Source organism: Anser brachyrhynchus (assembly GCF_964034855.1).
Source record: "Anser brachyrhynchus genome assembly, chromosome: 1".
Lineage (NCBI taxonomy): Eukaryota > Metazoa > Chordata > Aves > Anseriformes > Anatidae > Anser > Anser brachyrhynchus.
Window position 1 is genome coordinate 81524871 of NC_137694.1, and position 118281 is coordinate 81643151.

Genomic DNA, 118281 nt, shown 5'->3' on the forward strand with positions numbered 1-118281 from the left:
TTTCTTTCTCTTTTTCTTTTTCTTTTTCTTTTCTTTTTTTTCTTTCTTTTTCTTTTTCTTTTTCTTTTTCTTTTTCTTTTTCTTTTTCTTTTTCCTTTTTCTTTTTTTCTTTTTCTTTTTCTTTTTCTTTTTCTTTTTCTTTTTCTTTTTCTTTTTCTTTTTCTTTTTCTTTTTCTTTTTCTTTTTCTTTTTCTTTTTCTTTTTCTTTTTCTTTTTCTTTTTCTTTTTCTTTTTCTTTTCTTTCTCTTTCTTTTCTTTTTCTTTTTCTTTTTCTTTTTCTTTTTCTTTTTCTTTTTCTTTTTCTTTTTCTTTTTCTTTTTCTTTTTCTTTTTCTTTTTCTTTTTCTTTTTCTTTTTCTTTTTCTTTTTCTTTTTCTTTTTCTTTTTCTTTTTCTTTTTCTTTTCTTTCTCTTTCTTTTCTTTTCTTTTTCTTTTTCTTTTTCTTTTTCTTTTTCTTTTTCTTTTCTTTTCTTTTTCTTTTTCTTTTTCTTTTTCTTTTTCTTTTTCTTTTTCTTTTTCTTTTTCTTTTTCTTTTTCTTTTTCTTTTTCTTTTCTTTTTCTTTTTCTTTTTCTTTTTCTTTTTCTTTTTCTTTTTCTTTTTCTTTTTCTTTTTCTTTTTCTTTTTCTTTTTCTTTTTCTTTTTCTTTTTCTTTTTCTTTTTCTTTCATTACAAAACCAGTAAAAAGTCTACTCCCTTCAAATGCTACGTTAAGCGTAAAACTCGGAATTCCCCGCTAGAGGACACTCTCTTCTTTTAAATAACAAACTCAGCTTTCAAATAAGGAATAGGAGACCACATCATTTTGTCCTGCCCATCAGAGTGGTTAGTTTATAAAAATGTGCGAATGAGGTCAATACTGAGGGACTTGTGTGAAGTCCCAAATGTTCAGTCTCTGTCTTAAAATGGAAAAAGATTCTTAAAGCAGCATCCAGTTCAATTCACCAAGCTATGAGATTGAAGCAAAGTGCATGGAAAATCTCAGACACCTGTAATATTTTATACATACTGTTGCACTCAAAAATACCCTCACCTCTTCCTACTTCATTCACACTCAGAAATTTATCAAATGTGATTCTTACCCATGATTAGGACACATTGTTTAATTTTGACCTCACTGAATGTGGGAATGTTTGTGCTTAATGTAAGCTAATAAAACATCAGGGAAATAAAGCGTTGCTTTTTCTTAGGGTCCATTTTCATGTCAAACCTGCCCCAGTTTAATGGGGAAATGCTAATGAAAGAGTTTATGTCCCCCATTAATCTGCTTGTACTTGGCTGTGTGTTCCCTCTGCCTTTTCTCTTGCAGACCTAATGATGGTGCAGCTGCAAGGTGAGCTGGGATAATCAACTGGCTCAACAGAGAAAAAAACACCCAAACAGTCAGACAGGCAAACATAGTCAAAACACTGGGTCCTCTGCAAGGGAGATGGAGATACTACACAGCTGGCATGTGCATGGCTGAGAGAAAAAAGCAGCAGCTTCCTTGCAGCAGCAGTTTACCATTTGCACCAGACTAGGTGCAACATGATACTGCAGATTTTCAGGCCACTAAAAACGTCATGCAAACACCACTTCATTTTTTGTTTGTTTTGTTTTTGAATCTGAAGTTGGGTCACATCCTAGCTTCTGATCTGTAATGTAAGATTCATGTACTTTCCTGGAGTTCACTAGGTTCACAGCTGCTTAGCTTATATGCAGCTACAAAACAGGCGGCCTGAGAGAATTAGACCAAAAAAAAAAAAAACAAGTATATGGAAACTTGGGTTTACCGCTTCCTCCTCTCCGCCACCCCCCCTGCCCTGAACAATATAGTCACATGGGTATTCTCTATAACACTATAAACTGTATTACTCAAGTGATGTAGTCACTGAAAATAATGAAAACAGTATATTGTGAATCCATCAGTTTATAAAAACAGCCTCTATAGTGCCTATTGAATAGACTAGAGACTCGCTTGGACAATGTCTATCACATGCACTGAAGTCATAGCACATTCTTAAATGTATGGTATATGTATGCTAAAAGCCAGATCTTCTCTCAATAAGAATATAAGTTGAAAACATGTTCTTGTGTTGAAAACACATATCCTTGTGTGTGATGATTTCATGTTTTCCCCAGTCTGACAATTTTGTTACCACTCCCTGTTTGGAATGAATGAGACATTATAATTATTAAAACAAAACTAACAACAACAACAACAAAAAAAAGAAGTTTAACTAACGTTCTGTATATATATATATATTTTGTCTTTTAGGTGTTATTTTTTTATATTAGTATACTTTATAGGTATTTATACCTTTGATAACATAATAAAATCTTTAAAATATTTATTGCTAAACATGATTTTCTTGCTTTTTTTTGTACTTGCTTTTGAAACCTACAAATAAAAAGTGAACAGACTTTTGGTAGACAGACCTAAACCCAGAGATAGCAAACTAGTACCTAGATCCTACTATGCTAGTTAAATGTCTTGCCTTTCTTCTTGATGGACTTAGGAACAAAACATCTTCCATTATAAAAAGCTAGACTGTTTACCTCAGTGTTATTTACTCAACACTGGATGACACACACGGTTTAAATATACAACAGCCCACAGCTTAGAAAGGGATGCTGGTATTGATATGAAGTCACAGAATAAGTGTGCATACTTCCATGAAAAAGTACAATCCAATTGCAAGACTCTTTGAGGTTAAAACCTAAGAACTACAGGTAAGAAAACAATTCTGTTATCTACCTCTTTTCATATGAAGAAGTAGTTGTGTTATTTAAATTTAGCATTCTCCATTTAATTTCAAGACAGACATCTCAAGGACTATGATGTGGGCTGTGTTCCCATGCAAGGGAGTGGAAACCATTTTATTTGTACTCAGGATAGCCCTCATGAATTTTGGTCTGAACTGTTTGCCTATTTGTCTGCTGCATGATGCAGTCTGAGAAAGAAAAAAAAGGGAAAATCTGGGCTGTAAGCTTCTACTTGCTGTCAAGCACAGCTAATACAAGGAGAAAAGTCACCATGGTATACTGCTAATACAGGCCCACAGCAGGACTATGTCTGAGTCAGTTCTTCTTGTGTGACTCAAGGCAAAATGTAATTAATATTTCTTTGCTTATCCTTCATTTACTTTTGAAGCCTCATACCTTGCCATGGTAACCATAGTTAATGTCTATTCAATAAGTGCTGAAAAGTTCTGGAAAATAAAAAGGTGGCAATTTTATCTGGACTGCTGGTGGAAATAATCAAAGTTTTGAGTGTTAAATTTAGGCAACAAGATCTAGACTGAATTAATATAAAGCAGACTATCAAGACACAACAAGCCATTCAGTATTGTCAAAATACACTTTAAAACTAGCTAGATAACATACAGTCAGCAATGCAGAGTCTTCTAGGGAGATATCTGCCAGGTGTGGATGATAATTTGTTTTATGGAATAAAAACCAAAATTTCAGTGAGTATAAAGGAATGACTGAAGTCACAGAAGTGAGAAGAACCATCAGTAATTTAACAGGCACCCCAAAAACTATACACAGACACAAACAATGTTAGTGAAACTGAAAAGATGGCAGTATTTTGGAAGAAGGTACATCTTTTCTTAGACAAACTGATAGTGTTGGATAAAATCTGTGTCTCCTTTCCACTTACTTTCTGTGGTGAAGGTACCTTTGTTTCTGCGAGGCATGCTCATAGGTGGCAAATTAAATTATTTCCTGATGATAGTAGTGGAAAGGCCCTGGTTTCTAGCTGTAATTTTGAAATCCTCAGTTTGCTTTGGAAGCAAAGGTCAGTATCTAGCCTCGATTGTCTCAAAGTCCATAAAAGTTAAGACTAAAACAATGGAAAAGCTCAGTTATGTCACCCAGCAGTAATCTACGGATGGTCATGTTGGGGCTGTCCATGCTGCCCTCTGGTAGAATTTTGGTTGTCAAATTCAAAGTGTTGGTCTTTGTCACTGATAGCGATTCCAGGCCTTGGCTCTTGATATGTGCTCCTGCTCATAATCATCCAATATACCAGGAGTGGGGTTGGCAGCTTCAAGGCACAATGGTGATCAGAGCAGAGCTTTCCTGAAAGGCACACCAGCACCATGGAGTGATTCCTGAGAGTCTGTGAACCAGCATACCACTTCATCACCTTCTGCTCTAAGTGCAGTTCTTTGACCTTTTCCCCCTTTGTATAAATTTACAACATGTACACTAATAAATGCTTAAAAAGCAATCCCCTTTCCCTATCTTGTTCTAATAAAAAAATCCCACTACCAAAGGTTTTTCTCTACACAGGCGCCTCTCCCTGGGGGCAGGATGAAAGGAGAAACAAGTGACAGATGTTAGCTGTTTTGGTTAATGCACTATTAGAAAGCACTCAGACACTATGGTAATGAGGGCATTATAGAAGTCCATGTGGAAGAGAACAGAATAGGCACATCGCATGTAACATCAGAGGCACAATTGCATACAGCTTGTTTTCTGCACCTTGCTAAAGAGCCTTGTCTGCTGGCCAAGCCACTCCGCTTGTTCTGTCCTGCTGATGGCGACAATGGGACAGAGAAACACGCAGGGTGAGCGCTCTTTCAGAGAATGGATACTCTCTCTTCAATGTCCTAAAGCACTCAAGGGATTAAACAATAAGAATCACAGCCAGAATTAGTATTTTAATGGGGAACAACGAGTTTGAAAATTCCCATAATTTGGCCTTTGAGCACCACCTAAAAAAACTGCAGGCAAACAGGCACAGAGACGGAGACAGAGAACGTACTCTGGCCAGACTTATGGGAAATTCAGCATGTGTTTTAATGAGGGATGGGTTAAAGTCAGAGCAGGTGGCCTTGCTGGAGACACATTTTCCTCATGCAAAATCCTGACATTTCAAACCTGCTTTCACACATTCCTTGAATAGATGTCATTACTCATTATCACATTTATCATTACAAGTATAAAGCAATGAGGTGTCAACGAGGGGAAGGATTAAAATAGGCTTTACCTGGCAAAGGTTACTCTGTGGCATCTTGTTCTAAGAGAGGAAAAAGAAGCCAAGCTTCTGACACGAAAAAGGATTCCTCGGAGATGTTGTTCTACCAAGACCAACACTTTCCATTATCCATTATTTTCCATTATCCTGCTCCTCTGCAGACCAGCATAAAACATTGACCTGATCTTGGAGAGATAATAGCCTTTTTTTCCCCCCCTTACCGGACATTTTATTCTCTACAGGTAGCATCAAGTGCACAGTTCAGCTCTTTCCTCCCATTTTGGGGGAAAGTCAGTGCAGTTTTCATGTATGGCAATAAAATACTTCACAAAGAACAACTTGACAGACAGTTTCTGAATCTATTTGTGGCAAACTACCACGGGATAGCTAGGGTGAATGGAAAGCAACACAGTTACTGAGGTGTGGAGAAGGGTGAACACTTGGCATGCAAAACTAGAGAGGCTGAAATTATCTCCTTACAGATGTCACTCACTAAGCCTAAAGTGAGAGGGGGTCTGTCTAGGTGGAGGTGATGCTCAGACCAGATCACAGGATTCCTGGCTTGCTCTGCTGTGTTAGAACTGCTCTGTGCTCTCCTTTCCTTTATTTATTTATTTATTTTTAAATATATATGTCATATTATATTATATATAAATATAAATACACATTTTTTTTGAGCCTGATCTCTTTGCCGGGCAGCTTCAAAACACAGCCAGCACACAGGGAAAAGGCAGAACATGGTGGCACAAGGCAAAATGAGCAGGAACCAAGAGACAGTGGTTAAGAAAGGACTGTGAGGTATTGCTGTTCACTGCACTGCTCATGCAGTAAAACTGGCTCCTAAAACTATTCCACAGTCCTAAATTTGATGACATATGCTGTGTGCTGGGAATGGGAATTGTGCACTTAGAACTGCTTTAATATATTTTTTTTTAATAGAAAGAAAACTGGCATTTCACAAATAGTAAACTCCAGTATTTGCAAATGAACTTTAAAAAAAATGCATCAGTTAATAGAAGTCTCTGTCATTTAGCCAAATGCAAACTCAAGTGAATAAGATTGCCAATTATCAGTATAATTTTGAAAGAAAGGTATTCAGAAGTAATTCTATGCTTCACTTGGAGAGCCAGCTTCTATCCCTTTGTTTTTACGGTGCCATCTTCTATCCAAATGACAGAATTATGGCTTTTTTTTTTTTAATGGAATTTTCTCATCTGAAAAAATTAAAGCCGTAGTGAAAAAAAAAAAAAAAGGAAAAAAAAAATCTAGCATCATCAAATTAAACCTGTCAATTACTTTTTGATGCCACTCCATTGTGACCAGCAGAACAGTCGGAATGACTGGAAAACCTGTTGAGAATGGTAGGAATATTGCTGGTTCTGTACACATGCATAGTCCTGGTGTGTAAATCGTTTACTTCAGTGTTGGAAAGAGCCTGATCCTGCTTACATCAAGAGGAGTATTAAAAGTTCTCTAGCTACAGAAAAGCTGCTGCATAACATTGCCTTTACTCATGTACTCCTCCCGTGCAAATCTACAAAGCACTGAAGGATCTATTTTGCTTTCTCAAGAACTTGCATTATGCAAGTGATAAAGTGCTGCATACCATGCTGACAGTGGAAGAATACTTAAAATAGTGTATGCAATACAGCCTGTGATACAAAAAGCTTTCTGTGGGAATGGGTAGTGCCCCCACTCATGCAGAATATCATATTAACCTCTGCAACATAAAATGTCAAATGCACATGCCACTACGTAGACCAAATGAAAAGAGACATTGCTTGATTTTGAAAACAATTTGATTTCCATTTACTGATCACAGATTCATAGATTTAAAAGGCCCGAGGGACCATCAAGATCTTTCTGACCTCCTGTATCACACAGGCCAGGGAACTTCACTTATTAATTTCTGCCCCAAGACCATAACTCCTGCTCGTGTGAACACAATTCTCTTAGAGACAGATTGTTTGAGTGCCCAGTACCACGTCCACGAGTAAACTAGGACTGGGTAATTTTGCGTACTTGCTATAACCATCTAGTGGGGGATGTATTTTTTTCTTGAGCTTTGTTTAAAACTTCTGAACAGTTTTGCTACTGTCTGTGACAAATGAAGTCCTGCACTTAGTCTGTCAGCAGTTAAAAGCACAGCAATACATGTTTCTCCAAGAACCACCTAACCCTTGGCCTCTGCCAATGAAGGTACCAGGTTTGGTGGCAGTTTCTGTAATACGGAGAGTTTTCAGCTCCAAACTGGACAGACAAGTTAATTCCCTTCACACGGACCACTGAACAGCCATCAGGTGATGATAAATTTCAGCAGCTGTTCACCTGCATAGCACTCACTTTTGTAAATGTAAGCCACTGAAATATTGTAATGGTCTACACGGAGTGTTATTACTGATGTCTCCTAACAACTCATTCTCCCCTATTAAATTATCAGGAAAATGTACCATCCTAGATACTAGTTAAAATAGAATGAAAATGTAATTTACCATATGATACAATATACTTATGTTACTTCACAGTACCATCAAGAATTGGTAGCCCCCACCCTCAAAAGTATGCAATAGTATAGATCTCGTGGTATTTTATGCAATATAACTCTTAAGGTAACTCCTGTCACTACACTTTGATACTTTGCATTTCCTGTAAATTAATCTTTAGTTTCCAACTGTTAATCTATGGAACTGCAATGTACAATATAAATGAGCTCTTTTAAAAATAGCACAGTAATTTAATGAATTAAAATGACAGTAAAGAAAAAAAAAAACAAACTCACCATTGTGCCAGAAATCAGTTCAAGATGCTGGCTTAGTCCTTTTTAAATGAAATTGAATTGATGAAGTTAAATGAAGCTCTTGCACAGAAAGATATGTATGATAAATATTTATATGGTCAGCACTTTAGAAGTAATATATATTTGCCATATATACCTATATGATCAAAACGTGGGATATATTTATTGTTTTTAAGCAGGATATAAATAAACATAAGATTGCAGTGAATGAAAAATAGAAGAGTTTTAAAACCATATAAAACCATATTTATTAGAAGGTAACAGGATGTTGTTAGCCCTTTTGCCTGAGAGGTTAGTTAATTTTCAGTGGTGTGGCTTTATTTCCTTAGAACTAGAAATGGTTAGAAGAATAGTTATCTTTGCTGATAATGTTATTTATTTGTGTATTTTAAACGTACAAAAAAAAATAAATCACCATATCCATATACTTGTATGCAGGAGGATTCAAATCGATGATATTTCTTCATGTTTTCAGTCCTCTGCAACTTAGCTCTCAGCCCATAAATCTTGATGAAGGTTTTTATCAAAACCATGTTCCCAATGCTTCTTTAAACTGTATCGTGGTATTTTCTGCTGCTTCTTTTCCAGTTTCTCTTCACCTCTTTCACTAAAAAATTGCTCAGCAAAATCTTCCTGACTATTTCTGCTTTTGTTTTGAGGAGTAATATGCTGTAGCATTTTGCTTAACCATCCCCTTATACATCAGCACTTGGTTTCCATGCTGGAAGACAATGTTTTTTTAAACCACTATAAGCAAACACAGTGCTACCTCCTAACATTTACAGTGAAGCATGGAAGACTCTCTATTAATATTTAACCTTTGTTATCACTTTTACATTGTACTCATGAAAGACAGTAGGGAGAGGAGGAGTAAGATGCAGCTCTAGAAACTGTGACACAGGACAAACACCACACGGAAACTAACACAGCACTTTCTGTATCTTTTAATGGTTTCACTTTATTCACCGCTGTTTCCAATTAATTGTTAGATGAATAATGAGGAAGACAACAACAACAACAACAAAATACTCAGCATCATCTAATACCAAGCACAGATACTAGCACTCACAAGTCCTACTGACTTCTTGCACAATAAAAGGCCACAGAACAGAGCCCTTGGCTACGGGTGCTGTTAATGCACTTAGGTGGGTTTCTTTACTACTAGAATCCTCCAAGGGATTTTGGTTCATTCATGTCAAAGCTGTCCACCACTGATGCAGGTGTTTGTTTGGGCTGTGATGCTGTAATGAGCTCAAGTCTACAGATGTCAGCAGCATCAGAGAACAGTGCCCAGCAAAAAAATGCATGTGGGAGGACCTCATTGCTCCTGTGCACAGGTCCAGGGATCTGCCTGTGGTGGGTAGGGAAAACCCATGTATAGGAAGATGAGGAAAATTACAGTCCAAAGATGGTGTTAATTACCTCAGTCAACTGAAACTAAAAGTCTGTAGTCCTCTGTGCGTACAAAGGGCTCATCCTGGATCAGTGACATAGGAGTAGCTAAATAGCTGCTTCTCCAAAAAGCTAATGCCATCTTTGGGTAGAATTAACGTGAATTCAGCTGTCTAAAAATCAAATGTCTACTCCATACCTAGCCTCAACAGAGAGGAAGGTACCCTCAGCAATGACAGATCTCACTGGACACAACACTTGTCTTAGGAAAGGATGAGCTGCCCTCTGGAACTACCTGTAACACTACCTTATATCTAAAATGATATCTTAGGCTGGATGCTTACATTAAGAAAAAGTGAGGTGTCTCAACATCATTGCACTCACAGAAACAAGCTTGCTTAGGTAGCAGAAGCAGTCTGTCAGCAGCCTACATGTGATGCACATTTCTGATCATCTGAATTTGAAGAGTTAGAGGGGTAAAATTATATTACCTTGGATTAGAGGCTTTGCACAGTAGTATTGTGGCCTTAAGTCACTGCTATTTATTGCAATAGCAGGGAATGATTCTGCATTCTGTATTGTTTTGAAAACACTGTCTTTGATTTTGGTTGCTAGTTGCTCTATCTGAGATAACAATTAGCTTAGGAATAACAGGCAACTATAGGCAAAAGCAAGGAACACTTTACAGTACAGTAAAATATTCTTTACTCTTTTATGAGAATTTTCACAGTATTTCATGTGATTGGTCATAATTTTGCCAATATTTTAGGTGAATCACCTATTAAAATACTTCTACTAGAAGGCTTTTTCTCTGTGTTTTTGTAACATCTCTGAAATTATTTGTTTGTGATCATAAGAACTGGTATAAATAGGAGGGCAGCAGGCATCAGAGCTGATATGTGAAGTGTCAATCAGCTTTTGGATCATCATTCGCTATGACAGCAGTGGGAAGGAAGAAGAATGGTGCTCACAAATTTATTTTAATGTGTCCTGAAACCTTGTGATTGATTAGAGGAAAAACAGATTGTTTCATCCTTTTTCCACAATTGGATTTTCTGGTTAAATCCAGAACTGCCAAAGTGCAATAAAACACTCTCATGAAAGCAGTAATCTCCCTAAATCTTCAAATTCCACCCACCTCCCCCAGCCTCATTTCATGCACAAACATGGAAAAAAAATGATGCATAAAAGCAGCAAAACTGATTACCATCAGCAGAGTTTCCTTTTTAATGTATTAGACCTTTAATCTTTTCTTAAGTGTTGGCCATTAAAATTATTAAACTACTTCCCCTCCTCCTGCCAATGTGTATTTTTGAACGAATCGACTAAGATATTTTAAAAAATATTACTGCATTATTTCCACAGCTCTTCTGGTCTGTTTTTGTAGAGTAAATTTTGCATTGTTTAACGAAGTCATTTCATCACTTTCTGCAAAGCTGGAGGCTGCAGGAACTGTTTCTAAGGGCCCGTGGATTTAGGAAGCTCCTCTGGACAGTGATGGGCAGGCAGAAAGCCTACTCTCTCTGAAGTCACTTGCGGGGAGTAGATACACAGCCTTTCAGAGCCCATGAATTCAGTGAATAGTGGTCTTTAGAATGTCAGCCACCAGGTTAACTACCAATTAAAAAAAATATATATATATAGATATATGACAAATAATAATATAATTATTTACATGTTTCTAAGAGGACTACAGCACTGCAGGGTCTGTAGGGGCAGCAGCAAACAGTGGCAGGTTAGGCAGGTCCTTTCCTTTGTAGGATGACTAAAATGAACAGCAGAGGTGTTGAAAAGTGGTGGGGGATCTAAGGAAACCCTTCTGAGGGGCCTCAGGAAGTCATTGGCTTTTCAGAAAGGCAGAGGACCTGTTTTCTGAACATCAGGCTGCTGGAAGGAATCTCTGTGATGGAGTTACCCCAAAACATTTGTAACATTTGAAAATAATAATTAATAAACTTCATACTGTCAATCCCAAATTAACTGTTACCCTGTATATCAGTGAGGTTGTGGTTCACCAGCTCTAGACTTAAGAACAACTGAGAAGACTTTCTTCAGCTTTTCATAGTATGAATATAGTGCTTATGACTGAAATTGGTAATGCAGTCTCACAAAATGAATCATGGCAAATGAGCAAGATAAATTCTTTTACTAAATGGGCAATAAACTGCAATGACTTCAGTTGTACACTGTCTGCTCTCCGTGGAAAGTGGTGACCAAGAATTAGGTGCTGTGGGAAAAATGTTTGGGTGTAGCAGATGAGTTTCTGGATGTAGAGATCTGATCTTGTGAAAATTTAAGCAAATGACTAACTTCCCACATTTGAATGGTCCCACTGAACAGGAGTCACTTCATCCTTATATGTTTATAAACTCAGGGGCACAGAAGTACTCAGCTTTCTCCACAAAATTTAGTCATTTACTTTTTATTTGTTACAGTCAGCTTATCTTTAATTTCATTTATTTAAACTGTAACTGAGAGTGTGCCACATCAGTACATCGACAATTAGCCAATCCAGCTAACATAGTGTATGAGTTACAGTAAGCATACATGAAAAGCTGTATCGGTCATTTATTTTGAGCAAGTTCGCCAACTTGGCCCATCTTCCCAAACAGTTCACTTGTTTGATACAAGCAATGAAAGTCATTCCACTTATCTTAATTGCTTTACTTGTGTCTTCCACATTCCTGTAATGGTTCTTGATTGTTCAGCATCAGAAAAGAAATGTATTGTCTGCTATTACTTTCACAGTTACCAAATATAAGCAGTTATGTAGTATTACCTTTAGATATATCATAGCCTTTCACTTTTAAAAGTCTGAAATTCATATTTTGCATTAGATCAAAAGTACAAGGGATGTTGGCTGGGTTAGCTTAGCTCCTGGCTGGCTTGTGTAACACAGCAACCAAATCTAAGTGTAATCAGTTATTACTAGGTATATTGATAACTGCAGTCCTTGCGCATAACTTATACGTAGATAACCTTGTATGTGATCAGAGAAAGTTTACTTTCAGTTAAAGCAGTAGCTTTCTTTTCACGTGAACATCTTTGTTCTAGCTATTTCTTAGGTAGGAATAGCCAGTAAAGTTAGGCAAAGACAAAAAAAAGACTGTGTGACTTAGATACAGTTGCAAGAAACCCTCCAGCAGCCCACAAGAAAATAGATAATGTTTGCTCAGGTAAACATGCAAAAGCTAGGAAATGCTAGAATTAATGTTGTCCACATAACCTTACTTTGGCTTTCTGTATATGCATACCTTAATTACATTGGCCTCTGGTACCACAGCAGGGTGTGAATCAGAATTGTGTAAGGCAGGAGAATTTTGGTTTTACAGTCCTCCTCAAATAAAAGGTGGTTAGGACAGTTTTACAGGTTTAAAACAATGCCTTTTCCCCTCCCACTGTTTGGAAACATCTGTGTTATTTTAGATGAATCACTTCAGAACAGGCAAGTGTCCAGCATCTAAAGTACTGTCCTGCTTGGTGGAAGCCCTGTGATGTTGAAAAATAACACAAAATTGGGATTTACAAACGAAAGTGTGTGGCATCCACAGTGACATAATGATCCGGATGAATTTCTGTCAGGAGTTGTGGTAATTTGGGTGGTTCTGTGCTAGACTGCTCCAAGAGTGAGATTTATGGAAGAGTTTTCCAGCTGTTTGCTCTATCCGTTTCCCCTGCACCATGTGTTTTTAAGTGTTCTATTGTGCTCCATGTGTGGCTACTCTTGAAACTGTACCTTTTCTTTCTTTCTTTCTTTCTTTCTTTCTTTCTTTCTTTCTTTCTTTCTTTCTTTCTTTCTTTCTTTCTTTCTTTCTTTCTTTCTTTTAAAAACAAAACAAAGCAAAACAAAAACTGGATGTTTTCACCGACTGGGTTCAGAGAATGCTTTCACAAAGAGTCGCAAGAGCTCAGCTGAGGGGCCAATAAATCGTGGTGGTGGTTGACATGGTGGGTGTGAGCCATAAGGGAGATTGGGAACCTGTTAAACCAGCTTTTCTTCTGGGAAAAAAAAAAAAAAGTGGAACAAACCATTAATTTTTTAATTGTGCTCTCACCTACAATTTTAATTTATAACTCCCAAGACACAGTACTGTGGTGCTACTTGAATAGCAGTCCCTCATCTAGCTCCTGAGCACATTTCACCCAGACCTCACCATATTGGCAGACAATCCAGTATTCCTTACCACCACACCACTCTCTGGCCAGGAAGTGGCTGAGAGTGGTGAAAGCAGAGCTGAAGCCAGTACATTGCTTCCCACTGATCAGATTTCAGTAGGAATTAACAGACCTTAGTAGAATTTCCCCGCAGACCTCAATAGAAATTAAGTACCCCTTCTCCACTGGATTAACCCAAATATTCTGTTTCACTTAGTAATGAATCTTCCATACACAGACCAGGTGCCGCAGCCCTGCCCTCTTGCCCAGCCCTGGGCCCCACTGAGCCAGGCACCACCATGGCCCCATACCAGCTGGGCCCAGCGCCTGCAGCAGGGCCTGGCAATGGCCAGGCTGTGTCTGACCCTAGTCACTGTCCCCATCCCAACTCCACTCACCTTGCTGGGGCTGCAAGATGAGGCTGGTTGGGTAGGGAGGCACTGCTCTGCCCTGGTGGCACCACCCCAGGGTGCGCTGGTGCCACCTCCCAGTCCAGCTGCACAGCCCCAGGGCACAGCTGTCTACAGAGTGAGCCGTCTTTATGTCCGATGTTATTAATAAACTAATCAACTTTGCTGCATGGGCAAACTGAGACTGAAGCTCCAAAAAGCACACATTAGCTTCTTGAATCCCTTTCTGCACAGCTAGTATTCCCTGTGAATAGTGTTTTCCATAAAATGGGTGAAGAGTTAAATGAGTTTGACTTCAGGAACTGTCAAGAATTCTCAGCACTGCTGTAAGCAGTGAGCAGGTGTCTGTTCTGTAGGTGACATTTGCCGGCTCTTGGAAGGCAACAAAAATCAAAGCACTTGGCCTTAGGACTTCCCAGAGTCACAGGAACTTCCTATGAGCTGCCAAGGTACTCTGACACCCCATCCTCATGTCCTTGAGGCCACAGACATCGATCCCCTCCTTGATTCTGAGTGCCACAGCTGCACCTTAATCTCTCCCAGTTCTCCCTCTGGGCAGAAGCCAGCACAGAAAGCAAATGAGAGGAACTGCATTAATTTGCACTCCCTTTTCTTCTGGGTTCCTAGCAGTGAACTGTGCATTGCAAAATGTTTCTTTCTTAAACGTAGCTGACCTTTTCTAGCCAAATCCAGAGCACATGATATCGCTACCAGGAGACTCTCATGGGCAGGTGAGAAGAGGACAGATGGCTTCTCTCTGAGGTTTTACCTTTCCTTTTGGCTCCTATTCATCCTCATCTGTCTTACCGTGCAAGGGAACAGAGATCTCTTAACAGGCTACCTAGAAAATTCAGTGTTGTGCACTACAAACTGGAGAAAAAAAGCTCCTGATTCATCACTGCACTGCTCTCAGGCTAAAGCAATGTAATGCCACTGAAAACAGCTGAGATGAAACAGGAATAGAGCCGCAGTGGATCAACATAGAGAATAAACTGTCACGTTGTTAAAGTTATACTTGCAGCCCTTGCGCATCAAATGTGCTCCTTGCACTGCAAAGCAGCAGCATCATGCTTGTAAGTACAAATAAAACGCACCTCTTTGGATAGCCTGACCTGCTTAGAATAAAAAAAAATGCAGTAATCTAGTTTCCTGTAATCAGGCTGGTTTTTGTTTTTGGAGCCGTGAGCTTGTAATATATTGCTGCTGACTGTCTTTATTCAACAAGAATAATGTCAAATGCTCTTCTGGCAGAAAAAAATGCAGACTTTGACCACACATTAACCCCATTAGTATGGTGTTAACTTTTGACTTTATTTCTGGCACACTGTTAGAGATATTTAAAAGCAGAACAAAATGAAAGGAAATGTTAAACACATTCCTCTTTCTATTGAAAACTGGAATGATAATTTAATGTTAACATCATGAGATAGCTGAAAGGGTTTCATGTCTGTGTCTTGCATAGTATTACTGGAGGTAACCTGGGCAACTTACAAACAGCAGCTGAAAAAAAGAAACATATAGCAGTGTTTTTAAAAGGAATTACCTGTGTACTTTATTCAGTGAAGTAATTTCCAATACATATCTTATAAGGAGCAAGACTGTTACTTCAGTAACACATGCATCTACTAATTGACGAAAATATAATGATGATCAAAATAATATAATGCAAAATATCATTAATTATTAAATTTCTTCTATTGTAATTTATGCCATCACTTTACGTACAAAGAAATCTTACTTATTAAACATTTGTTAGAAGAGTAACCTGCCTAAAGAGGTATAATTTTGCTCTTTGAAAGGCTACATACATTGCCACCACAGGTTTAATATTTGGCATGAAGTAATTTGCAGCTTCAGCTGCAAAATGTGTCTGAGAAAATTAGGGGCCATAAATTACTAATTACATAAAACTTACAATAGCCAAATGATGGGTGCTTCCAACAGTGAGATTGCTATAACAAAAGCCAATACTCTGATTTCCCAAGATTGCAAGATTCTAGATGGATAAACATGAAGCATACAAAGAGAGATGTGCTCAGCACTCTCTTAAGGTAAACCTGCATTTTATTTTTCAATGGTTGCATATATTTACTGAAGGAGAAATGTGGAGTCAGCTGCAATTGCATGGAGAAACTGTTATAACCTATGGGTAGTAAACTTCAAATATGCCCCACGGGACTGATTGGAAGTTACCTACAGGTCTCTCATTATCACAGCACTTTGCGTCTCCGGTGACTTTTGTCATGGTAAGCAGATTGCAGACAAGCGAGTGAAGGATGAAAAAATCAAAGTACATCAGCATATTTTATGAGATACCCACACTTCATCTACTTCAGTGAAGCAAAGGAAAAAACAATCTTAACTCTACTGTATCTCTAAGCTGAAAGCTGTGCAGAGGGCATCTCCATGTTGCAGTCTATTGAGGTACTGATAGCTTGCCTCTTCTGCTGAAGGCAAAGCTCAACTGCCTCTACAGGAAGAGCAAGTGGTCAGCATTCTAAGACTGAAGTTTTTGAGATCAGTAAGCCTTCCTTCTTGTTAAAGGACAAGATCTATTCACCTTTCTTTTTTTTTTTCTTTTTTTTTTTTTCCTGTTTTGCTTGTTTGTTTAAGTTCTGTAAAGAGGGGCATCTGTTTTAGCATTTTGTGTACTAGCATCAGATTATGTTATTCGGATATTAAAATTTATGCAGTTCTTAGCTGTCAGCCAGCATAAAAAGTATGGGCTGGGATTTCTCCAAGGTTTCATATCACATTTGTTGTAAATTATTTAAATTATTTTAAATAAAAGGTATGAGAAACATGGTATAATGCAACACAATAATTTTAGCTAAAAGAAAAAAAAATGTTTCTTTATAGTCATTTTTGTTTGTTTGTTTGTTTACAGTACTAAAATTAGAGTAGTATAATTTATACTTTAGTAAAGGAAACATTAAGCTATATGTAGAATAGCATTGTATTAGACATTGTACAAATATACCATAACAGATTGTGTTTTGGAGAGCTATGATCTAAGAGCCTTAACAGGAAAAAACAGTGGAAAGGATAAAAGAGTGACAAAAATATCTTCCCAAAATGCAGTTCATAATCAAGCATTAAAGGCAACTATTGCACCGTTTGTGATGCTGTCTTCTCCTCATTTGTGCCAGATCAAACAATGTGACGAGTAAGAACTCCCTCTGCTCTCTTTCTGTGTCGAGGGCTGCACCAATCACTATCAGCCTAAGAAAGGCTGTGGCCATCTCACAGTTCAGCTACACACATGAAATATGCCTGGCTGAAGGCTGAGAATGTTTACTGTGTACAAAACAGCAAACTTTTGTTTGTTTCTTTTTAATTATTATTTTTTATTATTTTTTAATGACTTCTGTTGCACTTATTTCCAAAGATCAAACATCAAAATCTATCACTAGGTATCCAAAATTTCTCAAAAGAATTTTAGAAACTAAACCAGTGTTTATAAATTTGTGATTGGTTTAGAAATGCAGGTAGTCTAGCATCTCAGAGGTTCTTTGGAAACCCCTAGACAGCAAATACTGACTACAGAAGAAAGAGTGGGCAAGCAGTTAATCTCTGGACACCTCTCTTAAGGACTAAAGAAAATGGCTGTAATAATTGGATACAGTAAAAACAATACATGTTATAAACTGCAGCTACCTTTCCCAAAACCATGTGTTTCCCATTTCTTTCCCCTAGCTCTCTTTTCTTTTACTTCCTTGCATTTATAGGGAGAACAAGGAAACATTATACATATTCGTATAGTACATAAAAGACATTGTGCTTAAAAACTTCAGATAAATACATGTTCTAGAAATAAGCTTCCACATAAAGCAGACAGTCATACATGTCTTTCATATGATTGTTTAACCCTAATATTTTTTGCCTATAAGATTAATATTTTATTCCATTTTACCCTCCATAAATTCTTAAGAAGCACACCTTAAATAAGTGACTAGAGGTATCCAATATCCTAGTAAGAAGTCAGAGAAGTCATTGCAGATCCATTGAGTTAGCTCCCAAGCACTGATTTTCTAATCATACTTGAAAGCATATCTTCATTCTCTTCATTAGTATGAGTAAGTAGCAATTAATAGGAATATGCAGCCTCAAAGAAGGTGCAGAGGACTAGGCTTTCCAGCCTTTAGCTGTCTGGAGATCTCCTTCAGTGCAAACAAATACTAATAAATACAGTCTCCCTTCTGATTCTCCTCTGCCCTCTTTTCCACAAGCACTTTTCATATGACTGCACTATGAATCCACAGCTTCACCAGGTAGTCACAGCCATGCCTGCTCCATAGCAGAAAGTTACTGGTGTTGAATGCACAACAATCTCCTAGCAGTACATGTGTCACAACCCGCTGCAGGTAGCCTCGTGCCCTCTGACACAGAGCCTTTCCTGGTCACAGGAATTCTCAAGGGTGTGTGCTTTAGGAGCCCCCAGTCTGTGTTATGATACAACACGATGTCTCTTAATGTCCATGCCTTCACAATGGGATGCTGCTTAGTGGGAATGCTGCTGATTCTCCAGCACAACATCCTCTTAATCATATCACATCACATAAGCCCATTTTCCTCCAAAATATGAATGTAAGAACATAAACTAAAAATAAATGAAATTCAGTAATCTGAAAGCAGCATTTATTTTCTCTCATTTTTTCTCCCTCTCTCCCTGGCTCTCTTATTAACTCTCACTAGTTTCTCTCTATTCCATCTCTACTCCCATGCTTTTTCACATCTTTCCTCTATCTTTTATCCCTCACAGAATCCTCATTTCATATGAAATACCACTGTGAAAAATGTTGGCCATAAAAATAATTCAGGGGAGTTTGCTACTAGTCTGTGGATCAGTTTCCAGGGAGTTGTGTTTATATGAAAAAGCTGATCAGGTTTTAATCTACCAATATGAAACAGATACTGGCGGCCATTGAAGAAAGTCCAAAAACCCATGTTAGCAGGCTGAGGAAGAGAAAACAACAAGTTGGTTTTCTGAATAAGAGAAGGTTCCACAGGCTGGAGGAGAGCCACATGCAAGAAGGAACAAGAAAAAGAAAGATCCTGGAAAATTTGAACCTCAGGAAAATGAAGAAATGGAGATGTAAGTATGCACAGAGAACCTGCGTTATTTTATTTTGATTTATTTTTTATTTTTCTTGCTACTAAAAGAAAGATGAATCTGTCTATAATCTCTTTTAAAAGGCCTTTGCATTATGAGCTTTACCTGCTATGTAGGCACAGAGAGGCTAACGCAAAATCTAATTGCTCATGTGGTTGGTGATGTAGGAAAGGGAAGTCCTAGGTTTAACACTACTTTGTGGGACCCCACTCATACAGTTACCTGTACCAAGAGGTGCACATTGGAGAAGATAAGGGCAGTGTGGGCTGGATTTTACCCAAATGAAAGACAATTTTGAAGGGCATTAACATGAAACTGAACCACAAACATCTAGTTACTATTCAAGAGAGGAGTATTTCGCAGACTCTTCTTATTTCTTTCCTACCTTCGATAACCAGCCTTGTCCAATCTGAGGGAGAAATAAGTTATTCATCACTACTCACCTCTCCTTTGGTAGAACTCATATGTTCGGGTTCTCAGGGCTGCACATGGGTGATCCAATCACTAGGCTGCTTTGCCTCATGCCTCCTAATTGGAATCTATAATGAAACTCAGTGGAAGTTGAGTGACTCTGATACATTTAAATCAACTAGTGTTTGAGTGGATTGCTGGCTCTAGTGAAGCCAGAAACAACAAAAACAACAAAAAAATAGGTAAGGACCTTCCAAACACTCAGTAGCTTACAAATGCTACTCAAAGGCTTTTTAGCCTTTAGTGATGTTTTAGCACTTTGAACAAACTTTTAATTAGCAATTGTTTAAATATTTAAGCCTTTGAAGGCATACTGATTTTTTTTATTTTTTTTGCCACACGTTTCTTGACAATTTTCTTGTAGTAGATTACTTTCCAAGTATCTCCAACCAGAAAAATCTGGTTTCCTGCTGATATTATGTAGATGTCCATTTCTGACTTTTTGAATCAAGTTGAAATATTTGCCAACCATTTTTTTTGTCAGAGTGAACCATAAGGTTCATACACACAGCTTTGCAGGGTCAGTGGCTTTGCAGCCATTCCTGAATTAGAGAGTTGTACTGACAACTTTTTGTTCATTACCAATAGGCCAAGTTGATCTAACTAAACAAAATGGCTATTCATTTGCTCGTTATTTTTATGACTATACTTATTTACCACTTACTTTCTCTTCTGCCAGATTTGTCTCCATATGATCACACTTCATGCCAACATGAAATAATTAGTTAGGAATTCGTAAATACTGCAGCCAATATATTCGTAAATCCATCCATCCTACTTTCATAATTCTTGACTAAGTTGTCTACATTTTGTATCTCAATTACTGCACACCATGTCCTTCAGTCTTGACAAATGTGATCTTGCCTCACTGGTTTTCATTCGAGATGCTTCTGTTCATCCTAACCCTACCTCTTTAACCCTGTCATCACTTCTTCCAGTGTTGGCTTCCCTGCCTTGTGTTAAAACAGATATTTGTCCCTGTTCTCAAAATTCTTTCTGTTCTGCCTACTATCTCTTTGTAAAAAGACATATACATGCACCCCACTCTTCCCACCCAAAGCATATTTTCCCTCTTCGGTCAACCATGATGCTTGTCTACTTCACCTTGTTTGATGCAATTTCAGACCTGTATCTTTCTGCTTTTACTACTGCCCCTCATATTTGAGAGGAGTTACTTTTAAACACAACTCTCTGAAGATAACTATTTTATATATCCTGTTTTACTTCATGTCCATATCTAAGCTTGCAGTTACCTTTAATATTACCTTGATGTGCCATGACCATGGCCTAGAATGATTTTCTTGTTCTCTCCTGCCTTTTTTTGGTAGTTTTTGTCAGATACTTGTCATAAGAGTGTAACATTTTGCTGTGGCATATAAACCTAGGAGAATCCTTCTTATTTTATTTTCATAAAAATGGCAAAATCAGTTACAACATTAGCACCAGTTCTGTTCTTTGCTTATAAAGCAGTAGCTGAAACTAATGGATGTGATTAGCTTTACACTATCTTTGTGCCTGTTTGAAACTCAAGTGCAGAGGTTCAAATGTTTAGCAACATTTGATATTAATAATGGAACATTAAGGATTTTCCTATTTGGACTAATGAGCCATATTTTTCTCTACATTATTACATATCATCTTTCATAATGAAGCTATCCTTATCACATTGCATTCAGCCAACAATTTTTGGCCTGATCTTTTTTTATTCATTGGTCATCACTTTATTTTCACCCTGACAATACTTTTTTTTTTTTTTTCATTCCTGGAATGTAGCCATGCTCAAAATTTAACTTTTTTTTTCCTTTTTTTTTTTTTTCCTCAGCTTCAATTCTTAAATACTTCAGTATCTTAGTATACCGGAAGGTACTTAGTAAACTTGATTCTCAATTATGCTAATCTTTTTTTTTTTTTTTTCCAACCACTCTTCTATCTAAAAGGATCTTAAACTTTATGTAAGCAGCCACTTGAGAATAACTCTTGCATGTATAGCCCTGTGAGGATCAGAAGAGCTCTAACTCCCTGGCCCTGCTGTCAGGGGGAAAATAAGAAGACAGGAATTTGTTGTGCTGTACAAGTTCTTTGCTTTTCATGACTGTTAGTAGGTCATGGGAATCAGAGCCCTTGGGTGCCTCAAATTTATGGCACAAGAATATCCAGTTGAATGCAGAAGGTACAAATGTTTTACACTGAGAGACAGTCACATGTTTCTGTCAGGTCCCAAGTTAGCTGCTGCAAACTTTCCTTATTATAATTATTTTTTAAGCTGTCATTTTCGGAATAATTTTCATAAGCATAAAACTGTCAGTACAGAAGTACTAGTTTTTTTGTATTCTGAAAACATGAAGGCCTGCATTAATTTCTCTGATTGGCTTAGTGGGTGTAATGCATCCAACCCATTCAGAATGCATTCAGTACATCATTATTTTCTAATAAGCAATCATAGCCCTTAATGTTTAATGAGGAATGGAAGACTTATGATTTAAGGTAAGCCCAGGTTTGTTTCTATGGCTGTAGCTGATGGGATCTACATTTATTTTCTGTTGATTTCAGACTCTTTGATTTGAAAGTACTTTTGCCAGGCTTTACAATTTGTATTGGCTATCATGCATTTTGCCAGCAGTTCTGGCTTAAGAGACCATCACCCTATCAAAAATCTACAAACATAACAAATTTAAAACATAGACATTTGTCTTGGCTGCTCCATCATATTCCCTTTGGTCCTATTTGGATTCTTTTCTAGCTGAGAATAGTACTGTCATGCATCCAAACACCATGATGATAGGTGCATACAAATTTTTAAATGAAAATAACCAATACATGTAGCCAGTGGTATAAAAATATCAGATAAAGATGATATACTTTGGCCAGTGATCACAGGAATTTTGAATGAAATGTTATGATGTTTCTAAGATCAGTGAAAAACAGGGTTAGGGAGTTAGAGCTTGGGGTTTCTTTTCTTTCTAAATTTTGCCTAAAAGTTGGGTATGCAGCTCTCAAGACAGAGCTTACAGACTGTGGGCAGATGAGTCAGTATGGATGATTGGAACCTGTTGTTCCATAGCACTGACGTGTTACAAAGCAATATTAATCTATCCCTCAGCAGAATACTTAATATATATAGAACAAGCAAACAAACATTCAAAGCATATTTCTCTCAAGGCCCTCTGCCTCCCACCAAGTCCTACAAAACCAGACTTGAAGATTAAGACAGGATAGAATTGCTGTTTCTCAAGCAATTTCTATTTTGATCTGTAAGCTATCCAGTTCAGGGGATTTTGCTGTCAGAGGAAAGATCACCAATTGCAAACATCTTCTTCAAATAGAACCAGAATTATGCGCACTAAAGAGGCAAAGTATGATCGTGCAGACAACATTGATTGAACCATTTGCCAACTTTTGAGTGCTTTATTTTGCACCTTCAGTTTTAATTGTAGTGTAATTATATAATTTGGACGTGATATTTCTTAGGAATATTTTAAGGGTAAAATTAGTTATAATTTGTATATGTGATATACGTACACAAGAAAAGAAAAAGGGTTAACTTCAATAGTTTTTGCTCAACTGTAGAAGAAAAGAGTTTTAAAGAAAACAGACACTACTGAAGTCTGAGGTTGTTTCTTTTGCAGTAGTATATGAAAGTCGTATGGCAAACACTGAAGCAGTGAGAGATTCTGAATGGAAAAATCATACAACTAACACAGAGAGAATTAGCCAGCCTAAATACTAGGGAGGATACCAGTTTCTCTGTGATAGTCCTATGAAAGATATATATATTACTTGAAGAAGGAATAGGAGCTTAGTACATGTATTACATGTATGAAAAATAATACTGGGAGCTTCTTAAAGTCAGAGTGTCAGTTTTGTTGGGAGCTATTGCAGGCAGACCATCTCAGGCCATTGCTGCATGATATATATATTGGATTTTTAACCTGCTGGATCACCAGGCAAGGCAGATTTAAGCCAGTTTAGAAAACGGTGCAAGGCACAGCCAAATTAGCAAAAGCATGCAGTGGTGATTTTCTGCCAGCACGTGTCACTGGTATCCTAGACAGCTCCCTGCTTGTCTGCACTGTGCATACCAGGACACCAGCCCTGCTGCACAGCAGGAATATTTTGGGGCAGTTCTCTTGTCAGGGCCAGCTTTCCATTTCCAAGGTCAACTGTTGACCCAGGAAACAGCTTCATAAAAAGTACCATGCCACTGTCAGGCCAAAATGCCCCAGGAATCTTGGCATTACAAGTACCACGTACTATTTTTGCCCTTCCCTTGAGCTACAGGAATAGCAGCAACAGCATGTATCCATACCTGGCAGGACTGGGCAAACGATGTGGCTGTGTAAAGGCTTGGCGTCAACTTTCTCTTCACCGTGGACCGTAGAGAAGGCAGCAGGCAAGAGGCAGAAAATGGGAAGCATTTTTCTTTTCCCAGAACTGATGTGTATAGGTGTCTGATACGGCTGGGTTTGGCCTAAGGCTTGGTTCTGGATAGACCACAATGACATCTGCTGTAATTGTTGCACATAAACATGATGACCAACATCTGATACCAGTGTCCAAAAAGATAGATGCCACAGGGACACTGAAGGGAAGGAAACAGCTCTGGGTGAAAAATGAGTAAGGATGGAGGGGCAAAAAAAGCTTGTCACCTTGCTGCGGCCATACAGTAATGTCCATGTCTTCTCAGTGCATCAGGGCTGACAGCATGAGTTTATACGAGATAAGTCCTTTCATGATAGTTTTGGTATGGTAGTAGTCATCACAAAACTAAATTTATGGGTTAGGGAAACCATAGCTGTTGTTGAGTTTTCATTGCTTTGTGCTCCTTGCATCCTTTATGTTGGACAGTGAATTGCTACCAATGGAGAACTCACAAATTTTTGCTTTTGTATCTTTTGCAATTAGAGTGAAAAATTTAATCACAAGGCTGGGGGTACAGATGAGCTGCTGTCTCACACCATCAGAGCCAGACCTTGCAGAAATCTCCTGTATGATCTCTGCTCAAGTAATACAATTATTATTATTATATTATATATATAATATTATATTATATATTATTATATTATATGTATATATATATATTATATATATATTATTGTATATTATTATTATATTATATATATATTATAATACACACACACACACACACACACACACACCCGTTCAGGTGGAAACAATTAGAGACCTGCTGCTCCACCTGGACTGTCACAAGTCCTTGGGCCAGATGGGATCCACCCAAGGGTGTTGAGGGAATTGGCGGACGTGATTGCTGGGCTGCTTTCCATCATCTATCAGTGGTCATGGTCATCCGGAGAGGTCCCAGGTGACTGGAGACTTACTAGTGGGACACCCATCTATAAGAAGGGTCATATGGAGGATCCAGGGAACTACAGGCCTGTCAGCCTGACCTCGGTGCCAGGAAAGGTGATGGAAGAGGTCATCTTGATTGCTATCACACAATGTATGCGGGACCACCACGGGATCAGGCCCGGTCATCATGGGTTCATGAAAGTCAAGTCCTGCCTGACCAACCTCATCTCCTTCTATGACCGGGTGACCTGCCTGGTGGATGAGGGAAAGGTTGTTGACGTAGTCTACCTGGACTTCAGCAAAGCCTTTGACATGGTCTCCCACAGTATTCTCCTGGAGAAGCTGGCAGCCCATGGCATGGACAGATATGCTCTTTGCTGGGTTAAAAACTGGCTGGATGGCTGGGCCCAGAGAGTGGTGGTGAATGGAGTGAAATCCAGCTGGCGACTGGTCACCGGTGGTGTTCCCCAGGGGTCGGTGTTGGGGCCTGTCCTCTTTAATATCTTTATTGGTGATTTGGATGAGGGAATCAGATTGTATTTCATATAATATGAAAACCTAGAAAAAAGAGAAATAACAAGATTGTCTATTTGGAGCAGATACTCCAAATCAACTGCTCCCACTGAAGAGTAATCTTACCAATTCTGGAACCATGGAATAAAAGGTATATATGTAGACTTATAATATGGATAGAATATTAACATTGCCAAAAACAGTACAGACTATTTCTTCTGGATTTGCAAAACAGGGCAGTTTAAATCTCAACTTTCTGAAACCTGAATGTCAGGAAATTCCAAAATTAGAGCCATGAAAATTGCATTCAAAAAAATAAAAATAAAAATAAAAATTAGAAGTGGTGTATGAATACCAATGTTTACTCATCCTATTTCTGATCTAAATAATACTTAATGATAAAGCAGGGCAACACCAAGTAGAACTAGAGAGGTCATTCAGGGACCATGACAGATTTTCTCCTTGTAATAATGGCAGTAAGGAGAGAACGCAAAATACTAAACTCTGCTTTACATGTTATGCCTTGTAGAAAGCTTAAGATGTTATAAAAGAATTAGTGACCTGGCAAAGCTTTCAGAAAAGAGTTTTTTTATGTCACATGGACAGAAGGGGAGTTAAAGAAGGGACTTGTTTTTCTAAAGAGTTAAGAAAATCAAAAGAGTTAAGAAAATCCCAGCCAAAGTGGACAGGTGAATTTAGTTTTAGTTGCTCATGCTCAGAGCTGTTTGGGTTACTGAGAGTTTTTGTTTGCTAGATGGTCATTTTTCCTCTTAAGCTTTTGTTTCAGATCTAAAATTATTCATTTCCAGTCAAATAACGTTTTCTTTTTAACTCAAACCAAAATACCATAACTGCATTCTTGATGTTGTTACAAAACAACCTAGCACTGAAAACAAAGCAACAACTCTATTAAAAAAAAAAAAAAAGAGGAAACAGTTATGGTCCACTAGTTATAATAGTTATAATAAGGACATATTTCTAAACATATGTCAATAGTATTCCCTTGACTACAGGTGATGCAGGTTTAAATTCCTTTGCAAGCAGGTACTAGAACTAGGATCTTCTTCTGTGCAGGAACTTCTGACTAGGAGGATGCAGAGTAGATTTCCCTCAGTCTTTGCTATCAAAACACATTGGACACACAAAATGCAAACATTTCATTTTTTTATCAATATTTACTCACTTTTTATCCCGGATTTGGTATTACTCAAGTGGAATCACACACTGAAGTTTTAGCCTGCCATGAATCTCTGCTAGCGCTCATTATCCAGCTCTGGGACCTGACCTAAACAAGCTGAACACCCTTATAGCTTGTGCACCTGCCTAAGTTTCCTTCCCACAGATATCAGGCCATGGGGGCAGAGATGGAAAGCAAACCCTTAATGTTTCCCTTCAATGCTTGAAACATGGCTGTGATAGGTGCCTGGATCTGGGAAATGTTTATAAGTCCAGCCAGGCTTTCTGAGTCCATTCCTGCACCTGATCTCAGTCACAAACATTGTAGACACCAGGAACTGATTGCCCTGTTTGGAGGGCAGACAAGGGGACAGGACTCAGAACACCAGCAGGCAGCGGTGCATAAAGTGGAACAAGGAACATGAGGAAAGTGGGGGAGCAAAGGAGGTCACATCCCCCTTCGCCGTCCTGGTAAATCCACACCTGAGTTTCATTACATTATTGCCATACAGCTGACATCTAATTATGTAAGCTCACAGAAGGCCCAGACTTTTGAACTGAAGAGCAGAGGTCAATTTTTGCTGCTAAATCAAGGTGGCAGAGAAAACATATGTTCCATGGCTGATTCGTCTCTCCACCTCAATTTATTAGAAAAAAAGAATTGCAGTTCTGATACCTAGGAACATCTATCTTTGCATTTATTTTCTATACATTTGGTATGTGGGATCAGTTAGAGCTCTCTAACATACACATGCACACAATAAGCAAGCAAACAGATAAAACGAACAAACAAACAAAACCCTTGCCTTTCTACACAGGTTTTTATTTAGGTAGCTGAAACATTGATTTTTATTTTTATTTTTTACTTTGAACAACATATTAAGCTGTAGTCTCTGACACAGCCTTTTGTTGAACTCTGCCACTGCCCTTCCTTGCAAACCATTTGGGATTTATTAACTTTTAATCTCTATCCATATTCTGTTGTGATTACTTTTAGCTCAGATCCTTCAATAACTTAGTAAAAAAATGCAAACAAACTAGGAGAAAAAAAAAAAAAAGACACACACGAAAAAAGCAGGTGAGCTAAAAGTCTTTTTTCCAGGTAATTTGTATGCTCTTTCCAGCTAGATGTATTAGTATCATGCCTAAGTGATAAGGATACTGCTAAATTTACTTTAATTAATGTCATCTTTCTCAGTCGTAAATCACTGTTAATCTCAGATAAGTTTTTGTAAATGGCCTAGTTTTTTTTTTGTTGTTTGTTTGTTTGTTTGTTTGTTTTTCTTCTCCGTCTTGTGGACTTTTCCTTGGTCTTCTTACTCCTGTTCTCCTGGGCTCCCTGTCAAGTTGAGCTTCCACCTGGCTTGAAGGTACATACAAAGTTACTCTCCTTCCTTTAACAAGGACCTAGCTACACTTCTCTCTGTTCCTGTCTTTTTTTCTTTTTCTTTTTTTTAAATTTCAAAGGTAGATGAGATGTTGGAAGTCATTACAGCACAGCCTTTCAGGAAACAATATCATTTAATGGCTATTGTCTTTCCATGTTAGAGCATTATTGCAATTCAACAATAATACTGATGTCTATGGAGAAAGGCCGAGGGCATCACTAATGCCTCTACATAGCTTAAGCTATGGCTTTTAAATGAAATACAGCCACTGACTTTACCAGGACTTCTTGCTTCCAGAAGTATTAATGAAGGTGCGTAAAATACTCAAATTACTTAACAACTCATATGTTTTACTAGATGTCAACTTTCCCATGACTATTTATCAGTCCTTTCTTTCATTTCATTTGGGAGCTTGGACCAGTTTGTCTTCGCTGCTTATAATTATTGATAAAACTTATTTTTGCTGGGGGAAATTAATTCTTTAAGAACGCTGTGATTCTCCTATGGTTTCAGTTTTGATTTCTATTTATACACTTCCCTTAGTTAACATTATTCCACCACTCTGTTTGCTGTGTCATTTGTATGCAGATGATATTCGGATATCCTCTCAGTCCCTGCAGAGCCTACAAAGAAGTTTGATGTTTTGTGTAATTGCCTCTGTGATATTTAATCATGGGTAGCTTCAAATTTTGTTAAACTTAACACAGACAAAACTGAGTTGCTATTGATTAGCTCACTGACGCAGAGGTCTCAGGTGTCATCTGTGGTAGTTTTCATTTGTGGTAGTACTTTTATCCTTCAGATAATGCTTGTGACCTTGGGGTCATTGTGGATTCAGTGATTTCTTTTGAAGCTCACATCATTCATGTAATTAAAGTGTCTTACTACTGTCTTTGCAATCTGGCTGGGCTGAGACCTATGCTCTTTCTAGCCCACTTGCTAAAACTTTAATCCCTATTTTGTTTGTCTGACTTGACTACTGCAGCTCTTCCTTATGCCTGCCAGTTTGCATTGGGGATACAATCTAGCTATTTAGGAATATGGAGTACAACACTCATGAATTTATGACATTCATTGACTTCCATTCCAGGAAGAGGATTTTTTATTTATTTATTTATTTATTTTTGTGGTTTGATGATGGGTATCACTTAGCTTCTTTTTAGCTGGGAGCTTTTAATAATATTCATTTAGTTTCATTTAATACTCTTTCTATACAAACCTGTAGATTTTTTACATGAATCATCTCAATTTGCTCTGTTATTTTTCTACCTGTTTTTGAGTGTGGGTATTTTTAAAGCATTCGGACTTCAAGATTGCTGTCACTTTATATTATTAAATGTTATGTATTTGGCAAGTTTCAGCAGCATTGGTTATGATTCCATTACAATCCTGTTTTTACTTATTTGTCACTTTGAGGGCTAATGTTTTCCAGAACAGTGTCTACTAAAAGATTACTTGTTTCAGTTTCAGTAGAATTTATTTGAAAGATTCTTTTTCTCAGATAGATGTTTTTGCCAATACAGTGTCATAGGCCACATTCTGCTCTCAGCTATGTCTACAGACTTCAGTGGGATTGCACAGGATTAATGGAAACCTTGACCACAAAAGAGAGCTGTAAGACTTTTAAACAATCCAGATAAAACAATACTGATACGTATGTAAACACTTATTTAAGTTTAAAATTGGTTTAACCTTATTTAATTTAAGCTGATTCCCAGTAGTCTTAAGCCACACTGAAAGAAATTAAAATAACAAGCGATGCAGCCTATTGAGCTGGTATAAAAATCATTCTGTATGCTTGCATTTTTGAAAGTTTAATGTGTAAACATACCAGCAGTCTATTGCCACATACACCTAATTATGGTTCATACCTCTCCTAAAAGGTGAGCACTTGAGATGAAGTATGCTCTGATATAAAATGAGGGCTAAAAAAGGCAATCCACAGAGAAGCAGGACAGCTATTATGTGTATTTTAAGTGATTCACCATAAAATCTTTTGAAAAGAAGAGTGACATAGAATACCAGATGGATTATCAGCCGTGTGCATGCCAGGGGGTCAAAGCAATCCACTAACTGCTTTTTAGCCCACCTATGCTTCTATTGCTTGATGTTTAGAGATACAAAACTGAGAATGGTAAACATTTTTTTTTCCCCTACTTAGATTCCTTAAATAAGCCTGAAACTATTCATTAGTATTGCTCTATGCATGCTCAGTGTTTGTAGGACAGTCAAATGGGTGAATTTTACTGGAGTAAATACAGGAAATATTCATTTACACAGAATTAAGTGGAGTAGTCTACTGTCTGCCTTTGTTATGATGCTTTTTGTCTACATACCCACCTGTAATCCATCTCTATATAGGGTATACTTAGATGTGAAAATCAGATGTATGGGATAAACTTAATGTTTTATTTATAAAAGAACATTAATATACAGCGCACTATGCACAAGGATGGTCTGATGGCATTCTGGAGCAGCTTGTTCCTAGCTGAAATGTGAACTTTCATCTCCGACAAAGAAGTGCTGGAACACTACAGCTTTCTGTGAAGTTGGATACTCTTCCTGAATCATTACAAAATTGTCTGGCAGTCACTGCAAGTGTTAATTGCTGCAATGAGAAGATAACTTAAACTACCTCTCTAATTAGAGAAAGCACACTGGCCCAAGCAAGGCAAATGTCTGAAGCTCTGCCTAGTCCTCTAAAATGGAACCCAGCAGTGAAGAGATTAAATTTTCAGTACCCAAACAGCAGTTCCTGCTTTTCCTGTCCATCTGCAGCCTCTGACTGGAGGCTACTGGACTTGGAGAAAAGGAAAGGTGTCTTCAAACTGTGAGGAATAAAGGAAATCTGAAGCTAAGCAAGAAACTTTTCAGACAAGATCTTTCAAGGGAAATTTATTCCAAAGTCTCTAGAGAAGTGCAATTTTTGTGTCAAAGGTGCAAAGATTCATTTAAAGCTTGTGTAAGCAACCAAACTTTATGAACTCGCCCACGAATGCAGCTAATTGATATTAATCGGTCACCCATTTGCTCCAGGGTATATAACAAAAGAGCAAGAATTGTTCCAAAAGATTATTCTAAAGATATTATTCACTTCAGGAAATGTTGCAAAGTCACTTTCTTCCTCTTTTGCTTGAGCTCAAAAAGTTTGCAGAAGCCATCCAAGCAAAGTTGCAAACTCTTCCCCACACATAAATACAAGGGTCAAACACAAAAATAAAGGGGATGTAACATGAAGAAGGATTTGTTCTGCATTATGATGTGCTGCTTTTTGGCAGCAGTGGAAGTTCAAAGAGAATTACTTTATCTCTAATATGGACATGAGTAATAGATGGCAGAATGTACTGAGACTTATATAGGCAGATTTATGAGGCATGCCAGAAAACAGTGCCCCACTGAGTTTATTTAAAGCCATAGAGTCTGAACAAGTCTGCAGCAAGAACTGCAGAAATCACTGCCCTCCTTGCAATAAAGCTGTCTCAAGCTTGCTAAGGTGAGTGCAGCACCACTGCCCCCTACGCAAAAGAAACTGGATCCATTCGATAGTCTCAAAGGCTGTTGACTTTTGTCTCTAAAGACTTGCTAAAACAGAGCTACATGAAAGTTCGTCATTAGTGAGAAAGAAGACATTGGTTTCGGAAGCAAAAGTCTCTGCTGTAAGCTTGCTTGACTTGGTTGGCAGTACAGTGAAACAGAGATCTATACAACAACAAACTTTATTACAATAGATTTCTAAGATGGCTTGCTCACTTTTATCAAATTTAGATACTTGGTATTTAGTCTGTTGGCATTGTGATGTTTTTATCCTCTAGTTAGTAAGAAAAAAGCCTGTGTGACTCCAGAAAAACATGCCCCAGGAAAGTGTGAGAAGACTTCAGCCTCCCTGAGGAAGAATGTAATGTTCAGCTGCTGTGTAATGACAAGAGGTGGAACTGGTAGTAGAGTTACCACGCAGTTAAATATTCAGAACTCATAATGTTTCATGGGGCCAGTGCCCCTGGGAAGAGAAATAAACACTTTTCTATGGCAGAGCACTAAATATTTATATAACATATTGCCCAAAGACCTCCATCAGAAGAGTGTGGAAGGGAGCTGAGTTTGCAGAAAAGAAAAAAAGTGCACTCTATCTCTTGCATTTACAACCTGAAGATATGGACAGATAGAGGAAGAGTTTGTTTATATCTCATGCAAAGAAATTAGCACATTGGAGAATTTGCAGAGAATTTGGTGACTACAAGCATTACAGGAGTGCTGCTGCTTTTCCCTTTCTTTGTTTTCATGCTGTTTAGGAGAAAATCATATATGATCTTTGAATCAACAGAGCTGACAGATTAGCAAATTTTACTTTTTGATGGAGGGAAAACTGACTGTAATTGTAGTTTCTTCTTGAAGAATGTAGCCTGAGTAACCAATATGGGCAGAAGATAAGGAACCAAATCCCTCCTGAGAACTGAACATTAACCTTTCCAACTTTCACAAATGCTCATTGACACACTCCCTTCTTAGAAGAACATAATCGGTGGAGAAGAAGAGAATCAAAGATTACAGGCAAATCATTCTCACCCACACAGACTGTGTTAAAGGTATTTTGCAGTAGTACAAGCATCATATACTTAAATGTAACACCCACAGCACCTATTCATGACACCACATGAAAGAAATAAGTTTCAACTTGATTTTCTGTGTTGGTGAGTTTACGTTATCTCCTTAAGACATCAAAGCAGCAAAACTACAGTCTTAAGTCAGACAAGTGAGGTTTGAAGATTCACAGGAGCATCACAAACAACCCGTCTCCTATTGCAGGCATGAGACGAGAAGTTCTTTGCACATCTAATGAATCCTAAATGCTCCTCAGATATTAATTAGACTGGGAGGCACAATATTCATCTGAGAAGAAGAGTTATTCACAAGTTACAGAATGGGAAACTGAGGCATTATTACCATGGCCAAAGCTCCAAAAATTGGTCTCTGATTTTGCAGACATACTACTTGTTTTCCATCCTGAACTAGACAAGGTATAAAGATGTCTGAGAATTTCCAAACAAAATTTTTTGGTTTGCTTTTCCATTAGGCATGTCAAATTGTCAATAGCAGAATGTTTTGCAGTAACACATGAATTTAGATGAATCTCTGCTAAAAAACAAACACATCAGGAATTCAATAGAAACTGCTTTGCCCAGATTCCTGGCGTTGTTTCTGGGGCAGTCCATCAGTATGGCCTACCAAAACCTTAGCAGCCCACAAACTTATAAAGTTCCTGTGACATGGTCAGGAGCCCAGAAACCCAAGCTATAGCAGAAGTTTTTCAGTGTCTTAATTATCCAGTTTTCCAGAAGCCTGGAGAGGTCTAGCTAACCTCTAGAAGTATGACAGGTCTCAGCTTAAACTTGAAAGGCTTTTGGTCTTCTAAGAGCAGCTCAGTAAGAAGCAAGAAAAACAACTGTAAGGAAGACTTAAGAGAAGCAACTAAGGGAATTGGGGTTGTTTATTCTGTAGAAGAGGAGGCTGAGGGGATACCTTATGGCTCTCTACAACTACCTGAAAGGAAGTTGCAGCAAGGAGAGAATTGATATTAGAATTGCTTTGCAGAACAGCAATGCTCCATTTCAACCTGCTCTTCGCTGTTCCTGCTCTGCCTTTGTGGTGATCTTGGCTCCCTTGCTTTCCTTTTGCAGGCAAGGACTGAGTTTTTAAAATACCGGACACTGAAAATGATGGACACTGCAAATACCAGGCAAAGTCACTAGGAATACATATTTCACCTCTCAAAGGTGTATATGGCACCAATGTGAAAGACAGAGATGAGGCCAGAGAGGACCCACTGGGAAAACACACACTAAGACTTGGAAAAGAGAAGGTAAAACAAGGAAGCCCTGTTACATTCCCTAGTAGTCATCAGCCTTCCATGTTTCTAGAAGAGAACCTCAAGTTTGAGTTATGTTTAGATTTGGGCAGGCAAAAATGTGCCACACCAAAACCAGGGGCTATTTTGAAAATGACTGAAGTTTACAAATGCCAAAAGAAAGCCAAAGGCACTCCGTTCCCAGGGGTCTACCGCCTGGCAGGACTATTGAAGGAGGGGGTGGCCCTCACCTTGGGTGGCCTAGGTTTGCTTGCAGCACTTCAAAAGACAAGCCATCTCTGGCATTTGAGGCTTTATTACATGTGTGTGAATATTTATCACTCTGAGCAAAATGTTATCCACATTTCTTTCTGGCAAGACGCTATCCCTTTCTGAGGTATAGGAGAGAGGCTTTCAGCTAGGAGGGATTAATGATAAGCAATTCAAAGGAGAATTGTATATTGAAGTCTACTCCAAAACACTTCTTAAATCCCTGAGTCATTAGAGGCTGAATCACATTATTACTGTCAGCAAAATTTCTTCTCTAACATCATCCCCTATTTACTGTACATTACCTCATGGTCCTGGTCAAACTGTACAACTTTTACACAGAGATGAGGAATTTGACTCATCAGGATGAGTTTGACATGATGCAACCTTTATTTCTGATGCTAGTTAGAAAACAACAATCCTGATTCAAGGATTTACTTAGGCTCGCTGTGCACACAGAAGAAGCTTTTCCTAACAAACAGGTCAAATAGTAAGCCTTGTTTTCTGTTTTTCACATTTCACTTATTTGCTGAAGCTCACGGACGTCTGTTACAAGGGCAATTCTAAAAGTCAAAAGGTTACAGAATAAAGCATCACCCTTAAAAATTCATCATTTATCTGTCGAACAGTGACCTCATGGTGACTCTATCTCAGCTGCAAAGCCATTGATTGCATGGCTCTTCATTCTCCCTCTGTAAATCCTATAAAAAATTCTGAAATGTCAGAAGAAAATTTAACATACAACTTTTGTCATATATTAAAATAATATTGCAATATTAGAATATATATTAGAATAATTAACACATTTAGTTCTTTGCAACAGTTCAGTATATAAGATTAGGGGCTAAATTATCAGAAAAAGTAGACTGATTAATTTACAAATGTTTTAAAACTTGTCTATAAAAATGTATACTCTCTAAATGTATATAACTTTAGTCTTACCAATATGACAGGTATTATTTTAAGGAGATAAACTCCTCCAATTCAGATATGTCTATGAATTTTAGTTCCTTTAGGCACAGAGCTGTTGATGTTGGAAAGGCACAGAACTAGAATGTTTAAGCAAGCTGCAAGATAAGGATCAAAATTAAATTGAAAGTTACTTTGGTTCATTTGTTTCAGTGATTAGAGAAACCATATTATTAAAATAGAGATTCAATTGTTTTGTGCTGCTTATGACACAACTGCTCAAAGGGCAGAATTAAGTATGAAAAATTAAGGAGTTAGAGCTTCATTCTTTGCTGAAAGAAAACACTCCAACTTGCAGTCAAACAGCAATATTTACAGTCTGGGGGATGACAAACTTCAAACTTCACTGACGATGCATCTCTTCAGTAATACACCTTAGGGACCTGAAAGTCAATCTGGACTCTTTTCTTCTCAGACATCACCTTCTGCAGCAGAAGTTCTTTAAACACAACACACCTCTACATAACAGAAGTGCAGCCTTACTATTTTTACTGTATCTTCTAATTTCTTTGTACATCCCTGTTACTTCTGGGGATGATGAATAAGAGGAAGAGTTTGGGACTGAATTCCAAATCCCGGTACAAGTTCATAGGGTTATTTGCTAATAGCAACACATAGTTCATAGCATCACTGAGACAAAGCCTATGACCCAAACTAGTTTACAGCCACATTGCAGAGAGACCCTTCCTCTAACCAGCCTCTTAACCAAGAAAGTTATTATTGGAATTGTGCTTTTCCCTGATCACAGCTGAGGTTCTCCTGAGGCACTTGGGAGATAAAACTGCTAAGAGTAGTCTTGCTGATCTAGAGTTTGGAATTACTCTATCAATTCAGACAGCAGATGGCCTCTGGCAATATTTTTTTCCTTCATATTAATTAACATTTCCCCTCAGCCTCCTGGTTACAGGCATGAAGATAAAACCTGTGCATGTTAGCAGAAGTTGCATCAGATACCGTACACCTAGGCAGCTGTGCGGCAGTGGGATTTTCTACCTCTGCACAATCTTTCCTTGTGTTTCTGAGGGGGTGAAAGACTTAAGCACTGAACATGAGAATGGTATGATCTTGAACAACTGAAAATCTGTTCCATCTTTCCATTCACCTACAAATTTACTCTTTCCAAGCTAATTGCCCTTTTATAACAAGGAAAGCTGAATGTCTTTTCATCCTGTACAGAATAAGGTTTTTATTTTCAGAAGTCAGTAATGCCTCCTGTTAACTACACCAGGTCAGGATTTCACAGGTTACTTCATGGAAGTCTTTCCTTCTATTTCTCCATCTCATTGGAGATACACATCTCAGCTTCTGAAAGGAAAAGGGAAAAAGCTTAGGAAAAGCAAAAATTGCTTCAATAGGGCCTTCTTGGGCTATGGTTTCACTATTCCTCAAAATTATTTTTTCTTAATAAAAAATCCTACCCTTGTATTACTGAAGAATGCTCTTCTTTCAACAAGGTATGAGGTCATGATGAAAGTGTATAAGCGATTCCACAATTTTCTGAGTACCCTTTAGCCATCAGCTTGATAATATTAAGTAGTTCAAATAGGAATCCTCATCAGTGACTAGAGTTTGCAAAGAAAAAACTGTAGTGTCTTACAAACGGTTAACTTGTCAAATTTCTACTAAATTGTTCACTTCAACACAACTTTAACCACGCACTAGTTCTCCTTCAATACTAAGTCCTCAAAAAAAAAAAAAAAAAGAGGTCTATCACTATTTGAATTTTAAGCCGTTGTTTAATGAAGCTGACGAAAAACTTGGAGACATAAGCTATTTCTGACAAATGAAGGAACAAATCTTGGATATAATGATTACATACATTGTCTCAGTAGTATGGTGATGTTCAATATGCCCCTAGCATTATACAACTGACAATGCTTTGTTCTTCAGATCAAGGTAATATCCCTGTCTTCCTAATATCATCCTGGGACTTCTGGATGCATTGCTCGGACTGTTGAAGCAAAAAGAGTAACTGAAGTTAGAACAGAAAACTGCATAAGAGGACTTAAGTTGTGAAATATGAGTACATGGATGTTGTAGCTAGCCTACAGAGATATCGACATCAGTTCATAGAAAATCTCTTGGAGATCCTCAGTAAGTAACAACTGGAGGATTTGTTAGAGGAGAATGAGTCATGAGACAAAGCCTGTCAGTTAGTATATTAGTGAAATGTTTGTGTTGTTTGGCTGTGTCTAAAGAACAGAACACTGAGGGCAACACAAACCTTATATTTGTGGATAGGTCAATATCAAAGATCATCTCTAGATCAAAACCTGGAAAATGCAAAATGTTCAGATTAGTATGCAAAATAAAACATCAATGTGGAGAGTGGATTTATATGATTATACTATGAATAATTCATTAGCACAAAAACACAATTAGCTTTTAAAAATGATCTAACTACTATGCTCATGTTTAGCAAATCTAACTTATAGTAACATCAGGAGGTAAAAGTCCATAATGCAAAAGATATTAAAACAAATTCCTTTAGGAGTCCAGCTGCCTTATTACTAAGGGGGAAAAGGGCAGTGGATTAGACGGGCTAGATCATGCCCAGAGAGGTTAACTTGCTTGTAGTCAATACCCTTGCATTTGCAGGTGTGCCCTCAATTGACCTTATTAATATGTGGAACTCTTGCTGGCAACCTTATTTCAAAAACATTAAGCTCTGGTTGTTTGAAGAAGCTCTGACTATGGTGAAGTGTTCCTTATACTTGTATGGGGTTTATTTGGTGGGAGGATGCAGAAAAGCTGAAACATTTTTCATGAGAGGCTTTTCTGAACTTCCAATAGATAGAAATCAGAGGGCTGAATCAGACAGAAGATAATCAATGCTATAGCTGGCATACGAAATCAATACATTACTGGCAACTGCAGCTAGTTTTAGCTGAACCTCTGCTTTCCAGAGCAATCACTCCAAGTCCTGATTTAGTCATTTTCAAGATGCAATTGCATCAAGCTCTTAATCTGTATTGTCCTGGTTTGATGTTAGCCAGCCTGATATAGGTAGTGGTTTCCTAGGAGGCTGACTTTTGTTGACTGATCCTACTCAAGAACTCAAGAGCAAGTGCAAACAAAGAGCTTGCCATAGAGAAGCCTTCTAGTTGGTGCTTTGCTTCTTCCCTGTATCCTCTTTCCGAAGCTGGTTCATGTGAGGGAACACCGACAATGCTCACCCACCCTTTAGTATTTTAAAAGTACTGTGTATTTGTAATAGTTATTCTTTCAAGAACGAAGAGTGCCACCACTAAGTGACATTTTGAACACGAAGCCAAAAGCTGATACAACAATTCAGAAGCATACAAATTAAAGTCGATTGTAAAATGGATTTTCCATTCCATTAAAAATGTCAGGATTGAAAAATTTTGACATATAAAATATCATATTAAATATTCATATTAAATTAAGTGGGAACAAAAGCAAAACAATCCAAATATTGTGCAAAATTAAATTTTGAAAATAATTAGTTTGCCCAACATGTTTAAATCCAAATATTTTGTTTACATTTGGATCCTTCCTTTTATTTTTTATTTCAAATTTAAGAATAGCAATGAGTTTTGAAAAAAAAAAAACAACAAAAAAAACACTTTTCATGCAGAAAATGTCAGAAACGAAGCACTTCTATAGTATGATGTTTCATTTCAACTGCTATTGTTGCTATTGTATTATTATTTATTTAAATAACATAATTTATTTTTTATCATTTATTCAAATAGTTATTAAATAAGTTATTAAATAGTTATTCAATAGTCAAAATGAAATTTGCCAAAGTAAAATAGTTTTAATGAAAACTTTCAACTGACCCTAACATCACTGTAGGTAAACTGTTGTAGTTTTCCTGGCTGGATTAGGAGTAGGTATAACTATCAATAACTACTGTGGTCTTCTCTTTAAAAATATTCTTGCTATCAGGTGAGTGACTAATCCCAGATACACTCTTTTAGCAGAGGTAGCAGAGGTCTTTTCACCGGTAACAGTAGACTTCTGAGTTCAGCCTTCAAATGGTTTGGATAGATGCTCTTACATGCCTAAATAAAGGAGGACCAGGGAAAAATGCCCAGCACAAAATCTTGCATAGCCTCACCTCTAAACCTCTGAGGCCTACTTGCCCACATGAGCAGACTGCCTGTTCCTTTGCTACATGGTGCTTTGTCCTGTCTCCTGCCGTGTGTGGTGCCTCTCCTGCCTATTGCTATCTGGGGATGAGGACACCACTTCAAAGCAATTAAAAGGTGCTGTAGACTACCAAAGTGCTGTCTCTAACTTGGTGCTTGGTGCTTTCTTTGAATGACACACGGTGTAGCACAAGATTGCATGGGAGTGTGTGAAGTTGCCAAGGACTGTGCAGGAAGGAAGAAGTCAAACTCAATGCAGTCTGGTCCTTGTCATCTGCTAGCAGAGAACCCAAACTGTCTTTTGGGTAGAGCGTGTTGGAGAGGTCCCAGAGAAAGCCAGGTGTGGATTAACAGTTAAGCAGTGTCAGCAGTCCAGAGGCTAGTGCTTAGCTTCTCCCTGGCCAGCTTTTACTCAGCAGTATAAATCCTGTAATCTGGGCAAGACGCATATTTTAGGAAGTCTGGCAATTTAATTAGTGGGGAGTAGTGTCTAAATTTCTTCCTTCTCTTTTCTCGTGGAGCTGAACAGCTGTATCACTATATGCACATCGCACTACGCCTTTATTCCCCAAATTTGTTTAATCTGTATTAGAAAGCTCTGTCAACAAAAAGGCAGCCAGCACAGTTTTAGAGGCAATATTTGTTTGGCAGACAATGTTCACTTGCCTATTTGTGTTGATCTTTTTGTTCTCTCTGAGCTGTGGGAAGGCATCTCCATGTTTGCTGCACTTCTGTCCCGTACTGAGGTTTTGTTTTGTACAGTGCCATAAATGGCTCTTTCTGTGCCCTTTTCTTAAAGAATGGTGGCACTTTTAAGCCATACTTGCAATAATGCTGTTTTATTCACCAAGGAGCTACTCCTTTTCATGCTATTTTCAGACTCTGTTGCAACACAGGTGTAGCACTATTCAGCAACTGCTTGCCTATCCGATTTAAAGAATGTTACTCACCAAATGTACCTGATTTAAAAACTAAGCTTAACTGCACTAGCAGAATGCCTTTTCCAATTCTCTACACACTGCAAATGTGTGAACCATAACTGCAGGGTACAGCCGCAATCTTGCCTTCTGCAGGCACATCCTAACAAACCATTTGCAGAACAAGTTGCAGGTCCCTGTGAATTCATCAGAAGTGGGGTTTGTTTTAAAATGAATAAGACATTATTCATAATATTTTTTTTCTAGAAACGCTGTCACAGCAGCTTTGGCAGTGTAGTTGAAGACATAGGAGGTAGTTATCCTTAAGCACTCCATGTAACTTCAAGAGTGGAATAAGGAAGTAAAATGCAATGACCCAGATTTTAAATCTGAAGTACCAAAGACATAAAGATAGCTTGCTAATTTAGATGTAATGAAGAGAAGGAATAGCAAAAGGAATTAAGGTGACTATATCAAAAATCACAATCACCCACATGAGGAAGAGATTTCTGATAGCTGAAGCTCCTTTATCTAGTAGACAAAAATCACCAAGAGATGCAGGTATTAGAAGCTGAAGCTAGGTAAACATGGGTGAGAAGCAGCAGATATTTTATTTATTTTATTTTATTGTAACGTGATTAATCACTAGCAGAGTTTACACAGGGACATTGTGGATTGTTTGGTGAGTCTGTCATGATGGTGACTTACATCATGGTCCCTTCCTCTCGACACAATTTTCAACATCTAGACTTCTGCCTTCAGCGCACTCTGATATGTAAACAATAACTCAACATTTATCCAGTAACTCTACTGTGCATTTATGAATTTTAATCAACCATTGACACACTTACATGAAGTGAAACAAATGAACAAAGTTGACAAATGGGATTTTTGCCTGGAAAGGATTTTAGATTCATATTAATATTCAATTCCTCTCTAGGACTCTTGACATCAACAGTTTCAGCACTTGTATGGCTGTCTTGAGCCTACATGATTATTTTCTATAGCCCAAACAGGGAGCTCATTGTGCTCAGCATATAATAAAAAAGCAACTGCTGTTTCTGAGGGCTCACAATCTAAGGCAGGGAGAACAAATGGCTGGTAGGTGAGAATCAGGTAAGTTTGAACTACGTTCAGTAAGGTAAGAGCACTGTTGATATAGCAGTTGACTAGCTGTTGGAGCCACATAATTGGGGTCTGTGCATGGATTTTTGGATGCAGCAGATAGATTTCTATATCGAACTGAATCCTCACAATTTGGATCACATATTTTTTAAAGCCATGCCTGGTTTGTCAGCTAATGTATTTTTCCCTCTGTCTCCCTGAATCACTCCCTGACCAAGCTCCCCTCAGGTAAAGGGCTTTGTGCCTTTGATTATTTCATGGCATTTGCTGCAGCCCAGATTTCATCAGAGGTCTTTCCCAGCAGACTAACAGCCCCATGAATGAAATCGGCAGGGAGGCTCTTCATTATCACAATTCTGGCAGTGAAGTCTCTGTACTTTTATCACTGTACTGGTATCAATTATTTGGAACCACATTAAATAAATGAAGTCACTAACATGAATATGTCATGCTCAATTCATACAGAGGCTCATGAATTCTCTTTTAAAAAACCCTCCCTTTTATGCCTGCTGCTTCCCTTATGAATTTTTTGTAAGCTCTGACCTTAGACATTTCTCAATCATTGCAAGCATGCTTAGCTCAAGATTGAATACACATCCATTTCATATGGGTTAAGGGGGGGTAAAAATCATGAGAAAAGCAGATGGCATAGGAAGAAATGACTTTTCAAAGAAAGTTCAATGATCTCCATACAGATATGACATGTTAAAGTCACTGACTTCTTTTTAACTCAGCACTTGTGTATATATATTTAGTATTATATAATGTACTTGTAAGGACAAAGCCTCTTCAGTGTTAGAGCTACAATATTTATTGTAGAGTTCTGACTCACCTTTCTTGGGTGTAGCCCAGAGTCACCATCATACCAGAAAAGACAATGAAATGGGACTGAATTGGTCAGTGCCCTTTGGTTGTTTGATGGGTCACAGCAGCATAATGATTGCTGTTTTCTGCAACTTAAAGACAATCTTATTTATTTATTGTTTCTGCTGAATCAGAATTAGGCTTGGCAAAGACTGTTCTCTGAAAAAAATATAATAAATAAGGAAGGAACTGAAGGAACTAAAAACTGTCTGGGATTTGGAGAGTATTTTTCTAAAGCATGATGTCTAACCAAAATGAACATTTTTTTATCTTAAGAAATAAAAACATGTAAACATCTCACTGATGCATAGGCTATTAGCTGCAGAAATCCTAAAGGCAGTTCACTTTAATCATAACTTAACTGACCTGTTTTAGCAGAGAAGGAAATACACAGAACTGCAATGGGAAAGGTACTTCTTTGGATATTGCTTTGCACAGAATAAAAACAAAACAAAACAACAAAACAAACAAAACAAACAGTATAAAATAAAATAAAAAACAGTATTGCTTTGTCAGAATAAAAATCCCTAAAACCTATGAGCTTACTGAGAGTTGAATTATTGATAGACGGAAGTTGTAATGGGTAAATGCTTTGTGGAGTGTTTGCAAACTCTGAAATTCCAATTCAGCCACACTCAAACATGTTTCAGCCACTTTTCCACTAACATTAATCAGAGTAGCTTTTATTTAAAGGAATGTTGGAGAAAGGGTAGTCTAAACTCAAATACTCTTGCAAACACACTTCATTCAAACCTGCCTGAGAAGTGTTTTCTCTGGTTATAATTCATACAGCTGAAAGAATGGTATGTTTCTTAGGTGGCCGACTACACACCCAAAATAAGGAAGAGTAGACAGAGAATATAAGTAAATACAGCTTGTAAATAAGTACAGTCAGAATACCATCTGATGAAATGATTATGCAGCCTTTACCCAAGTTACAACCATTTGCATAGATGTTTAGTTCTTATGCGCTCTACTTCTGAAATGTACCGTTAAAATCCTGCCCTGTTACCAACAGAAACAAAAACATTGACCTCAGAATATTGGAGAGTGAGCATGAATTTAGATCCATGACTTCACTAAGACTATTAGCGGTGTGCAGATCTGAGCAAGTGTTTGCATCTTTACAAAAGTAAAGCATACCTTATAAGAAAAACAAGAAAAAAAGCACCATTTTTTTAAGTGATCAGGAAAAAAAAAAAAAAAAGGTGGGGGGTGAGGGTGGGGATGGATTTCAGATTAGAAATACACAGCCAACGACTAGAAAAAAAAAGGAAAAAAGAAAAAAAAAGCAGTTCTTAAAATGAACTCTTGGGCTTGGGTGCCTTTTATTTTATTTTTAACCGATTTCTTAAATGTAAAGAGAAACTGATTATTCAGGTATCACCTCTGAAAAAAAAAAAAAAAAAAAAAAAAAGCCTTCCATTTCCAGATCATCAACAGGAATATTTTTGTAAGCTTGTTTCACTTGAGAGTTTCTAAACAGACCATACAAGATGTCAATGCTCAAGATGTCAATGCTCTTTGTTCAGGAAGCAGAACTGAAGCACAGAGAGGTTGCTTATCTCAGTCCTATGTCATATGATAACCAACTGGAAGAGTTTAAAATGAGAGGAAACAATTATTTACTCCAGTTTACCATCCTTCTCTCTCTAGATCACACTCTTTTTGTTTTCTGTAATGTAACATAAACATACCATTCACAAGTGATATTTTAAATCGGCATTTTGTGATGAGTTAAGCCATTTTTGATAGCACTCATACTGCAAAGTTGTCCAGCTGCAATAGGGGTGTCAGAGGAAACCTTCTTTGTTGTTGTTTTGTTGACATCTCTTTGCATGTGCTGTCCAGTAAGATATGTGCAGGAGATGTAGCAGTCCTTCATCTAACATGCATTCCAGGCATCACCATGTTATTTCATGAAGACTGTCAGGGTTACACCACAATGACAAGAGAAAATGGTATCTGTTCAGGGGAGAAAGCAAAAGACAGATGAGCCAAGTACGCAGCTCACTCATCAGAAATCGTAGGTGTCAGTTTGGATATATTTCCACGTATTCCTAAACTGTTCATTATCATTTTACTGTATGACTGCCCTGCAAGTGCTTGTCATCACTGCAGGGGCAACCCTGAAATCAACACTTCTGAAATCCATGAATTAAAACAAACAATCAGATCAATGCAATACTATGTATTAAACATAAAATGACACATCTGACTGTCAGTACAGGTGAAAAGGATTTCCAGAAGACCCTAGTGCAATGCAGAACGCCACCTCCATTTGTTTCTGATTGCTATCACGCAGCACAGATGCAATGATTGAGAATGAAACTTGAATTTGGTGCTAGAAGTCCCCTGTAACATCAATCACTTGAAATAAAAATGTCATGCTTATGATTCTTTGGAAAATGCTGCACTTAACTTCAAATTGTTGCTTTTAGAAAAAGCTAATTCAGGGTTGGGTACATTAATATCAATGTCCTATAAAAGTGCCAGCTGAAAAAAATTGTCAGTAAAGATATTTTTTAAGCCTGTGTCAGCACAAAAGGGTGCCTCAGTTGTTTCATCTCACAACAGCTGCATGCTTTCATTGACATTTGTTGCCCTTTCTTTGTGCACTCATCCTAACCTCATAGGTTATTTCCTGGCCTCCCTTCCATGACCTATGACCAATGATGACCTTTAGCTAGAGAATGTGACATTTTGTTCTCCTCTGGCTGACATGTGATGCCCTCATTATTCAAAGGTATGTGAAAATAATGACCTGCACTGACCTCTCAGTTTTCTTTCATTTATTGGTCTACACTAGGTGCTTGTTCAGCAGATTGCTGTGACTAGGTGCTGGGGTGTACAATTTCTTTTGAAGAAGGAAGCTCACAAACTGCACCAATGTTTTAGCATTTTGTGTTTGTTGCTCCAAGTGAGGAGTGGGAGGTGAGGTGGTTGGTGCATTTGTGAGAAGAGGGTTCAGTTTGGTTTGGGCACTGGAGGCATCTTCATAAGACTGGCAAATATGACAGAAGACTTGTGCTCTTCTGGAGCAGCAGTTGAGTCCCAGGCTGGATACCTACCTTAGGGCACCTCAGATACCAGCTGCCAGTGCATGAGCTAATGATTCGACTCCTCAGTTCTCAATCTTCTGAATGAATGGATGACTAAGTAACCTGAGGAATTCAAAATGGGAGTGACCGCAGCTTTCCCACAACCAGGATTTCCAAATTTCCCCCATTGTGACCACAATGGAAACAGTCACAGATTCAAGCATTTCTTGTAGTGTGCTAACAGCGTTTTCTGGAGTAAGTCACTTTGCATTTCAAATTGTGGAAGTTTCAGTGTTCTTCAGACATGCAAGCCTGAACACATTATTATTTTTTTTTTCAAGAAGCAGATATTATCTCCTGTGAGGTGAGACATGCCCTCATTGACTGTAGTAAATATTTCAAATGATGAAAGTCTAAAGGAGAAACAAACCACTTCTGTGTGGGAGATTGTGATAACAATTAAGAATTTATTCAAGACTTAGCCAGCATGAATATTTAAACCTCCTTTCCTTGAAGAAAGGATGGTTACTTCAGGTCGGGGATGAGGGCATGTATGGAGCAGAATAAGGAACAGATGGCTGCTAAAGACAATTTCTGACTATAAATAGTCCCTATCAAGAATATAGAAATAATCAGTTAGGAACTAAGCTCTGCTTCCTGTTGCATGGGAGCAGAGCAGCAGCAGAAAATGTTAACACATGTCAGCATGCGTTTCTGGCTGGGAAAGAGATAGCAGACCCTTTCCCACTGAAAGGTGGGAAGCTGCACTGGGTCTGAAGGTTAAGATGGAAGATTGTCAACAGCTCTTTAGAAAAGGTTTTATATATTTGGTATGCAGGCCAGAAAATGAATGGAAAATGAGGATCAAGACTTTAACCTTTCTCAGCACTCTGTGCAGACAAATGCAGAAACTAGTGGCAAAGTCTTTTTGCCCTTTTGTTAAAGAGAAAGCAGGTATGCTTCGCTACCTGAGTTTGCAAAGAACTTCATGTAGAAATATGTCCACTAAAGGTGTAAAAGGTACCTGATGTCCAGACATAGACTTGCAAACTTGAAGTTTTGACCTGGGTACGGGGGGCTTCAGGCCAGACATTCATCCTGAATTGTAAGCCAACTGAACAGCCCATTGAAAGTTCAGGCTGACAACTACACAATTGCAATGGGGTTTAGATTAGAGATATAAAATACAGCCTGTTTTGGGTAAAAATAGAAGAGTTAGTATTCTGATGAAGGAAAGTCTTTTGTAGAAAGTGCTACCTCTAGATATTTCTGTATAAGTGTCCTAACAATGGATATGACTTACATACCAGTTGTAAGTGTGTGTCTTCATCTAAAGGAAACATAACTGAACATTTCTGAGAACCTGTCTCAAAATGGGTATCTTCTGTCTGCCAATACCATCTTTGTTTTACTTGAACTCAACTATGTTGCACTGATTCCAACAGGAGGTCTGAGCAGAAGGCTGAAACCCAAGAATGGCACATATAAAGGGGCATCTGTGACATATTACATTTGCTTTGCTGGTCATTTCACAAGTGCCTCTGGCATTACACTTTTGAGGACTAGCTACTGATGAAATAATTGAAAGGAAAATAAGAGTTTGTAACTCTTATTAATAAGAGTTTTAACTCTGGGCCCTAGCTGGTGCCAGGCAGTCCTCCTCCTGCCCCAGCCTGACATCAAACCCTGATGCTGAGCAGGGCTGTTACTGAAATCCTGCTATTCCACTTTGGCTGACAGCAAGTTTTGTACAGCTTGCACGTGGAATGCTTTTAAAAGGATTCAGCTAAGGAACAGACCTACTTTTATTTGTGAGCCAAGCCCAGATCAGATGTCAGGTTGTTTATGACCAATCATACAAATGAACTAACCTACCACAGCAACATTACTCTAGAAGGTTTCTTAGAAACCTTATAGAAATATTTTTACCAAGTGCCCAAAAGACTGCAACACATGAAATCATTTTGACTACTGTGATCAAGAAAGCTAACTTGCTTGTTTGGCAAGAGCATGAGTAAAAGGATAGCACAAAGGTAACCTTTAAAACCAAGAGCATGTTTAGACTTCATCGTCTTTTATTTTCCCCCCACAAGCACAGTCTCAGAAATATTCTGTATTTCTTGCCCTCTGCCTCATTTGCTTCTCATTGTTCAGGAGCTCATAGGGTTTCATTCCTCCCAAGATCCATAAATCATATGATTAACTTTCAGTCCAAGACTGTTTTATATGAGCAGAAGAAATCTAATTGGAATACAATCACCCTCCTACTGCTTTTCACAGCTTTCTTTGCATCTCAATGTGATCTGAATTTCAGATATCTCTTTTTGTGAGATATTTATTTTTCCCCATCATGAGTTGGACTGAATTGTGCTGCTATCTTTTTCTGCCCTTCCAAGCTCTGGCTGTAAATTAACCATTATCCGGCTGAAGTAAGTTCCTTTGGAGTTCATAAACAGTATTTCAGCACGATAGCTTCTAGGCTGGTTGTACAGGCACAAACCACTCAATCCCCTGAACATGAGGGGTTAATATCAGGTTCATTTTTCCCCTGTCTCAACTTAGGTGCTTAATGGAGAAGCTCTGCCTTAAGGAGATGGAGCACTGGATGGACCGAAGAAGAAGCAGAACTCCATTTGCAGATGCTGGATGAACTCTGGGTTGGGGAATCTGTGAATTATGCTTATGGGTTTTTAATTTATATTGATGGAGATTTGGTACAATTGAAAAATCCTACTGATCATGGATCCATTCTTGTCCTGCAGTTTACAGGCTTATGTTACTCTTAAAAGAAAGTCAAAAACCTTTTGTTACTACCTTAGTGTTTAGGAAAACTGGCAGCCCAAGAGTCCTGAATACTAAGATGCTTCCTTTAACCATGCAACCCACAAGCAGCACAAACTTTTCTTTAATTTCTCCCCTCTTCCTCTCCAAGACTTTCCACAGACCAAATAAAGCAAGTCTATGGGACATGACTCATGCAATGCTTGCCTCTTTTCTCTGATGCTGTTGGTGAGGGGATTTGTTTGTGTATGTATGTGCTGCAGATACAAACCTATAAAATAGGAAAAAAAAATAGAAAAATAAAAATAGAAAAATAATATATAAATAGAAAAAAAATTGAAATCTAACCACTTTTACATATGCAGGTATAAAACAGAAACAACTTAATTATTACCACATGACTATGAATAGACAGTGAACACAAAAGTCTTGATTCCTGTAGCTCCATGAAAACTGCAAGATGATGCATCCTTCTGTACACATGCCCTGGTCATTTACAACATGGACATGTCAGAAAGCATCATCACAGCTTCTGCCTTCCACTCTTTCATCCAGCAGACAGCAGAGTGCCATTTGGACCGAAGCAGAAAAGCGCACGCTGGATTTCATCCTGATGTGAAGTAGAGACAAGGCAAGATGCCAGCTCTACGTCCCACAGTTTAGACATAGATAATCAATCCATTAAGCAGCTGACTGTCATTAAATAACTACATACCAAGCCCAGTTCTGCTTCTTATATTTTCAGCAGTACCACTTGCCTCAGCAGAGCTACTTGTGCAAGTATCTTGGTGAATCTGGCTTGCCAAGTGTCAGAAGAAACTCTTGCAACCAGTTACTTCTGAGTTTGAAGTAACACGGACGTTGAATTAGATTTCTTATCTAAAGTAAAACTAATTAATAAAATGATTAAGCTATTAAACGCATGCATCTCAATTCACATCTGGCTGTGATTCACTGGCAGGTCAATTAATCAAAAAGAAATAGACTTTCTCTTTTTCTGGACCTTTGCATGCATTGTTTTACAGTGCTGGAATTGCTCTCACTTAGGTTTTTAACAGACTGAGGGGAAGGAGGATCAGACTTAGTGTAACAGATGGAGAAAAGTTATTCCCACTGATATGATGTGACACTTTTTTGTGCCTGCTTTTGTTCAAAACACCTTTTTTGACTCTAAATTTTTTGACAGATATTTTCCAATATAGTGGAGAATGTAGAATGGAGATTAAGATGGTACTTAACTCAATTTATTTTCAGTCTCTCTAATGTAAATGTTTACACCTAAGCCAATAACTGAACACTTCCATTACAGTTTTTTTTTTTTTTTTTTAATGGGAAATTCATCTGACCAAATGAAGACTCAAAGAGTTTTGGAGTCAAAGTTGATTAGCTCAGAGGTAGATATGTAAATTTAACCAAACTAATCCCATCCACATGTCTGCCTTCAAATCTTTCTTCCCTGCTGGCCACAGTACAGTACTATGTGACAATGTCCACACTGGTGCTCCACTAGCTGTACTGGAAGGGACTTTTTGTTCAATATTCTCTTGGTTCTTAGTAATTCATTAAAAGGGGTTGCCATGGGGATATAGTCTCTGGGTGGCCTTGCTTTCTTTCTCTCATCCCCTTATACACAGTGTGCACTGTACAGCATTTTATGCAAATAAGTTCCAAGCAGAGTTGCTTGTCATTAGTGCAGACAACTCTAGAGGCAAAAACAAATAGAATTTGTCGGTGAGAACTCTGTCATTAAGGATTTTTTTTGCACCCCTGCAGTGATTCATAGTGCACTTCACCGTTTTCTGCCTACCTCTTCATATCTTTTTTTGTTCACCCAGTAGAAAAATGTCATATTCACTACCTTTTCTACAATTACAGGTTTTATTGATATCATACAAGAAAGCTAGTTTCAGCACCTGGCAAACTGGCAGCATGAGAGAAGGATTTCCTGGATGTCATCTCTGTTCAAACACTGATAAAGTGCAGCCAAAGCAGGGAAGACAAACAAAAGGATTAAAACTTCGCTGGAGAAGAAAAGAACTAGACAAGAAACCACACTCTGGATGCAGTGAAGAGGTAAAACTGGACAACTATCATCAGTGCAGCTTTTTTTTACAGTGAAAACACGCATATAACCTGATTTTGCTGAGCATGCCCTACTTGAACCTGAGTATATGTCACAGTATGAAGAGATATGTGAGTTAGTGTGTACACCTCATGTATTTTAGCTGAGTGCTACCCCAGAAATAACAGGAGATTCTGCTAATTCACTAATTCACTACTTGGTACTTCTCTGGTATCTGAACTAGCCTGGATACCTCTATACTAAACCACTGCATACCACTACATGCACTTTCAATGTCTCCCAGGTCCCAGTATCTTTGTTGGAATTGAGGTCTGCTTAATAATTCACTGGTTCAAGCACTGACCACCCAGCCAATGTCAATTTAAACAAATTCACCTGTAAAGCTCCCATTAGGCCTAGGCAATGTCACATCTGCTTCCTGAAACAGCCACATTTTTAAGCAGAGAGCAATACAAAATCTTTGGTTTAATTTCAACTACTGAAAGAAAGAAAATATCCTATCATCCATGAAAAATTCAAAGACAGCTTTAAAAACATTAGCCACACAGAAATACTTGTGTTATGTAAAATGTTCCTCATGAAACAGTGGGAGATCTGTCTGAAATTAGCAAGAATTGCAAAACCTCCCACTCTGAAAGTGAAAGGAGAAGCAAGGTTATAATTATATAAATGACTATGGGGGAAACTGTTGCTCTGTATAGAGTGTGGGATCCAGGCAGTGTTGAACTCTACTTGGAGACAGCTTTCCTAAAACCAGTGATTTGTTCTTCGCCCCCCTGCCTCTTGTTTTTTGTCAGTTAAAGATTGTTAAAGACCCAGTCACTCCCACGCAGAGATTTCAACCATGGGGTATGTCCACCTGCACTCTCAGGGCAAGGGATTCACATGCTGTCTAGTCTGAGCCTGCTTCACTCCCTTTCACCCTCTCTTTACACATCACTCTCTTGCACCCTCTCTTCGCTGCTGTGATTCTTGAACCTATAACATTTGCAGATGAACTGGACTATAGGATTTATATATTTTGAGGTTCCACAACTATATTTACCCACGATAAACCAGGATTATAGTTCATTTTTCTGGGACATGTGGCAACAGAAACAAACAGAAATATGACCTTTGAAGGGTTCTAAAATCCAATTGTGTCTTACATCAGTTTACCTTAATTGACTCAAGAAATATACAAACACATAAAAATATGGCACTTGTGCACATTATTGATTAAATTTCCTAACCCATCTGAAGTAATCCCTGAATCTGAATCAACAGCAAGTTAAAGTTGCTTAACTTCCTTACACGTGGCTTCCCCTACAGATCAAATGGTGTCTGGTCCCTTGTTTTTCTTTTCCGCCCTACCCAATTTTACAGTCTGTTTCCATTTTCCCAGCTGTCCCCCAAAAGGGCATCTCTGCTACAAAAGCATTTCCCACTCTTATCTTTGTCTGCCATTTGCACGCATGTCTCTCCCTAATCAGTTTGCAGTCAGACCAGCTGATCAACCTCATTTTGTGGCCAAAGCATTCCTAGGGCCATGTGAACTGCAGGGACATAGGGCAAGGGCTGAGAGAAGGCAAATCTTTCTCTTCCTGCATGGCCGGCTTCAGCCTAAGTTGAACATAAGACACCCTGAGGCTGTAGAAGATTCTGCTTCTCAGTATATGCCTTAACATCCTTGCTGTAGACAGTCCACAGTGGCAATTACAGTTGCTACTGGGAAAAAAAAAATCATGTTTTTTTTTTTTTTCTTTCTGTTTTTCCATCTTTGATTTATACATTTGAAAATTCAACAGTGTGATGCTAGGACAGACCAGAATGGCACAGCTGTTACAGCTGCACATCTAAATGAACAGTTAGGTGCCCATAGTCTTAGACCTTAATAAACATTTCAAAGTATAGAGCAGAAGTCAACATTTGTTAACTATCATCACGTGTAATATATGGTATCCTTACTGTAAGGAAAGAGAAGTACAGATCCCTACTGCTGCTGGGATAACTGTTGACATGTGCTGACATTTAAACAGCAAACAAAACAAGACCTGACCCTGCAGTGTCCCCACAAGTATCATTAGTCACTTACTCAAACCCACTAAAATCAAATGGGATTGCTCTCATGACTACAGATTTTAGGATCAAGCCCTTAGTGGGAAAAGAATCTCTCTTGAAGTAAGATTCTACTCCATTCATGCTAATAGGCATATTCAATTTCCTTCAATTGTAGCATGACAGAGCTTGTAGTATATAAACATGAAGTCTGTAATTTTAAGGCACTAAACTGTTATTAAATCAAATATCTAAGGTATTTTAATTTAAAACTTCAAAGAATACCTAGCTGGGCAATAGGCATTCTTGTCATTAATTAAAATACAGCTGATGAGCAAAGCACAGTCCATGAAACCATACAACTGAAAACCCAGCAACTGTGATCCAGCACTCCAGTACAGTGGAGTTGGAGGAAACCAACAAGGATATAAAGCTGCATCTTTCAATCTGTCATATTCTTAAAGATAAATCTGTGCCACCCCCATCCCACTCCCACCCCCTACCCTCATTCAAAAACTTCTTGAAAGTGCTTATCATCAGAGATGACTTGTCACTGCATTAGTGAATTTTGGTGGCATTAATTTCTTCTGTTTCAAGGAATTTTAAATAATGGAAAAGTCTTTCATAGAAGTACAGAAGACTTCAGGAAGAGGACCACAACAGTTTTAAAGGAGTTATTACGCTTTCTGATGTAAATATACATTACCTGATCCTTTTATTTATAATATGGATTATGTATTTGAATTAAGTGACTTTTAAGAACATTGATTATTGATCTGATAAACTATAATGGCTATCCATCAGTATCTATTGTGTAAATAACCATTTTTAAAAATTTGTGTTGTCATAAAACTTCTTATGAAAAGTACCTAAGGTACTTTGCATGCTGAGTAACCACTTTTCAACATTAAGTACCTTAGCCAAAAATACATTTTTAAATTAAGCAGCTTTTAATTTATATATGATTTAAAAAGAACTCTTTTAAACCACTCAGCATATACTTTTTTGTACTTGTGTAATTTTAAAATGGCCAAGCCAATGCTTTTTAAAATTCCTAAGAATTAAGATAATGGTAAAATAGGAAATCAGGTTGCTATAGCAGGCTCATCAATAATTCTTTGTTACAATACATCTTGCATGACAATACATACCGACAAACATGTGCCTTTGAGCACTTGTTTTTGTTAGTTCATTTCCAGCAAAGAGGGAGATACCACTGTCTACGTCCAAATTTAGAAAGGGTTTGTTGAGCAGGCTCTATACCACGTAGTGATGGAAATAGAGGAGTTCTTTCCTAACACGAGTGAACAACTATGTCTTAGTAAGAGAAAGAAGAAAACAGAGAAGGTGGAGTTGTTGGGGATGAGGCACTGACGCAGAAGTCTGCATGTACTGGAATCATTAAAGGCAAGCTGAATGGGGAGCAAATGAGAGGACATACAGCTGACACTAAAGTAAGCGTCTGCATTCAAGCAAGTAGGTGTGCAATGAGGAAGAACGATGCCCACAGCTGGAATGCCACGGGTCGGGAGTGGAGCCCACAGAGGAGAAAACAGAGGTAAAAGGGCGATGTAGATACCACCCACACAAATTTTTCCTGCTGGTGCATTCACTGGAACAGCAACCCAGTGCAAGTTCCCTGTGGCATATGCACTTTGTTAGCGACTCACCCAAACAGCTATCTGACATGCCAGAAAATATTTACAGAACCAGCAAGGTAAAACGCAACATCAGAGAACATGATAGGGAAATCACTTTAGAAAAACTACCAGCACAAAACAAAACCCAAGCACGTGTAGGAATGGTCACAGGAGATATTTTCTTTATAAGTTTTGGACACTGTTGTTTTAATTGGGGCCACGCAGGCTCCTCCTCATGTGCCTTCCTCAGCATTGCTGCTTGTGAAGGCAAGAGTCCAGCCGGTGACCCAGGGCTACCTCCTGTTGCAGCTGGGACCTCTGTCCTTTGACAGGGGGACGTTCCTACACTTGCATATTTGTGTAATGTACATATACATCCCCACTGTGGCAAGGTGTAAAGGCCTCTTACCATGAGGCTCTGTGCCACTGAGGATCGCTCCAAGACAGAGCTCAAAGGATATGCAAAAGACCCCTGGGAACTGGAGTTTGCCCCATCCCCACCAGCATTCCTCTCTGGTTTACTTAGAACTGACTTGACACACTCAGCTAGCACAAATAAGAACAGCAGGGAGAGGTAATTGCACTGCAAATGCACTGCAAGTCGTGGTAGGGATGAGTTTCATCAGGACAACAAACTATAGTTTGTGGAAAGCTGATTTTTGCAGGGGCCAGCGTGTACAGGATTAGAAGCAAAGTCAATCACAGTTTGCAGTGTCTTAACTGACCGCTTTTATTTCTGTTTTATTATCAGGAATTTAGTGTTGTTTTTCTCTGTGATGCCGTCCATTACCCATGCAAGACATTTTCTACACAAAATCAGAAGACATGTATTTGCCAAAGGAATACAGTTCAGTGTAGCTACATACTACATCGCTCACCACACTTTGTTTTTTAATCTCTGGCATACTGGGAGCATGTGCTGGACAGCATGTGTACCTTTCAGAGATAACCTGGAGTCAAGGTGTCTCACAGAGGCGCCAGCACAAGTAACGTGAACTTCGGCCTCACGCAGCCCGTTCCAATTTGTCCACACTAAGCCCTAATGTTCCCACAGCAGATGCTAGTGCCTTGTATTTGCTGGCTATACAGATACTCCAAGGGAGTACTTAAGTATGCAGCTGCATATATATTTGGTCTTGCTTAGCTGCTGTTTTTTGTTGTTGTTGTTGCTTTGTATTGTTTTTGTTTGTTTGTGAAATAATGGAAATTGCACTAGTAATTTTGTTGGAAAGACACCAAACACCATGCTGTTTCAAACTCTTGGAGGCATAAAATGTTGAGAATGTGACTGAATAAACAAAGGCAAACACATCAAAAATTGTTACAAAGGTATTTGGGAAAAAAGATAAATGTTCCATCTGTCTTGACTACATCTGTACTCTTTTTGTATTTAATTTCCATCAGTCTTCTAGGAGAGAAGTTCCCTAAGAGCTTACCAAAACTCGAAGTCATTATTTTTAATGTTTTTGCAAAAAATTTAGAAAGTATGGAAGAACAATAAAATGAATCTTCTTTTACACAATGAGCTAGATTCAAGAGTTACATATACCCACGCAGGAAGCAAAAAGAGGGGCCTTCTGTCCAACAGGTTTAAATGCCACATACCCATCACAGATGTCCTAAGAACAAGCTAACAACCAACACTTACTTGTAGCAACTGAACACATCATTTCAAGTGAGGAACACAAATATCTAAAAACTTTAAAAAGTGCTTGGATCACAGAAAATAAAGCTCCTGTTTGTCAAATAAATTATTCCCTGTGCACTATTTGGTCATCTGTCATAACAGCATAACATTTTTTTGAGCATTTTAATAACTGGTCAGGAATATTATTCAGTAATGTTTATGAATGTCTGGTGAAAAAAGGAATAAATACAGTAAAAAACATCTTTGATGTCAGCAGGTGTTCATGAGTAACCTAGGGAAAGGTCATCTTCATGTCAAAGGCTGCAAGAAATGTCACATGCTTTCTCTTAATTAATGCAGGCTAGGACAGAATCCTCAAGGAGGACCTGAGATCAGAAGGAGGATACAATCATTGTTGTACCAATTACCAGTGCTTATTTGAGCGTCTCTCTGTTTGCAATTACCCCAATTAAACCAAACATGTAATTTCTAAGCTGCATCAGTTTATCATAAGTGAATCTACTTGGATGAGGGTTCATTCTGTATTTAAATATAGATAGACCCATCCTTGCCAGGTGCTGAGTTTGCTCGACTCCTACTGAAATTAGCAGGGGCTCAGCATTTTGCAAGGATCACTTAGCAGTGCCCAGAATTGGGTTCTTTATGTGTCTTATACATCAAACCCAGATCTGTGCTTCTCTAACGTCCATTTGCAGAGTAATCCATATTTCTTTTAATTCATTTATTAACAAACAGATGTTTAATCCACTTCCACTTGGTATTTCTTCTAAATAAATGTTAGTGGCTGTCACTACTAGATACTTAGGTAAATTGAATGTATTCGTATTCCCTTTTGCACCACAGCAATATTATGCAGCGTACTTTAGCTTTCAGCTTTTCCCTATGTACAGAATATTTATGGTCCATTTTGGAGTTGTCATCCAAGCACTTGGGGTCATTTTCTTATTAAACAGCACAATATTAAAGCAATGGGGTACAGCAAGTGGTGTGTTTCTGGATATTTTGTCATGCCTCAGGCTCAGTTTCCATCTTCCACCCAAAATAACATAACGCTGAATATTCGTACAATAAAAATAATAATTAAAAAAAAACAAAAACACAAATGACAACAAAAAACACAGTAAAATCAGATTATTTAAGAAAGATAATATTTCATTATAAGTTCCAAACTTATATGGGGGCACTTTTCATGTGGGAGCTCTTCAGAGAGATGAAGTGATTGATTTTTATAAGAGTTGGAATGCATGACCAAGGGCAGATGGTGCATAAATTTGAGCCCCAGTCTCACATTCTGCTCTGTGTAGGTGGACTACTCAACTGCTGTGACTGAGAAAAAAGAATACAATTGTGAACAGATAAGACTCTTGGGTACCATGATCAGGCTGTAGGACTAGGGCCCAAACTCGTATTTCAATAACCATTTTAAAGACAGCTTTTGGCAATACGTTCAAGTATATAAGCTAGAATTTTTATCCTGGTATTTATATGCTGATGATTGATAGTGTAAAATTGGTGAGATGTCTCTGCTTAAGATACAGTTTGTGCTGTTATAGACTGTGTGAAAGATGTTTATTTCACACACCATGCTAAATATTAGGTCCTAGCCATCACCACAACTAAGAAAAATACGTGAAATACCCTCCCTAGCTAAACTTACTGCAGGGGTGACTAGAAAGACAACAAAAGAGGAGGAAATAGAGCCCTGGGCACTGCAGCAACACAAAGGACACTGTTCAGATTGCACCAGAAGAGAACCCAGATGTCTTCTCTTTTACCAGATCCTATGCCTTCGATTTTACATTTGCAGCGCTCATCTGACTCTGTCACTGTACCAGTCTAATGCATTGATTCAAAGTATGCTTGTTTTTTGTCAGATGACACTGAGAATAAAGCATGCTCCCAGAATATATGCCACAAAACTAATGGAACACATGAGCCAAATGTACACAATTTCTTTATCCTGCTGTTTATACTGTGTCCTCTATGAGCATCAAGAAAGGATTCAAGGATGAAGAGAGACCACAATGCTGCAAGAGGGGTGGGCACAAACAAAGGACAAATAGTTGGGCAAAGCTCAAAGGAAAATTTCAGGGTCCCTAGACAGAGAAAACCGAAGAATGTCAGGGAATTAATTTAACAATCTTGGGAAATATGGAACAGACAACACATACTAGAGATGGGGACTTCTAGTCTTTCACCAGCTTTTTCCTAATATCTTCAGTAATCAATCAACTATTTCAAAATATAGCATCAAGTAAGTTTTTTTGTTCTGTAATTACCTTGGATTATCAACAGTGCCTCTCTAGCAGAGTATAAACTTTCTGTTTAGGAATGGGAAATAAATAAGCGTACAATGTACATGAAGTACAAGTACACAATGTACACAAGACAGTGATGTACTATGTCCCCTTTTAAAGTGTTATCTATCCATTTTAATTTCTGTGATTTGTTGTCCCATAGGCAGATTTAAAAAGCAGCTTCAACCTTTATTTCAGTTTTATAGGATCCTGCAGCACTTCCAGAACTGCTCAGAACCTGGGCCACATCTGCCAGCTGAGATGGCAGAAGAAGAAATCTCCATCATTTAGTTCATAAATGAATGGGTCTGATTGCTGATCCTAAGCAGCTGGACTAGAAAATCGTAGAGTGAAGGAAACACCTGGTGAAGACTCCACATATTTCTAATTACTTCTTTGTTTTACCTGGCCTATGAAAATTTGCAGGAACAGATTTCGGCTCATACTGGGAGATACCCTCTCATATAAATATCTATGATAACATAGCAACAAGGGATTTTGTGCACAAATCTAGTTTTCTAACTGATGTCTCTTGATTACTAAAATGATCAGCTCTGGTGAAAAAATAAATAAATTAAAGTAGCTATTTCATGTTTGAAACCTAAGCTCATTGTTTCTCAAACATTTTCAACTGTGGTTCTGCACACCAGTTATTATGGCTTTATTCTTTAGTTATAGATGCCTTGACAGTATTTTATATTTGGCTTGATATTGAAACAATATCATTGCTAAGATGATCTTCAGGTGGTCATTCTATGGCATGTTGTTTTCTAAAATTTGTATTTTCAAATTAATCATTAAATCCTTCCATCATATATTAAATAGGGGAGATAAAGTATAAAAACAAGAGTTGTACCTGATACTTGAAAGTTGCTATTCCTGACAGCACTTCATCTTTTTCATACTCATATTGGCTTTTATCCCGGCCCATCTATTCCTTAATGTAAGTGTTATAAATTGCTGTAAAGTGCCATAAAATATAATAAACATGAATCAATATTTCTTGGTTTAAAAACTTAGAAATGCTGATGAAGCTCAAGTTTATTATAGATGTCCTGAACCTACAATGTGCATTTTTTTTTTACCTTCATCATTTTTTCAGGTCTTGAGTTCATGTGTGCTATACATTCACTCTTCACAAATCAAAGAGGCAGTGAAAATTAAAATCACTAATGCAGAACTAATGAAGCATCCAACATTTTAACCAGTTATTTTAGGCAGGATATCCTGTAGATACAGGGTTTGTTTGATATGTGTGACCCAATTCAAGCAAATTCCTTAAGGATCTAGCGAATATTAAGCATGTGCACAGCACAGAAAGTTTGGGGATTATTCAGATACTTGAAGTTAAGCATATGCTTAAATGTTTTGCTGAATCAGGGCTTTAATGAAGAAGCATGGCACAGTAGTGCTATTTGCCATAAAAATTCATCATTGCCATAGAACTCAGCTCATTAAAGAAGATGCCATGATTTGTGCTTAGAATATGAAAGAAATATGATGCCTGCATGGTGCATTAAATACCCAAGCATACACATGCATTTAAATTCTTGCTATCTTTTTAAGGATATTGTTGTGAATTATGTGCTTATATATGCAAGAGCATCCTTCATTGTGAAGTGACAGTTCATTTCCACATCCAGCTGATGCTCTTTACATATTATTAGTATTATTTATTCTCAGTCTGAAGCTAATGATGGATTTCTTTGTCCTCAGTTGGTTTTGTGGTTTCTCCACAGGAACCATCATGCGCAGGGACGCGGCCTTTCAGGAGTGTTTTAAACCTCTCCCCACAGGAGCCCAAACTCGCCCCTTCTCTCCGGCTGTGAGAGGAGGCTGCAGGCAGTGCCCAGCACCAGGGAGACCCCGATCCCTGCTGCCTGGGGCTCGCTGCTGCCAGGCTGGTGATGGGGCTGCTGCCCCAGCCTGCTGCAGGGAGCCTGGTGTGTGCCACATTAGCAAAGCTAATGTGAAACGTCGACCCTGCAAAATCTGTCTGACTTGGCCAGTAAAACAGCCTTCCTGAGGGAATCATCCCCGCTCCATCCTGTCATGCTCTAGGTTATATCACAGCTTTCTTCCTCTGCCAGACACCTTTTCCTCTCCCAGCTGAAAACCTGTGTAGGGTCTCTGGGCCTCACATGGGGATTTAACACTCCTATTAGAGATGGTCTGCAGCACAAAGCATAAAGAAACACTACAACAATGCCAGCTCCTTGACCTTGTGCAGGTTCCACATGCCCACCCAGTTGGACTGCCCCTTGCCCAGGGGAGGCAGACCTGGGGCTGCAGGGCAGGGAGGTGACTAGGGAGAGGTCTCCTCAGGGGCTGCCTCCAGCCCTGGCCTCACCCTCAGGCTGGATCCCTGGCCAGCACAGCCGAGCAAATCCCCAACCCCAACCCCACCCTGTCCCTTCACTAAGGGGCCTGGAGCCTTCAGAAGAGCCTGGGGACAGCCAGGCTGTGTCTGGCCCCAGTCACTGTCCCCAGCCTGGCCCAGCTTGCCTCTCTGGGGCTGTGGGATGGGGCTGGTCTGGGAGGGAGGCACCGCACAGCACCGCCCTGGCGGCCTTACAGCCACCTCCATGGTTGCCCTTTGCCGTTACCGAATACAGAGAAATCCTGACAGAAATCTATTTTAAAAGATCCATGTCCTGGTAAAACAATACCATTACTTTATACAATAGCAATGATTTTGAATGGGTTTTCTGGGAAAGGGAGGTTGGGGCAATGACCTGGGTGCTGACTGAGGCAATGATGGCAGCCTCATGCCATGCAATGGGACAGGCCTATGCCAGTGGCTGTTCAGACCAAGCATCCCTCTCTGGAAATGAGGCCATTAATGTGGAAGAAAGATAACATGTCTCTAAACTACTTGTTGTTGGTGTGGTGTTTTTTCTTTTTTTTTTTTTTAATTCAGCTATTTATAAACATGATAGTCCTCTGTTTCTCCTGCCTCTTTCAGCACCCCAGTGAAGAATGTGTGAAAAGCTCTAATTTCCCTCGAGGAAAAGAGTTGGTGTCTTGTGATTTCAGTGAAAAGCTGTGTTCACACTGTGGTCAATAAATTCCTATAGACAACTTTTCCCCCTTGGAGTTTTCTTATCTTGTTATTTTGCTAGTGCTTGAGAAGAATACCCCAGCTCAGCAAAGAAGTGGTGGAAAGCTGTTCTATTTCTTGCAAGCCTGCTTCAGAATGAGGATGCCAGAGCTTTAACAGACTTTCCTGGCATTGAGTTTCCCTTTTCTTTCATGAAAACTTAAATACTCTTGGTTTCCTTCTGACTTGGAGCAAGATCAAATTTCACAATATCCAAATCCTCCATGAAACAACATTATACCTTTCTCTAGAGCCCCAGTTGTTACTTCTTGCAATGATAAATCCCACCAGTATCATGAAAAGAAATTTTTTGTTAGGAAAAGGTTGAAATGTCTCCCTGGACTAAATTCATACTATTCTCTTTTATAGGCAAAAATAGAATTTGAAATATCCAAGCTGAAAAGTTTCTGCCTTGGCGGTTAAACTACTTCTGCAGTCACACTTGACATCTCTGTGAGTTTCTGTTGAAAGGAGGCTAACTTCAGGGACTGCTGCAAGGAAAGGAGCAATTCCAAATGAAGTGTTTCCTGAACCTATGTGCCAAACTGCTATTTGATAATTCCAAAATAATGGGAAGATCCTGTACCCTCTAAGTCCAGGGCTCACTCTCATTTTAGCTACATCGCTGAACTCCAGTGTAGGTCTGTACGCAGAATTGTAATTACTTTCATTAGATATGCCATCTTTGCATTATTATATTTGAAGAATATATTATTTCTAAGAAGACCAGCAAAGAAAAAGTATGATAATAGTATTCTTTTTCATAATCCTATTTTTATTGATATCTTGGAGATCGTTGTATGTATGTGTTTTTGTTGAATATAAGATTTGTCCTGTTAGTGGAGCAATACCAGTTTACACTATAAGTCTTCTTATTTTCTAATAGTTCATTCTGTTTTCATAAAGTAAACATAATTGTCAGCACTGCATCACAGCACTGCTGAACAGAATACCATAGCAGCACTGCTAATCTTGCTGACAACACATGACAAGATAGAAAGAAAGACAAAAGAAACATGTTTTAGCCTGAAGAGAAGCTGTACTCAGATCTTAGCAAAAAAATTCAAAGCAGGAACTGCAGTCACAGTGATTAACAAGGAGTTTCCAGAAGTTAATATACCGGGCAAAAGGGTTGCTCCTTTGGAGGCTGAGTACTGGAGAGTGGAAGTTAAAATGACTTGTGCACCATTGAGCTGGAACATGCTGCTCCTGGGTCATTGATCTGCTCTGCTCTGGCAGGGCACCACTTTGGTATTGTTAATTTTCAATGACATAAAGACTTGTATTAGTACAGGAAGCAGAATCAAAAGGCCAGAGACTAAAGGGAAGACAAAAGAGAGGCCAGTGGTAAACATAGAGGGTTCCAAAGACTGTGATGCAAAACCAGAAACAAACAGAGCCTCTGAACAATAAGAAACTCATTATGCCATTAATCAAATGGACCAGGCCAGATCCTCAGATGCTATAAATTAGAATTGTTTCTTTCATATCAGGGAAACAAAGCTCACATGAGCTGGAAGAGTAGCTGATCCATAGTTTACATAGGCAATTGGGCTGTGTATAAGAATGATATTTCCCCCTCCCAAAAGGTGAGTGCACACAGAATTGTACAATACATTTTTTATAAATATTTAACATCTAAAGCATGCTGCCACTGCAATAGCTTTTTATGACCCCTACTATAATGATAAGCATGAAAAGGTGCATAAACCTCAAAGAGCTATTCATTCATCAGGAAGAGGGATGCTTATTCTGAAAACTGGGGGTGATAATTTATTGTTTGAATCTTCTGTAATAAACTTGAAATAATGCCCTTAAATTCCAGAATTTCACTGTCAATGAGATAGTCATTAGTTCTTATGACTGAATTGCCATGCTATAACATTCATCAGCATCCCCAAACAGTCCTCCTGTATGTTTTCCCAGGCTTTGTATTGCAGTGGGTATGCTGACCTGGGGCCCTTGTGGCACAAGCACAGTCATGGCTTCCATATCTTTTTAACAATCACAGTTTTAACGCCTACAATATAGTAGACATTCTCCTCATTTCTTTTGACATAAATGAAAGTCCTGTTGTTCTTCCACCCTCAGCTGGCATCCAGCTTGGGAAGACAGCCGTCACTTTGATAATATTACATGTAAGGTCTCTGAGCTGTACATGGAGGAAACAAGTTCTGCTGAAATGCCCATCACATCGTTGCATCTGATAACTTATGCACATAGAGCAATAGACAACTAGGAAAGGCATTAAGCTGGTGGTGTGAGCTTTCATCTACATATTCTCTGCCATGCTGTATTTGCAAAGCAGAGAATTAAGACTGTCTACTTCCTTCAACGTGATGAATGGAGAAAATAAACTGACACATGGTGGTGCGGGGGGTTGTCTCTGGATTTAGTCTGGGCAATGAGTCAGTTAATGGGCTTAATATAAAGTAGTAATTATAGAGAGTCAAAATTTATTTAAAATATCAGTGATCTTCACTTAACCAGGGAGGAAGGAGACAGTTGAATGGAAGCATGAGAACAGGCAGAGTCAGACAAACTGGAAGGAAGCAAGAGTCATTGCCTGAATGAACTTGGTAGATATAGTGGTATGTCTGATTATATCAGTTGCTTAAGACCAGATGCAAAACTGAACAGATAGGAAGTGTCAGAAAGGACATAATACTTAGCATTTAAATGCTAACCTCAGGTTTTATTTCCAAAGAAAATCACTAATTCAAAGTTTTCTGGACTTCACAAAAATGATTATTTTTTTTTTTCTCCCTCATTCAGATTTCAGCAGTACCTAATTCCAAGCTGGATTCAATGCTATGTGTGTATATATATATGCATTATATATATATATATATACATATAAGCATTATATATATATATAAGTATTATATATATAAGCATTAAGACACTGCTCCATTTTTTTAATTTAAATAGTTTAGTAGCTTACGTGATGTCAGGAACAGCATAAATCATTAATATCAGCTGAACAATAACCTAGCAATGCAGAGCATCCCTCATTTCTAATAGATGCAAAGGAAATTTCTGAGTCTTCAGGACCACCTGTAAGATGTTTCAGATCTTGAATACTTTCCCATCCTAAGCTTGAGGGAGATCTTTTACTTCTTCAACAATGAATGAGTGCTTAGTGGTGCATAATGAAAAAATAAAGAGATTTTACATTAAGAAATGACAGCTTTGCTTTGCAGATTTATATGTAAAGCATATGCACTTGCTGAAATACAGCCAGTTTTACTGGTATTCTTTTTTCAACTTTTCATTATTATAGCAAAAAGAAGGCTGGATTTCAGTGCACAAAAATCACAAAACATAACCACCAATTTGATTTCTATTCTATTGAGAAGTTTTTCCAGCACTGTGATGTGGATTAAAAACACTTGATTAAAAAAAAAAAAAAAAAAAAGGAAAAAAAAAAACACACCCCTACATGTGATTTGATTCAATGATTCTCTTGGCTATATCTAGATTAGTAATTTAAGTAGTGCCTGGGCACTGAAACTCAATTGCCTATGATGTTAAATCATTTGAATTTGGCATTGTTTTGTTCTGAGGCAGTTTACACTGTCCCAGACTATTCCCAGGCAGATTCAGGCTGTTAGTGTGTGGTAGTTTGTATTATGGACTGCCATATCTCACTGACCAGTCCAAATGCAGCCATCATGCTTTAAATGCTATGAAAGTGTAGTAACATGGGTACAAGTCACTCAGTGCTAGTTAGTCTCAGTGCCAGAAAATTAGGATACAAGTAATCTTTCTAGCCACAGGACTACTGAATTTGTGAGGCTTCATTGCACAGTTGGATTAGGCTTTGGGATCCACTGACTAGTTGTGACTGGTATTTTATATCTAATCAATTCTCTCCCATTCATTCCTATGTTCCATCGTACCTGAAAAGACGACATTTCAGGTCATCAGCTGGAACAGAGAAAAATCTTTTGGGTACATTCTCCAGAATTAGAAAGGAAATTCCACACTAATTCTCATAATAACACTTGTTTGTTTTTCTAGATACTCCTCTTTGTCACCAGCAACATATTTAAAGTTCTTTGAGACAAAACTTGGCATATCAAATATATATATGTATATATATATATATTCTCAGACTGTGTATTAGGAGAAGAGTCTAGTAGCATCTTTCTGAAAGAACCTGTTGCAATATTTTCTTCTCAGCTAAGAAAGCAAAATCAGACACTTCAAACCCTTTATATTTCCCACATGTGTAGAGCCCAACACATATTTAATAATAAATTGCAACATCAAGAGAAGATTAGAATCCACAGCTCTCTAGTATTTCCCAGGGATTATCCTGGGAAATTATTCCTGGCTTCCAGCTACCACTCCAGAAAGATACAAGTCTCCTGCAGATCCTCTGTCACATCTGCCAGTCCTGTGAGGAAATCTTGGGTATCTTGACTACTCTTTCCTTGCATGTTGCTGTCACCAAAATTAATTTCCTTGAAAACTTGAATAGTCGTAGCCAAATTATATTTTTCAGTGATATTGCAAATACCAATAGCAGTCATTGTAGGGGTGGTGGGGAGTGGGCTCCTAATCTTACATCATTTTCTATGTCTTCAAAGACATTTGAATTATCTGACCATCTGAGTGCAAAATCTTTGGGTTGATGACTATTTTACTGTATCTTTATCAACTGCAGAGAAAAGATCGCCAGTGCTTAAACAACAAGTAATATCCCAAATGCTGCATTGAGAATAAGTATAACTCATCGTAGTTGACATCTCCATAAGGTGCAGCTTTCCACTGCAACAGAGGACTTCAAAAAATAGTCAGTCCCTGGACCTAAAAATAGTCGTTTTATTGGTGAGGCTGGTGCCAGAAAACCATTTCCAGATTAGGTGTGTCCAGCTCTATTTTGAGGACCCTTGGATGGAATAAAAATCTGTGTTTCATGGTAAGACAGTCCTTCTGATTTACACCACATGAGCATTTAGTCAAGTAATATGCTAAGGTTACCTGTGGCAGTTCTAAATATTTAAGTTCAGAAAAACAGCAAGGAATGGAAATTGATCACAGTTCTAGGAAAGAAAGAAAGAAAGAAAGAAAGAAAGAAAGAAAGAAAGAAAGAAAGAAAGAAAGAAAGAAAGAAAGAAAGAAAGAAAAAGAAAGAAAAAGAAAGAAAGAAAGAAAGAAAGAAAGAAAGAAAGAAAGAAAGAAAGAAAGAAAGAAATACAAGGAAATACAAGGAAATACAAGGAAATACAAGGAAATACAAGGAAATACAAGGAAATACAAGAAAAAAATGTTGAATGTTAACAAGATAATCAAATGCTAATATCTACGTAATTTGAAAGTTGTCTGATTACTCAAGGAACTGCCAGCTTGCATCTATTTCTTGTCTTTCTTTTACTGAAAACATTTTTTTTTTCTCCTATGTGCAACTTCAGCTACGAAGGATCCTGGACAAATATTAGTTAGAAATTTAGAACTACTTTTTTTTTTTATTTTTATTGTTTTGCTATCAAGGGTTAAGGTGTACTCAGCCATATTAATTTCTGTTTTAGAATTTTCAAACACGTAAAAGAGTAGGAGATTCTGATAAGGCCCTATTGTAGTTATCATGTGATATAGCTACAGCTAAGGTCATGTCGACCTGCTCTTGTTAGAGTACATCATCTACTTAGGAGAAAAGAAAACAAATTGTGTCACATTTTATTCCATCAACTGTTGTAAATGAAAAGGATATTTTGAGAAAATGAATTAATAATACATTAAAATAACTAAAAAGAGAGGCTGATAATTAAATATGCTCTGTAATTCAATTCCAGCCTGAACAATGAATCTACTCTTTTTGGTTCTTTTTAATTATAGAAGTGACAAGTCTGAATGACTCAAACCTTCTCTGTCATCTTGCACACAGACAAAGCCAATTAAGGTGAGACCAAAGCAAAAATACATTTTATTCATTTTGCACCCAGTTTACCCAATCACTTAACTTCTCTTTGAAGAATACAGGAGGGGAGCGAGACACAGATCTGGTATATGTTTACTGGTTTTGTTCTGTTTGCTTGTTTGTTTTGGGGTGGTTTGTTTGTTTGTTTGTTTTTAAAGGTCTTAACAATTAATTCTGTAGACACAAGAACATGCATTAGGTTGACTTCCTAAATATGGTACAGAACCATCAGTGAACCTTCTCAAATTAAGTATTCCTAGAGTGATATACTGCTCCACACAAGCGAAGCAGGCAAAATAAGGACTAATGATAGTTACAGTTACTTAACAGAAGCAACTAAAACTTTGGCTATCCAGGGTAATTTAATATGGAAGCATTGTAAGACGTGGAAATATTGTATGATAGAGCCAAGTAAGATTTACTAAAATGTTTTTTGTTGCAGGTTTCTAGTAAAGTTCTCTTCAAAGACCAAGACAGTCCATCTCTTTTTCCCTAGAAACCATTGAATTAAAACATAATTCTCATTGATGATGCTATATGAAATTACACTGCCAGTGGGTGTGGCTTGAAGAATATCAAGGAGAGAAAAAACAGAAGCGTATCCTTACTGGTCTTTTGTTGATGTCTACTAATAGCCATTTGCAGCCATTTGCATAACTCCATTTGGATCATTATTCTGCTTTTCAATGCATCCATGTATTAATACTGCTATATTCCAACCAGGATTTGGCAACAAATTCTAAATTCTTAAAATCTTTTCAGAACTGTCCTTCCTGGTAGCTATTCTATTGACTGTCCACAGGGCATTCCTTATCTCTGAGGACTCCACAGTGGGAGGGGGGAACCAAGGTTTACAGCTGGGGAAGGGACAGAAAAGTTGAGAATCTATGGCAAGTCCATGGTGCATCTTTCTCACTTGCATTTGTTTAAGTAGGGGGACTCTGAATAGAGCATTGCTTTAAAATATGTCTGAACTTGACCCTCACCATTAGATTTAAAGATGAAAAAATCTGAAAGTGATGAATAGGATTCATCAAAGTTACAATCTTGGATAATCTGCACCGTTATCATATTGTATGGTTTTATGCTGTAAAGGGTGGAGTATTTCCTGGGCAGGCAGTGGCAACTGCTTCACCTTCAGTGCGTCTTGTACATGATACAGAAGCAGTCTTTACAGAGCTTGGTGAAGGCTGCTTCTTGCATGGTTTGTTGAAATAAACAGCAGGTTGCAGATGAAAGCTTCTTCTTACTCAGGAAAAGTCTCCCTTCTATCTTGTGAATTATGCAATTTTCCTGAATGATATTTTTCAGCATAGTTGTACAGATAATCTTGGATTGATAGATAAAAAGAAAACATACTCTTTCTTTTTTTCTTTCAAAGGGATGAGAAAATGTGGAATATAATATCCCCTTCCATACATTTTCAAAGCCTGATCTTACTGTATTCATCAGTGACAGATCCTGTATTGTCAAGTGAACAGCAATAAGAAATTTCTGGATATTTGCTCTTTGTGATTTTTGTTTGTTTGTTTGCTTGCTTGTTTGTTTTGTTTTTAAACTGAGGACATGATAAAAGATTAAAGAAAAGAAAGGTTGTTCTCAAAAAACTTGAGAAAGATTGTTGTTTCCTCTAGGTAGATTTACTCTAATGACAATCAGAAAAGAAGTATTTAAAACCAAAAAGCTGGGTTGTTTTCCGTTTAGTGAAGGAAAGCATCACTGTCATAAAGAGCTATTTGACATAGGCCAGGTGAAGTGGATATTTTTTTGCTAGGGAGCAGAAGGGTATCCACACCTTAGGAAAGCATACGACGTATTTTACTCAGAAGCTCTGGTGAGCCATATCCTTCCAGAAACTCTTCATGACCTACTAATTGATCCCAAACCACAGTTTTGGAACTAGATTGTAGCAATAACCATTTCTTGCTGTACACACATTCCTGATGATGCTAATATAAAGAAAAATCAATCGAGCTTTTAAGAAAGGTCAGGAATAATCCATTCCAGCTATGGTTTGAGGATACGATACGAGTCCAACAAAGAGGAAAAGCACCTCTCTCTATCAACATCATGGATTTCTGGCTGAAACACTCTGTACTCCCTACAATGCACTTGTCATTAAGAGGACTGATGTTACTGGTATTCTCATTTACTGAGAGGATGTGAAGCCAATTAAGTTACCATCACACTCTGAGGAGAGGCAGGATTCACTGAGGCCCATGGAGCCTCAAGAGCCAGCTGGTAACATCATTTTTGGGAGTAAAGTACTGCCACAATCATGCAATTCTTTGTTTAAGGCTTCCACAGAAATTCAGTCAGAATTTCTACCAAAGTCTATTTCATTAGGGATAGTCCAATATCTGTCAATATCCCCTGGCTGTGCAAGAGAGTCATTGATTTGAAGGAGATCATTAGGACCTGGTTCAACTTCCTTTGTAGGATTTGATGGGTGATGATACAGCTGCCTATAATAATCATCAGTGAATCTAAGCATTTAAATCCACAGTAAATTCAAGGTTTATACATAAAGTTAACACCCTTAACTTCTATTCTATTGACTTTCTGTATGAATATAAACCATATTTTGTGTAGTTGAGAGGCAAGTGGCACAATATTGTGTCTGCAAGTGAAGCTGTACAATATGACCTATATGGTGAGGGATATGTCACATTATCTTGGACATATATTTTTCAGTTCAGAAATACTTCTGGCCAGCTACTGAAACCTAAGGAGATGTGATTCAGATAATGAGATAAACTCTGCTTTTTATCTACTTTTTTATCTACTTTTTATCTAAAAATATAACCCTATATTCAATGCCTTCCTACGGCTGCGAACACGATCAAATACATCAATTATCTTTTTTTTTTTTTTTTTTTTTACTAGGATTTCTTGTCTTACTTAGCTTAAAAACTCTGAAAAATAAAGTGGGAAAGCTGAGAGGGCAAGGTACAGAAAAAATCAAGTTAGCTAGATCCTAATAGGCAAGATAAGTAAATAGGGTTATTTGGTCAACAAAAGGATGACTGATTTAGGGTCAAACTTTGCAATAACAAAAAAAACAGTAAAGGACAGCAGGAATGATACAAGCTTTTCAGTGTTAGATCACACAATGAGACATTAATAATGTGTACAAAGCAGATAAGCACCTGTGCTACCTTTAATCTAATTACTAGAATGCATCATTACATTGAATATTTAGTACAGAATGAATGATAAGCAGGAGAATACTCAATACAATCTACAACAAATATTACACTTGCCCAGTTGATCACTGAAGATGAAAAATCACAAGGAATGATAAAACACTACACTCTGAACTGAAAATTCTAAAATGCTTTATGAAGAAGGTTAAATGGCCAAATACAGCTATTTAGCAAAGCAGTAAAACTGACAGAAGAGTAGACTTAAAACCAGGAGAAAGTGATTCCACAGATGAATCTACAAACAGAACAAGAGGAGAATCTTCTTTGCCTAGAGAAACCCTTCTAATTCTCCACCTAAGCTGAGCTGCTTTAGTAGTTTTTTCACTGAAGGATGATTTCCTGAGGGACAGAAACAAAATATATTACATGAAGCAGAGGAGCTTTAGCCCCTTACTTACAAGATCAACATGTTTAAGGTGGGATATTTAGGGTCTTGACCATTACTTTCCCCATGGTGTTGAGCATTCTCAGCATGAGATTTGTCCTTAGATACTCAGTAAATGCTCAGTTGGTGCTGTCAAAAGGATGCTTTTAAGATTTCAGTGCTACTTCTAAATTGACTGAATTTATGGATTTGACTGTAAGAATGTGCCCCTTTTTCCTTCCCTGACCTGTTACATGTGTCCTATCCTTGGAGTGCACTGGACGTTGTGGATGGAAATTGTAACCAGGGTGGGCTCCCTCCTCCAGAATTAGTGACTGTGCTGTCACCTCATCCTGCTGTGCAGGTGGCTACAAAGAGGAGTGATCCCTTGGGGGGAGCAACATAGCCTGTCCTAAAAACGTGTATGTTTTTAGTGCTGTGGTTAGAGAGAAAGGAGCAGCAGCTACTGGGTGGCAAAGGGCTCCTTTGCTCTGCAGCCTGCAAACTACTCCAGTCAGTGAACCACTCTGTGAGTAGTTCAGCCAAACTGAGCTGGGTGGACATTTTCCAAATGGTTGTGACTTGATTCGCCACTCTTGGAGCTTCTGTAGCTCTTCCTATTTGCAGAGATCAAAAAGCAAAGATGCTTTGATTCTTTGTGCAGTTGAAAATGACCACATGTGGTGTAACAACAGAAAGAAAAAGAAATATGATCAATCACAAGGAGCATTCATAGAGGATGAATCTTCATTGTATTAACAGCATATGAAAACCTTTGGCTAGGATTCCATATTAAATATCTATATTTATTTCCATTTTTTGCTATTCCACATTGTACTTCACATCTTCTACTGCTCATGTTATAGATGAAGTCATATTTTCATACTCAAAGTTTGTAGGTGCTTTTTGCCAGGAGGTATGTAGTAAAAGGAGGTTACAGTACTTGACCCCAGGAGCTTAGAGTTGACACACAAGACAGTCGTAAACTAAAAATCTTCAGAAGCTGTGTCAGAACTGTAGTTGCATATAAAATGCCTTTCTATTCCTGAAAATGTTTGAAATTATGAATATATACAGGTATTTTAAGACATTGTATTCCAATTACATTCCATGGAAAAACGACAGAGGAACACCTGAAAATTGCCAATAGTTTGGAGATCCTCTTCTGAAACACAGGAAACCTTAGAGCTAAATAGTTGGAGTGCTAAGGTAGAATCATAAAATTATTGAATCATTAAGGTTGGAAAAGACCTCCAAGATCACCTAGTCCAACTCTCCCCCCTATCCCTGATGTCACCCAATAAACCATGTCTCTAAGCACCATGTCCAACCTTTCTTTAAACAACGCCAGGGACAATGACTCCACCACCTCCCTGGGCAACCCATTCCAATACCTAACTACTCTTTCTGAGAAGAAATGTCTCCTAATTTCCAACCTGAACCTCCCCTAGTGCAACTTGAGGCTATTCCCTCTAGTCCTATCACTAGTTATCTGCGAGAAGAGGTCGACTCCCAGCTCCCACCACCTTCCTTTCAGGTAGTTGGAGAGAGCAATAAGGTCTCCCCTGAGCCTCCTCTTCTCATGACTAAACAACCCCAGTTCCCTCAGCTGATCCTCACAAGACTTGTGTTCCTGGACATTCACCAGCTTTGTAGCCCTTCTCTGGACATTCTCCAGGGCCTCAATGTCCTTCTTATAGTGAAAGGCTCAAAGCTGAACATGGTACTTGAGGTGAGGCCTCACCAGAGGAGAGTACAGGGAGATGATCACCTCCCTGGTCCTGCTGGCTACACTGTTCCTGATACAAGCCAGGATGCCGCTGGCCTTCTTGGCCACTTGGGCACACTGCTGGCTCATGCTCAGGGGAGTGTCTACCAACACCCCCAGGTCCTTTTCCTCTGCACTGCTTTCCAGCCAATTTCCCTCAAGCTTGTAGTGCTGCATGGGGTTGTGGTGGCCAAAGTGCTGGACCCCTCACTTAGCCATGTTGAACCTCATTCCATTGGTCTCTGCCCATTGACCTAACCTGTCCAGATCCCTCTGCAGGGCCTCCCTACCCTCCAGCAGATTGACACTTCCCCCTAACTTGGTGTCTTTTGCAAACTTACTGAGGGTGTACTCAATTCCCTCATCCAAATCATCAATAAAGTTATTAAAGAGGACAGGCCCCAACACCGACCCCTGGGGAACACCACCAGTAACCAGTCGCCAGCTGGATTTCACTCCATTCACCACCACTCTCTGGGCCCAGCCATCCAGCCAGTTTTTAACCCAGCAAAGAGCATACCTGTCCATGCCATGGGCTGCCAGCTTCTCCAGGAGAATACTGTGGGAGACCATGTCAAAGGCTTTGCTGAAGTCCAGGTAGACTACGTCAACAACCTTTCCCTCATCCACCAGGCAGGTCACCCGGTCATAGAAGGAGATGAGGTTGGTCAGGCAGGACTTGACTTTCATGAACCCATGATGACTGGGCCTGATCCCGTGGTGGTCCCGCATACATTGTGTGATAGCAATCAAGATGACCTCTTCCATCACCTTTCCTGGCACCGAGGTCAGGCTGACAGGCCTGTAGTTCCCTGGATCCTCCATATGACCCTTCTTATAGATGGGTGTCCCACTAGTAAGTCTCCAGTCATCTGGGACCTCTCCGGATGACCATGACCACTGATAGATGATGGAAAGCAGCCCAGTAATCACATCTGCCAATTCCCTCAGCACCCTTGGGTGGATCCCATCTGGCCCAAGGACTTGTGACAGTCCAGGTGGAGCAGCAGGTCTCTGACTGTTTCCACCTGAACTGTAGTCTCACTTTTTGGTGTGTTTATGGTTACTCTAACCTCAAATTCTAGTCTTGACCAGATATTCTTCCCCACCATAAACTAAGAAAAGTTTCCCGAAGAAAGTGTCATTGAAACTGATATTTGTTGGCACAAATTCCCATGACTAGGCGCTTTCTAATGAAAAAGAAGTCTGACAAAAATTCTCAGTAAGTTTCATACAAATAAGCACTGAAATTAGAGAAAAAATAAATGGACTTGGCGTGTTAAGTCTACATTGTTTCCAAGCACAATGCATGAAAAACTGAACTCCCAGATTTGTTTTAAAGTAAAAGTGTAATTGAATGGCATGTATCTTAATCCAAACAGTATTTTTCTTGCTTTTAATGCACTGAAAATGGAGATTTATATGCGCAAGCAGTTCTGCCCAAGTAGCCAACCTTAAAATGCCTTTGTATTTAAACAGAGTGGCATCTGACATTTCTGTGTCCGTGTGTTATCAGACCTCTGTTTACCCTCTGGAAAGTGCTAGCATAAGGAGAGAATAATGGAAAGTGAGAATTTGCCTGCTGGTTTGGGGACAGCTGGAACTCTGATTTACTATGAAAGTTCAGGATGTCCCAATTAAATCAGGACACTTGAGAGATATGAAGACTTAAATGTCCCCCCAAAGCATTGGTCTAATGTGATTAAGCTGGCTGTTTTTGCTAATGATAGACACAGTCCAAATTGCAGAAAAATGATAAGTAGATATAATGGGTTTTTACTGTTGTATACTTATCAGAATATGCCCCAAAATGGTTTCTGTTCCCTGCTTCCATTTTATATTGAATGTCAATCATTTGTAACTTTTGGTGCCTATTATGCAATCCTTCTTGAGATACATGATGCCCTTAGCCCTCAGGAACATCATGATCATTTATTTGTACCCCATGACTCTTTTGCTACCTTTTTAAAAAAATAAAAAATAAATCTTTGCTTGTTGATTTTTGGAGTGGTATGCATTTGTGAAATGCCTGCAACTTCTTCATGTGGAAAAGCATTGTTTATTCAGTTGGTACTAACAGAAAACAAAATGAATAAAATGTACCACACTATACAGTATAAGACTGTACAAGTGTGCACTGCGGCTGGAGTTTTGAATAGGCAAAAACATTATGTCCTAAATATCTGAATAGCATTGAGCTGGGACAGCTTAGGAGTTGCTCTCAGCTTTTTTTTCTTGAGAAATTTTGGTGAACTGTAAGCAAATATAACCTTATTGCTTAACTTCCACAAAGACAAATATTCTTCAAAAAGTGAAAGGGCAGATAAAGGAAAATGTGTGTTTTGCAGTGCTGAAAGAGCCTAAAAGTGAATGAATAATAGAAAGAAAATCCATTTACAAGCCCATAATTCTAAAATTTCTGTAACTGTCTAACATTATTTAAACACCACACACACATTTTAAGACAGTGAAAAGTTACTATTCATGGTGAAACGTCATTCTTGAGCATGATTACCTCCTTTTCCCCCAACCATGACAGATTGCATTTAATTGAACAGCTTCTGGTTTAGAATTGTCATTAAAAATGCATATATTCAAATAATCTCAGTACAGTGTATTGCCCTTTCAGTTCATTTCTTCTTTTTATGTTACAGTAAATACCCTTTCATATTCTGTTTCTAATTTATTTAGAAATAATGTGGTTCTTACTAAGAGAAAAGATATTTTTTTTTCCTAAGGATATACTAATTTTGTTGATTGCTATTTTTTTTTTTTTGGTTGTTAGTGACCTAGTGTCTTTCAGTCCTTGTACCACCGAACTCCAGAGTCTTTGTGGAGAAAAACCTTGGATCTAGGTGGTTTTTTTTTTTGTTTGTTTGCTGTTTTGTTTTTCCCAAGTGGGTTTTAATAGAAATTACTGCTGTGAAGATAATTCTGGCCTTACAGGAGACAGAAATCTTCAATTTCAATCAAACAAAAAGGATACTAACTGTAGGTAAACACTAGAGAGAGATTGAGGTAACTGGAGTTTTGCCAGAAGGAAGGATGAGGGTGCGTAGACCATATCCACGCACACTGTGACTGACTGAAGAACATTTTTTGGCTACTCTCCCCCTCCGTTTATACAAACTAAGTTGTTCTCTAAATACAACCACACACCAAGTCAAAGAGCTAGCTGTTCATACAGATGTTTTAAAAAACATGCATACCCACACTTCGCTAGTAACCTGGGATGGAACCAGCAAGACATAATTACCACTTAACATTATTGCTTGCCCGGCAACATTCACTTCTTAAATCTTAAACATTTATATGTCTTCTTTTCTTCCTCTTTTATTTCATAGCGGGATAAACCTAGCTACACAACAAATTAAAATTACAATAACTAATTCTATAAAATAGAATAACTCTGAAATATCATAGTCCTGGAAGTAATGGGCCAGACCTCTGGCTGCTGTAAGCTGTAAGGCTTCACTAGCATAAATGGATCTATAATAAATCTACATCTACTGAGCATCTGGCCCATTGTTTATTGATGACAAAATCTTCACAAATGCATGTGACTTTTATATGTTCTGTGAGAGAAAGGAATGGTTAACATCAGTGACAAATCTAATGCTTGGTAAATTCTGACGTTGCTCATTTTTCAGCTGTCTAAATGAGGTCTGTTTTTTTGTTTGCCTTTTTTTTTCAAGATTTTTCCAGTAATAATGTTATGTACAGATAAAATAAATTTAACATTTCATTACTATTCATCATATGGTACTGGGGAGAAACTTGAGAAAATATACATTATTTACAACCAGCAAACTAGCATTATTTGAAATGAGTTAAGAACACTGACCAAAAAAAATGATAATAATAAAAAAAAATCACTAAGCTCTCACTATGTATTCCTCCAAGACACAGCTAGAAATGGAAGCTGCATGAGACCTAACAGTACGTTAATTACGTAAGCCTAAAACCCATCACAACTAAGGTGAAAATTAAGTATGCACATAGAAGAATAAGAGAGAGAAAATTTCTTTTACACTAGGACTTTTCCAAAACCATGAGTTACCAACTGTGAGAACTGATACAAGTAATGAAAATAAAACTGGAGTGTTTAAATTCAGAAAGGTCCACAATCATTGATGAAATTTGCATGAGAGAGAGGTGATTTTTTTATAAACATAGTTGTTATTTGGCTATGGACGAATTCCAGAATGTGTTGTCAGACAAATATAGAACACTGCCACTCAACTCTGTGTCACACCAAGCTTTTACGTGCCTCTGGAGCTATGGCAGAAACTCATATGGGCAGAGACCACCATCTCAGTGCCAAAAACTGTTAAAAATTTTGCAGAAATGTTTATATCATATATGTATCACCATAATATTAATTAGAAGCTGCAAATGCATGTTTCTCAGTTGTCAGGCAGATGTATAATGTGCACACTTATTTAGATGTTTCAAAGGTACATAATGATACCTCCTGAGTTTCTTAAACTGATGCTAAAACCTTAGGTTAGAACCTGGTTCACAGCCATTTGCATTAGTAGTCTAAGAAATTGGAAGGTCACCAATTCTTCTGTGACACCAATGGCAAAAAAACAGAGAAGAGGGAAGCAATGCAAAGGCTTACAGCTGGTAACACATTTGTAGTGTAAAAACAGAATCACTGAAGGTGCAGAGGACATGTTAAGCAGTTGTAATGACATGTTAACATGGGCTCTGTAAGTATAATTATTGGTCAAGGAGAGGTTGTTGTAAAAATGGTAATAAAAGACAATTTTATATTCCTTTGCAAAGGAATCTAAGCCTCTAAGGCTCTTTTTAGAGCCTTCACAAAACTAATATTAGTCATACGTGCTATATATGCATATTTTGTACAAAGCCAATTAACCTCTTTATTTGAAAACAAGAGCTTCGTTATTGTTGAATACAGCAGTTAATCCTTTGCTGCAGATAACTTTCAGCAGGTATGAGTGGAAAGAGCTGTTCTTGCTGTGCCCATGCTCTTCCACCATTGAAAGATTAAATGTTTAATTTGCTAAATGCTGGTATACATGAAGATTAGGAAATTTTGGTATTGGAAAAGTCAAGACATCATCAGAGGATATAATAAGTGTTTGCACTAGATCAATTTTTTCATTTATTTCTTTTCTAACCAGTTTAGACCTACGGGTAAAAATATACCCTTTTTGGTCAGCAAAGTTCAGTTTCTATTAAGGCAATAACAAGTTTTAACTAGCTTTAAATTAGCATCATAATTGCATGGCCAACAAAAAGACTGCTAAGAGAAGCAATCTTTTTTTATTTAAAAATGTAACAAAGTTGCAGTGAGAGACCAGCATAGGTGAACTGCTATTTCAAAGAGTTAAGATTAAAATATTTCTCTGAGATGCTTAACATAGAATGATACACCTCACGGGGAAAAATACTTAATCACAGTCCTGTCTTTATGATTAGGACCACGTAACTTGATGCAACAGCAATTCCTGATTCATAGTGATGTTGATGAAACTAATTAGGAAGAAATGGTATGATCAATTAGGAACAAACAGTATGACAATGCAGTCCGAAGAGCCATTCCAAAATAAACTGTTGTTATAAGAAGATAATCAAAATTGGTTATCAGAAGGTAAAACAGGCTAGCAGATCCTTCATTCTAGATTTTGGGCTTAAGATCCATGCTATGGCAACACCTTGTTTTCAGCTTCCTCATCCCAAAGAAGCACTGATTCTTGTACTCAACACAAGAATGGTTAGAAACTAAGTGAGACTTAATCTGTTGTTCAGCTCCAACCAGACAACGCTACTGAACTGTAGTTTCAACGAGGGACAGGACATTAGAAGTGTCTATTATCTTTCTCTACTCAAAGAAAAGAAAGCTTCTTATCCCACGTAATACACTTAATTTTGAAAACAGACCTATTTTCCTTACACATAATTGAGTTCTGTTACAGAACACCAAACAGGCAGTGCTCACTGTCATCCACAATGGAAAGAGGTCGATATCTTGGGACACAGACGTAAGCTCCACTTTATTTTCAAGGGCAAAAGTTTATTTATGAAAGGTGTCCAGAATAAACCTCTCCCTTCTGCATTCACGAAGTCCAAATGCTGTTTTGTCTGGATTAAGCCATAAACTGAACATGTTCTGTATCCTTATTTCACCTATCCCACTCTTTTTCCCTCTTAAGGCAGCTACTTCAGTGAGCACCAGCTGCAGTCAGGTCTTCCCTCAGTTAACCCCTCTTTACTTGGATTTCTCTCCTTTGCTATTGCATGTTTTGTTTTTGTTTTTGTTTGTTTGTTTTTAATTATTATTATCTCTACTTTGTGTGAAAGAGGGAGGGTTAGACCAAAACTATGCAACCTTTTTTCAAACACTGGGGGAAGAAGGGCAGGTTGCTAGCATCATACAAGCATTCATTCTCTGCCACAAGAATGGCTGTTAAAAAAAAAAAAAAAGAAGGTTGGCTGATTCAGCATTATTTGCAAATCATTTTAAAGTGTCCATAATAGGATGTTACTGGTGAACTAAAAGCATAATGGTGATGTTATTGCATATATATATATATATATGGTTTTTTATTATTATTTTTTTCACAGCACATAAGAACAATCCTATTAAAATCTAAGTCACTAGTGTAAGGGACTATCAGTTTGTACATAAATGAGGATAGTGAAGAACAGGTTTATGAGGTGCCAAGATGCCATCTTTGCTTATAATAATAATAGAATAAGTGTTAAAAAATGCCTTTTTTTTTTAATGGTTCAGAAGAAACTCAGAAGTTCAATATATATGTCAAGCACACAAGCGCAATGATCTGCACTAAACTTCAAAACAATATTCTATTTGATCCCCTGAGGCCATAAAAAGAGACAAAAAGGCTTTTATGAAACCTGAGAGTTCAAACTGTGGCACAAAAGTTTGTCTCTCCTTTAAAGGCTTATGCAGACAGTCTAATTTCTCCACCTACATATTAGTATGTCTTCTTCATTCTTGTATCTAAGCAATTATATGTCCTGAAACGGACATTGGATTTCAGCTACCTCCATTCAGAAAACCATCTCCATTTATATTCCAAATACATCACTGCCACCTACTAAACCTGACATTCTACTATATCAGTCTTAGAAACACAATGTAAAAATAAGGTAACCACTTGTTACAACTCTCCTCTTCCTTTCACTTACAAAAAAAGTGATGGCTGCCTAGGTGTCTTCACATGTGCTTTAGATATCAAAGAGAAGTTCTTCTCAGACTAGCTGTGTTAGGATCCTTGGCTTCTTGTAATCCGTGAAGGTAACCGGACTTTTCCTATACTACATTCAGGCATTTAAAGTAAGAATCTTTGTCTTACATTAAGAGCACAGTCCTGAAAATCACCACTGACTTTCACTGTAAAAAAAAAAAAAAAACTTTTTTTTTTGGTGTGTGTGAGATCTTTATCTGCATTTTGTAGTGGGAAAGCAGTCTTTTTATAAAACTACAGTACACAAAACACATACACTGATGTATATTTTACCTCCTTTTAATTGCCTGTTTTATGGAGTCCTTACCATGGCTGGACACTATTTACACAACAAAAAATCGAAATCTTCCAGTCCAGAGACAGATAATTGATATCACGTTGTACTATTCATAAAAGGAATTTCTGGAGAGGAAGCATTGCCATTAGGTCATTTACTTAATGTCTGCTGAAAGAATGCTCACTGTTGAAATTAACTCATTAACTTAAACTTAAGCTAACTAATGTTTACAGCTGCTCTACCAAAAATAAAAGAAATAATGGGAATATGTGATCCTGTCTGTGGTTCCCATCAAAATTACAAGGTAAGACATTTCTGTGGTCATCATGAGGCAGATAACATTGATTAATGTTCTTATATAGCAATGACACCATACATTTATGGACAGACTGGGGGACCTTTGCCAGGTTCACTAAAAGCAGCTGCAAGGCAGGACTGACTTTTAACCTCTCCTGTTTAATACTTCTTAATACTTCTTGGTATAAAAGCTGTGCTAGTAGCATACAACCTGCAGAGTTACCATTACAAACACAGATTTGGCCAGCAGGACATCTTTATTTCCTGAATAAACTCCTGACACATTACATGAAAGTGAACTTACACAGGCATATCTGGAAATTGCAAGAAGAAATTACAAGAAGAAATGAATTGTTAGGGTACTCAAAAATAAACATAATCCTTAATTTCTGATCTGACAATCTCCCTTTTTACTGGTTAACAAGTGATATAATTTGACATGGGAAATAACTATAAAGTTGTCTACAGTGATGAAAGACATGCAGATGAATCCTTATTTCTTCAGACAAAATTGATCCCTGAACAGTGAGGTGGGGCTTTTGCTTAGATCAGAAATATATTGCTAAGATACACAAGAAACATTCTTGCTTGCTGTGGAGTCATTAATGGTTAAAGCCAGTGTGCCAAAGTGGCTTGTCTGTGAGTTGCAAAAGAGTACTGTGGGAGAGCAATGGTATTTTCCTTCTCTTTTTGGGCAGAAAAACAGAGAATTATTTAATTAGGCATCATTAAGGAGGATGCTTTTTATTCCTTAAAAGGCCTTTATCTCTGTCAAATTCCATTTTCTGAATTCAGTTATATATTATCAGTGTCATTTTCTGGAACAAATGATACTGTAAATAATTCCAGAAAGTGCACTTAATATAGATTTGCTTGCTAAGTGGTGGTGTCTCCCTCCGGGGTTAAAGGTAGAATAAAACATTGTTTATCCCATGAGAAAAAGAAATGACAAGATTTCTTGCTTCATCTCCTGTTTCCGTCTGTGAGCCATCGTGATCCCGGGGCATGAGGTCTATCATATGCCAAAGGAGAGGATTCTTGCAAAGGGCCCTTTGTTTCAGTGGGGCACTATCAGTGGCTCATTGTACCATCCGCTAATGCACCATTGCTTTGCTGCTTCTTCTGTTTCCTTTTAAACAAGTCAGCTTCCTTCTGGAAAAAGTTGTTCTGTGGTCAGTTGTGTAACTCTGGATTACAGCCTCCTCAGTAAGCAGAAGAAAGAGAATTAAAACAGACAGATGTGATATGTTAGAGCTAGAATAAATGATGTTCACAGAGGGCTCCCTGTCTCTCTCAGAGAAATCAATACTGCCAGTGAGGCACTTTTCTTCGCTCAGAGGGTGGTGAGGCACTGGAACAGGTTGCCCAGGGAAGCTGTGGATGCCCCATCCCCAGAGATGTACAAGGCCAGGTTGGATGAGGCCCTGGGCAACCTGATCTAGTGGGTGACGTCCCTGCCCATGGCAGGGGGATTGGAACTGGGTGATCTTGAAGGTCCCCTCCAATCCAAGCCATTTTATGATTGATTCTATGATTTATGCTGCTGGAGTGAACCCAGAGCTCAAGTTTCTAGATCTTGGTGCTTGCATGCACACATCCTTGGGCTCTTTCCAGCTAAATCTGCTGCTTCCTCTTGCTCACTGTCCCTTCTCAGAGTTACAGTCTCTTTCTTACCAGCAAGTAGGGTAACGGTTGTTGGAGCTTGCACATTTGCTCTTTGCCGCTTTCTTCAGTAGGGCAGTAAAGGATGGGAGCATAGGTTTCTGGAAAATGGGAAAAAGTACCACTACCAGATGCCAGATGTAAGAGTTTCCCATTTAACAGAAGTGAATGTCACCATTTTACAGATGAATAAGAGAGCTGTCATAGCTATGGTGGTGGTCTGTGAAGTTTATTTTGCTCTTATGCAGCTCTGGTCTAAATCTGATACTTTTGAGAAAAGAGAGGTGTGTGTCAAAATTGTTGATTTCCATTCAGCTGAGAGCTTCCAGAAATCTTCTTTGGTATTACATTCCATGAAAACCAATGGAAGAATCCCTAGGCAGCTTCACGTGAGCACATACATGTACAATGCCTTACTTTGTGACTTTTGTGGTAGAAAAGAAAAAGATGGGGGCAGTTTTCCTGCTTCAACTACTTGCTGGAAAATAAAGCTAACTATGTGGATTGTTCACCTAACGGATCCAGAAGATCTTTGTGGTGCCAGCACCATGTCAGAACACAGATTCATGGTAAAAACTCTTCTGTTTTCAAAACTGAGAGCTGCTAACATGAACTTCAATGCAGGAATGTTCATAAATTATTCATCTTTATGTTGTTTGCAGGCAAATGAAATGAATATAGGTTGCAGAAAGGTGAGGCATTCCTATCATATGGAAGGAATCAGGATCTGCTGCCTCCAACACACACTGCTACAGGTGCTAAATTTCAAATTGCAACCTCAAAACATTTTTTTGCTGAGAAGAAACTAGGCTTGTGATAGTGACATAAGTGTGCTAACATGGGTAATGTTTCCTAAAACTATTCAAAATTGCAGTCATGCTAACATGCTTTCAGATTCAAAATGTTGATTTTCTTAAGTGTTTCAAAGTAAATTTATTGAAAAGAGTAAATCTACTTCTGAAAACTTTTACTTTGCCCCTGAGAACTGCTCTGCTATTTCACATTCAATTTTAAATGAACTACTTTTAAAAAGTGGCTCTAGTAGCATCCTCCTTCTCAACAGGCACATTTTAATCAACTACCCTCTTATAAAAGGACCACAACATAGAAACTGTCAACCTTTTTCTTTATGTGAAGTATGTGTATGAACATTTAAACAACTTTAACTTGAAAAGTCAACTTCTTTACATGAAAATTAATGTGAGGTGCACAAAACTTCATCTAGGCCTCTACCTCTGGTCTATCTATCCAACTGGTTTATTTTCAAAAGACTCATCTTAATGCCACTAGAACATCTCCAGAAACATACATGATTAATCAGTCCTGCACTGGACTTATGTAAATGCATAGCTCTGAGGATGTGAGTGCTGTTACTGACTTCACTGAAATTGGTTACTGGCTGGAAACTCATCCAGTCTGAATAAACAAACTGCCAAGGTTTTATTTTTCTTCCCTACTTCCTGATAGACCAATTGGATTACTTTTGTTCAGATTTACTTATTTATTTATTTATTTATTCATTTATTTATTCTCTCTCTACTGTATTAATTTTCTTTTCTTCCTTCTAATCCCATATTTAATTTGCCCATTTTCCAGCTCTTACTTTTCTTCTTAGTATAAGCATTTACCTTCTTAGGAGACGTTTTTACATTCCTTAGTAGATTTTAATGGATGACTTCAACTATTTGAGATAGCTTTTTAGTGCACTATGGGGCTCTCAGCTGTAACCAGTGCTCATCAATACTATCACGACATAAATGAATAAGTTCAACAACATCCATAATAATGTTGGCAGACTATTAACAGAGTCAAACACTCTGATATATCCAGATCAAAGAGGTTGTTTTCTTAATGACAGCTTGAGAAGGTATATTTTCATTTTCACTGCAATGAGGAATTCAGCAGTGTACAAACTGCTGAAGAACAAACATTAAGAAAATGTGAAGGAGGTTCTTATCAGAAAATTTGAAAAATAGACGAGGACTAAAAATTTGACAACTTTTACACATTTCAACTGAAAGAACATCTCGTATGTATTAAGAAGCATGTTCCCCTAGAGCGGCAATACAATGAGAATGTCTTTTCTCAAGGAAAAGCTACAAGTATATACTGTATGACTAGAATGGCAACTGACATTAAGGGTGTTACCACCATTTGGAATCACTCCTACTCCTCCACTATCAATAAAATTTAATTTCTGAGACTTTTTTTTTTTCTAAATTGATGGCACTACTTTTCAAAATAGTCTGACTTTCTACACAAATTACAACTGGAAAATACAAGTTGCACAGTGTGGCTAGCATATAAAACTCAACTGATTGATTTCAGTTTGATTCAAACTAGGTGTGCTTTATTTCTCCCTACAAAAATAATGCCCATTTTCAAAAGGAAAGGAGCTGTAAATAATTTACTTTTTATATGAGCATTGCTAGTAAGCAGAGCAGAATAAAGATGCCTTCATTCCACTAACAATTATGAAAAGATCATATCAGACAATGACCTTTAGAAATGCTTCAGCGACCACTGTGTTAGGCTGTAAGTCTTAAGTGAGAATTCTTCAAACAAGATTTGACTACACTTTCAGTTATATGCCTAATTTTTACCAATTCATGTTAACATTTTTGCTACTAACTTTAACAAGGGAGGAACAAAGCCCTGATGTAGAATAAGCTCACACAAATTAATAGATAGCCATATGTACAATGGGGAACTGAGTTTAACTGTACATTTGTGCTTCCTGGCCTCTTGATTTTCCAAGGTCATCTTTTAGTATTTGATATTGGTGCCAATTAGACAGAAGGTAGAGGTAGAATTTACAGTACCACCATCAATAAAACTCTTACAGAAGCAAATGGGAACTATGTGCACGAATTTGGCTGAGTATCACTGTGGTAGAAGACAGCCAACCTACTGATTATTTTCAGTTTGTAGATGGGCTAATAACTTCAAGAAAGCAGTGAAAGAGAAATGTCTGTTTGGTAAGGTTTTAAAATAACATTTTCAAGTGAACTTCTTTCAACAACACTTTTCGTAAGATTCAACAATACAAATCCATAATATTCTCCTGCCATTCAAGGTCATGTTAACCTTCTTGAAGAAGAAGCCAAGAACTCCTTAAGTTAATCATCCTCTATGTTGAAGCTGGTGCTTATTTGATTCTGAGGTTTTGTTCAAGACAGAAAAAGCATGTGAAAAATTGGTGAAATGCAAGATTTCATTTACACAAAGTCAGAGTGACCTAGATTTCATGTGAGGTCCAAAGTATTATCGGTCCTTCACGAAAGAAAAGTTTTATGTTTCATTTAAATATTTAAGACATCTGTACAAAAGTATGTAAAAGAGCATTTTATTCATGCTCTCCTTAGGAAGGTCAAATAACTGTTAATACTAGGCAAACCACATTTGAGTACTAGTCCCCAGAAAAACCTGGGTTATGTTTAGTATTCTCAATATGCAACAGTTTATTCAAGGAGGAAGTATATAGACTTATATAGACTTATATAGGTAGTATATATAGACATCCACCATAGATGTGTATTGTCCAGCTGTGTGAGCTCTAGTGTTGTTTGCTGAGGGTCTGGGCTACTGTTTGCTAAGAGAAATAAACATAATGAAGATAGACAATTTATATTGACTGCAAGACTGGTAAAAATGTTTTCGTATTCAACTTCGTCTATAGTGGAGCTCAAAAAAACAGGTAAATGTATTAAAAAGAGTTCATATTTTGAGAAGAACATCTTTATGACAATTTAAGGAGAAACCTATGTTCTGTTAGTAATACTTCAGTGACTCAGACCTAAACAACCATAGTACAAACTGGTGAGAAAGCTGCTGGCTTGAAAATTAACAATTAATTCTATATTAAGCTTGGCAGAATGAGAACAGTACAGTCAATAACTCTAGCAAACAGCATGATTTATATATCACATTTAATTACACATGAATTCTTTAATGTTATTATTAAAAAAGCACATTAAACTTTTCTTATAAATATTTTAGCAGTAACATAATGGACTGAGTTGTTATTTGTAGTAAGACTTTTCTTCTTCATATTTTCCATCTGTCCTACCTGTCAACATGTCAATAGACAGATCAGGGACACAGACGAAGATAAATGGCCAGTAGAATACATGCAGAATAACTGATAACTGCACCAGACAGAATCAGATTTGAGGTGATCTTTTTTTAAAGAGTGTTGCTACACTGCATTGAAGTAGTTATTCACTTTTAGCTTTTAAATGTTTGTCAGCTACTGTAATTGAAAGAGGAATACAAAAGTTGTGACAAGCTGTGATAATTTTCCCTTAAACATTTCCATACGTTAGAGAGAGATGAGAAATCTTCAGTGTGCAGGTCTCCCAAAATGTTTTTGCTGTCTCTTGACTTTCCTTGTGCTAAAGGTCATGAGGGATGCTTGAAACCCCAGTCAAAGGAAGTGCTGCATCGTGCCTTGAAGACAGGTCCTTCATCAGGGAGGCAGTATCCAGCCCCAGCTTCTCCAGGAGCAAAGGTAGCCCTGCACATCTGCAAAGAGCACGGTCCTTTCCACTAGCTCATGCAAGGACAGAGGAGCCTCTACTGCAGCCAACCCCACTCCAACAACACTTTGGCAAGGCTTGTGCTGTGAGCCAGAAGCAGCCCTTTGTACAGAAAGACAGTACAAGCTTAGCAGCTGTACCTACTACTCTGCCTGCTCAGTCACTTGACGAGCTTTTACTCACAGATTACACTGCAGAAAGGCCAGGAATTCTGCATAATTTGCCTTTAAATCCAGAGTGCGTCTCACGACTGCAAGCCACTGCATTATTTATAAAAGGCATATTGCTCTCTTCTTTTTTAAATACAGCCCGTCCTATTCTGAGCGCCTCTCTAAATTGAATATTGTCTTATCCACCTTGGTTGTGTGTGGAAATATACTGCTTCAAGGTAAAAGGAGAGGAGTTGAGTTATTATCCTGAACGCTGTTTGTACACTTCCATGATCCACCCACTCATCTTACCTTGAGGGCTATGAGAATTGCATGGGCTGGTCAAGAACAGAGCAAAGTACTTGAGTGCTGACTGACAAGGTTGCCCCTCCTAAGTGTTCGCTCTGAGCTCTGATCTCTGAGCACTATTGATACACATCAGTGAAGCAGAACTGCTGACATTCCCGCTGGACACCATAAGGAAGCCTGAACATACCCAGAATATTCACAAATTGGAGCCAGAGTTCAAGGAAGAAAAGTTAAAGCAGGAATTTTTATCTTAAATGAAAGATGTTTTTACTCTGGCTCCTGTTCAGTATTGTACTTAAACATGCACCTAACTTTGAACATGAAAACACTATTGCATACTGGAAGGGTAGCAGTCAGATTTGTGATTGAACTTTACTTGCTGGACTTAGGCCTATATCAAGGTAAAAACATCTGAAGCCCCTCTCTTTATTAAATATATATATAATTTTTCTACCAAGAGCTGACATGTTCCGTATACAACAGCAGGCTGTATTTCTAAATAGCTCCTCTAAAGTCTCAGAGTCTCAGCTTTCCTAATGACGCTGTAAGCCACTGGTTATCACACCAGATTTAAAGTATGTATATATAGAATGAAAGCTCCATTACAAAACCAGCTATCACAATTGGCCTCACAACTCTTGTGTTAGTAAAAAAGAAAAGCAAATATACGTGCGTGTGTATCTATGTAACTGTATGCATTTCATTTCTAAAACACAAAGGGTAAAAACTTGGCACCAGTAAAACGATTAATTACCTTCCAATGTATTTCAGCAGGAGAAGATTTCTCCTCACGTTTCTCATCAGCAGTTTGGTCACTTACCTAATTTCCCTCAGAATGTGGTTTAAACTTTACCCAGTTCCGTTTTCCCCTGATGCCTTGTTTCATAAAGATGAAAACATAATTAACTGGGATTATAAAAAGAAAAACAGCATGTTTACAAAGGTATTATTGCTTCCTTTCATCTATTGGAAATGTATCACAGAAAGTTTTAAAACCACGTTTAGAACATAACCTACAACTAAACTAGTTCTTTTGCATTAATCCTTAGAGATACACTTGGAACAAGTGACTGTGAAATAATCTACAAAAGCGATTTGGACCTCCTTTGGAAGAAAAAAAAAAAAGGCAAAAAAGGAATCAGGTAGCACTTGTAATTGTTTAAAAACACTGTTGATCACAGAGCTTTATACTGAGAGTACCAACATGGCATGGTCCAAACCACAGAAGGACACACAGTGGATCTTTGTAAAGATTCTTGCTATTGCCATGTGCTGCATCTGCTGAAATTTAAGGGGCAAGTCAGTGATGAAGGTACCAGAGATGGTAAATTCAAGGCAATGATTTAAAAGAAAATGTGGGATGGCTTCATAACATCCAGCTGTTGTGTTGTAGAGATTTCCCTGTGTAAATCTTCCTGCCCTTCCACCGAATTCTTCTCTTGGCAACTGAAGATGTATTTTAAGTAGAATTGGATGGCTGGGTCAAGTTGGTTGGAAACAGGGGTAACAAAAAGGTAAAAATATTATATCCAGGTAGATAAGGTGGAACAGGGAATCAAGATTGGAACCATATTTCTGTAAAGTGGATGCGGTCAAAGCGTTGACCATCACTGGAAGGTCATCTCCTATACCACTTTACTACAGGCCTTACAAAGGTAAAGTGCCATCCAATCTCATGTGAGATGCCAATGTATATCATGCATGTGGCATGTGTATGGATATAATGAACAATGCTGAAAAGCCCTTGATGTGCAAAGCCTTAGACTCTTTGAAAGCTCTAGACTAGGACTAGGCAGAGATGGGTCCTTCTTCCTTCACCTGAGGTCACATTCTAACTCCAGTGGAGCCAGATCACCCTTGTGTGCTCTGTCAGTCAAGCCAAATATTGAAGAAGAGGGACCCATGCTTCACCCTTTCCACAAGTGTGAAAGTCTTTCAGGGAGAGGTCTTCCTGATCTGTCAGCTAGACCACTCTGCTAACATTTTCAAACAACACACCTTCAAATCCTAGTCTAGACATGGCCTTATGCAAACGCAAGATAAGAATCAGCCCCTGAATGTTTTTTTTTGTTATATAACTGATGAAGCACAGGGAGTTAAACATTTGCAGTAGTTTGTAACATTCCTAAAGCATTACCTTTTCAGCAAAGTGGATTATCTTGTCTCATTTTTCTCTGATGAACAACCAACTGCGATCTTGACACATGAATTTATTATGCTTGGGTTAGACAAACTAAGCCTTAACAAGCTTTAGTTAGAAACCTCACTTCGTGTTTGTGGAGGGAAAATTCAACATGTAGGTTGCCTGACAGGGGTACAAAAATGAAATCAGGCTTCTCTATCCTTATCTACCTGAGCTTGGATGTCTGTATACCAAAGATGTGATTTTTTTTTTATAGGTTTTGTTAGATATTTGATTGCTTTGCTGGAACAGTTCCACAGTATCTGACTGAGCTGACCTCCAGATGTATCTCCTCCAGGGCATTATGTTCTGTTTCACATTATCAGCTGCATGTTCCAAAGGTTAGATTGTGAGAGCTGGGTGGGGCTTTTAACTCCTTTTTCCAGCTCCAAAGATTACAGCGTGCCTGTTCTCATATGCCTGCGTGGTTAATTCTACCCAACAGTGAAAGAAAAGCAATACAAACTCAGCTTGATTTAATAATTGCAGTCATGATTTATGTGTAATGGTGTCACTTTATTGAACATTGATTTGATAGATAATGGAGAGCATGTGCCTGGCTTATTTTGAAAGTTTATTCACTGCTACAGATCCTTTGACGAATGTGCAGAAACTTCTAAATATATGGAACAAACTCGTCCGGTGTAAATCAGGTGTCTGAATTGACAAGAGCAGTAATGAGTAAGGCAATAATTAGCATGCATAGATATTTCAAGGTGTGGAAAGTAATACAGTTCCACTGCTGGAGTGTCATTGATTTACGCCAGCTGAGGATATGGCCCATGGAACTGACAAGAAATGGTTATGCCTACTAATTACTGAAGCTGCTAATGTATTTCAGCTGGTACTAACTGTTTTTATGTCACTGGAAAATTACAGAAGTGCTAGCAAATCAGACATCTAAAAGTTTTTTGTGATTTTTTCAGTTAAGCGGTCAGAAAAGCGAGGCTGCATTTTCCATTGTGGCAGTCCTCACTAACATTAAACCCCAGCCTGACAAGCGGATCAGCCTTTTCTCTGACTTAGGTGTCATCACCACAATTTGCACTAGCTTCTTCCCAGACTGAGGTAAGATAAAAGGTTGATTTTTTTTATATATGATTTTTTTTTTTTTGTTAACCTTCTGGCTTAGTATGAAAATTCATTTAGGATGGATTCTTCTGAGACTTTACAATTTCAGGTAGTCACATATAAAGAAGCAATTAATGAGTGTAAAAAAATACCATAGCTTGTATTTCCTAAAGCAAAAAAATAAGTAGCGACAGTTGAAAGCCTGTGGGAAGTGCTTAAAACCTGATGGATCAGATCGTTTCTGGTTTCTAATTTATGTAGAGGGTTTTGAGTGTTATACTAGATGCTATATTTTGTCCTGCCAGATTTATGTCTTGGATCACTTCAGTCACAGGTATGTCTTTTTAAGGATTCAAGTCACTGAAGGTAAATCCCTGACAAACATGAGGATGCCAAAGTCCTTCACAGTGAACCATAAGTTGAGCTAGCATACTTTCCTAGCTTCTATTTTGTTCAATTTAAGACTCATGTGTATTCTGAAGTGTGGACTTTTAAAAATTATTATTATTATTTATTCTTATTCCTGGATCAAGTTTCTTTGATACATCATTGGTAACTGTTGGCCTAACTACTGGTGGGACTTGACCATGTAAGAATATTTACAGGGATTTTTAAGAACAAGATCTCTGCCCTGCTTTTTCTTGTATTACTGAAAACACAATAACAGTGAAGATCTCTGGAAATTTTCGGGCTCTAGCTTGGCCATTCTCCATATACTTGCATGCTCAACATTTGAGGTGTAAGAAATAACTAAATATTTGTTGTTGCTTCATTGAGAGGTGGTTCCCTTTGTACAGTTTCAGGCTGGAAAACAAACAACTGAGCCGAAGACTGTTCGTGCTCTTAGAGTAACTTGTTTAAATACACAGCTTGTAGTCCTGGGAAACAGATGGTCACAGAAACATGTAGTCAATTCCTTCACTCTACATCCCAATTCAGTGTTAGTGCGTAGGGTGCTGGAAGCCACATTACCTCAAGATGTGAATGTATTTCATACAATAAGAATTAAAAAGGAATACTCCTTTTCTTCTATGCACTTTCGTCTTAAAGAATCAGAGTTATAAACCTAACAATAGTTATTATCAAGAGTAAAAATCTGGTCCACATGCTAACAAAAAGACTTTATGAGTCTGTGCAAGCCAACACCTTCTTGTGACCCTTGCTAGAAAAATGTAAGCAAAAGAGAGAGCTAATCATGTTAGATATTTTCTTGCTTTCACAGTCTGAGCCAAAACTGGATTTTAATTGTGACAAGTATCTTTGCGTTAACATCTATTTTTCTTCTAAGTGACAAGCTATACCGTTTCATAATGTTAATCTATTTTGACAATACAAACAGGATATCTTCATAAGAACCAGACCTTAACAGGACTTGCTATTGACCTTTACCACCTAACTAGGTTATTTTCATAATTTCACCTTGATTATTTTCACTTCAGCTATGAAGAGTCACAATACACTAGAAAAAATCTAAACTAAAATCAAATTGACCAAAACAAAAAATTTTGGGATTTCAGATGCTTCTTGAGCAGATGTTTTGAGTTTTAAATGACCAAGCTGGTTATAGGTGACTTGTCCTTTTATTATTCAGTATCACTGTGCCTGCTTTTACTAACTGCTAATAAATCATCTTGAAAGAAGAAAAAGTATGATTTGGTATTAAGCCAGATTGCTTTTTTAAAATCCATTCCTTTTTTTTCTTTTTTTTCTTTTTCCCCTTGGTTTTATTAACCACAGGGTTGGCTACAACAACATTTAAGTACCTAACATTTAAATAACATGTCATGGCAAAGTTACTGTGGCTGTCCACTAGATCTCTTATGTTTTCATATTGTTACACAGAAAATGAATACAGTAAGCCTGATTCTTCATTGTCTACACTGTGAGTAGTGATTACGTCCATGCAACACAAACACAACATAGAAGGAAAAAATCAGATTTGGTAGCATAATGGATTTACTCTGAACTCATCACAATAATTACACAAGGTGATGAGTGATGAAAAACCAAGCTTGTTATTCCTATGGAGCAACTATCTTTTAGCTAGTATTGCATATCAGGAGATATAAAGCCCTGGTTTATTACAGTGATTATTATTAGTCCAGTTGCCTATCCAGAAATCATATTTGATTGTCTCATGTGCAGCAGAATATTAATCTATTTCCCTTCTTACTTCTTCCTCTATGCTTGTATAGACAGGTACATTAATCTGTTTGCCAAGAACAATCTCTTTATCTATGCAAAACTAAAATGATTCTTCACTCTTATCAGTATTATCATCTGGATATACTCTGAGGATAAAACAAAAAATATTTCCTCACCCTATTTTTAGTCATTTATCTGCTTAGAGGGCAATCAGATCAGCTTTAATTGCATGCTGAGCAACAAATATCTGACATTTGAGTCTGAGTGACTAAGAATGGTATTTTTTTTGACAATACTAATATGTTCTTCTGTTGTATGTCTATCAGTCTTTAGGAGCTTAATCGAGTTAATATCTCGCAAAAGACTCCTAAGAATATCTCATATCTAGTAATGGTCATTCACCAGGTAGCACCAAGCTAAATTCCTTAATCTGGAAAATACTGGATGTGTCATGTAGGGCATTCTGGGAAAGCAAATGGTGGTGGAAACAGGCCCAGTTCTTAGTGAAAATGTTTCAAAAAGACAATCTGAGCCAACTCAACATCTCGCTGTTGAGTAACAGAAAAAAGGTGGTCCTGCTCCTCCCCTTTCCTTTCTTCAGGCACTTCTCTGATCTTCTGTCAAACAGAATAAGTGCAGTAAAATGGCAGAGTGAATCATCTTCCAGGGGCCTAGTGACCTCACCGGAGGAATTTCACCATCATCTCTCTGGAAGGCAGGATCAAGCCCATAGGGAAACTCTGAAGTAATTTAGCTCTGGCAGGAAGGGACCTGAAGTTATAGGATCTTTATCATGGTTAACAGGCTAGCTTTTCATGCATAGCTTAATGAGATTGGAAACTCTGCTTAAAATTTTATTTTGATAATGTTTGGCTGTTTGGTTTTTATTTTATTTATTTATTTTTTTTGAGAGAGGTACCTAAAGCTCTTACTAGAAGAGAGGTAAATAAATGAATGAAGAGGATCTTCTCATCAATTTGTCAGCCCATGAGTCAGCATGATAAGATGCAAAGTGTGACTCAATTGCATCTTTTGGATGACATGTTAAAGCAAAGTTCTGATCATTTGTGGTCATAAAGATCCTACTGCAGTAATTATATCTGCAAAGTGCGTTGACTCTGATGACCTGGCCAAATGCCAAGTCTAAAAATTACATTCTCCATTCCAACATTCCTACTGTGTTTCAAATGGATACAACAGTCTTCGTTTCCTCTCCAAAACAGCTATGTTGCTGTAGGCCTCTAAATTCTTCCCGTGTTTCACCACAAAGCTACAGCGCTGCAGTAGATTAAACGATCATTATATAGTTTCTGTATCAGCTTCTAAAGGAAGGCAGCATTTCATGAGATGAAAGTTTCTATAAAAATGTAGACTACTAATACTTTTGAGCCTGCTCACTGCAATACAAAATTTGGCCAGTGGCAAAAAGTACAGTCAGCTGAGACAGTGTTGAGTAGTTCTATTAACCATTGAAGAGCGACTTTTCTTGCAGCATGTTTAGTGTCATGAATGAATAAGTTTGACCTAAAAATCAGATCCTTATAGATGTTGTGGTACTGGCTCTGCCTCCTTTTACAGTTAGAAGTCCTACAGGAGATACACTTGTGTTAAAGACAGAAAAACAAAGCAGTACTTGGGTTTTTTGTGCATGTTCACGTTTGTGCTGTTTGTAGCCTGCTTTGAGGTCAGTCCAGAAAGAAAGGCTGCTAGACAAAATTCATTGCTGTATCAGGTCAATGCAATAAAACAAATTAGCTAATAGCAGAATCACAAAGGACAAAAAGCATGCTATCTGTGTTAAAATAAAGTTCTTCCCCAAGCTGGTGCCAGGCCTGAGTGCTTAGAGAGAGAACATAAGAAAAGGGTATGCCTTTATCAGTATTTCCCCTGGCAGTATCTCCACAAATTCCCCCAGCTTCCAGAGGTCTGCAGGAAGATACACAAAGAAACAATGCACAGAACGGATAAACCAGTGGCATGGAGAAATTATATACAATGGAGAAATGATATACAAATGTAGCTGATGCTGAAAATGCAATTTGCATAATATGGTAATGTAGCATTATAGTTCCAACTACATACATGATCAAAGCACTCACTGTAAATGATAATGCAAATTAATTTTAGACTCATTATTATTAATTGAACCTGAATAGAAATCAGATTCAGTAAAAATAGAATAAAGAAACAAACTGAAACTATGTAAGGAAACATTCATTAATATGATTATTCTCTGATTTATAGTTAGATACATGCTCCTCCCTTCTGTTTCTCCCTCTGCCTTCTCTGGTATGATTTCAGACAGATTCTCCATTATTCTGTAACTCATGCTCTTGGTTTCTCTGTTGATGTTCATGTCACTCTCTCAGCACACTTTCTCAAATGTATTATTAAGGTCTACATGGTCTAATAGGTTGCCATTACCCTGAGCTTTATTCATCCCTTTTCCAAACTAAATCAAATTTGAGCTTGAATAATGCTGATAGGAACATTTGCCTAAACTAAGTTTGTTACTGCAGTAATGGGGTTGTTTTTGTGAAATAATGGATCATTTATTTTTTAAAAAGAGAACACCAGTATGTTTCTGCTGTTCCTGCCTCTTCTAATAACTTTTTAATGGTGATCTTTTGTTCTGCTGAAATGGTTTCTAGTTTCTGCAGTGGCTTATTCCTGGGTGAGGATAAAATACTTGGATCAAGCACTGAAGTTTCTATGTTAAAGTTGATTTTAAATCATTTAATCACATTATGTAATTATATTCTGATTTTCACTAAATGTTCTTTAATCTGGTGAGACTGCATTTATTTTTCTTTCTTAGACAGTATTAGTGTGATCTTCAGTGACTAAAAAATTATTTAGCGTGGGTAACTCTTGTTAATAACCATAAGAAATGTATGGTTAGTCTCCTTATAATTAAAGCCATCACCAGGATATGGTCATCTTTTATTTCTCTGTGACTGTTTAAACTTTATGATAAACTTAATTTCAATATAAGACAATGCATTGGGCACAGATTGCACACAGTTGTAGATGCAAAATAATATTAAATTTCTTCCTAAATTGAGGAAGCAAAAGAGGACAGATGAAATTCATGATCTCATTCCTAGGAACATTCCTATCTGTCTGTCTTTGGTAAGGTATTAACAACTTCATTCTGTCATGTTAAAGGTAATACAATTTTAACTAATAATTATTATTATTATTGCCATTATGATTTGTTTACATGTTACATTATAAGAAGTGTTAATGACACTACACGTCATTTATTTACTTTTCTAATTTATACCATATTGCTACTTCTAACTGCAGTGAAGTTGCACAGAACCTATTGTCTTTATATCACAGTACATACTAGTTAAAAACCACTTCCCTAATGTCATTGTGGAAAATGTGCTAGAGGGATATTGTATATATTTCACAGTGGTCGCCTCTAAACCACCACAACCAATATGCAATTGATCTAATACTGCTTGTGTCACCAACGCTAAGCAAAGATGGAGTGACAATGGGAAGACTAAAGGGAGATATATTTGTCCCTGCCCCTTGCTGTTTCCTCACTTTTATCCTGTTGTATTTGAGATGTTCTCACCCTCTCTCCTTGAGGGAGATACAGGCAAAGAAAACCTGACTCCTTCTCCATTTCGAAACGCAACGATATTCTGCATGGGAAGTCCCTGCTACTAAATGTGCCTGTAGCATGTGCAGACACTAATAGCATTAGAGCAAGCCCAAAAGGTTGATTTTGTCAAATTTATTAATGATGAATGGCATTTTACTTTTTATGTGCTCACGAAAGTCAGCAGGACTTGAAGCAGAGTATGCAGACATTGATTTTGAATCCTGGATCAAAATCTCCCCCCCCCCCCCCCCCCCCCAAATTTTACATTTTATTTTGGAAGTGATGGTCATTGCTTTAGCTGTTCTAAAACTAGATGTTGCAGGTGTCCCTTATTAACAGCTGCAATTTTACTGATGCTGTGCAGCACAGGATGTCCAGTCCTATTATGTTTCAAAGAGATAGGAAATGCAACTCCGTATCTGAATGCACAAGAAGGAAGGAACCTTTCAAAGTTCAAGGTAAGTGCCATTATTTTTAGATTACTGGAGCAGAAGAGAGCATTTAATGCTCCTTTTCTTAATTTAAAGATAAAAACTTACTCTTCATTTTTAATGTTTCCTACAAAATTCAAGACAACAGTGGAAAGCAGTACATGATGAGATATAAATTAATTACAGACTTTAATACTTATGTGCTTCAGGCTTCTCCCTCTCCAAAAGCACAAAGTAGAGTTAGAGGAGGTTCACTAATGCAGAAATGCAGAACAGCCAGAGACTTGAAACCTTCCCACAGAATCACAGAATATCTTCAGTTAGAAGGGACCCACAAGGATCATCAGGTCTAATTCCTGGCTCCAAACAGAAACACCCCAAAATCAGACCATGTGTCTGAGAGCGTTGTCCAAACACTCCTTGAACTCTGTCAGGCTTGGTGCTGCGACCACCTCCCTGGGGAGCCTGTCCCCGTGCCCGACCACCCTCTGGGTGCAGAACCTTTCCCTAACACCCAGCCTGACCCTCCCATGTCCCAGCTCCATGCCATTACCTTGGGTCCTGTCACTGTCCCCAGAGAGCAGAGCTCAGCACCTGCCCCTCCGCTCCCCTCGTGAGGAAGCTGCAGGCCGCCATGAGGCCTCCCCTCAGCCTGCTCTGCTCTGGGCTGAACAAACCAAGGGATTTCAAGTATTCCTCGTATGTCCTGCCTTCTAGACCCTTCACCATCTTTGTAGCCCTCTTTTTGATGTTCTGTAATTGTTTTAGGTCCTTCTTATACTGCAGCACCAAAAACTGCACACAGCAGTCGAGGTGAGGCCAAAGCAGCACAAAGCAAGAGCAGGACAATCCCTTCCCTCGACCAGGTAGCAATGCCATGCCTGGAGCACCCCAGGGTGCGTTTGGCCCTTTAGGCTGCCAGGGCATGCTGCTGACTTGTATTCAATCTGCTGGTGATCAGAACCCCCAGATCCCTTTCCATGGGGCTGCTCTGCAGACTTTCATCCCTCAGTCTGTACATACAGCCAGGGTTGCCCTTTCCCAGGTGCAGAATGCAGCACTTGCTCTTGTTGAACTTCATGTGCTTGGTGATTGCCAACTTTGATCTCTCTGCAAGGCCTCTCTATCATTAGGGGAGTCAACAGCTCTTCCCAGTTTAGTGTCACCCACAAGCTAGCTTCAAGTCCTGCATCCAAGTCATTTATGAAAACATTAAAGAGAACTGGCATTAAAAATGGAGCCCTGTGGAACCCCACTTAATGACTGGAGTCATGAAGACAGACTGAAGAGACCACAGCGTACAGGACAGAGGATGCTATGAAGAGCCCTTTGATTCAGAATTGCCAAGGGGAAAGGTAAGCATGCAAAAGACTAAACAAAATAAATGTATGCAGAAGAAAAAGCACATTTGCTGCACTCAAAATTAGTCTGTTGACCTTGTTTCCTGAGGTCATAATTTACGTCAATCATTCCACAGGATTCAAAAACTAGCTAAATATCAATGTGGACAACACCAAACTCCCAAGGCAAGTTTTCTTAAAGTCCTATTGGAAAGGATATGTCTTCTTATGTTGTAAGGAATAAGCCAGTTTCTTATCATTGAAATCAAGGGGGAACTTTTCCTTGAGTTCATATGTTTATTCCTTCTTTACTTCCTTGCACTTTCTCTAAGCTTCTGCTCACTAATGGTATGAAGATGGAGGAGGTGGACCACTGGGGTCTGATTCAACATATTCATTCCTACAGCTCTTCTGAGAATTAATATTAAATAGTAAATAAACATGCAAAAGGACAAAAGAGACAAAGCACTCCAAAGGTCAGAAAGCCCCTACAAGGTCTATTCTCGATTACTCACTGTATTTTTTTTTTTCACATGACTTATTTCTGTAGACTTTGACTGTCTCGGGATTTTTTTTTTTTTCCAAATAATAGGTGTTTTGCCTTAGACAGCAAGCATAACAAACTGTAAAGTCCCATACTAGATATTCTGGTATGTGCTCATATCCTGATATGATCTCATTTTATGGAATGTGATTATGACTTTCCAGTGGTACAAACTGAAATCAGGATCTGGTTGTAGTCTGCTGCATACTATGTAAAATACTGTCTCTCTATGAATTTTAGCTCATGTCAATACATCTTCATAGCCAATGCTGGAAAGCATCACCAATTACTGTAGCTGTTTACAGAGCACAAGAAGAGAATATTTAATTTTACCAGCCTCTAAGGATGACAAAGCTGAATTTGAGCTCTAGTTAAAGTTTTGCTGATTACTCTTGACCTTTCCGGGACAAGCCATGAAGGTCACTGGAGTCATGATTTTTTTCACATTCTGCTTGTCTTTGTCATTCCCCTAATAATGCAGAGAACTAGAAAAAAGAGCTGGGTGGTGTTTTTTTCCCCCTGCCTGGAAATCTATTTAGATTAGTCACCAGGTTTTCCAGTCTATGGTCATTGAAGGTCATTTGGTTTATAGCTGAAATTCTCAATTGGAACCTCATCTTGTAATCAGAACTTAAAGCCCAAGCAAGGCTTTGTATCTCCTCTGAAAGGGTAGGTTGTTGTATGATTAGCCTCAGAATGTTAAATGGACTGTCTGTGTAATGATGGGTAATTTTGGGGGGCTTAAATTGCACTATGAGAAGACCTGTCTTGAATAATAAGTATTGGGCTATATTTTAAAGGACAGTATTCTAGGCTTCTCCTAAATGCTAATTCTATTACACATTAACATTTCCTTTGCTGTAAAATGACAAAAGGCAAGCCAGCAAGATTTAAAAATTTTGCAAAGTGCATTTTCACTTATAGACTGCGCCTAAGAGCAAGCTGTTTCCTGAAATCATCCCTTAAATAAGCATCCACTTAAGGTGGTCATCATTATATAGTCAGCATCATCTAATACCTGTTCCATAGCCCTTGTTGCAGTCAAATATGGGGTATCTATTGTGATCTATGGAGTGATTCAACATGCTTTATAATTTTCACAGTATTTGTAAAAAAACAGTTCTTAGCCCTAAGTTCATCACCTCTTGCCCCAAGTATGGAGTCTCAGTCTCACAGTGAAGGTGTGTTCCTAGAGGCAGTTCATAAAGCCTGGTGTCTTGTATACTCTTTGTAGCTGCAAGATTACTGCTGAATCTCTGAAAGCCCCTTCTATTTTAATATCTGTTTGATCCACGTAGAATTTAAACTTAAATAAAAATATTAACATTTATATCTATATCTATACATATCTATATCTATCTATATATACATCTACATCTGTATTGTATACATATGACCAAAGCTGAAGACTGTGTGAAGGAGTAAATGCAGTCCTGCCATGATATTGTTATGGAGGTTATTATTTTATTTTGTTAGGGTAAATTAGTGGTTTTTGTTTTGTTTTGGTTTTTTCTCAACATTTCCTGACCTAGAACATGATCTTTGTTTTCTTCATTTTTATTACTCCTTAAGTTCCTAGCTTCAGAGACCAACCCTTAGATAACATTATTATTTTCCATCTCTCTATTTATCCCAGTTCCTGGCTACATTTCTGTGTGTCCATTTGACCTCCATACTGCTGCTTGGATACAAGCAGGTGTTTATCTTGCATGGGATTCATAGAATCATAGAATCATAGAATATCCTGAGTTAGAAGGGACCCATAAGGATCATCAAGTCCAAATCCTGGCACCGCACAGGTCTGCCCAAAAGTTTAGACCATGTGACTAAGTGCACAGTCCAATCTCTTCTTAAATTCAGACAGGCTTGGTGCAGTGACTACTTCACTGGGGAGCCTGTTCCAGTGTGCAACCACCCTTTTGGTGAAGAACCTCTTCCTGATGTCTAGCCTAAACTTCCCATGCCTCAGCTTGACACCATTCCCGCGGGTCCTGTCACTGGTGATTACGGAGAATAGGTTACCTGCCTCTCCACTCCCCCTCGCGAGGAAGTTGTAGACTGCGATGAGGTCCCCCCTCAGCCTCCTCTTCTCCAGGCTGAACAGGCCCAGTGACCTCAGACGCTCCTCATATGTCTTCCCCTCTAGGCCCTTCACCATCTTCGTCGCCCTCCTCTGGACACTCTCCAACAGTTTCACGTCCTTTTTGTACTGTGGTGCCCAGAACTGCACACAGATTAATTATTAGACACTGTCCTGCGAGGTGCCACCTTGATGGGTGTCTCCAGTTACCTCATGGATATCACCCCTCAGTCCACCACCATCACCATCATAACCTGTGGCATCAGCTCATCACTTGCTCCAGCAGGTATTAGTGTTGCTCTTTCTGGCAAATCAGGGTGTCAGCACATCACTGTAGGAGCTGGTGAATCCACATGTTGGCCCCATTCCTTAAGGAGTCTGAATCACCCTTTGGGCAACCCTTTTTGATTCCTCTCCGAGTTTGATGGAGCTTACATAACCCAACTCTTAGGTCTATCTCCAGAACCATTTACTTAATGATGGATTACCTTTCTCTTTTATCTTCTTTAACCACCGTACAAACAGAGCTCCTTTTAAGTGATTACTTTTATATATTCACTACATGGATTTTGAAGTTCAGTGGTCTCCATAATACCCCACTCCAGTAGATTCCAGCTCAGCAGGTCTGCTGGCATCTCAGAAGTCACATACACCGTGAACACACATGCACTCCTGCTCTCAATGTTTTTAAATCCATGACATAATCCAGGATTCAAATTATGACACTGTTGCTTTACATTTCTCTGATGCAAAGATTATGGAAAACTGCTGTAACCGAATGTCTGAAAAAAAATCCTCTATAAGGATTAAATACAGTTCAGAGCCGTCTGCATTTTTTCAGTCCTCATTAGCCAAACTACTTCTTGACTACTCTGGAGAACAGAAAAAGGCAAAGAAGTTGAACAACTGCCTTTTACCCCAATCCATGTCAGAATGCAGACATATCCCAGGGATCTGGGCCTACATTTCTAAGGCAGGTTATTTGGCTGAGACCAGACTGACTTTCGCAGCTAGTTGACTCCCACGGCTGAGATCTCAGAAGAAAGAAATCGGTTTAGTTCACATTAAAAGGGCACCTTTCTCTAAGTACTATTCTCAGACAACCTCCTGTTTCTCTTAGGCTGGCAACCAACCACCAGCATATTAGAGAATGCATTTACTATTTGATGAAGTACAGATGTTAAAAAGCTAAGCTGGATACAAGGTTCATGACTGAGAGTACGGTCTTTCACTGCAGAGAGAAATGTGCAGCCATGGAAAAAGAGTGCCTGCAACATACTGCTGAAAGACTACTGTTTGAGATACTGTGCTTTTTAACAGGCCAAGTATTTTCTCGGATGTACGTGGTATTATGCTGATTATATGGTCGTTTCTCCAGCAACATTGTAGTTAGCTGTGTATTCTCTTCTGGCACGTGATTTAGCTGATGTTCCTGAACCTAATGTGTTTTGGCGGCAGGAATGATAATAGCAGACAATTGTTTGTCCCCAGTCACTAAATTTTGTTACAAAGTCAAAATAAGCCTGTCTGCGTGACTAGTCTCATGTGTAACGAAATCAAAATAAGCCTTCACAAGGAATCATTTTCAAGCATCATTTTAGTTTTTGTCTTAGGCTTGAAAATGCCTTTTCTGCTTTCTGATATGTCAGATATCATAATGAAAAATAAATAACCAAGGGAAACACACACAGATATTCTTTGTGTGGTTTGTGATGGAGAAAAAGAATCTTACACTACTTTCTCTGCCTCGTTTCTAGTCTGTTTCTTCATATGCTTGCAATAGTGTCTTCTTCATAGCATGTACATGAAACACTAATGTTAATTTAATGCTGTACCTTCTGCAGCATTTTGGAGCCCGGTCACAGCTCAGGACCCCCACTGTGCTAGATATTGAGCAGACAGAACAAAGTCAGCCCCAGCTCTGAGGACAGCCCATCCCACTTTCCACCTCCCATGGCCACAGGAGACTAACATTGTAAATGTTGATGCATTCAACACATCTGCCATGCATGCAGATCATAGAGACAACGACATTGGGCGAGACATTAGGGGTTTTGCAGAATTGCCTACTGGTTGCTAAATACATCATTCAAGTGTAACTGGTTTTCAAAAGGTTTGAAGCTCATGTTTGCCACAAGAAGCCCATGTGAATTCATCTTTGCAGGAAACAGAGAAACATGCAAAAGAAGAAGGACTTCTTAGGTCAAATATTTAAAAGTCTCCCAGTCACTTAGGAACTCACAGCCTTAATTTCAAAAACAAATTGGAATTGGATTTAAAGGACCTAAGAACTTATGACATTTTTGCAAAGAGGACTAGTTTCCATTTCACTTCTCAAAATATTACCCCTTCTGTTTAAAAAATATGCTGCCACATACAGACCCACTACTCTCACTACAGAACAGAGAGAAAATAGCAATAATTAACAGATTAGCCCAGTACAGTGCCTACCCACTAACAATAACTTTATCAGGACTGGAGAGAAAAAAAGTCTCTCTTACACTATGACCTCTTTTTTTTTTTTTACTTTTTTTTTTTCTTTTTTCTTTCTTTCTTTCTTTCTTGTAAGTGAATTGCAATTAAATTTAACTGGAAACAATGTTAAATTTATAACCAAATCCTATTCCCCTCTGATTCTTAGCTCTTGCATTGTAGATTGACTTTACATGGAAACCATCAAATAAAACTTCTAAATGGCGTAGGACCAGTGACCTACCATTTAGCATCAGTTTGCATTTTTTCCATAAAAGCAAACCTATTTGTACTAGAAATAGCCATATGCATTTGTCTCATTAATTTTTTGTTTGAATTACTATTTTTTTCTGATCAAAATAAGTTGTTATTTCTAAGTTACCCCAAAAAAAAATAATAAAAAAGATTGATTGAAGTTCAGTCCTAAAACAAAGCATACTTTCTATCTTTTAAAGTAGGGATCATAATTAATGGCTGTTATTTCCTTTTTCTATGAAGTTATTTGGGAATTAAATCTATTCTGAAAATATTTTTTTCCTATATGAAACTAATTATTATGTCCCTTAAAAATAGTAGTAACAGTGTGGGTTAATACATTGTAGAAAGATAAATAAAACTGCTCTCTTCCTTACAATTTTTTGCTCTTGACCTATAAGGTTAGGATAATGATTCCTAATACATTTAGCTTTTCAAGGGAAAAACCTGTTGACTGTGGCAAAGGGAGAGCTTAAAAGCAGTTTCAAACAATGAATGATCCAGTATCCTTGTTGAAAATCCCTCAGGAAATCTTTCACTTGCCAGCCTGTAACTTCAAGGTCCGTTCCTGAAGCTGGCCTTCATACCTAGCTGATGTTGGGTTTGCACTCCTATTGTATGGTGCTCCCTTGTTTTGTAGGTGTTCAGGCAGATTCCTAGCATCTCTATAACATCCTCAATTTGCTGCATATGTTTTTCTAAATTGTCTGCTGGTTCATTAAAATGCAGTGAAAATTTCTATACTTTTGATAAGTCAGTAGAGCCAGCTGCAGGGACATGATTTTGCTTGGATGGAGTAGGACCGTTGGGACTCAGACTCAGATCAAGACCTCTAACCAGTGAAAATCAACATGACTTTGCTGATTTCTGGTAGCTGAGGAATTCATTTCTACAAATGCTAAATTCCATACAGTTCTGAAGGGCCAGAAACAGCTTGTTTCTTATTTGATAGCTTTCATGCTGTTTTCCACTGATATACACCATGGCTACACCCTGCACAATGGAATCAATAGGTATTTTCCCACCAATTTCAACTCTTCCACATACAGTAAAAATTTGCAGCCACAGAAAAATGCTGTGGCATACACAATGTGTACATTGTGTGTTCTCTAGCTGGTAGAAATTTGGCATAGCTCATTTGACTGCATTAATGTAAAGTCGAAGTGGATGAGATGTATATCTGGCTCTGGAAGTTGATTTATCATTGGACCCTCAGTGTAGGTCAGAAACTATCACGTGTACATAACTGCATGTGCAGAACAGTCAACATGTAAAGATAAAAATGTTTTAAAGAATACTGAAAGTATGTTTAGAAAGCCACAAAACCATTCCCAGTTATTTTTACAGAGCATATGACAAATTTCTGATACATTAACCACCTGTGAAGGCTACACTAGTTCCCTTCAATTAGAAAGGCTACCACGTTGTCTTTACAGCCAAGGATTTCAAGGACATGGCTTGTTGCTTAATTCACTTGATCCTATTGGCTAGCTGTCAACAAAAGTGACAATCCTGTACTTGTAACGTCATAAATTTCCAAGTAGTTGTAAACTGAGGACCATGACTTTGACTTAAAGGCGGGAGCAGATGACTTGGGCGCTTACGATCTTGTTTTCAGGAAGTGAGACGTTGCAATCGTAATACTAAAAAGTTACTTCACTGGAAAAGAAGGCAAGAAATCATTGTACTGAAGTGCCCCTACTGTTTCTCCAAGTCTTCCTGAAAAATATAATTGATTTCTAAGCTTTGTGCAAGACTGCATATTTATTGCGCTGAATGAAATATGGATTGTGTGAATTCTGTTGGTGTGACTTTCAACCCACTTGAATATTATGAGTTTGACAGTTTGACTCTAGCTCAGTTTATTTCCCACTTGAGAGACTGGAAAGGAACAGATGGGGATGTGCGAACAAAGAGGGAGGGGATGAGCGTGCAGCAGCTTAAGTCACGGGCCTGTGTCAGCGCACCTCCCTGCAGCTAGGCAGGGGTGGCGGCCGTGATCTAGAAGCAGTTTTCCAGGCATTATTAAAGCTGCAGAAGTGCATGTAACTCTCCAGGCAGGCGTTAGGCAGCCCCAGAAGGTAAGGGAAGGTCTGCCGAGTCTGTGCTGTGCCAAATTTAGAGCTGGAAGGGAAAAGGTGTCAGAGGTCAGCTTTACAGGTCTTGTAGGACGTTGGCTGTCTTGACTGATCGTCAGTGCCATCGGGCATGTCCTCACATTAGTGCTGAGTTAATAGATAACTAGCTGCATCATCACAATATTTACTCCACCAGCTTGAACACTTTTTTCCCCTGTTAATAGCATCTGTATTTTTTAAATGTTTTGTGTATTTTCAAGTCTTTTGTCTACTTACCACATTTTGTGTCCTTATTACATATACTGCTTAGTCATATATTTACTGAAAATTAATGAAGAAGAACACTTGGCACTTTCCAGAGTTAAAATACTTTGCAAACATTAACTAATTAATAATGTATCCCTTATTTTCAGGTGTGCTAGCATGCCTGAATGCTGAGTGAAATTCTGCTAAATCATTGCCTTCCTGCATGTCCCCTGCTCTTTTGCTGCCCCACTACATGGTTCAGGAGGCATATCATTTGAGCTTGGTTATAGACAGCGAGCTGATTCAAACTTCTGATAAGCACATGATTTCCAAAGTGCCTCTATAATCCACTCCAGGCTTCTAAACAAAGCTCAGTGTGACACACAGCTGTGTCTGAACCCATGAGGTACGATCTTAAAATAACCTGAATGCCTTTTATTTGACGAAGCACAACCCCCGTTTTAGGCAGGCCTGGCCCACGTGGCCAGGGATTTGTCAAGGACTCAGACGGGTTTTACTCTTTTGTGGCATATTCCTGTGCAGGCCCTGTGCTGCCTGTCAGTGTGGGTCCCGTGGCCCTGCAGTAGCTAGGCCAGGGCCTTTCCCTTAAGGCTTTGCCAGCCAGGAGGCCTCTGACAGTTTCCGTCAAGATGGGAAACCAAGGCACAAATCTTGTCGTTAACATCTGCTATGCCCATGGTTTATAGAGCCTTGTAACCAGTTAGGTTCAAAGGTGTTTGCTTTCACTGCGGAGTTTACAGAGGCTGTGCCTTTATTTATCTCAGGACACACATAAATGTTTGAGAGCAAGGCTCAGTTACTGCAATCCCCTCCTAGCAGGAGTTTGCCATAACTCAGCTTGCTCATGAGGCTTGCTCACCGATCTGACAGCTTGAGTGATACTGCTCCCACCTTGCTTTCCTTGATTTTTGCCAACATTTGCATTGTAGGCCACGAGCTGTTCACCATCTCCCCACTGCTATGGCATGTCCCCTTCTTGAAAGAAATGCAGGAGCTGCAGAAGTGCTTTATGAAAACATCCCTTCCTGAAACTCCCAACACATAGATTAATTCCTCTGCAAGTCCTGATACCTCTTTGAGGTCTTTTTAAGTGGGGAGAATTGTGGAATTTATGGGTTTGTTTTTATTTTACAAAAACAGTAAGAGCACACAGGCTCAAGAAGATAGATGCTCTTCACCACATCTCTCTTTAGACGAAGAGCACTGAACACTGCTCTCATTTGGGTACTACATCCAGATGAAATGACTTTTAAGGATTCACTTCCTAGAATGAGTGATGCCTGTCTAGGATGTACCATCCACTTACCAAGCAGAACAAAAAGTACAGTATGTACATATTCATAGGTAACATTACTGAGGAAGGAACAGCTAGTCTCTCCCTTCACAGGAGGCTTATCTGAATTCAGTACACAAGCTTCTTTGAATTTGCGATGTTTACAGTTCAGTCGGAATTTTTTTCTACATTTTCCACCTCACTTGAGTGTTCCAAAGCCTAATACAAGAGCTAGCAGTGTGCTTTTTCTGGTCTGCAGAAACCAGCATGCCCTACTTTTCACTTTCCTTAGAAATTTGTTTCTTCAGAGAATGTTCTGTGGCAATGTAATGAATCCTCATGGTATGGCAGCGTATACTCCAAAGGTCAATTGACTAATATTCCATATTAATCATAAAGCTTCTGATTAACTCTGGTCATCCCTGACAGCATTATACAAGAGTTGCTTTATTGACATTTATTGCTGTCTTTGTTCTTCAGGTTACATGGAACAGTTAAGGGGTGGGCCTAAAACCAGACGGATCTAGATAGCAAAATATAATTTAAGAGAAACTGCAGTGATGGCATCTAGGCACTGATACAGAAACAGCACCTCTCCTATGTCATGCAGAAATCAAACCTCCTGCCTAAGAACTTATTGCTTCTAGGACTCCCAGACCAGCCCTTATAAATAGCAAACTTGTAAATAGTTTGACAGCCTTCAGGGACTGCTGACCTTGAATTCCCTTTGTATGAGTGTATCTAAAGATTGTGCAAGCAATCCATGGTAAGCAACTCCTATATTTGTAAAACTTATAGAAATGGATAATGTAGCAGACCTGGTTTGGAAGCAGGTGCTGTCTTGACAGTTTTACCATTCTACGTCTGTGACACAGGGAGGAAGGAATAGCCATTAGATCATCCTTGCCCTTAAGGAATATTGCTCCTACAATTACCTTGATGCTTTTTGTTTGTAATCTGTTCAACCCCTCAGGCCTCATAATCTAGTTCTCACTCCTACACTACATGTAAAAAGAGTCAGAATACCCAAAAGTGAAGCAATTTTATCAGAATTATGCCCAGCCCCAGCTTCTGGATCTGTCCGTCCCAGATCCTTGGAGCTGTTTGTCTACACTAAATGTCAAAGAATCAGACTGCTGTGAACACTCTCCTCTTTGGGGACTCTCAGCTGCCGTTCAGATGTCTGCAGGCGAAGGGGGGGGGGGGGGGGGGGGATATGTCTGGAAAAGGGTTGTGACCAGGGTGTGTTTCCCATATTTAAAGTGAACGTAAGGTAAACCGGTAAACCAACCCTCTGGGTTTCTTGAAAAATGCCAAGAACTGGATCAGAGACTAGAAAACCTAGGCTTTGGATCTCTCACTGACACTTGTGCTTCCTTCCAAATTCACATAAAATTCACATCTCAGCTACTGACTTGAAAAAACACAAGCAAATACAGCCATACATGTCTGCTCCAAATTTTAATTGTGATTGTTAACATATTTTAGGTATTTTTCTTTACTTTAAGTATTATCAAGATGTATGGCTAGAAACTCCACTGATGCAAACTGGAACATTTCCATTCAATAAAACTGCTGATTTATAGTGGCAGAGAATTTGATCATTTCTTTTATGGATGCTGTTAAATGGGAAATACTACATTTGTCTGTTTTGTCAGCTGAGCACTGAATTGCTCTGGTGAGATACTTATTACTGTTTCTTCAGGCTAACTTTGCAAATGTAGCTTAATAGGAAAACGTATAACATTATTATTCATTTAAAATAGAAATTACAGGTGTTATACTTGGACTTGCATTTAAATTTGTCTAATATTCTCTTTAGATAATTTAATGGATCTTCTCCTATGTTTAGAGTTGACTTGATAAAAGAATAATAACGGGGGTCATCGAAAGTAGTAGTGGTTAAATATGCTTGTTTGTAAAATTGAAAGAAGTGCACTGATTAGGTGGAAAATTGAAATTTGCAATGTGTCTTGAGCTCTTTGGGTTTTAAGAACTCTGATTATACAACATTAATGCCTCCGGCTTAAACTTAGTGTTTAAATTGATGCATACAAAATAGGGAAATTTAGATCTGCAGTGCATTGCCTGGACTTACTGAGTTAAGGCCCTTTCTTTGGGATCATAGTAAAAAGTAGCTCTGGGAAGGCAGGCAGGAGGACATAGGGTCCCTCTGATTTCTGCACAGGCCTCCTGTCCCCCAGTTGCCCAGACTGCGAGCCTTCATGCTACAGCAGCTTCCATGCAGGCCGTATAACTGGATTTCCTTCTCATGGAAAGCAGGGATTGTGTTCCCAAATCTAACCTGAACATTCAGCTGTGTACATGGGGAATTGCTCCTGGGCTCTTCAATTCAGTTGTAACAGTGCAGTCTATTCCTAATGTTGCAACAGCAAAACACAAGATGGGAAAAAAAAAAAAAAAAAAAAAGAGTAACTCCTCACTGAAATATCTTCACCAAGGCAAACAGTGCTGTTCACAGGACTTAGTGTTACTTCAAAGAATAATGCAAAGGCTCCAGTGTACAGTTAAGAACTAGTTTGCCCATTCATAGAACACAGACCTGTAGTGCCATGGGTAAATGGGGTCGGAGTGTGAAGCTTTAAAAAGCTTTAAAAACCTTTAAAAAGCTGCTTAAATAGAGCAGTACTTCACCTACCAAGTCCATAAAAAACAAAACGTGTGTTGCATCCATATTTCATATCCAGAGCAACACACTGGATCTTCAGAAACTTCAGTGACACCTTGCTTCAGAGGAGCAAACAATATGCAGAAGAACAGAACTTACCAGCCTAGGTGCAGCCTAAAAGATTAACAAATGTTTTGAAACATTAGGAATGCAAGAACCAATTTCTTAATGGCCATGAGTTCAATTACAGTTATTTGGCTTAACAGAACTTCCCTCCAAGGAGGACCATCACTCAAGGACATTTTGCAAAGATACTGCAAAATGGCAGTTGCTTTGCTAACAATTTAGTTTTATTTTGAGAAGTGATACAAAAAAAAAGGTCAGGACTCTTAATCTCTGCCAGATGTAACAAGGATGGCTGGCAGGATTATCAGTGCCATGCCCTGGCCCTGGCCCAGAGGCTACTGCCACCATCACTAGTTAGCACAGCTGAACAGTAATCATGTCTGCACCTCCACTACCAGAGTTCGTAGCCCAGCAGGTCATCTTAAGCTGCCCCTTATGTCAGTTTGATTTGCCAGCCTTTAATTCACACAGCAGGAACTGCAGTGCACCCCGCCCACCCTGCAGCCTCTGCTGGGAGAGTGGGGCGAAATCCAACATGGATCCTGGCTCAGAGTTGTACCTTTCCAATTTTTTGGGGATATGTATGTTATGCTGTTTGATTATATCAACTACTTATAAGACTCCCTCTGAATGCACCTGCATGGGTTTGGTAGCAGTGTAGGCTTTGAATTAGAGCTGGTAGGGAACTTCTACTTGAAAACATTTCTCACTCATAACTACTGATGCCTCAAACTTGGAGCTTCCTCCAAAACACAGCTATAAGCAGGAAGGGGTTAATTAGCCTTCTGAAGAGTAAACATGCTTTGAGGTCCAGAGGGCTCCAGGAGAGGAAGAAGGAGATGTGAGTTTGTCAGATGGGGTGGATTGGATGCATACATTTTAAATGCTGTGCTTCAGAAAGGAGGCAGCATTTGTATCATAAAGGATGTTGTAGGAGGGGAGAGCTGCTGATCGCCTGGATCCAAAGTTAATGCAATGCAGAAGGAAACGCAAGGCAACTGCCGAAATAACTGTTAGCCTCCTGCAGCGCTCCCCTTTGATCACGCTGAGCCCTTGAGGGATGCGGTATGCTTTGTGATGACGCTGTCTGCTCCACATCCTCTGCCAGCCAGGAAGCTCGGCGACACACAGAGCTCTTCCCTCCCAGCCTCCTCACCTGCCAGCCTCACGCGCCTCACTGTGCAAGTCTCCGTTCCCCACGCATCAGCAGGCACGTTTCCCCATCCCGTCAGTGCAGCTATGGTTGTTTCATAAGTGCATGAGCAAGGCTTGTGACCTCATTTCATATAATCCTTAACTGGATAAAAACTAGATGTTTCTTAAATACTGCCTTGTATTCTACTACTGGAATGCCACAACAGTTCGGTTTGTATTGAAATTTGCACTTAGAAATTTCTCTGTACATTCAAGAGTAGGTGCTGTGACTGAAGAGCAGCCACCCAATCAGGCACAACAAAGCTTATAATTTAAATTCTGAGACTGCAAGTAAATCCTTTAATTAAAGGAGTCTTGCATACTTTAGTGGTTCCTTCTGGAACCACAGGAACCTCCTGAGGACACAGAGTCCTACCTTCTTCTACCCTGTCCTGTTCCTGGACCTTCCCCTTTTCATTAATGTGAGCACGACAGGGTGACTCTCAACTCATTCATGCTCAAAGTCTGATCAGGCACTTGGGGTTCACTCAAGGACAGAGCTACAGCAGCTTCTCTGTGCTCTCCCTGGTGACACCACTGTGACCAGTGTGCAAGGGGTAAGTAGAAGCAAAGCCCTGAGGGCAAAACGTGCCTGCTGCAATTTGCCTCACAGATCATTTCCATCTGCCTCTCACAACACAACCTCTCCACCCACGTCTCACCCCTGTTCCCTGCTTTTCTGCACCCAAAAGCAAGTGGGACACACCACGCATGCCCTGTGGAGCCCCTCTTGGGCACTCCAGGTATGCCTGATTCTACACATGGCCACTCCAAGAGGAGTTTCTGCGAGATCCTGGGCAGAGCCTGTGCAGTGGAAGTTCACCCATCTGGCATTTCATATGTGGTCCCAAAATGAGGATCAAGCTGCTGGTGGCTGCTCTGGGGAGGGAGCCTGCCTCACACTGCATCAGGGTCCAGCCCCAAGCTGCCTCATTACACGCTTTGCATGGAAAACTGGAGCTTTCTTGGGCAACACCCCCTCTTTGCAAGAGGCACTCACTCTAGCCTTGCAATAGAACCAACCTGTAGATACAAAGCTACCTCTCTAGCCTAACTGTTATGGAGAAATGCAGCAAAGTTTATCTGTTAGGAAAGGAGACTGATTTTTTTAATTATTATTCTTCCCCATAAACTGCATATGCCATCCTGCTTTTAAAATGCCTGCAACCAAGATTTATTTTCAAGCAGTGGTATAAACAAGGCTGTGAAGTGTTGGCTGTGAAGTGTTAGCTACGATTAAATAATTAATTTTTTTTTGTACCACTTGAGCTCATGCTTGATTTTCTCTTTTTTTTTCTTTTTAACACAATTTAGCAATTCTGCTACTCTACAGATGGCTACAAAAATTATTCAGCAAAAAACATTTGAGGACTTTTTAACCTTCAAATGATATTCCAGAACTTTCATTTGTAAAACTTTTCTGCATATTTAAAAGCATTGGTAGATCTTGTTAATATTCAAATTCCTACTTAAAATAGTAAAAATATTTTGACATATTTCTGGGAGTAGTCAACCCTGTTAACTTCCACTTAACATGCAATTATTCAGGAATATTATAGATCATTATGTGGCTTTGGGGAAAAATCAGTACGACTTAAGTGCCCATTAGTGAAAGTGAAATGGTATTAGAACACCTATGAAAGCACATGTGGTATTCCCATGAATATCAAATTAATTCATTATGATAGCACTACTAAAGTGTTAAACTATTTCCTATTTCTTGACACAAGATTTATTTTCCAAGGCTGGAATATAAACACCATCCCATAATGGTGTAGGAAAGGGTTTGTCATTGGAAAGGTTTATGTAAGAGATGGCCTTGGGTGTCTGTGTTATGCTTCTGTTGGTGGCTCATTTCTTCTGTCTCCTTGTTGGTATCTGGATAATAACTTACACAACAGAGGCTTTTCCCTTCCAAATTCTGCCTGGATGCAAGGGAGAGCAACACTCTGTTTGAAGTAAACCAACCCCTGTGTGGAGGTTGGTGAGAGCATGCTTACAATAACACACTAAATAAGGGCACATACCAACAAGAGCCAGGGAAGTGGATCCTGCACTGCAGAGCCAGACCGTGCATCTCCCCTTCCTAGCAGTCCTGGTGCTCTAACGGGACAAAGGACAGGCAGCAACCCCTTGCTAAACTAAGGGTAGCCATTTCAGCCACCTGACCCATCAGCACACCTGGAGCAGATGAACTTCTGCCCCATCCTGGGCTTTAAGCAGGGTTCACACAGTTGGCTCCAGCTTCCTGTGAGCATCTAATGCATTCCCAAGGTATAGCACCATAGCACCTCTATAGGATCTCGCAAGCCAGAGGCTTCAGACTTTTGGTGTTTCTGACCAGATATATCCACGTGCCTGATACAATCAGGGAGCAGGCAGAGGTTATGGTGCAGTGGAATGACCAGGAATGTGACATTTTGTGACATCTCTCTGATATATCATGGCATACCTACCCCTTATGGGTAAGTAAAGAAAATGTTTTCTCATCTGTTGCTCGCTCATTGTAGATTCAGTTCAGAAGCCAGCATGGCAGTAGGAAAACTCCACATCTCAGGCCAGGATAAGGTATATATGCTCACAAGGGCCATAGCATGGGAAAGGAATAGAGAAGTCTGGACACTAACACTGCTCTGAGATGTCACTAGTAGGTGGCTACTGGAATAGGAAGGACAAGGACCTCCTGCCTTGCAATGGATCTCAGGCTAGATCTCCTGCCATGCCTCATGCTTCCTGATAGACAGGAAGAACTCAATGCACACCTCTGCTCTTCAAAAGGTACCTCATGAAGGCTTCAGTCATGTGAAAATTAAAATATGCTTTCAGTCCCACATCATTCAGCTTGGACATACAGTGGTGCTTATCTAAAAGAATGATCATTTGTTAAACCTAAGACAGGCATTTGCATTGTGACCAAGATCACTCCGTGTGTGTGCGTGTATTTTGCAAAAATACTTTGACCTCAGAGAGTTATTTGCACAACACAGCATTCAAAGTTGACCCAACTGGTAGTTGGTATTGCTTTAATGGATGCTTTTTAACAAAAAGATCCACTTTTTGCATTTCTCTTCAAGTTCCCCAATTTCTACTACCTAAATTGTGGATACATTCAATAAAAACAAAAATTCCACAACTTCTGAATGCGCAGTACGATCTAAAGATGTATTTCTCAAAAAGTTGCCAAGAATACAATCTTTAATATAGGAAAAGTAGGGGGGAGGCATCATAAGAAGCTTTTTCATAGAGTGTTAGTTAAGAAATCTTGACAATTTCCATTTAAAAGCAAACAACTTCAGGAAGTGAGTATCACACTTTAATGCACTGGTGATGCAATTGGCATGGTTCATATCATATTCCTAGGATACCCACAGACTATCCTTGCTCTCCAATTGCCCTCCAGTCTATCACCCTTCATTCCGTGACCCATTTAGCTGTTTGGTCACTAATCTGCTCCTGTAGGAAATGTCTCCCAGCTGCCAGGGCACTTCACACCTATTACCTGTTGTCGCCTCGTGTGACATAGATTCAGTCACCCAGAATATTCCCCGGTCAAGTGACACCCAACTGATTCACCTCTTCCATTTTGTAATTAAAACTCTGCCAACCTTGCAGGGGGTTGGGAGTGCCTTTGTTTACTTACACGCTCAGTGCAATTTTTCCATGGGGCCCCAAGACTTTCCGGTGATGGTGGTCTGCAAACTGAATGTCCTACTGGGGAAAGTGTTCCCCAAAACGACAATACACTTGGGGTATTTAAACTAGGAATGTTTTCTTCAGAAAAATGTAGGAATCCACATGCAGGGTAATTCACCCTGGACAATGCTTAGGAAATCTATAGTACTGTCACCCAAAGCCAATATATCCCAGACCAATAAAACAGAAGAATTAGGAAATTGAGAGGAAAACAGATGCAACCTATATTAACGTGGTACACATTTGTTCTTTGCAAAGTGGTAAAAAACTTTCACAGAGTTTCTTTGGTCAGAACAGCTCTGCAGAGATCAAGAAGCTACTTTGAAACCACATGGAGTTGTGAAAAACCCCAGATGCTGAAGAAAAATCAAGCATGGGGAATAACTCATCTAGTAAGACTTCTTAAAAATAAATCTAATGAGTTGTTGACAGTACTATAGAATTAGATGCATTACTATTACCTCAACAATTTGTCAGGTTTGATGTTTTGTTTGTTTGTTTTTGTCTTAGAAGTAGAGGGACATGAAAGTAATTACAAATAGGGGACGAAAATTGATGTCCCAAATGCAGGTCATGTGAAGCGACCCTGACATCTCTCTGACGAATTGAGTAGATACTTTAGGCAAGTAAAATACAATAAAACTCATCTATGTAGATTTTAATGATGAATTTCATACGTTGCCATACAAGAAATTAAATTAAATAAAGCTAGTGTTAGGAGAAACATTGTGTATATAGTTAAGGATTTTCCTAAAGAGCATTTGGGAGGTGTGAGGATGCTGGAAAATGATGCAAGGAAAATTCTTGAAACCAACCAGTCTTTCTTTAAGGGTCTTGGCACAACAATAGGAATGCACAAATGAAATGTGCTGATCACAATGTTAACGTTGGGGTAGTGTTAATATAGAGGACTATTAGGATATCACATGGAAAGAAATAAATGACAAATGGAGTAATTGAAATTGGATTAAATTCAATTATACCAATTGCAAGGGCACATGCTCAGGGACAAGTAGCAGAAATCTCATAAATTGGGAACTTTCAAGTGGAAACCAGCCGAGTACCCTACAGACTCTGGTACAGTTATTCTTTCTGCATAAATACTAAGCCCTTATATAACTCAGCCATGAAAGGCAGAAACACAAATGAAGGCTGGGCTGGGCAGCCAGAAAGAAAGGAATGTGAAAACCTCACTCAGCATTTAGGGCATCTGATCACCCATGTTCAGGAAAGATTACTTCAGATGAAACAGATGCAGACAATGATCGGGGAAAGAGAACAGTCACGAGTAGGCTGGAAATCAAAAGAAAATATTTGAATGTAGAGCAGAGAGATTCTAGAAAAATCCAGGCCAAAATTGTACCTTCTATTAAACTGGTGATCAATCAGCTTATGAAAAGGATTGTATGACATAATTGTGGCAGTAAAGGATTTGAGCATAGGACACTCACAGGAAAATCCCCAAATTTAATTTGCGAAGCAGGAGAAAATGTGGTCAGGAGAGGAGAAAGACCTCACCAAATAGATTTTGTGGGGGTCCTCACTATGATGAGAATGGGGAAATACCTGTCTTTGGTTTGTGAAGGTGAACTGCTGTCAGAGGAGTGCAAGAAAAAGTGTTGAAACAACGTGACAAATTAAATTGCAATAAATCACCGAGACTGTAGCCTATTCATCTCAAAGTTCTGAAGGAGCTAAACAAAATAGCTGAGCTATTAAACATATGTAATTTATCATTAAAAACAGCTACTAGATCAGAGATTTGGAGGAGAGCCAGCATTATTCAAGATCTATAATTTAAGTAGGTACCCTGGGTGAGCCTAAGGAACATTGCTGTGGTACTACCAGAGCTGGCCTGTGGAGGAGCGGCGTCGGTAGCAATGATAGGGTTTCCACGGGGCCATCATAGGAAGTGTCTCACGTGAACCACAACACCTGGGGGGCGGAAACATTGCCTGGCCTGGAACTGGGGCTCGTGTGTTGGAATACATAAGATGGAAGCTAAGGAAGGAAGAAATCACCCCAGTGGAGATGACAAGCTCCCGGTGTTAGCCCACAGCATCATGCAGCTCCACTCTATGCCAAGGCATTCTGTAACAGAGACTAACATATGATTTTCTCTTATGTATTGACTTCAGCAAGCCTATTTACCTTTAAGGTAAATAGGTTTTTATTTATTTGTATGTTTATTTATTTATTTGTGATATTTGATTTCCTGCAGTCACTTTTATGGATCAGGATGCCATTATGCAAAATGTTGTTTAGGCAGAGAACAGAAAGTACAGGAGAATACTATCCAATTATCCAGCAGAGACAAGAGAAGCCTGGGCCAGCAGAGGTGGGACTACAGGAAAACATCAACCCAGGTTGAGAGGATGAGCAGGCACCCCGGCATACCCAGTTTTCCCTGAGAGCTGTTAAGAGGTGTTTGAGGAGAGGACTGCAGCTGCACACTGGTGCATTGGGTGTGAGAGGCCCCAGGGTGCAAAGCTTTGCATGCTTGTTTGGAAGTTGAGCAACCCGTAAATGAGGGATGTTACAATTGGCCAACAGACAGCAATAATCTTTCCAAGATCAGAGTCTGTCACTGATTTTCAGTTCAACAGAAGTACCATTCTGAACCAATGATTTTCAGCCTTTTCTTTTTCAAACTCTTTAAATATTTCCTGAGAGAGATGCGAACAACACATAGCATATTTGAGCCTAAGGACAGCAGGCTTGCTTTTTGAGTTCATTTTCACAGACCATTTAAGAGCAGTTAATGGTGCACAAGTTAAAAACTACTGTTTCATACTCTCATACGTGGTAAAGAATGGGACGTAGCACTATGGATAATAATCTAAATTCAGTAACTTATATATTATAAACATTTGAACATATGCCTACCTAATTTCAAATACAGCTGACAGGTCTTCTGCTTATATTGGAGAACTCACAGAAGTAGTCCTATTATAGTCCAGTCTATAAAAACTTACTCCAGGAAATCATCATCATCATCATCATCATTATTATTATTTATACATAGCCTCAAACAGATGTTATCCAAGAAAGGTACATTTAAGTGATGTCAGAGATGTTAAGTGGCATGTTTTACGGCAAACTCTACCATCAGAATTTGAATGCAGGACTGGAAGCTTAGGTGCCTAGAAATCACGAATAGATGACAGTATTTTAAGTACTCTCATATAATGGCAACCTGGACTAGCAACTGGCCTGAAAGTCAGGAATACACTTGTGTAGCTACAAGAGATCCATTTTCTGAACTTCAGAGCCATCACAGACATTAGCTGTGCAGTTCTGTCAGTGTGGTCAGGCCAGCTGAGCGCAGCAAGGAAAAGAAGCCTTTCGTCCAAGCTGCACTCATGACCCCATGGCGACAGAAGGGTGCTCTTGTACCCTTGGCTAACGCCAACTGTGGGAGATGGCTTGGCTGTGCCATCGGGAGGTCTCCATTCACCAGCACAGGACGCATCTCCACCACTGGCCTCTGCTCACATTTCACTGCATCTTGCTGCCCCCTGAGCTGTCCTTTCCCTTCACTCCCAGGTATACGACAAAACTACAGACCCAGGCCATTAAGCTCGGGGCTTGAGATCCTCCTCCTAGAAGTTTCTGGCTTCTCTGGGGGCTTCCAAAAATTGCCTTAACAGACATAATCTACAGTAAACCTACAAGAGCTTAGAGCAAAGGAAAAGCTTTCTGTTCTCAATGTCATTAGCTGTGTTATACAGTGTTTCCCAGTACTTCAATCACCAAAAAAGGCAGGAGGCAAAAATAAGGACTGAGAATTATGGCTGCCGTTTGGGAGAACTGAGATTAGATAAGCATCCTTTTAGCTCTAACAGGCTTGTCCAGCTAATTTCAAAGACAGTATTTTGTATATGAAGAAAAAAGTCAAAAATAAAGATGCCTTTATTCCAGTTGAAAAGACCCCCAACCACCCATAAACCACCATCATGGTTTAAATGTAAGTGAAATGTTATTCGCTGCTCTAATGGCGTCAATGAACTTTTGCTTGAAAGAGAATTTATCCCCAGACTGCAAGTTCCGCAATGCTGATAATTCCTGATGCACAGGCTTGTAAGATTCATTGACCTATTTAAATGCATTTCACTGTTAAGAGGCCTGATTACTCTGGACTGGCCAAACTAGTCCCACTCAGTATCTAAATGTGACATCGTAACTCCAGAGTGATTCATTATTATATGATAAGGATGCCAGGAAGCAGCAAACATACAAAGTGGGGAGGGAATGCAAACGGGAAATATCTGACATTCAAAGAGGGTGCTTGATGCTGGCTTAGTGAATTTTAATGAACATTGAGTTTGGACCATTTCCTGCTTATGCTAATAAGAGGGTTGCTTTATCAGAAATGAACCTGGTTTAAATGCAAGACGTATGTAAAGCGTTAGCATGGTTGAAGAATACACCTAAAATCCCTTTTGCTTTAAAAAATGTAGTGCTATTTTGGAACCAGGTCAGGAGACAAGTCTGTTGTAACTGACTCAGTTATAATTATAGTACAGATCAGGCCCTGACTGCACTGTAATTGTATAGTATGACAGGCTCGTGCATGAACTAAGAGTAGGAGTCTTGGCTAGAGTGAGACAAATTCTAATATCATAAACATAACAGTGAAAATCATAATTACAGATAAATAGCTGAGGATCTGGGATGTAACAGGCACAGACCAATTGCTGGTGACCTGGGAGGGGCCGACTCAGCTCT

General features: G+C 38.6%; 2 long non-coding RNA genes across 5 annotated transcripts; both read left to right on the plus strand.

Moving 5' to 3' along the window:
• Window positions 1-25161: 25161 nt before the first annotated feature.
• Window positions 25162-33315, plus strand: LOC308201051. 4 transcript variants are annotated; one of them, XR_013956013.1, is made up of 3 exons: window positions 25162-27375; window positions 27846-27996; window positions 28274-33315. It is a non-coding gene; the product is annotated as an uncharacterized lncRNA (long non-coding RNA). The 4 variants fall into 4 exon arrangements; XR_013956014.1 differs by having other exon boundaries at window positions 29209-33315; XR_013956015.1 differs by having other exon boundaries at window positions 25162-27013; window positions 27295-27375; window positions 27846-33315.
• Window positions 33316-44547: 11232 nt separating this feature from the next.
• Window positions 44548-73630, plus strand: LOC308201040. Its single transcript, XR_013956010.1, has 6 exons — window positions 44548-47485; window positions 49485-49682; window positions 60784-60867; window positions 65087-65341; window positions 66259-66322; window positions 66783-73630. It is a non-coding gene; the product is annotated as an uncharacterized lncRNA (long non-coding RNA).
• Window positions 73631-118281: the final 44651 nt, after the last annotated feature.